Source organism: Pecten maximus, chromosome 11, assembly GCF_902652985.1.
Source record: "Pecten maximus chromosome 11, xPecMax1.1, whole genome shotgun sequence".
Classification (NCBI taxonomy): domain Eukaryota; kingdom Metazoa; phylum Mollusca; class Bivalvia; order Pectinida; family Pectinidae; genus Pecten; species Pecten maximus.
In genome coordinates, this window is record NC_047025.1 from 38,073,089 (window position 1) to 38,186,614 (window position 113,526).

General features: G+C 38.8%; 4 protein-coding genes across 9 annotated transcripts; 1 reads left to right on the forward strand and 3 right to left on the reverse strand.

The window, feature by feature from the left end:
* Positions 1–9,204: 9,204 nt before the first annotated feature.
* Positions 9,205–32,890, reverse strand: LOC117338372. Of its 5 annotated transcripts, none has more exons than XM_033899708.1 (14): positions 32,741–32,890; positions 21,449–21,524; positions 20,046–20,108; positions 19,072–19,285; positions 18,282–18,463; positions 16,692–16,879; positions 16,200–16,365; positions 15,902–15,934; positions 15,506–15,664; positions 14,635–14,832; positions 13,988–14,107; positions 12,504–12,710; positions 12,256–12,350; positions 9,205–12,110 (listed from the first exon to the last, which is right to left on the reverse strand). In XM_033899708.1, exons 2-14 carry the CDS (start codon positions 21,477–21,479, stop codon positions 10,554–10,556), a joined length of 3,213 nt encoding a protein of 1,070 aa, XP_033755599.1. In that variant the 5' UTR covers positions 21,480–21,524; positions 32,741–32,890; the 3' UTR covers positions 9,205–10,553. The 5 variants fall into 5 exon arrangements, with proteins under 5 accessions (XP_033755599.1, XP_033755596.1, XP_033755597.1 ...); XM_033899705.1 differs by having other exon boundaries at positions 9,338–12,110; positions 32,788–32,886; XM_033899706.1 differs by lacking the exon at positions 32,741–32,890 and adding an exon at positions 28,642–29,282 and having other exon boundaries at positions 9,338–12,110.
* Positions 32,891–48,329: 15,439 nt separating this feature from the next.
* On the reverse strand, positions 48,330–64,625 carry LOC117337167 (centromere protein N-like). Of its 2 annotated transcripts, none has more exons than XM_033898014.1 (9): positions 64,357–64,625; positions 64,180–64,225; positions 63,281–63,340; positions 61,759–61,847; positions 61,181–61,369; positions 60,087–60,188; positions 56,632–56,707; positions 53,551–53,678; positions 48,330–48,924 (listed from the first exon to the last, which is right to left on the reverse strand). In XM_033898014.1, exons 1-9 carry the CDS (start codon positions 64,519–64,521, stop codon positions 48,688–48,690), a joined length of 1,092 nt encoding a protein of 363 aa, XP_033753905.1. In that variant the 5' UTR covers positions 64,522–64,625; the 3' UTR covers positions 48,330–48,687. The 2 variants fall into 2 exon arrangements, with proteins under 2 accessions (XP_033753905.1, XP_033753904.1); XM_033898013.1 differs by having other exon boundaries at positions 48,331–48,924; positions 61,759–61,853.
* Positions 64,626–64,870: 245 nt separating this feature from the next.
* LOC117337168 (leishmanolysin-like peptidase) lies at positions 64,871–92,300 on the forward strand. The gene is made up of 17 exons (XM_033898015.1): positions 64,871–66,116; positions 72,245–72,382; positions 72,935–73,014; positions 74,230–74,347; positions 74,677–74,852; positions 75,004–75,109; positions 76,041–76,138; positions 77,031–77,148; positions 80,151–80,258; positions 82,126–82,202; positions 82,933–83,043; positions 83,207–83,339; positions 83,478–83,567; positions 85,081–85,150; positions 85,970–86,100; positions 87,300–87,455; positions 88,778–92,300. Exons 1-17 carry the CDS (start codon positions 65,970–65,972, stop codon positions 88,955–88,957), a joined length of 2,037 nt encoding a protein of 678 aa, XP_033753906.1. The 5' UTR covers positions 64,871–65,969; the 3' UTR covers positions 88,958–92,300.
* Positions 92,301–96,218: 3,918 nt separating this feature from the next.
* Positions 96,219–110,143, reverse strand: LOC117337836 (zinc finger protein 84-like). Its single transcript, XM_033898962.1, has 9 exons — positions 110,072–110,143; positions 109,296–109,443; positions 106,974–109,015; positions 106,193–106,411; positions 105,866–106,017; positions 103,425–103,501; positions 101,959–102,039; positions 101,629–101,726; positions 96,219–98,145 (listed from the first exon to the last, which is right to left on the reverse strand). Exons 3-9 carry the CDS (start codon positions 108,972–108,974, stop codon positions 97,849–97,851), a joined length of 2,925 nt encoding a protein of 974 aa, XP_033754853.1. The 5' UTR covers positions 108,975–109,015; positions 109,296–109,443; positions 110,072–110,143; the 3' UTR covers positions 96,219–97,848.
* Positions 110,144–113,526: the final 3,383 nt, after the last annotated feature.

Here is a 113,526-nt window from a genome sequence, read left to right on the forward strand (position 1 = left end):
TCTGTTCCCCATCCCCCAAGAATGTTTCTGACCAAATTGGGTTCAAATCCATTCATAACTTTATGACTAGTAGCGATTTAAAGGAATTACTTCTATTTCCCCTATTGGGACCCGCCCCTTTGGCTCCTCGGGGGTCAGAGTCACCATTTATGCAAAATCTGTTCCCCTTCACATAAGAATGTTTCTGACCAATTTGGGTTTAAATCCATTCATAACATTATGACTAGTAGCGATTTAAAGGAATTGCCTCAATTTCCCCTATTCGGCCCCGCCCCTCAGGCCCCTTGGGGGTCAGAGTCACCATTTATGCAAAATCTGTTTCCCTTCCCCCAAGAATGTTTCTGACCAAATTGGGTTGAAATCCATTCCTAACTTTATGACTAGTAGCGATTTGAAGGAATTACCTCTATTTCCCCATTAGGCCCCGCCCCTTTGGCCCTTTGGGGGTCAGAGTAACCATTTATGCAAAATCTTTTCCCCTTCCCTGAAGGATGTTTCTGAACAAATTGGGTTCAAATCCATTCATAACTTTATGACAAGTAGCAATTTTAAGGAATTGCCTCAATTTCCCCTATTGGGCCCCGCCCCTCAGGCCCCTTGGGGGTCAGAGTCACCATTTATGCAAAATCTATTCCCCTTTCCCCAAGAATGTTTCTGATTAAATTGGGTTGAAATCCATTCATAACTTTATGACTAGTAGCGATTTGAAGGAATTACCTCTATTTCCCCATTAGGCCCCGCCCCTTTGGCCCCTTGGGGGTCAGAGTAACCATTTATGCAAAATCTGTTCCCCTTCCCCCAAGAATGTTTCTGACCAAATTGGGTTGAAATCCATTCATAACTTTATGACTAGTAGCGATTTGAAGGAATTACCTCTATTTCCCCATTAGGCCCCGCCCCTTTGGCCCCTTGGGGGTCAAAGTAACCATTTATCCAAAATCTGTTCCCCTTCCCTGGAGGATGTTTCTGACTAAATTGGGTTCAAATCCATTCATAACTTTATGACAAGTAGCGATTTTAAGGAATTGCCTCAATTTCCCATATTGGGCCCCCGCCCCTCAGGCCCCTTGGGGGTCAGAGTCACCATTTATGCAAAATCTGTTCCCCATCCCCCAAGAATGTTTCTGACCAAATTGGGTTCAAATCCATTCATAACTTTATGACTAGTAGCGATTTAAAGGAATTACTTCTATTTCCCCTATTGGGACCCGCCCCTTTGGCTCCTCGGGGGTCAGAGTCACCATTTATGCAAAATCTGTTCCCCTTCACATAAGAATGTTTCTGACCAATTTGGGTTTAAATCCATTCATAACATTATGACTAGTAGCGATTTAAAGGAATTGCCTCAATTTCCCCTATTCGGCCCCGCCCCTCAGGCCCCTTGGGGGTCAGAGTCACCATTTATGCAAAATCTGTTTCCCTTCCCCCAAGAATGTTTCTGACCAAATTGGGTTCAAATCCATTCATAACTTTATGACTAGTAGCGATTTAAAGGAATTACTTCTATTTCCCCTATTGGGACCCGCCCCTTTGGCTCCTCGGGGGTCAGAGTCACCATTTATGCAAAATCTGTTCCCCTTCACATAAGAATGTTTCTGACCAATTTGGGTTTAAATCCATTCATAACATTATGACTAGTAGCGATTTAAAGGAATTGCCTCAATTTCCCCCATTCGGCCCCGCCCCTCAGGCCCCTTGGGGGTCAGAGTCACCATTTATGCAAAATCTGTTTCCCTTCCCCCAAGAATGTTTCTGACCAAATTGGGTTGAAATCCATTCATAACTTTATGACTAGTAGCGATTTGAAGGAATTACCTCTATTTCCCCATTAGGCCCCGCCCCTTTGGCCCTTTGGGGGTCAGAGTAACCATTTATGCAAAATCTTTTCCCCTTCCCTGAAGGATGTTTCTGAACAAATTGGGTTCAAATCCATTCATAACTTTATGACAAGTAGCGATTTTAAGGAATTGCCTCAATTTCCCCTATTGGGCCCCGCCCCTCAGGCCCCTTGGGGGTCAGAGTCACCATTTATGCAAAATCTGTTCCCCTTCCCCCAAGAATGTTTCTGATTAAATTGGGTTGAAATCCATTCATAACTTTATGACAAGTAGCGATTTGAAGGAATTACCTCTATTTCCCCATTAGGCCCCGCCCCTTTGGCCCCTTGGGGGTCAAAGTAACCATTTATCCAAAATCTGTTCCCCTTCCCTGGAGGATGTTTCTGACTAAATTGGGTTCAAATCCATTCATAACTTTATGACAAGTAGCGATTTTAAGGAATTGCCTCAATTTCCCATATTGGGCCCCCGCCCCTCAGGCCCCTTGGGGGTCAGAGTCACCATTTATGCAAAATCTGTTCCCCATCCCCCAAGAATGTTTCTGACCAAATTGGGTTCAAATCCATTCATAACTTTATGACTAGTAGCGATTTAAAGGAATTACTTCTATTTCCCCTATTGGGACCCGCCCCTTTGGCTCCTCGGGGGTCAGAGTCACCATTTATGCAAAATCTGTTCCCCTTCACATAAGAATGTTTCTGACCAATTTGGGTTTAAATCCATTCATAACTTTATGACTAGTAGCGATTTAAAGGAATTGCCTCAATTTCCCCTATTCGGCCCCGCCCCTCAGGCCCCTTGGGGGTCAGAGTCACCATTTATGCAAAATCTGTTTCCCTTCCCCCAAGAATGTTTCTGACCAAATTGGGTTGAAATCCATTCATAACTTTATGACTAGTAGCGATTTGAAGGAATTACCTCTATTTCCCCATTAGGCCCCGCCCCTTTGGCCCCCTTGGGGGTCAGAGTAACCATTTATGCAAAATCTTTTCCCCTTCCCTGAAGGATGTTTCTGAACAAATTGGGTTCAAATCCATTCATAACTTTATGACAAGTAGCAATTTTAAGGAATTGCCTCAATTTCCCCTATTGGGCCCCGCCCCTCAGGCCCCTTGGGGGTCAGAGTCACCATTTATGCAAAATCTATTCCCCTTTCCCCAAGAATGTTTCTGATTAAATTGGGTTGAAATCCATTCATAACTTTATGACTAGTAGCGATTTGAAGGAATTACCTCTATTTCCCCATTAGGCCCCGCCCCTTTGGCCCCTTGGGGGTCAGAGTAACCATTTATGCAAAATCTGTTCCCCTTCCCCCAAGAATGTTTCTGACCAAATTGGGTTGAAATCCATTCATAACTTTATGACTAGTAGCGATTTGAAGGAATTACCTCTATTTCCCCATTAGGCCCCGCCCCTTTGGCCCCTTGGGGGTCAAAGTAACCATTTATTTAAAATCTGTTCCCCTTCCCTGGAGGATGTTTCTGACTAAATTGGGTTCAAATCCATTCATAACTTTATGACAAGTAGCGATTTTAAGGAATTGCCTCAATTTCCCATATTGGGCCCCCCCCCTCAGGCCCCTTGGGGGTCAGAGTCACCATTTATGCAAAATCTGTTTCCCTTCCCCCAAGAATGTTTCTGACCAAATTGGGTTGAAATCCATTCATAACTTTATGACTAGTAGTGATTTGAAGGAATTACCTCTATTTCCCCATTAGGCCCCGCCCCGCCCCTTTGGCCCCTTGGGGGTCAGAGTAACCATTTATGCAAAATCTGTTCCCCTTCCCTGAAGGATGTTTCTGACCAAATTGGGTTGAAATCCATTCATAACTTTATGACAAGTAGCGATTTTAAGGAATTGCCTCAATTTCCCCTATTGGGCCCCGCCCCTCAGGCCCCTTGGGGGCAGAGTCACCATTTATGCAAAATCTGTTCCCCTTCCCCAAGAATGTTTCTGATTAAATTGGATTGAAATCCATTCATAACTTTATGACTAGTAGCGATTTGAAGGAATTACCTCTATTTCCCCATTAGGCCCCGCCCCTTTGGCCCCTTGGGGGTCAGAGTCACCATTTATGCAAAATCTGTTCCCCTTCCCCCAAGAATGTTTCTGACCAAATTGGGTTCAAATCCATTCATAACTTTATGACTAGTAGCGATTTAAAGGAATTACTTCTATTTCCCCTATTGGGATCCCGCCCCTTTGGCTCCTCGGGGGTCAGAGTCACCATTTATGCAAAATCTGTTCCCCTTCACATAAGAATGTTTCTGACCAATTTGGGTTTAAATCCATTCATAACATTATGACTAGTAGCGATTTAAAGGAATTGCCTCAATTTCCCCTATTCGGCCCCGCCCCTCAGGCCCCTTGGGGGTCAGAGTCACCATTTATGCAAAATCTGTTTCCCTTCCCCCAAGAATGTTTCTGACCAAATTGGGTTGAAATCCATTCATAACTTTATGACTAGTAGCTGATTTGAAGGAATTACCTCTATTTCCCCATTAGGCCCCGCCCCGCCCCTTTGGCCCCTTGGGGGTCAGAGTAACCATTTATGCAAAATCTGTTCCCCTTCCCTGAAGGATGTTTCTGACCAAATTGGGTTGAAATCCATTCATAACTTTATGACAAGTAGCGATTTTAAGGAATTGCCTCAATTTCCCCTATTGGGCCCCGCCCCTCAGGCCCCTTGGGGGTCAGAGTCACCATTTATGCAAAATCTGTTCCCCTTCCCCCAAGAATGTTTCTGACTAAATTGGATTGAAATCCATTCATAACTTTATGACTAGTAGCGATTTGAAGGAATTACCTCTATTTCCCCATTAGGCCCCGCCCCTTTGGCCCCTTGGGGGTCAGAGTCACCATTTATGCAAAATCTGTTCCCCTTCCCCAAGAATGTTTCTGACCAAATTGGGTTCAAATCCATTCATAACTTTAAGACTAGTAGCGATTTGAAGAAATTACCTCTATTTCCCCATTAGGCCCCGCCCCTTTGGCCCCTTGGGGGTCAGAGTAACCATTTATGCAAAATCTGTTCCCCTTCCCCAAAGGATGTTTCTGACTAAATTGGGTTCAAATCCATTCATAACTTTATGACAAGTAGCGATTTTAAGGAATTGCCTCAATTTCCCATATTGGGCCCCCGCCCCTCAGGCCCCTTGGGGGTCAGAGTCACCATTTATGCAAAATCTGTTCCCCATCCCCCAAGAATGTTTCTGACCAAATTGGGTTCAAATCCATTCATAACTTTATGACTAGTAGCGATTTAAAGGAATTACTTCTATTTCCCCTATTGGGACCCGCCCCTTTGGCTTCTCGGGGGTCAGAGTCACCATTTATGCAAAATCTGTTCCCCTTCACATAAGAATGTTTCTGACCAATTTGGGTTTAAATCCATTCATAACATTATGACTAGTAGAGATTTAAAGGAATTGCCTCAATTTCCCCTATTCGGCCCCGCCCCTCAGGCCCCTTGGGGGTCAGAGTCACCATTTATGCAAAATCTGTTTCCCTTCCCCCAAGAATGTTTCTGACCAAATTGGGTTCAAATCCATTCATAACTTTATGACTAGTAGCGATTTAAAGGAATTACTTCTATTTCCCCTATTGGGACCCGCCCCTTTGGCTCCTCGGGGGTCAGAGTCACCATTTATGCAAAATCTGTTCCCCTTCACATAAGAATGTTTCTGACCAATTTGGGTTTAAATCCATTCATAACATTATGACTAGTAGCGATTTAAAGGAATTGCCTCAATTTCCCCTATTCGGCCCCGCCCCTCAGGCCCCTTGGGGGTCAGAGTCACCATTTATGCAAAATCTGTTTCCCTTCCCCCAAGAATGTTTCTGACCAAATTGGGTTGAAATCCATTCATAACTTTATGACTAGTAGCGATTTGAAGGAATTACCTCTATTTCCCCATTAGGCCCCGCCCCTTTGGCCCTTTGGGGGTCAGAGTAACCATTTATGCAAAATCTTTTCCCCTTCCCTGAAGGATGTTTCTGAACAAATTGGGTTCAAATCCATTCATAACTTTATGACAAGTAGCAATTTTAAGGAATTGCCTCAATTTCCCCTATTGGGCCCCGCCCCTCAGGCCCCTTGGGGGTCAGAGTCACCATTTATGCAAAATCTATTCCCCTTTCCCCAAGAATGTTTCTGATTAAATTGGGTTGAAATCCATTCATAACTTTATGACTAGTAGCGATTTGAAGGAATTACCTCTATTTCCCCATTAGGCCCCGCCCCTTTGGCCCCTTGGGGGTCAGAGTAACCATTTATGCAAAATCTGTTCCCCTTCCCCCAAGAATGTTTCTGACCAAATTGGGTTGAAATCCATTCATAACTTTATGACTAGTAGCGATTTGAAGGAATTACCTCTATTTCCCCATTAGGCCCCGCCCCTTTGGCCCCTTGGGGGTCAAAGTAACCATTTATCCAAAATCTGTTCCCCTTCCCTGGAGGATGTTTCTGACTAAATTGGGTTCAAATCCATTGATAACTTTATGACAAGTAGCGATTTTAAGGAATTGCCTCAATTTCCCCCTATTTGGCCCCGCCCCTCAGGCCCCTTGGGGGTCAGAGTCACCATTTATGCAAAATCTGTTCCCCTTCCCCCAAGAATGTTTCTGACCAAATTGGGTTCAAATCCATTCATAACTTTATGACTAGTAGCGATTTAAAGGAATTACTTCTATTTCCCCTATTGGGACCCGCCCCTTTGGCTCCTCGGGGGTCAGAGTCACCATTTATGCAAAATCTGTTCCCCTTCACATAAGAATGTTTCTGACCAATTTGGGTTTAAATCCATTCATAACATTATGACTAGTAGCGATTTAAAGGAATTGCCTCAATTTCCCCTATTCGGCCCCGCCCCTCAGGCCCCTTGGGGGTCAGAGTCACCATTTATGCAAAATCTGTTTCCCTTCCCCCAAGAATGTTTCTGACCAAATTGGGTTGAAATCCATTCATAACTTTATGACTAGTAGCGATTTGAAGGAATTACCTCTATTTCCCCATTAGGCCCCGCCCCGCCCCTTTGGCCCCTTGGGGGTCAGAGTAACCATTTATGCAAAATCTGTTCCCCTTCCCTGAAGGATGTTTCTGACCAAATTGGGTTGAAATCCATTCATAACTTTATGACAAGTAGCGATTTTAAGGAATTGCCTCAATTTCCCCTATTGGGCCCCGCCCCTCAGGCCCCTTGGGGGTCAGAGTCACCATTTATGCAAAATCTGTTCCCCTTCCCCCAAGAATGTTTCTGATTAAATTGGATTGAAATCCATTCATAACTTTATGACTAGTAGCGATTTGAAGGAATTACCTCTATTTCCCCATTAGGCCCCGCCCCTTTGGCCCCTTGGGGGTCAGAGTCACCATTTATGCAAAATCTGTTCCCCTTCCCCAAGAATGTTTCTGACCAAATTGGGTTCAAATCCATTCATAACTTTAAGACTAGTAGCGATTTGAAGAAATTACCTCTATTTCCCCATTAGGCCCCGCCCCTTTGGCCCCTTGGGGGTCAGAGTAACCATTTATGCAAAATCTGTTCCCCTTCCCCAAAGGATGTTTCTGACCAAATTGGATTAAAATCCATTCATAACTTTATGACTAGTAGCGATTTAAAGGAATTACCTCTATTTCCCCATTAGGCCCCACCCCTTTGGCCCTTTGGGGGTCAGAGTCACCATTTATGCAAAATCTGTTCCCCTTCCCCCAAGAATGTTTCTGACCAAATTGGGTTCAAATCCATTCATAACTTTATGACTAGTAGCGATTTTAAGGAATTGCCTCAATTTCCCCTATTGGGCCCCGCCCCTCAGGCCCCTTGGGGGTCAGAGTCACCATTTATGCAAAATCTGATCCCCTTCTGCCAAGGATGTTTCTGACTAAATTTGGTCAAAATCCAATAAGAACTTTATGACTAGTAGCGATTTGAAGCAAATGTTGACGGACGACGGACGACGGACGACAGACGACAGACGACGGACGACGGACGACGGACGACAGACGACGGACGCCGCGCCATGACATAAGCTCACCGGACCTTCGGTCCAGGTGAGCTAACAAACCACTCTTGTCTGGGAACATGTATCATGTCCATATCCACACACTGCTGCCTTACTACAGAAACACTGCTGTTCCTTACTGTAATGTATTAAGTGACATGTGATATCATGCATAGACAAAAACTCCCCCATTAACAGTTAAGGAAGGGAGAGATGAGGGACAATATGTACAGTACATAAAAATAGTAACAACAATCACATTTATAAAAGGAATGTGGTGTAAAAATCAGAAACTTTTTGTGAACAGAATTAAAACTGATCTGACATAACTATACACATTAATTCAATAATTGTAAAACAAATAGTGTCTCATATAAATTATATGGAACTGAGAAGCAGATTACAAATATCACAATAGACATTTTCCGGCCTTAGATTCCTCCCAAGATGAACACAACAATGATTTTCCTCTAATGTCTCACACAATGTTCAATGCCATGTCAATGTCTGCCGTCATTACATCACATAGACTTCCCCATGTCAATGTCTGCCGTCATTACATCACATAGACTTCCCCATGTCAATGTCTGCCGTCATTACATCACATAGACTTCCCCATGTCAATGTCTGCCGTCATCACATCACATAGACTTCCCCATGGCAATGTCTGCCGTCATTACATCACATAGACTTCCCCATGTCAGTATGCTGGAAGACTTACAGTTTAATGATTCAGAATTTGATGACTTGCATTAACAATAAACTTGATGACTAATGGCACTGAACAACCGACTAGATTATAAACAAAAGGGCAAGGCTTCAGGGTCTATGGTAATCAAGGCTCTACAGTGAAGTCAATAGTTAAGACACTAAAAGTAACATGAACCTGGACATATCACCATCACCAGGTAATACAGACAGTACTATATAACACCATCACCAGGTAATACAGACAGTACTACCTAGTATACTGTGGTGGATTGCCTAACAGTCCACTTCAAAACCTCCGTGACATAACACCATCACCAGGTAATACAGACAGTACTACCTAGTATACTAGGGGCCGCGGTGGCCGAGTGGTTAAGGTGTACCGACACTTTATCACTAGCCCTCCACCTCTGGGTTGCGAGTTCGAAACCTACGTGGGGCAGTTGCCAGGTACTGACCGTAGGCTTTCCTCCACCTCCAAAACCTGGCACGTCCTTAAATGACCCTGGCTGTTAATAGGACGTTAAACAAAAACAAACCAAACAAACCAAAACCTAGTATACTGTGGTGGATTGCCTAACAGTCCACTTAAAAACCTCCGTGACATAACACCATCACCAGGTAATACAGACAGTACTATATAACACCATCACCAGGTAATACAGACAGTACTACCTAGTATACTGTGGTGGATTGCCTAACACTCCACTTTAAAACCTCCGTGACATAACACCATCACCAGGTAATACAGACAGTACTATATAACACCATCACCAGGTAATACAGACAGTACTACCTAGTATACTGTGGTGGATTTCCTAACACTCTATTTGATCAAGTCTGTTCAGTGTTAATTATCTGACTTAGTGTTACTAAGGTTATTTATAACATAGATTTCTTTATTGCCCAATTCCATTTGATATGTTTCATCACATATTACAATATCTACATTTCTTCAGGGAGACTTCTACATATAACTGTGAAAGTAGTGGCAATTATGAGAGTATGACTTCAGCCCCCATGTTTTCCTGATGACGTAACAGTTGTTGATGTTCTCTCGGCCAGGACTATGACTTCCTGATAACACTATTTAGTTAAACTACAACAAAAATTGTCAAATGCAAGAAAAGCAAAAATGTAACTGATAAACTATATACCTGTAGGACATAGCTAACCTTCTGCTACAACTGCCATGTGTGTCATGATATGATGATCACTTGTACCATGGTAAGCTTATATGTGACACACGTGGAAGTTACAACTGTAGGTCTGCACCATATATTATGTAGTTTATTGCTATGTAAGCAAGAAATTGCCCGAGCCTCGTTCAATCTCCATCTCAAATTTTCAGGTCTAACTGGGTTCATTAAAAACATATCTAACTACATGATGAAGTCAAAAAGGAGAAATTTTGAAGATAAATTTTCCTAAATGTGACAAGGGGTATCTTTATAATAGATGTTTGGGCAATATTGGATGCACAGAACAATATATATACCAATAATGCTTAGTCTTCAAAGCACTTTCATTATCTAAGCAATTATGCATTGGAATTTCAACATATAGCACTTTTGATACAATATTTTAAATATAAAATCGTATAGAAAAATTATGCAAATCCACTTTATAGTACAGTGATACCTTAATGTACATACTTTTAGCATTTTTTATACAAGTGCAAAATTTTATGAAATTGGTGACTTACACAAATGTTGGTGCATTAATTTATGTAATGGTACAATGTCATGGGGTACACAGATACATATAGAAGGAGAAAACATCTGATCCTTTCTTTTCTTCCTAAATTCTTCTATTGTCCTTCATGAATAAGATCCAAGATGAATAATTCACAGGACTTTGATACTCTCGGTAGCATGTGAAACTTTCTCTCAGATAAATGGGATTATACAATGCACATTTTCATATCACATCCTTAGCTTCCTCACAGTTTTAAGAAAGAACTGGAATGAAAAGAAGTGATGTTCGGAATAAACACAAAATGATCAGGCATTACACTCATTATCTTCACTGTCCGTCGACTCTGATCGGAGCCTTATACGCGGCTGTTGTCGGACATGTGACCTTGGCCCTGAGCGATCAGAGGAAGTGACATGCATGTCTGTTATAACTCTTGGCAAGTTAGCGTTTCTCTGTCGAGATATTAATACTAGAGGAATTTCTCTTGTAGGTGACTCACAAAACGCAGCATTTACACATCCCGAGGAACCATTCAACTCGTCTGGCCTGACTAGTGTGTTACTGTCCCCACAGAGAGCCTCCCTAGAACCAGGGTTTTCCTCACACATCGGTCTTGTCACTGCTTCCCTGGGAGACCATGACTTCCGACTCTGTCCTGGCCTAACAGGGTCCAGCTCGCCATCAAAGAGGAAGGGGCGTAAGGCCTGGGAGCCAGCTACCTGCGGGATGTTCTCTAGCGACTTTGCATACTGTCTATGCTTGGGCTGGATATTGTCAGACATGCCAATGGACTCCTGGATCACGCCAGCACTGCTGAAGTTGTTGAGTGACTGGAAACCTGGCCTGGAGAGGGATGAAGGATCTGCTATATTGGGCATGCTAGTATGGAGCTGACTGGGCCTACCACAAGACTGCTCACCATCATGTGGACCCTTCGCCTGATTGATTGCATCCTCATGCCGTGTCCTTGTTTGCTTCTGACGGTCAGATATCTTGACTGTGTTACCATCCTTGATCTGGCTTGTTTCTACCTTAGCAGGCGAAAGTCTATGCTTATTACAATCATCACGTGTTGGTTTTGTTTGTGATTTATTATGTGTTTTATGAGTTGAAGATTCTGATGATTTAAATAAATTTCGTCGAACTTCTTCACGTCTATCTATCTGCTTATCCCTTGGCTGGTCTGGAAAATGACGGTCTCCTCGTCTTTCTGCAGACAAGTTATGATGATGTCTGTTTGTTTGTCTGTTACGATGAACTCTATCTGCTGGTCTTTCTGTTGGTGCGGTCTGATATTTGCCGCCTATCCATCGTCTTGTTGATGGGTCTTGCCCATGCTGTCCTGATTGCCTCTCTGTAGGTAGACCCTGTTGACGTGGGTTTATTTCTGTCTGATTGTCCTTGTGACGTCCGTCTGTGTCCTGAGATGCCACTTCTGTGTCAGGTACTAGCAGCTGTCTGATAGGAAGCTCTGTCAGTCCATCCTCTTCCTGTCTGGGAGGAGACCTGCTCCTCCTGTCCATGGACTCAGCATCTGTGACAGCATACCTTGCTTGCCTTGGGATATGTGCATTCTCAAATGAAGACTCGGAACTGTAGGAAGTGCTGTATGAATGAGTGGCCCGTACTCTTGGTACAGGGGAAGCGTCCGAGCTGTCGTCAGTCAGGTGATGGGTACGGGGTCTATCCCACTGTTCTGACTCACTGGAGTCCGATGAGGAGTTGGAGGGACATTCTGCAGACACAGCGTCAACTCGTTCAAAGCAAGGAGGCATGGGAGGTCCAGAAGGAGTAGCCACAGACTCGGAATATGGAGGAGGCTTTGGTAGCATCCAGTGGCCAGGACCAGGCGGGTCTAAACTCTGTAACAAAGAACAATTCAGATGAGTCCTCAAAAGGCTGAATTATAGTATAAATATTAAATATCAGCTATTTCTACCACCCATAACAACTCGAAAACGAAATAGATGTTCAGTGGAGCCTGCTAACTTGGTAAAAGTCACTTACAATGTCTGGGTACATGGGTGGAGATCGTATAGCTTCCTCGTAAGCTGGGGGTAGGTCCTCTCCAACCACACCCCGGTGTCGCCGCCTTCTCCGACCTGTCAAAAAACATATACCACATATAGTGGAAATCGTTTTGCAAGTACATTTAATGATAATATGAGAATTGAAAAACACGAAAAATAGACAGTAACCCATTTGAACCTAAGGTAGAACAGCAGAATGGAAGGGACTCAAGAGCTTGAACTTACGTCCGTGTGGGTGAGACAAATCTTCACTGATGGAGGGCAGACCGTCTGAGGCCCGACGGATCACGTCCCTCTGGGCCCGTCGGTACCGCCTGACCAGCATGAACAGTACAAACAGAATGATGATGAGGAAGACTGAGATGACCACTGGAATGACCACACTGAAGGCCAGGGTCTGCTGGCTGCTCTTCTGCCAAGGGGACCCACTACCTGTAACACAGCAAGGTAATTATATCAACATCACTCTCTAGTTAATATTTATCAAAACTGAGACCAGATTTATTATCAACAGGGGCAATATCAATTTTATCATTCATATTTCCACCTTATCATCTGCTGCATACTTCTAAAAGCTTTAAACATTTGATTTGCAGACTAACATTTATATTTTTACTTTAACAGTTCCCCTATAGTAATCACACCTATAATAACAAGAGGCCCAATAGGCCTGTATCGCTCACCTGGCTCAACAGCAACTTTGAAGTTGATTGAGGTCATTTCTACAGATACTATGCTGATTACCTCTTTATTCAAATATCATAGTAAGCTAGGTTTATTCATATTAATAAATTTTCTAGTCCTTCATTCCAACATTCTATTGGCCTAATATCAGGTCTCTGAGGCTCTTGGCTATTGCAAAATGATTGTTTACAGATTTGAGCCGATTTCACCCCTCTGACCTTGAATGTAGGTCAAGGTCATTTATTTGAACAAAATTGGTAGCCCTTCACCCCAGCATGCTAAAAGCCTAATATCAAGTCCCTGGGCCTCTTGGTTATTAAGGAGAAGTCAATGGAAGATTATAGCCTATTTGAACAATGTGACTTTTAGTGACCTTGAATGAAGGTCATTTATTTGAACAAACTTTGTAGCCCTTTACCCTAGCATGCTACAGACCCAATACCAAGTCCATGGGCCTCCTGGTTATTGAGAAGAAGTCTTTTGAAGATTATAGCCTATTTGACCTATGTGACCATGAATGAAGGTCAAGGTCATTTATTTGAACAAACTTTGGAGCCCTTCATCCAAGCATGCTACAGACCCAATACCAAGTCCCTGGGCCTCTTGGTTTTTGAGAAGAAGTCGTTTGAAGATTATAGCCTATTTGACCCATGTGACCTTGAATGAAGGTCAAGGTCATTTATTTGAACAAACTTTGTAGCCCTTCACCCAAGCATGCTACAGACCCAATACCAAGTCCCTGGGTCTCTTGGTTATTGAGAAGAAGTCGTTTGAAGATTATAGCCTATTTGACATATGTGACCTTGAATGAAGGTCATTTATTTGAACAAACTTTGTAGCCCTTCACCCAGGCATGCTACAGACCCAATATCAAGTCCCTGGGCCTCTTGGTTATTGAGAAGAAGTCGTTTGAATGAAAAAGTTGACGCTGGACGGCCGGACGGACGACGGACACCGCACCACGGCATAAGCTCACTTGCCCTTCGGGCAGGTGAGCTAAAACTATAGAAACATTATACAGTTACCTGAACATCCGTACTGTTCATCCGAGTTATCTCCACAATGGTCAATGCCATCACATTTGTAAGTGGAAGAGATACAGTAACCATTGTTACACCGCCACAGATTATTGGTGCCGCTGCACACTAAAAGTTACAGAAAAGCCATCTTTATTTAAATACTCATCAATTCAAATATCTGATATCAGCATATTCAGATTACTTGTGTCAGTCAACATTAAATGTTTTACAAATTTGAATCCATGAACTATTCTGGAGAATCCTTGTGAATTATTTCGAAATATCGGACGTCCAATATTTCAATAACAACAGTACTTTTGGGCAAAACAATAAATATCCAAACCCTGCAACAGTGACAGAAAGATATGGATATTTAAGGAAGCACAACTATATGTCATGATTATAAAGCCCACCAAGTGCTAAAATTAGGATTAGTTTAAAATCAAAAATAAAATTTTTAAAGATATCAAAAAGTCCTTCAAAAACATCAAATCAGAATGCCATTTAAGAGAGTAAATGACATGTCATGGTAAATAAATTTAAAAAAAATGAGGGATAAAAAGACAAAATCACAACCTTATGATAGTCCCTGTCTAATTGATGGACATATATCAAGTAACCCAAAGGGAATTATTTTCTTCTTTACAACTTACATTGTTCCATGTTGAGAGAAACAAAGGAGAGTTGCACCTTGTCCAGCCGTCCAAACTTTCCAAACAGGTGAATATAGAAACCTTCCGGATGTTTATATTGCCACTTTGTGATTGAATCCCCTCTACGGATACGAGTCAGGAACTTTCCTTTGGAGGACAAACCGCCATAAATCTCCATGTAATCATCAGAATTAAAGTCTGCAAAAAAGGAAGGATAACGGGGAAATGAACTTGTTCAAAGCTTACCAGCAAATTACTCATATTGTTCAGTGGATTCCAAAAAAAATTTAAATGACAGATTTCTTATACATGAACATCTTTATTGACAGTAGAAATTGAAGAAGAGGCAAGTGGCAAGAGCAGAGATAATTCTGATTGGAAGAAGCTTACCACTTAGTGAAATGTTTGAGATTTTTACTACTACAGAACAGTGGGTTTTTTTCACATCACAATACAAAACATATCACAGTACACCATAAGACAATTGCCAACAACATATACAATCTATACATCGCCAAAAACAATTGTAGGACCTGAATGTAAATATCATCTTAGTAAATTTTGAATGAGCAAATAATAATTAAAGCATGTATGTATATTACATTTGTATCCCTGTTAGAATATGAAGTAAATATCTATGTATGACATATATAGCTTTGTTTGTCACCTAGTAGCTCATCCCATCCTCCCCATCTGATTAGAAATTCATAAATCTTCTTCCACGTTATAGTAATAGCAAACTTGAGTTTTAAAACTTCAAAGCAGAAATACATTTTAAAAGGTCTACTACTAAAGAACTGATGATGTTGAGCCAGGCCGTCTATTATAAGACACACTGATGTAGTCTGTTATAAATGTACTAAAGCCTTACTAGAGGAGCCGATGGAGAACTTGATGATGTTGAGCAGGGAATCAGTATATTCCGGTGCAGTACGAACCACCCACACACAGTCGTAGTACTTGTAGTTGATGGTAGAAGATGTATCTAACATTAGCTTTCCTCCACCACTGAAACTATACTCCCCACAATCTGTTAATAAAAAATAATTTTTCATTGACAATCATTCAACAATAAAATTAATAGGAAAGCTTACACATTTGTCAGCATCTGACTTACAACAAAATTAAAACAGGAACACTTTCCTTATTCTAATTTAAATTACATGTATATGTAAAATTAGCTGTACTAAAATTATCTGCAGTTATTAATTTTTTGGTAAAAATTATTGTTTTCCCAGTTGTCTACCTATTCTCCAGTGATACTTACTAGTAGATGGGACAGGTGTATATTCTGTGTTGGCTGAAATAGCAACAAGAAAATATTTTATGTTCTCTATTTTCAAAATAATTCTTTATCTATTTCTACAATAGTCTTTTATAAGTGTACTAGACAAACACGAACCATCTATCTTACCAAAGGTTACTGTTTCAACACTGAATCATTTCGTCACAAAATCAAACCATTTTTTCTTAAAGAAATTCTCAACAAAATATTATTATCAAAGCAATTTCTTATAACATACATTTTTTAATTGTTTATATGGACAACACAAGTAAAGACTTACCATTGATATACCTGTATTTGACTCTGAACCCCATGTTAGACCTGAGCACTCCATGTTGGTACTCATAGCCGGTATCAAACACAATTTTAACCTTATGAGAGCTTGCCATGATTACAGGGCGATCATCAATATATCTGTACAAGGCCTCTGAATTTCCCCACTCAACCTACAGAAGACAGAACTGGTTATGTATTCCATACAAATATATCAGGAAATCATGGCCAGATAACCAGTAGTGCTATAAAGTGCACAGATAGAGTTCTGGCTAAGTATTCAATACAAACATATCACAAAATCACGGCAAATCATTTCATTAATTAATTTCAACTATAAACCTAGGGCAGATAGAATCTGTTACGTATCTATTACGAAAATATTTGTGTATCACAGATTCATGGTCAATCACTGTCATTAATTTATATCAGTGCACACCACAATGGTTAAAACATGACAAAATGAAACAAGAGAGAAAATAATGAAAACTGTACATACAAACACCCCACTGGTAGGAGAGAGGTCCCAGTCTGTAAAGATGAGGTAGACGTAGTCATTCTGATTTGAACTCTCAATGATGTAGGTGTAGGACTCGGAGTTCAACGAGTACAGGTCTGGGAAGAATGGTGAAATAATTTCCCCTGAGGTAGACATGCCACTTGACCCTTTGTAATGTTCCTCCTTGGCTGAGGGAAACAATGTTCAGAGATATAACTCCACAGCAATATTTAGTCAAAAACATAAACAATCTTTTCCCAAATAATCATCTGTCATTAATTTGGACCATTAAGAAAGAGACCATTCAGTATCTTCAACAATTTAACATATTACCTTACAGATCAGACAGAAATATCGAGCTAAAATTCTGTAAATTTTGACAATATTGATATCATTATAAGATACTGATAGAGCATCAGAGAGTATTATCGTCAAGGGTTTGTTAATGTCACTTTTTACCTATCTTTTAATATTTCAATAAATGATGCAGTCAGGTGACTGGTTTATCATCGAACATATATATTGATTTTGGGGGCGTTGCTGACTTATTTTCATTAAGACAAAGTTCCAAACAGATAATATTGATGTTTAAATATTTTGATAACCTTCATGTCATATTTTGCTGGTGTTTTTACATCACCTAATAAGGTAAGTGCATCATCTTTCGCTTTTCAATATCCAAATCTCAAAGCAAACATTTGAAATTTTGTGATATATGTGAAGTTCTGCAGCTTCTGCTAAGTTGACCCGCATTCTATGTACATCCTGCTTCTTCAATGCCGTAAATGGGCCTGAGAGTAACTGTCGCAATTTTGTACAATGGAGGCAGTTATTGTCAGTTTTATATACAGTGCTGTAATCGAAATAAGTAACTATTACAAGACCCAATGTGTTTGTTCTAAATTTAAAATCTAATTCTAAAAGATCAGTATCTAATTAAATGTCTTCCAAGTTTCAGCTGATATTTATAGACACTGTAATTGTATTATCTTTCATAACCTTGATGCTGAATGCAATGTTCACAGTTGTGAAGTGCTTGATGAAAGCTCGGACAGCACGTGCAGAAACCCAAAACATTTCAAACAACGATATTTTCCTGGATGACACTTTTCAAACAGTTTAAATGTTGTTGTTTTTTATGTAAGTTCTTTGATCCTAGATATGATATTTTTATGTTCATTACAAGAAACATTTCAAAACTCATGAAAATATTGACAATGACAATAATTGCCTCAACTTGACGATAACTGCCTCCACCTGACGATAACTGCCTCAACTTGACGATAACTGCCTCCACCTGATGATAACTGCCTCTTTTCGACCAGAAATACAAATAAAGTATGCTCCCTCATATATATGACAAATGCTCAATCTGTCAGACACAGGTAAACACAATACTTACGTACTAAATTTAACCTACAACAGTTATTGTATTTTCTGAACGGTATTCACTGGCAATCATACAATCATCCTTAACCTGACCATAATTCCCTCCATTGCTCTATTGGATGTTTCAGGTAAAATCTGAGGTAGGGAAAACAAAAATTCTGGGAAAAGCAGAGAACGGAATAGATGTGGGAGAGTAAAAACCTTGTAATGTAAAACGAAGCTGTATGCTCCTGTTGAGGAGTAAGTTTCCATGACAGAACCCTATAAACACAACACTCGACTCGGACACGAAGTGTAAGTTCCAGCTGGTAGTGGAGCTGTCCCTGTAGAAAGCCATCGTCTGGTTCTTATAAAACTGGTCAAAAATGTACAGGTATTGACATCTGTAGAGGAAACAATGACATATTAAAATACAGGTATTGTCATCTGTAGAGGACACAATGACATATTAAAATACAGGTATTGTCATCTGTAGAGGACACAATGACATATTAAAATACAGGTATTGACATCTGTAGAGGACACAATGACATATTAAAATACAGGTATTGACATCTGTAGAGGACTCAATTAAAATATCAAACATAATGCTATTCTTCTTGCTTGATTTGCTATAACTGTTTTCAGTACGCAATTATAAAACATCAAATACATGTATATAAAAAAGAGAAAGTTGGAAACAATTCCAAATATATTTTATAGGTCTCTGAATTGTCATGAGGTTTAATTAAGAGCTTTGGGACAAACATAATCTAAAAATAATTAACGAGTTACAGTGATGAATATTCATTATATGTTAACAAAACCATTGGAATATTTCAGTTGTATGAGGTTTGTCAACTTCATTATTCTATCAGTGGAACATTACATGAGGTATGTTAATGCTATTAGGATATGTGCACAGTTCTATAATGATACTGAAACATAGTCTCACAAGATTTACCCAGCTTAGCATTCTTAAAGCAATATATGACTATATACTAGAACGTACCCCACAGGACATGCCTTGCCAGTGATATCATAGTTTCTGTCACAGCCCAGTAGATTGAAGTCTTTACCGTAGGGCTCTACCTCAATCTTGCAGTGTGCACATGTATCCACTCTCATCACACAGGGGTTCTGGGCAGGGATTTTATTTGCTCCAACCTCTAACACAGCGCCTGGCCCCACCTCCTTAATGCTCATGTAGGAATTGCTGCACATATCTGACAAACAAATAAAGTTAAGGCATATTCATTTATAGTGAAAGGTTTCAACACTTATTTCATTATAATGGTGGAAGCTAACCATCCTAATTACAAGGTACCAAATAGAAGAATTCCACGCAAAGCGGATGTGTCACCTGTGCAGCAATTTATGAGTACAGGAATTATTGCACGGAAACAGATTTTCTATTTATAATAACAGTGACCTTGACCTTTGACCAGTGACAAAAAAAATCCCATGCAAACACTAATGCATGAAAGTTGAGTCTGATGGGCCTAAAATAACTTGAGATATCACAAGGAAACAGATTTTCTACTTTTAGTAGCATACTTTCTATTTATATAGTAACAGTGGCTTTTGGACCAGTAAAATACAATCCCATGCAACACTTGTGGAAAGGAACAACATGAAAAATTCAGATTGATGGGCTCAAAGGAACTTGAATAATTACAAGGAAACAAATTTTCTATCTTTAGTAACAATTACCTTGACCTTCGGACCTGAAAAGCAATCCCAAGCAAGCAAGTTTATTAAAGAAGATCTGCCTGAAATTTGAGCATGGAGACCTCTGTGTGGACTCCAACACTGACAAAATGATACCTCTATGTCCCCTGCTTTTTGCAGGTGGCACAATAAAACGAGATGATACTAGCAAATAATTAATTGCATTTTACAATGACAAATTTTCAGCACTCAGGTGTTTGTGATCATTTAAATTTGACCCATGACCTTAATAAAGTGACCTAACATATGACATACCTTTGACTTCCATACTGTCCAGAGTATTGACCATGGCCAGGTGGAGGAGAGTGAAACCAAGTACTGAAAGTAACCACAATATATTTTGATTTGTTTTCTCTCACAAAGAATTTGAAACTAAAAGATTTACATAAACATTTTCTATCTCATTTAGCATTTAAAGGAACTTGTTAAATAAATATTGGAGTATGAAACTGCATATTGATTGTAGATTCTTTAATAACTTCCAAAACCCATTATTGGTCACAATGTCTGGAGTGAATTCTGATACACATGTAGGGTTTGTATGGTGACAATGTCTAGGTGACATCCTATATATACATGTGTAGGGTTTGTATGGTGACAATATCTAGGTGACATCCTATATATACATGTGTAGGGTTTGTATGGTGACAATATCTAGGTGACTTCCTATATATACATGTGTAGGGTTTGTATGGTGACAATATCTAGGTGACATCCTATATATACATGTGTAGGGTTTGTATGGTGACAATATCTAGGTGACATCCTATATATACATGTGTAGGGTTTGTATGGTGACAATATCTAGGTGACATCCTATATATACATGTGTAGGGTTTGTATGGTGACAATATCTAGGTGACATCCTATATATACATGTGTAGGGTTTGTATGGTGACAATATCTAGGTGACATCCTGTATATACATGTGTAGGGTTTGTATGGTGACAATATCTAGGTGACTTCCTATATATACATGTGTAGGGTTTGTATGGTGACAATATCTAGGTGACATCCTATATATACATGTGTAGGGTTTGTATGGTGACAATATCTAGGTGACTTCCTATATATACATGTGTAGGGTTTGTATGGTGACAATATCTAGGTGACATCCTGTATATACATGTGTAGGGTTTGTATGGTGACAATATCTAGGTGACTTCCTATATATACATGTGTAGGGTTTGTATGGTGACAATATCTAGGTGACATCCTATATATACATGTGTAGGGTTTGTATGGTGACAATATCTAGGTGACATCCTATATATACATGTGTAGGGTTTGTATGGTGACAATATCTAGGTGACATCCTATATATACATGTGTAGGGTTTGTATGGTGACAATATCTAGGTGACTTCCTATATATACATGTGTAGGGTTTGTATGGTTACAATATCTAGGTGACATCCTGTATATACATGTGTAGGGTTTGTATGGTGACAATATCTAGGTGACTTCCTATATACATGTGTGAGGTCGGTATGATGACAACAGCTAGAGTAACTTCCTGTACACATGTAAGTGACTTCCTCTACATATGTGTAGGTTCTGTACGGTGACAATAGCCTATGTGCCTGAAGTTTTTTTTATGACAACAGTAACATTGATTAGAGTTACCTCCCCTGACAAAGCCAGAATCGCAATACTTACCTATGGAGGCTACTTGGAGGTGAGGCGCCATGTTATCTGGTTCTTATACAACTGGCCTTTTCTTTTGTGATTATGTCTGCAAATAGATTAAATTTATTAATAAATAAATTTTTTATTCATGTTATAAAATTACTGCCAATTAGAAATAGTTAACAACGTAATTACTATACAAAATGCACAGTCTAGGCGCTGGCTGATAATTAAGATTCAGGTTGAACAAGTATAATTTATTTGTTTCAGCTTTTTGGTATGATAAATACATGTATGTATTATAAGTATAATAAATATATCAGTTTATATATCACCATTCATATTTTATCTCTATATATCTGTACTATCCATATAGTGACCGAAGTAACTGGGTCAGATATTTAGTTGCCTATTCTAAGTTTTGTTCATCCTTCCTGTTACAGACATACCTACAGCCAGTACTGTAATTGATATCCCGATTTCTGGGTCAGGTCATTTATGTTAAGTTGGAGAAAGTTTGTGCTTTGTAGTTACCCGACTACTGACATTACCCAGTTCATATTACCGGTAGGTGTAGATTAATATATATTTTCAAGAATGTTTACAAGAGTACAATCAAAAATACAATAATTAACAAGCTGCTGAGTATTGCTTAAGCAAATTTTTAAGCAAAAGCAATACTTATATCCAGCCCCGTCACCTATTTCACTGTTTGAAGAATCTTGGATTTTCTAAAAATAGTAAGTGACCTTGACCGAACTTGACCTTGAACTAACAGCCCTGAAAGTCAAATTTGTCCCAGATATTATGGTCCTTTGTAATTTTGTGAAGCTTGATCAAAATCCCCCCAGGAATGAAGCTGCTAAAACGCTGACAAAGTCGGTGTACAGGACGGACAGAGAGAAAACCTTATTCTACGGGATGTAACCCGTAATAATGGCAGTACAATACAGTTTAATCTGTCCTATATATAGAACACAACAAAATTGGTTTATCCTTAAAAGTTCTAATATAACTACTTCTGTCTTAATAATATTCTACAAAGTTTTGATGTATCATCATATATGTTTTATCTATTATGTAAAAGTGCATGACTTAAATATGTCAGATATAATCATACTCCGCTTATACCAATATTTATTGTTTTTATCATGTATTGGCTTCCTCAAATGAGAGGTTAACTCAGCCAAACACCTCAGCTAGGATCGAGAGGTTAACTCAGCCAAACACCTCACTAGGATCGAGAGGTTAACTCAGCCAAACACCTCACTAGGATCGAGAGGTTAACTCAGCCAAACACCTCACTAGGATCGAGAGGTTAACTCAGCCAAACACCTCACTAGGATCGAGAGGTTAACTCAGCCAAACACCTCACTAGGATCGAGAGGTTAACTCAGCCAAACACCTCACTAGGATCGAGAGGTTAACTCAGCCAAACACCTCACTAGGATCGAGAGGTTAACTCAGCCAAACACCTCAGCTAGGATCGAGAGGTTAACTCAGCCAAACACCTCACTAGGATCGAGAGGTTAACTCAGCCAAACACCTCACTAGGATCGAGAGGTTAACTCAGCCAAACACCTCACTAGGATCGAGAGGTTAACTCAGCCAAACACCTCACTAGGATCGAGAGGTTAACTCAGCCAAACACCTCACTAGGATCGAGAGGTTAACTCAGCCAAACACCTCACTAGGATCGAGAGGTTAACTCAGCCAAACACCTCACTAGGATCGAGAGGTTAACTCAGCCAAACACCTCACTAGGATCGAGAGGTTAACTCAGCCAAACACCTCACTAGGATCGAGAGGTTAACTCAGCCAAACACCTCACTAGGATCGAGAGGTTAACTCAGCCAAACACCTCACTAGGATCGAGAGGTTAACTCAGCCAAACACCTCACTAGGATCGAGAGGTTAACTCAGCCAAACACCTCACTAGGATCGAGAGGTTAACTCAGCCAAACACCTCACTAGGATCGAGAGGTTAACTCAGCCAAACACCTCACTAGGATCGAGAGGTTAACTCAGCCAAACACCTCACTAGGATCGAGAGGTTAACTCAGCCAAACACCTCACTAGGATCGAGAGGTTAACTCAGCCAAACACCTCACTAGGATCGAGAGGTTAACTCAGCCAAACACCTCACTAGGATCGAGAGGTTAACTCAGCCAAACACCTCACTAGGATCGAGAGGTTAACTCAGCCAAACACCTCACTAGGATCGAGAGGTTAACTCAGCCAAACACCTCACTAGGATCGAGAGGTTAACTCAGCCAAACACCTCACTAGGATCGAGAGGTTAACTCAGCCAAACACCTCACTAGGATCGAGAGGTTAACTCAGCCAAACACCTCACTAGGATCGAGAGGTTAACTCAGCCAAACACCTCACTAGGATCGAGAGGTTAACTCAGCCAAACACCTCACTAGGATCGAGAGGTTAACTCAGCCAAACACCTCACTAGGATCGAGAGGTTAACTCAGCCAAACACCTCACTAGGATCGAGAGGTTAACTCAGCCAAACACCTCACTAGGATCGAGAGGTTAACTCAGCCAAACACCTCACTAGGATCGAGAGGTTAACTCAGCCAAACACCTCACTAGGATCGAGAGGTTAACTCAGCCAAACACCTCACTAGGATCGAGAGGTTAACTCAGCCAAACACCTCACTAGGATCGAGAGGTTAACTCAGCCAAACACCTCACTAGGATCGAGAGGTTAACTCAGCCAAACACCTCACTAGGATCGAGAGGTTAACTCAGCCAAACACCTCACTAGGATCGAGAGGTTAACTCAGCCAAACACCTCACTAGGATCGAGAGGTTAACTCAGCCAAACACCTCACTAGGATCGAGAGGTTAACTCAGCCAAACACCTCACTAGGATCGAGAGGTTAACTCAGCCAAACACCTCACTAGGATCGAGAGGTTAACTCAGCCAAACACCTCACTAGGATCGAGAGGTTAACTCAGCCAAACACCTCACTAGGATCGAGAGGTTAACTCAGCCAAACACCTCACTAGGATCGAGAGGTTAACTCAGCCAAACACCTCACTAGGATCGAGAGGTTAACTCAGCCAAACACCTCACTAGGATCGAGAGGTTAACTCAGCCAAACACCTCACTAGGATCGAGAGGTTAACTCAGCCAAACACCTCACTAGGATCGAGAGGTTAACTCAGCCAAACACCTCACTAGGATCGAGAGGTTAACTCAGCCAAACACCTCACTAGGATCGAGAGGTTAACTCAGCCAAACACCTCACTAGGATCGAGAGGTTAACTCAGCCAAACACCTCACTAGGATCGAGAGGTTAACTCAGCCAAACACCTCACTAGGATCGAGAGGTTAACTCAGCCAAACACCTCACTAGGATCGAGAGGTTAACTCAGCCAAACACCTCACTAGGATCGAGAGGTTAACTCAGCCAAACACCTCACTAGGATCGAGAGGTTAACTCAGCCAAACACCTCACTAGGATCGAGAGGTTAACTCAGCCAAACACCTCACTAGGATCGAGAGGTTAACTCAGCCAAACACCTCACTAGGATCGAGAGGTTAACTCAGCCAAACACCTCACTAGGATCGAGAGGTTAACTCAGCCAAACACCTCACTAGGATCGAGAGGTTAACTCAGCCAAACACCTCACTAGGATCGAGAGGTTAACTCAGCCAAACACCTCACTAGGATCGAGAGGTTAACTCAGCCAAACACCTCACTAGGATCGAGAGGTTAACTCAGCCAAACACCTCACTAGGATCGAGAGGTTAACTCAGCCAAACACCTCACTAGGATCGAGAGGTTAACTCAGCCAAACACCTCACTAGGATCGAGAGGTTAACTCAGCCAAACACCTCACTAGGATCGAGAGGTTAACTCAGCCAAACACCTCACTAGGATCGAGAGGTTAACTCAGCCAAACACCTCACTAGGATCGAGAGGTTAACTCAGCCAAACACCTCACTAGGATCGAGAGGTTAACTCAGCCAAACACCTCACTAGGATCGAGAGGTTAACTCAGCCAAACACCTCACTAGGATCGAGAGGTTAACAACAACTTCAAACAATTAGACTTTCAAAGTTTAGTTTAGGACATCCTGCAAACACTTTTCCTTTGGTGAATGTCAGGATATCGAAACACTTGGTTAGAGCAGCTAAACACCTTTTTAACTGCTGCAATTCTCGGCTGAGAGGTGCTCCATGGCAAAAACTACTACTAGACTACTTAATTGATGTGTGTAGAAAGAGTTCTGTGAAGTTATCTGGAACATTTTGGTGACATACTCCAGAAACACTGAAATAAGTGATTTTGACTATTTGTTTCCATGCATTGCATATGGTTACCATAAAAAAGTTAAACTGAAAACTGCTCCATAGTAAATCACACTGCTAGACCACTTTATTGGTGTGTGTGTGTGTGTGTGTGTGTTGGAAGTTTTCTAAAGTTGTCTTGAAAATTTTAGAGATGTGTGCTCCAGAAAGAACAGATGGACATAAAGTCACAGAGCCAGTTAATGTTAATGCCTGCCAAATATTGGACTACCAGTAACAACAATTCCCAGTCTGTAACCAGTAACAATAATTCCGTCTATAACCGGTAACAATAATTCCTGTCTGTAACCGGTAACAACAATTCCCATGGCTGTAAACCGGTAAAAAAACAATTCCTGTCTGTAACCAGGTAACAATAATTCCCTGTCTAGTAACCGGTAACAATAATTCCCATGTCTGTAACCGTAACAACAATTCCCTGTCTATAACCTGTAACAATAACTTCCCTGTCGTGTACCGGTAACAATTATCCTGTCTGTAACCAGTAACAATAAATGCTCCCTGTTCTGTAACCAGTAACAATAATTCCCTGTCTGTAACCGGTAACAACAATTCCCTGTCTGTAACCAGTAACAATAATTCCCTGTCTATAACCGGTAACAATAATTCCCTGTCTGTAACCGATAACAATAATTCCCTGTCTATAACCTGTAACAATAACTCCCTGTCTGTAACCTGTAACAATAATTCCCTGTCTGTAACCAGTAACAATAACTCCCTGTCTGTAACCAGTAACAATAATTCCCGGTCTGTAACCGGTAACAATAATTCCCTGTCTGTAACCAGTAACAATAATTCCCTGTCTATAACCTGTAACAATAATTCCTTGTCTGTAACCAGTAACAACAATTCCCTGTCTGTCTGTAACCGGTACCAATAATTCCGTCTGTAACCGGTACCAATAATTCCCTGTCTGTAACCGGTAACAATAATTCCCTGTCTGTAACCAGTAACAATAATTCCCTGTCTGTAACCAGTAACAATAATTCCCTGTCTGTAACCATTAACAATAATTCCCTGTCTGTAACCGTTAACAATAATTCCCTGTCTGTAACCAGTAACAATAATTCCCTGTCTGTAATTACCAGTAACAATAATTCCCTGTCTGTAACTGGTAACAACAATTCCCTGTCTGTAACCGGTAACAACACTTCCCTGTCTGTAACCAGAAACAATAATTCCCTGTCTGTAACCGGTAACAACAATTCCCTGTCTGTAACCGGTAACAACAATTCCCTGTCTGTAACCGGTAACAACAATTCCCAGTCTGTAACCGGTAACAACAATTCCCTGTCTGTAACCGGTAACAACAATTCCCTGTCTGTAACCGGTAACAACAATTCCCTGTCTGTAACCGGTAACAACAATTCCCTGTCTGTAACCGGTAACAACACTTCCCTGTCTGTAACCGGTAACAACAATTCCCTGTCTGTAACCGGTAACAACACTTCCCTGTCTGTAACCGGTAACAACACTTCCCTGTCTGTAACCGGTAACAACAATTCCCTGTCTGTAACCGGTAACAACACTTCCCTGTCTGTAACCGGTAACAACACTTCCCTGTCTGTAACCTGTAACAACAATTCCCGGTCTGTAACCGGTAACAATAATTCCCTGTCTATAACCGGTAACAATAATTCCCTGTCTGTAACCGGTAACAATAATTCCCTGTCTGTAACCAGTAACAATAATTCCCTGTCTATAACCAGTAACAATAATTCCCTGTCTGTAACCGGTAACAATAATTCCCTGTCTGTAACCAGTAACAATAATTCCCTGTCTGTAACCGGTAACAATAATTCCCTGTCTGTAACCGGTAACAATAATTCCCTGTCTGTAACCGGTAACAATAATTCCCTGTCTGTAACCGGTAACAATAATTCCCTGTCTGTAACCGGTAACAATAATTCCCTGTCTGTAACCAGTAACAATAATTCCCTGTCTGTAACCGGTAACAATAATTCCCTGTCTGTAACCGGTAACAATAATTCTTTGTCTGTAACCGGTAACAATAATTCCCTGTCTGTAACCAGTAACAATAATTCCCTGACTGTAACCAGTAACAATAATTCCCTGTCTCTGCATCATCATCCATTCAGCACTGAGCAGTAATATTAAGTAACAACAACTGTCTTTGACAAACACATCTAAAATTGTGGCTGAAAGCAAACTTGTTATACATACTTCCTGAATGAGCCCCTTCTTATCAGACATTACCAAATTATACCATGTATAGATATATATGCACTTAGATCTGTCACTGACCTGGCCTTCTCACTCTACAAATTACCTTTACAACATTTACAACCTTTTCCTAACCAACACTATTATGTATTAACATGCTAACTTTAACTTGAGTAACTTTTCATGAATATATACAGGCCTGCCCTTGTCTGGTTTTCATCATACAGATGATATAAATGTATAAAGTCCTTACCTAACTAGGTCTTCCTAAACACTCCTGATCAGCTTACAAATATTGTGTCTCCAAAACTAAATTTAATCTTCTAGTTTGTATTCTAATGTCTCCCCTTACGCGACTGTACATAATCAGAATATCCTGTTACACACAACTGGTGTGTCTGGATTAAGAGAATAAAAATTTGAAAATTTAAATTGGTCCTGACATAATATGTAGTCACCTTATCCTTGTGTACACACACACTGTAATATCCTGGTACGGCCATAAAAGTTAGTGATAGACACTGCACCTTACCAGCTGTTAAACTTATACAACACCAGTCAAAGTGTTTATTCTGTAAGGTACAAACCACAAGAGAGATGTACACACACAATCAACAGGGTATGATTTATGATCAGTGTTGTTCATCGTAACTACCTATACCTGATGACAGAAGTGTTAGATCCCTCCTCATGTATAAAACACACCTGAACACAAAGACATATTGTGAAGGTCAATAATAAGGTGTAATGATGAGAGCTCTGTCCAGCCTCTCATGTCGACCAGGGTACATCCTTGTATGGGGTGTTACCCGCCTGTCACGATCTCTGTACCTGTACACAGAGGTACACAAAACGTGACTCAGGGCTATATTCTCATCTAGCTATAAATACCTGAAAGTAAACACTTGCCGTGACCTGACGTTTCTCTTTCCTCAATACCTCAATACAATGGCTATATGCATATATGACATGGTCTGATCACAAGTGTCCAGTGAGATGGACAGAGCTCTCTAAGTCTCATTATGGTGGATCAAGCGATCTGTGACATGTAATGTTTACAGTGTGTACACCAACACTATATAAGTCTGCTGTTCGGTGTGGTTGATGGCTGTGTTTTGTATATGTATATACATATATACAATTATACAGACACAATTAACAAGTGTCCTATGACTCAGTGGGAGCATTTATGAATCAATATGTGTCCCCTCACTGGTGCCCCTCACTGGTGCCCCTAACAGTATGTAGCAAAGAAGATATTGCAAGTAGCAATGCCTTCAAAAGGTTTTGTTAAACCATACTGTTTATATATCCAGCCATTAAATGCCTAATTTAGCCAATAATGCTTTAATTGAGCCTTTGGGTGTGACCCCCTTTATGTCCCTTTGGTATTCACATTGGATGAACTTGATGGTTTTAAATCATAGTATACGTACCATATCTACAAGTAACCTTTAATGTACTACATGTAAATATCAAGAACAGTTTTCGAATAAGGTTTTGTCATACTGTTATTATAACACTTAAACATCAAAATATAGTCCTCAGAACCGGACCCTAGTTTATATATTAACTTAAATATATATAACAATACAGATGGGACTATTTGTTCCTCATTCAATATTGCTAATTCAGAGCTGATGAACTATCCACAAAGCCTAATATGTGTTATTAGAGGACCAAAACACTTCATTATTTAATACGTAACTTATTCAGTTTTTTACATATAAAGTTATATAACAAGAGGCCCAGGGGCCTTAGCAGTCATCTGAGTCTAAATTAAAACCCTTATATTATTGTAGTATGTATTCTCTGTAGCAAGTATATAGTGGCACTGTAGGCCATGGTGGCCATCTTGGATTTCTGACCGACCCAATAAATAACAACACTTGGTCTGGAACATCTAAGGATAATTTCTGGTAAGTTAGAGCTGAATCCCACCGGTGGAATTTGAGAAGAAGTTTGAAATAGGTGTTGTTCAGGAAAACCATGATTGCGCAATCATGTTACAAAATGGCCGCCATATTGCTGCCATGTCAAAGTTTTTACGAGGCCAAAAAAATAACAACACTATGTTGGCTCGCCTTCCTTGACATCCTCACCTATTTCCAGCTCAATGGCACAAATGGAACTGGAGAAGAAGTTTAAAATGTGTTTTTCAAGATGGCGGATATGGCGGCCATCTTGGATTTCAAACCAATCTAAACAAATAACAACACTTGGTCGGGATCATCTCAGGAACATTTCAGGCAAGTTTCAGCCCAACAGCACTGGTGGAACTTGAGAAGAAGTTTAAAATGTATTTTCAAAATGGCGGCTATGGCGGCCATCTTGGATTTCGGACCGACCCGAAAAATAACAACACTTGGTTGGGATCATCTCAGGATCATTTCTGGCAAGTTTCAGCCCAACAGCACTGGTGGAACTTGAGAAGAAGTTTAAAATGTGTTTTCAAAATGGCCGCTATGGCGGCCATCTTGGATTTCGGACCAACCCGAAAAATAACAACACTTGGTCAGGACCATCTCAGGATCATTTATGGCAAGTTTCAGCTTAATCCCACTAATGGAACTTGAGAAGAAGATTGAAATGTGAAAAGTTTACGGACGGCGCACGGCGGATGACGACGGACGAAGCACGATGGCTATAGGTCATCCTGACCCTTCGGGTCAGGTGACCTAATAAATGCCTTTAGAACCTAAGAAACCTAATAAATGCCTTTAGAACCTAAGACCTCACCCATCAGCCCCTGTGGGTCATACAAGATCCCCAGGGTCATGAAATTCACAATTTTGGTAAAGCACCTTAAGACCCTTCCATCTATAAAGGGTATTTGATTGTACCTTATTTGGGCCTTGAGAAGAATTTGAAAATTTCTGTCTATTCAATTGAGACTTTTGGCTCCGTCCATCAGTCCCTGGCGGTCTTTCAGGGCCAATATATGCATACCATCAAAGTGTCATCCCATACTGATAATTCTAACCAAGTTGGAACTAATGCCAATAGAAATTTAACAAATTATAGTCAAAAATGTGATTTCCCTATAGTATATAATTACTTTTAAAAAGTTAACTCCCTCCCCAGGGTTAAAGCAAGACCCCCCGGTCATGAAATTAACAGTTTTGGTAAGGCACTTTAATTCTAAGACCCTTCTACGTTATGGAAAGTATTTAATTCTACCTTATTTGGGTCTATCTTGAGAAAAGATTTTTGAAATTTCAGTTAATTTGACACCTTTTGGCCCCACCCATCATCCCCATATGGGATGCCAGTGCATCTGGGTCAGTCAGTACAAATATACATGTGCATAACCAGGGCTTTTTTTCACTACTTATGGAATGGGGTCTATGGCTTTGGGATTGGGAAAAACTGTGTGGCAACAGGTTAATTGGGAAAAATGGACAGAATGGTAAAAATAACAAGTAGACACAAATATGGATCTATGCTATATTTATTTGGGACTCTTATAACATTATCTCCCTTTATCAGGCCAGAATTACTAATAAAACGTAGACGGGAAGGCACCATCCGTATTTTTAAAGACATAATTTTTTTATAGATCTTTCGATTGGGAATTTTAACTGGTCGGATTGGGAAAAATATCCAATTTTGCCGTGGGGAATGGGGCTGGCCCCAAAAAAAGACCTGATAACCAATATTTATTGAAATGCTAGTAAACTATCAACTTAACTTTGTTGCAGGCAGCTGGTGCCAAAGATTAACATTTCAGTTACAACTTATAATTACCACACAGAAAAAATATCTTAATCCAGTAATCCTTTTCCATTTACCTGGATTTTTTTCCAAATTGTATAGATCTATAAAATTGCCAAATCAAAACTTTTCCATATTAAACTTCCAACCCTACTGAATGTACATACCCCGTACTACTGATCACTGGTCAACAAATTAATAAAATATAAACATTCACAACAATTTATTTAATCTGAATGTAAACCAATCTATTACACACCACATAAGTAACAGGACAAATCCCCTCACTATTCAACACAGACAAATGCATAAAAGATGGTAAGAATTGTGAAAATAGTGAAAAGTGAATGAATTCTTAGGACAATCAAATATCATTATGAAGTCTAGAGTGAGGATGTAGAACATCTATTGATAGTAACATATATTGACCTAAATTTTGATCCAAGGTGGCCATGGTAGAAACCTGAATTACAAGACATGATGCCTGTGAGTAATTACTGTATATAAAGTGAATTATTAATTTATAAGTCTCAGGATAATCAGATAATTTATGAAGTAAGTATAGAAAAGACCTAGAAAAAAAAGAATTATTTATAGTAACAGTGACCTTAATTCTGTACGAAAAACCTGTTGTAGTAAAGTCATTTTAGACTCCTGGAGGATCAAACTCGTACAATAGATGATGGCTGCGAGTCTATAAGTTACATCTGTTAATTCATTCCAAAACAAGACTTGCTCTACATTGGATTCATCTATATATTTTTGAAGAAATCATGTTCGGTTCCATTGTCTACTGAACAGTACAGATTATGCGCTACCACAAATAACATAGATGGAACACCAAATCCCTCCTCGCAAAGGGAAGGGAAGGGAAGGGAAGGGAGGGGAAGAGGGGGGGGGGGGGGATGAACGACAAACATATCGCCATATCAGACGCCCGACTTTCGAGACACCTGCGTACAATTGTCCGACTTTCGAGACACCTGTACTGTATACATTTTACGGTTGAATACATCCCAGATAAAATCAAGCAATCTGATTTCACATGAACAAGTGGTTGCCAGATTGTTGCATTAGCTAAGTTACTTACTAGTGCCTGTGTGATTTTCATATCAATCCAAGATGATCCGTACTAACCCCAGAGCCAGGTCTCTCAGGTTCATGATAGCCACGCCATTTCGTAATATTCTCTCCAATATATTTTTGTCCCGGTGTGTTCTGTCATTCACGTCAAGGTAAATACAGCAGAACGCATGCGTCACAGGAAACGACCGATCAAGAAAGCGGCTCACAGTATACAGCGCGACCACGCATCCGACTAAAGGCCATCACTAGCCTATGCCTAGGCAGAGACTTGTATATGATATATACGTCTCTGGCCTAGGCCTATATGATTTAGTCCTTTAAATTTCCATAGGCACTTGTATCTGGTTATTAACATCAGAGTTAAAATTATCCCCCATAAGTACTCTGGTGTTAAGTGCCTATGGTCCTTTCCTATAGATTTAATCAGAGACTTGAATGTCAATGGTATATAGGATCTACATTATTTCAGCAAAAACAAATATTTACATTTACACTGCAGCCCCACTATATAACTTTACCAAGCTCACTTGGAAGTTATGAGTCCATAACTTCCAAATCTTTATTATGACGTCATTATTATAGTGACGTCATAATTGTCACGTCGGCGATAACGAAATATGGCTGTTGAAAAGGCTGTTCCGTCTTTGACGATAATAGTTTGTTCATTCATTATCAGAGTAAAATTCCTGGATATATTCTTTCAAATTCGTTGTCAAATGTAAATATAAGCATTGGACAAAGGCAAATTCAACATGACGCGCTAGCGCGCTTCATTAAATTTGCCTTTGTCCAGTTGGCATTCATCAGCCCATAACTTCCAAATGAAAGCAGTTCAATGCTTAAATGAACACCGATATCATCTTTCATAGCTTCTGGTTCCTGGTAAAATATGTCTACAAAAAGATAAATAAATGATCTTTATAGATAAATGTGTAACGTCCGCTCTCCATGAACACGGGACGTGAAAGTTCTTTTTGGGATGGTTGTGGTGTGATAAACGTAATTCAACACTGGATATAAAGTTTACTTATATTTATTAATCCACAGGAAAATCCCGAAGGTACAATACAATCCAATGAAGTTTCATCCATCTTCCACACTATCGCCGGCGCATTCACACTTAACAGTTCACACACATTTAAACAAAACTAAGTCCTCACATCCTAAATATGTACATCCAAACGGCACTAAGTCCGTTTAGACTCAAAGCTGCTGGAGAACTCCTTATGCAAAACGCGCAAGTCTTTTTATATCCCCTAAGGTTTAATTAATATGTATGAATTGACGATGTGGTCAATTGACCAATCATGACCTTTACCCCGAAATATGGGCGTATCTACACCCCATAACGTCATTTCTAATTAAAGCCCTAGGCACTGACCACTAGTACCACGGACCGTGTGCTACCTAATAACGACTGACTTTCCGGTTCTACCGTTTGGTTATATTTTACCTTGATATAGAATGAAGGGTGTAAACCTAAAACGGGTTAATTAACAACTAATCTAAGGGAAGCAACTCGCATAGATTTGGCTATAGCGTACAGCTTTAACTACTCTAGGTAACTTTGAACACATAACATATAAAACTTGTCTATTTCCTAGTTCACTACACAACCCCCTTCTTTCGAAGAGTTTGTGTCCCCACAACCGTCATACAAAGTTAATAGTTTTCCTAACAAATGTAATCTACTTATTTTAACGTGAAAACATGAAACATATATCAAAATCTCATTTTTCGTTTGCATCAACAAAACTTTTCTTACGACATGTACGCGTCTCAACTTCAATGTCAAATATGATGTCCTGACATTCTGCACGTATTTTAAAACGTTTTGGCACTAAAACATTAAACGCACCGATTATTACGTACTTCTTTGCGTAATAAAAATAATGTTTAAAAGCCTAACATCGCTTACGAGCTCCTGGCGGCTATCCGCAAAGTTCAAACAAACATCGTAAAATTAATGTCTACCAAAACTAATAACATACATTTTACTGGTTTACCGTAACGTTTCAAAAATGTACCTACTCTACAAAAACATACAACAACTCGTACTCTTCGTATACGCCTACATCTCTATCACACGTTATACTCCTCATAAAACGTCATCAGACTGTATATAAATTCTCCATTTTACATCGATATCCTACCTATTTGGCTACACGGACACAATCGAATATAATTTTTTAAAGTATATTTCTGATATGAAATAACAAATATATGTATGGTTTAGTTGTAACGTCCAAACCCCCAAGTATACGTATCCACTAATACGATATACTACAATATTGAGATTTATCCAATGACGCCTCGGTTTTTCTTTGATCTTTTGTTGGCGTTATATTGCATACTATGTGATATTTCAAATATCACATATGTGATATCTGAAATATCACATGGCATTTCTGATTGGTCCATGCCTCAGTCTTGAGGCGGGGCCAATTTCAAATGTGGGCGTGGCAAATGAACAAAGACAGGAAAACATTTTAAACAAAATTTAATGAAATACGAGTGCCGTTTAGAAATATTCTTTGTTGTCTTCTTTCTTCACCTTGTATGCATACAGCCGTGCTGCGATGTTCCGTCCTGTCCATATTGAGTTGCTCATCAAAACCTGACGAAACAGAATATAAAACCCTGTTGAGTATATTTTAGGTCTAACAGATCAGTAAAAAAACGCATTCATGATTACATATAAAATTTCAGTCATTTAAAAAAAATGGTTATACAGATTACGCCAAATGTAACCATACATTTTCGTTGCACAAAAATCTTATCATAAGCAAAATAGTGATGAAAATGGTAACAGGACGAGTGGATAAAAATACCGATTAACCGATTCATCGATGTATTTAAACAATTTCATGGACTTTGAAAGATTCGTGACATCGTGAACGTCGAAATTTACGAAAAATATTTCATTTTACAATTTGTTCAAACAATATGATTTTAGACTTACCTGCTTGGTAAAGGGAAGTAGCGCAGGTCCTCTTTCCGGAGCAGTTACCGTTTGTGTAATTTCCCTCGAATCCTGCAGTCTTTCACATGTTTTTCACATTACCGTTCAGTTTATTTACAACAATTGGTTACGTTAATTCCTTGGTATCAAATAATCCAATGTCAGTAGCTACAGTGTCACTATCTTCCAGTTCATACTCATACTTGGTCGGTAAATACATCGACATCAATGATCAGTTCATGATCCGCCATGGTTGACAGTCTCACTAGAAATGAATGGACTAGACTGTGACAGAATGAAACGTGTCAGAAATTGGCGGGAAACATATCACAGTGACAGGTTTTGATCAATTTTATAGCTCCACCCCTAGGCACGTGGGTGACAAAACCTCGGCTGTCATTGGATAAAACAGATACAAAATGGGTACTCGTGACGTATCGCATATATCACACTCGTGCTACGCACTCGTGTGATATATCCGATACATCACTCGTACCCATTATGTATCTATTACAAAATCCACCCATAACCCTTAATTTGAGTTACATATACGATAAAAATCTAACGTTGGAAGCAATACTCACAACTATAATATTAATGAACATGCTATTTGTACATTACCTGTGACACAGTGAAATAAATTCCAAAAATTCACATGTATAAATGTGATCCACGGAAACCATAACTAATAATCACAGTTAGTGTGTTAAGTCACTTTTTGATATCACAAATTAAGTTCTGCTACACTCTCTGCATCACTTGTATTAAATTATAATGTCACCGTAAAGTATCCACGCACGTAATAATCCTGTGGTAATTCTGCATAATTCAGTCCATTTTAAAGTTACAAATCCAAAAGTAACCAATTTCCGTATTTCACTAAATGTTCTAATCCAAGTCGAAAGTTTGAATTAATATCACAGTTCAAACACCAGATCAAAGTATCAACGTTTAAATCCCTTGATAATTTTGCACAGTTCCTATTAAAAAGTTAATAATCCTTTAAAAGTCCTGAACTTTCTCTGGTAAGGATCCAAAATCAGAGTTCAACGAACATCACTTTTTGAATTAGATAAGTTCAGTCAGTGAGTCACTTCACAAAGTTGAAATCTTTACCGATTCAAAACAAAATCCATTCTTCATCCCCCCAGGGGCCTGCGTCCATATAGGGCAATAATTATGTCGATGATAACTATGTAATCCAATCTTCATCCCTATTTGGCATGCGTCCATAAATGGCAATAGTCGATGATCTTCGTAAGTCCTTTGAAGTTTAAAACTGAGGTCTCTAAGTTTCGATGGCTCGCCCAGTTCGCGTTGTCCTGACAACGAGGGGTGTCCACTTCTGGTCAGTCGTTGGACCTGGCGAGTCCAAACGCTTAGGTAAATTATTGGTAGGGGTGGAAGCTCCCGCTGTGCTGGGGTCGGTCGCGCTGTCCCCAGTACGTGTACCTCCGTAAGGCTCAATGCCTGTACTGGCTCTGATCTTCCGGAGTAACGAATTCTAAATAACACATCACTAAGCCGTGCGACTACTGTCCACGGTCCGGTCCAATCACGGGCTAACTTAGCCTTAGTTCCTACTGTTATGTTGGAATCTGCGTACTTTATCTCCAATATCATAAGAATTTTCCTTCACACTTTTGTCAGTGTGTAATTGTTGACGTTTTGCTGATATAGCTACCGTTTTCCGTGCCGTACTGAATGATTGGTAAACTTTGTGAACACGTTTACCGAGTTAATTCGAATTATTACTGAGTTCAAATTGAATATTGTTTCCAGTATATGTCCTTTGAAAAACATTAATTTTCACTTATCTTAATGTAAATCCAGAGTTTACAATTAAATGTGACAAAGTTACTAGCATCCGTGTAAAGAATATAAATTCCACTTTCCAAGCTTGGATATCCGAGTATCGTTGAATACGAACATACACTGAGCATTCCTTAGTCCATAATTTGACCACTTAAACACCTTTTCCTGGCGAGGTCACGCAGACATTTCGCTATTAGTGCGAAACCGAACATGAATTTCCGATAATTTGACGCAATTCCGAGATCTAACGCTCTATAGCTGTAACTCGGTAATATACAAAACTGGAGCAACATCGCTTCAACTGCCGCGATTTTCGAAGGAGTTCCAATGCTATCCTGAGAAACCACCTGCCCTAGGATCTAAACTTCATTGTACAAGAAGTTGCATTATTCGCCTTAAATATCGAGCGATATCAAGGCTACCAACCAGCGGTCAAACTATACCAAAACTGTTTAAAATCCTTCGCGTACACAATTATTGTCCAGATGAAGCACTACGTATATATATAGTATTATATGCACTAGCTTCCACTTAGCGCCTACTCCATCCTGGAACACATGATTGGCACTATTCAAAGTCCAAAATCATCTACATGTACAAATATCATCCTCACTAGCTGAGACGTAACGAACGCGGACTTGGTTCAATCTGACATCGATGAAAAGAGTCAAATTAACAAATACCAGCGAATTAAACCACAGCTCCACTGAATGCGACCAAATATCATCTATACGACCAAATACGTGTAGGATACACATCATCTGCTATGTTAACACATATTCTCCAGGAATTCTTCATTTTCTATACCAAAACCACGAGCTAAAACTTGTCTCTTCAATTCCACATTTTCACAATTTCTGAATAATGCACATTTCTCCATGACATAAGTAGTTTCAAATCGCGTGCGAAACGGTACTAACACAGGGCGTTCTTCTGGTGTTACATTGTATTCGATGATACGCCAAAAGATGTTTCCATCATGGAATTACTCCTGGACCCAGAGTCTCATTTCCAATTAAGTTAACGGCTATTTTGCTATCAACTTCATATCCGCGTTGCTTCGAACATCACGAATTTAGCTTTTACATCTTCCTGTCTGCGACTTTGCGCGGAAAATTTTAAACTTTTCCACTTTCTCCCAATGTCTGTTTTAGCACCACCGTTTGCTTTCCCCGTATGGTCGACCCCATAACCTCACTGTCTTAGGTCCAGAAATTGGCGATACTTGACTTTGGTTATTCCCTGATTTGAGCCTTCCCGAATCTAGGACTGACACACGATACACTGATCAAGTTCCTGCTCATTTTACTACTTATTCTGAGAGTCGTCACAATCTATGAACGATCATAGTTTCCTAAATGGTCAAAAACATGTGTCTAAAATGCTTAATCATTTTATTTAGCAATTCAAAAGTTCTTTGACACCGTCACAGCTGTTATAAGCGTTATTCGACAATATTTCGATGATTTTTAAATGTACTCACGGTTCATTGGATAAAATTTCCTATACATGTCCTGTATATATCCTGTATATAATCCCGGAAAATTGTCGGATTTTAACTTCCAAGTAGCGAAAATAGTCACTTTTAATTTCCTAAATACTTCTCCGTTAGGCACTATTAACGCGAGAAAACACAATGAGTTAACTTCCATAGTAACTCGGAAACCACTAGAAAAATCCTCAGCTTCCCGATGGTAAATATCCTCCGAAACTCCTTGACCTATGTCCTGCATCATATCCCGAGTAAATAGATTTCTCAATATAACTTCAATATAATAGAGAACACAACTGCTAAACACACAGTCAAAACGTTCCATTACTCAACATTTCTTTGTGAAACACACAACTATATGATGTGGGTAGCGGAGATAAATCCACAAGCTCGAGGCAAGCACTTCTAGGGTTAAAATCCATTTCCGAACAAAGTTTCCGAATATATGCCGTTCCTTTGTAAATTAAGAGTAACGGACTTGAAAGACACAGTTTTTGTGCTCTCGATAGCACTACAGGATTTGACGAGTTGTATGAATCCAATCGTACCAAACTCCGTCGAACGAAAGACATCACAGTTTTTCGTAGAATTCAAACATCCACAGTGTTAGTTACAGTTTATCACAACCACATTTTAAAACCATCCCACCGCTGCCACCAATTGTAACGTCCGCTCTCCATGAACACGGGACGTGAAAGTTCTTTTTGGGATGGTTGTGGTGTGTTAAACATAATTCAACACTGGATATAAAGTTTACTTATATTTATTAATCCACAGGAAAATCCCGAAGGTACAATACAATCCAATGAAGTGTCATCCATCTTCCACACTATCGCCGGCGCATTCACACTTAACAGTTCATACACATTTAAACAAAACTAAGTCCTCACATCCTAAATATGTACATCCAAACGGCACTAAGTCCGTTTAGACTCAAAGCTGCTGGAGAACTCCTTATGCAAAACGCGCAAGTCTTTTTATATCCCCTAAGGTTTAATTAATATGTATGAATTGATGATGTGGTCAATTGACCAATCATGACCTTTGCCCCGAAATATGGGCGTATCTACACCCCTTAACGTCATTTCTAATTAAAGCCCTAGGCACTGACCACTAGTCCCACGGACCGTGTGCTACCTAATAACGACTGACTTTCCGGTTCTACCGTTTGGTTATATTTTACCTTGATATAGAATGAAGGGTGTAAACCTAAAACGGGTTAATTAACAACTAATCTAAGGGAAGCAACTCGCATAGATTTGACTGACTATAGCGTACAGCTTTAACTACTCTAGGTAACTTTGAACACATAACTTATAAAACTTTACTTGTCTATTTCCTAGTTCACTACAAATGAAATAAATAATATATAATAGCAAATTCCTGTAGTAGACCATAACTTAAAATATTGTGGTCTAACTAAGTATATACTTACATAATTAGTTACCTCAAATACTTGGGATTATAATATAAGCTCATCAGATGGTTGGCTTTTCAAATCGCCCTGTGTCCTTGGTCCGTCCCTCCGTAAACAATTCTTGTTATCACTATTTCTTAGAAATCTCAAATTTCATATGCAAGTTCCCCTAGGTTCATAGTTATGCATATTGCATTTTGGGACCGATCGAAAAACAACATGGCTGACAGGCGGCCATCTTGGATTTTGATCATTGAAGTTTGTTATCACTATTTCTTAGAAAGTTTCACAGGATCTTTGTAAAATTTCATATGTACGGTTCTTTTGGTCCTTCATTATGCATATTGCGTTTTGGGACTGATAGAAAAACAACATGGCCGACAGGTGGCCGTATTGGATTTTGACAATTGAAGATTGTTATCCCTATTTCTCTGAAAATACAAAAGGGATCTTTTCCTAATTTCATATGTACATTTCTTTTGGTCCTTAATTATGCATATAGCATTTTGGGACCGGTCGGAAAACAACATGGCCCACAGGCGGTCATCTTAGATTTTTATATATAATTGCAGGTGGCTCCTGCTAAATCGTTTTAGATCAAGTTAATTAATGTTTCGAAGGAAGAGTGAAATAAAGGAAAAGAAAAGAAATGATCAGTCTTTCATTTGAATGATATGGATCATTCGATGGTGGGCGCCAAGATCCCTCTGGGATCTCTTTTTCACTATCCCAATAACTTCGAGATGACGACTTTAGGTAACCTGAGAAAAGTCTCAATTGACATACAATATATTCTTATCACCTATTGACCATCCTTGTGCATCATATGTCAATAAACAATTTACACCTTTTAATTCTAAATAACCAAGAGGCCTAGGGTCATGATATTGGGCTAATAGCATGCTGGGATGAAGGGCTTCCAAGTTTGTTCAAATGAATGACCTCAACCTCCTTACTAGGTTACAGTGATCAAAAGTTTTATTATATGTCCTCATCTATAAGTGTATGTCTCACTCTATTAGTGTATGTCTCACTCTATTTGTGTATGTCTCACTCTATTGTTGTATGTCTCACTCTATTTGTGTATGTCTCTATTGTATGTCTCACTCTATTAGTGTATGTCTCACTCTATTAGCGTATGTTTCACTCTATCGTTGTATATCCCACTCTATTAGCGTATGTTTCACTCTATCGTTGTATATCCCACTCTATTAGTGAATGTCTTACTCTCTCATCGTATGTCCAACTCTATTAGTGAATGTCTTACTCTCTCATCGTATGTCTCACTCTATTAGTGCATGTTTCATTCTATTAGTGTATGTTTCACTCTATTGTTGTATGCCTCACTCTATTAGTGCATGTTTCATTCTATTAGTGCATGTTTCATTCTATTATTGTATGTTTCACTCTATTGTTGTATGTCCCACTCTATTGTTGTATGTCCCACTCTATTATTGTATGCCCCACTCTATTATTGTATGTCCCCATCTATTATTGTATGTCACACTCTGTTATTGTATGTTTCACTCTATTATTGTATGTCTCACTCTATTATTGTATGTCTCACTCTATTGTTGTATGTCCCACTCTATTATTGTATGTCCCACTCTATTAGTGCATGTTTCACTCTATTAGTGTGTTTCACTCTGTTGTTGTATGTCCCACTCTATTATTGTATGTCCCCATCTATTATTGTATGTCCAACTCTATTGTTGTATGTCCCACTCTATTATTGTATGTCCCACTCTATTATTGTATGTTTCACTCTATTATTGTATGTCCCACTCTATTTTTGTATGTTTCACTCTATTATTGTATGTCCCACTCTATTTTTGTATGTCTCAATCTATTATTGTATGCCCCACTCTATTATTGTATGTCCCCATCTATTATTGTATGTCACACTCTATTATTGTATGTCCCCATCTATTATTGTATGTCACACTCTGTTATTGTATGTTTCACTCTATTATTGTATGTTTCACTCTATTATTGTATGTCTCACTCTATTATTGTATGTCTCACTCTATTGTTGTATGTCCCACTCTATTATTGTATGCCCCACTCTATTATTGTATGTCCCCATCTATTATTGTATGTTTCACTCTATTGTTGTATGTCCCACTCTATTATTGTATGTTTCACTCTATTATTGTATGTCCCACTCTATTTTTGTATGTCTCAATCTATTATTGTATGTTTCACTCTATTATTGTATGTTTCACTCTATTATTGTATGTCTCACTCTATTATTGTATGTCTCACTCTATTATTGTATGTCTCACTCTATTATTGTATGTCTAACTCTATTATTGTATGTTCCACTCTATTATTGTATGTCCCACTCTATTGTTGTATGTCTCACTCTATTGTTGTATGTCTAACTCTATTATTGTATGTCCCACTCTATTGTTGTATGTCCCACTCTATTATTGTATGTCCCACTCTATTAGTGTATGTTTCACTCTGTTGTTGTATGTCCCACTCTATTATTGTATGTCCCCATCTATTATTGTATGTTCCACTCTATTATTGTATGTCTCACTCTATTGTTGTATGTCTAACTCTATTATTGTATGTCCCACTCTATTGTTGTATGTCCCACTCTATTATTGTATGTCCCACTCTATTGTTGTATGTCCCACTCTATTATTGTATGTCCCACTCTATAAGTGTGTGTTTCACTCTGTTGTTGTATGTCCCACTCTATTATTGTATGTCCCCATCTATTATTGTATGTTTCACTCTATTATTGTATGTCCCACTCTATTATTGTATGTCCCCATCTATTATTGTATGTTTCACTCTATTGTTGTATTTCCCACTCTATTATTGTATGTTTCACTCTATTATTGTATGTCCCACTCTATTAGTGTATGTTTCACTCTATTTTTGTATGTTTCACTCTATAAGTGTATGTTTCACTCTGTTGTTGTATGTCCCACTCTATTATTGTATGTCCCACTCTATTGTTGTATGTCTAACTCTATTATTGTATGTCCCACTCTATTGTTGTATGTCCCACTCTATTAGTGTATGTTTCACTCTATTATTGTATGTCTCACTCTATTGTTGTATGTCCCACTCTATTAGTGTATGTCTCACTCTATTATTGTATGTCCCACTCTATTAGTGTATGTTTCACTCTGTTGTTGTATGTCCCACTCTATTGTTGTATGTCCCACTCTATTAGTGTATGTCTCATTCTATTATTGTATGTCCCACTCTATTAGTGTATGTTTCACTCTGTTGTTGTATGTCCCACTCTATTATTGTATGTCCCCATCTATTATTGTATGTCCCACTCTATTATTGTATGTTTCACTCTATTGTTGTATGTCCCACTCTATTATTGTATGTCCCACTCTATTATTGTATGTCCCACTCTATTAGTGTATGTTTCACTCTGTTGTTGTATGTCCCACTCTATTGTTGTATGTCCCACTCTATTAGTGTATGTCTCATTCTATTATTGTATGTCCCACTCTATTAGTGTATGTTTCACTCTGTTGTTGTATGTCCCACTCTATTATTGTATGTCCCCATCTATTATTGTATGTCCCACTCTATTATTGTATGTTTCACTCTATTGTTGTATGTCCCACTCTATTAGTGTATGTCCCACTCTATTAGTGTATATCTCACTCTGTTGTTGTATGTCCCACTCTATTATTGTATGTCCCACTCTATTAGTGAATGTCTCACTCTATTATTGTATGTCCCACTCTATTAGTGTATGTCCCACTCTATTAGTGTATATCTCACTCTGTTGTTGTATGTCCCACTCTATTATTGTATGTCCCACTCTATTAGTGAATGTCTCACTCTATTATTGTATGTCCCACTCTATTAGTGTATGTCTCACTCTATTGGTGTATGTCCCACTCTATTATTGTATGTCCCACACTATTAGTGAATGTCTCACTCTATTATTGTATGTCCCACTCTATTAGTGTATGTTTCACTCTATTAGTGAATGTCTCACTCTATTGTTGTATGTTTCACTCTATTAGTGAATGTCCCACTCTATTATTGTATGTCCCACTCTATTAGTGTATGTCTCACTCTATTATTGTATGTTTCACTCTATTAGTGAATGTCTCACTCTATTATTGTATGTTTCACTCTATTAGTGTATGTCTCACTCTATTATTGTATGTTTCACTCTATTGTTGTATGTCCCACTCTATTATTGTATGTCTCACTCTATTAGTGTATGTCTCACTCTATTATTGTATGTTTCACTCTATTAGTGTATGTCTCACTCTATTATTGTATGTTTCACTCTATTAGCGTATGTCTCACTATATTGTTGTATGCCTAACTATTATACAATGTCTCCTCTATTATTCTGGAGCTTGCAATAACATATCCAACCTTGATGAACTTGAATTGATATGTTTATATTTCATTTTATCATCTTTGGAAGCTCTTGATCTCTGCTCCCACTTGGTCATATATCATTTGACGTCTTTGACCTTGAATGACATAGACTTTTAGTTAATGGACATCAGATGGAGGAGAAAAACAGATACCTTTTACTCATAAGTAAAGCAATATAACACAAGACAGCAGATTTATTTTGATCACTTGGACATTTTATTTGTTTTCAAATTAAACCAATTTTCATGAACATGTACACAGTGATTAATATCACACATTTAAGACACAGGTTCCATAATAATAAAAGGTTCTGACCAGCTATTTATTTTGGTCATTAAGAAAATCTAGGCTGTTTATGTTTAATCTACCATCAAATTAAAACAACATAAAAGTAGCTAACAATATCACAGGATGCTGATAAAAACTAAGAACCATCATCATATTAAAATTAAAAGATGTGACTTGTGAGTTTGAAGTTTATGTCAAAAGTTAAAAATGTACCAGTAAAATTGGCAAACTTTTGAGTTGTACCAAATTTATCTTAACTGAATTTTCAATGACGAAAATCAAACTATGATTCAGTTTACAGTCCATTAGGACAAATAAGTTCTGCTGCATAATGTAACTGATCTAGAAGAAGATTAATATAATCATTAGATGACCTAGGTCAGGGAATCTTATCCTATATGGTTACCAGTGTGTTCCATCAAACAAGGACAGATTCAGGCCTGGTCCACTGTACACTCACATATTCAGTTCTGGTCCACCACACACTCACAGATTCAGTCCTGGTCCACCATACACTCACAGATTCAGTCATGGTCCACCATACACTGACAGATTCAGTCATGGTCCACCATACACCCACATATTCAGTCATGGTCCACCATACACCCACATATTCAGTCATGGTCCACCATACACTGACAGATTCAGTCATGGTCCACCATACACTGACAGATTCAGTCCTGGTCCACCATACACTCACATATTCAGTCATGGTCCACCGTACACTCACAGATTCAGTCCTGGTCCACCATACACCCACATATTCAGGCCTGGTCCACCATACACCCACATATTCAGTCCTGGTCCACCGTACACTCACAGATTCAGTCCTGGTCCACCATACACCCACATATTCAGTCATGGTCCACCGTATACTCACAGATTCAGTCATGGTCCACCATACACCCACATATTCAGTCATGGTCCACCTTACACTCACAGATTCAGTCCTGGTCCACCATACACCTACATATTCAGTCATGGTCCACCGTATACTCACAGATTCAGTCATGGTCCACCGTACACTGACAGATTCAGTCATGGTCCACCATACACTCACAGATTCAGTCATGGTCCACCGTACACTCACAGATTCAGTCATGGTCCACCATACACTGACAGATTCAGTCATGGTCCACCATACACCCACATATTCAGTCATGGTCCACCATACACTCACAGATTCAGTCATGGTCCACCATACACTCACAGATTCAGTCCTGGTCCACCATACACTCACATATTCAGTCATGGTCCACCGTACACTCACAGATTCAGTCCTGGTCCACCATACACCCACATATTCAGGCCTGGTCCACCATATACACCCACATATTCAGTCCTGGTCCACCGTACACTCACAGATTCAGTCCTGGTCCACCATACACCCACATATTCAGTCATGGTCCACCGTATACTCACAGATTCAGTCATGGTCCACCATACACCCACATATTCAGTCATGGTCCACCTTACACTCACAGATTCAGTCCTGGTCCACCATACACCCACATATTCAGTCATGGTCCACCGTATACTCACAGATTCAGTCATGGTCCACCGTACACTGACATATTCAGTCATGGTCCACCATACACTCACAGATTCAGTCATGGTCCACCATACACCCACATATTCAGTCATGGTCCACCGTATACTCACAGATTCAGTCATGGTCCACCGTACACTGACATATTCAGTCATGGTCCACCATACACTCACAGATTCAGTCATGGTCCACCGTACACTCACAGATTCAGTCCTGGTCCACCGTACACTCACATATTCAGTCCTGGTCCACCATACACTCACAGATTCAGTCCTGGTCCACCATACACCCACATATTCAGTCATGGTCCACCTTACACTCACAGATTCAGTCCTGGTCCACCATACACCCACATATTCAGTCATGGTCCACCGTATACTCACAGATTCAGTCATGGTCCACCGTACACTGACATATTCAGTCATGGTCCACCATCAGGGATCGACACTAACGGTAGACCGGAGGACCGAGGCCCCTAAAAAACAATGTCGGTCTTCTCGATTCTATTTTTTGGAGGACCGACGGTCCTCTTAATCTCAGAACCATTTGTTATCCCGCGGATCACAAAATCCACCAAAAAAACCTGAAATCGTGTGCGAAATGTTCATGCTGAGTTTATTTCTTGACCACGACCGTCGTCGGTAGAACGATGACCTAAACAATCCTGTAGGAAGTATTTCCGGTTGAAGTCAGGTGCGTATTATCATTGCTGATAACTGTTTAAAGTCTGAATCATTTGTACGTTTGTAATAAGGGCCCGTGTAAGTCAGTACGCTTCAAGCGTTTGAATAACAGTCTGTATCATTTGTACGTTTGTAATAAGGGCCCGTGCAAATCAGTACGTTTGGGTAACTATAATATTGTTTTATTTGTTTATTGAAAATATATATGTCAAGAATTCATAGAAATTGTTTTGCCTTCATATCATGTATATTTGCCTTATGAATGACGGTATCATGGTTTAAACAGGAGATATATTATCGATTAATGTTCTTTATTCAGAAATCGGAGACCCCAAGGGAATGTTCAGTTTTTCAGCGGACAGATGGGCATGAGGTCATCCCAGTTTCCCTTGATTTGCATGAGGACCAAGCTGAGCATGAGGGGGAGGAAGAGGTAGATGAGGAAGATCTTCAGGAAGGGGCAACATTCACGCCAGATTCCCAGTCTGATGATGAGGATGAGGATCTCTCCAGGAGAGACCTTCTTGCTCTCCAGCAAAAGTCATACAGACTTTTCATTGAAAACTTAAGAAACTAGTTGAATATGGAATAACAAATACAAAAACTGAAATGAGCATTGTTTTAGTTGGGTTTTTTTTAAATTCTTTTCCTTTCAGCATATTTCCTCAAGCAATGATCAAGTATGATGGACCACCAAACATAATTTACTATGCAAACCATGTTAACTGGAAAAAATATCTTTAAAAATATCTCAAATACAAAAGCTCCAAAATACACCAAAAATGGCCTAGAATGCACCACAGAGCATCTAGAAAAAAAAAATTTTCGGGGGAGCATGCCCCCGGACCCCCCGAGAAACTTACGGCTCGCGCCTTCGGCGCTCGCTGTTCAGGCTCCACAAAATTACATAGGGCCCCTTGAATATTTTTTTTAGGAGCCCTGTGGGCTCCTCTACCATTTCAGTTAGTGTCAAACCCTGACCATACACTCACAGATTCAGTCATGGTCCACCATACACCCACATATTCAGTCATGGTCCACCGTATACTCACAGATTCAGTCATGGTCCACCGTACACTGACATATTCAGTCATGGTCCACCATACACTCACAGATTCAGTCATGGTCCACCGTACACTCACAGATTCAGTCCTGGTCCACCATACACTCACATATTCAGTCCTGGTCCACCATACACTCACAGATTCAGTCCTGGTCCACCATAAACTCACAGATTCAGTCCTGGTCCACCATACACTCACAGATTCAGTCCTGGTCCACCATACACTCACAGATTTAGCCCTAGTCCACCATTAAGTCAAAATAAAATGTAAATCCTTGCTCATTTGGAGCAGCCATTATTTATTTCCTGCGTTTTTTTGGAGTCGTTTCCTGATCCTGTATTACAAAGTGATTTTTGGCGAGGGAGTGAACATTGGCCAGATGTCCAGGGAGAGGGACACTGGCTAGTCCTGTAGCCCCTAAGTTCCTGATCCCTTCTAGTACACTGGAACCTTCAAACTTCACTGTGCACTTAAATGCCTCTTGTCTTCTTGCCATACTAGGCACATAGTCTGTGCCGCGGAATTTTGTCTTCACCTTAAACAACAAAATGTCTTATTAGGATTTTACCAAATCTTCATGTGACCTGAGAAAATGATAGTGCTTATAGATGTAATTTTGCAGAATAAATATATTAAGCCCATGCCTCATGGTTTAAGTCCACACATATCTAAAGCTGTTCATTAGAATGACCAATTGTTCTGAAATATGTCCATACCAGAACCTGAACTCAGAAAATAGCGATAATTGCTGGCTTAATGCAGATTATTTATCACTTATGCAGCACCTTCCTTCTCATCTGCAATGTTATTTCAGCAACTCTTGTGACAGATAACACACTGTATGGAGTAAATGATTCATCATCATACAGCACAAAAGGTCGACAATTCCCGTGTGACTACCACCCTGTCAACTGGACCAATCTCCAGTAAAGTATACTGGGTATAATGCTAAGGTGTAAAATGTATCGGAACAATGTACAAAAATCAATCAAATCCACATGATGATTCCCTACACTTGTTTTTTCCCACCTCAGTGAAAATAATGTTTGAAACAACAATAAATTTTTTGACTTTGTATGAAACAAACATAAAATATAAATGGATTCCTCAGGCTATCCTCAGCCATATAAGAATTTGAAACAAACTTTAACTGTAAAAATCAAAGATGGTTGCCTGGCAGCATTTTGTTCTTTCTGTTGAGAACATGAACAACTTGAAATAGAAGAAAACTCTCTACTCTTCTCTATGTTGTATGGCAAAAAACAAAAACTTTGTCAAAATCCAAGATGGCTGCCTTTCAACCTTTTCATCTTTTTCTGATTGCTGTCAATCTAAAATATGCATTACTAGGGACCATTCAGGACTTACATACAAAATCTGAGAAAGATTCACCCAGTAATATGCAAAAATAAGAATTGTTAAAAAACGGACCTCAAACCATGGACACAGAATATCGAAGAACAGAAAGATTACATCTACTGAAGGTGGAATGTAAAAATGTAAAGCAGTGTTCAAATACTTTCTGCTTTACTAGCTATGATTTTCATAGACTCAATGTAAAAGTTGTTACTGTTTCACACTCACAAATAAATACCCTGTATTCCACTTTCTCCAAACATGATTACTGTTCACTTTCATCAATAAATACCCCCTACCCTGTGTTCCACTTTCTCCAAACATGATTACTGTTCACTTTCATCAATAAATACTCCCTACCCTGTGTTCCACTTCCATCAATAAATACCCCCTACCCTGTATTCCACTTTCTCCAAACATGATTACTGTTCACTTCCATCAATATATACTCCCTACCCTGTATTCCACTTTCCCAAGCATGATTACTGTTCACTTCCATCAATAAATACCCCCTACCCTGTATTCCACTTTCTCCAAACATGATTACTGTTCACGTTCAACAATAAATACCCCCTACCCTGTATTCCACTTCCATCAATAAATACCCCCTACCCTGTATTCCACTTCCATAAATAAATACTCCCTACCCTGTATTCTACTTCCATCAATAAATACTCCCTACCCTGTATTCCACTTCCATCAATATATACTCCCTACCCTGTATTCCACTTTCATCAATAAATACCCCCTACCCTGTATTCCACTTTCTCCAAACATGATTACTGTTACAGTGTTCCAGCTAGGATTTGAAAAGGGCAGGGCGCTGCCTAAAAAAGGGGCATTTTTGTGCGCGACATTTTTTCAGGCCTATCTTTCTTCTACCTTATTATACAGGACAATTCAAGTACATCCATGCATTACATATGACCTGATTCATAGAGACAAATAGAAATCTGTTGATTTTTTTTTATTATTTCGTTTGTGTGTAAAAATATCTTCTTTCTTCTCTTTATTCTTCAAATATTGTTTTAAATTTTGATGGTAAAAGTAATGACCTAGAATAATTCAAAAATAAAATGATATTAGCATTATTTCAATTTAAGGGTGTATTGAGAGAATCCATATACGATAATTACGTCCAATCAAAAAGTTACTATCAGATTACAGTCAACAGAGCGATATTTTCAACCAGAAGTTGGTCTGTCCATATACCTACTAATTAATATAGGTCTCTGGTCTGTCCGTTGTGATTGCAAGACGACTAATTGTAAGTGAAGATATTATGGAGCAAAGGAGAAAATGTGGTCAAGCATATACGAGAAAAAATGATTAAAAGAAATTCCATTATTTAATATCTGAATAAACTTCGTCCAAATAACTACGATGCATCTTGTAAGCGGCGGTAAATTTCTACTTTCACTTTAGACTCTTTAGAAATAACGGTAAACTAAAATCAGGAAATTATAGCAAGTTAACATTTTCTTGAATTAATTATAAGAAATGGTAAACGAATTAGGGCCGGTTATGATTCGCAAGTTTCTGATCAAACATATGTTCCGTTGCTCTCGTAAACAAACGGTCCCCGCGTGTTGTTAGAAATGTAATCACTTGGCTATCACATGACCCGCAGTTAATGCAGAGTCGGCATTTCAGATACGAAAATAACACAATATAAACTAAACTTTTGCAACCATTATTCACATGAGAAGATATTTTCATATGTCCTTTATTTATTTATGAAAAATAAACATTTTGTATAGAAATACGTCAATCCAACAAGGAATTTGCGACATCTGCATTTACAACGAACCATTTCCGGCGTCCCGCCAAACTTCATCAAATAAAATCAACCGAAAGCTAATTTTGATCACTGGAAAATCACTGGAAAGTGATCTCATGATCATTTACCTAAAAGTTGCTAGGTTAAAACCAGAAGGATTTCGTGTTGTCATGTGAAGAAAATTTCAAAGATATATAGATCGATCGCCAATGAACACGTGCTCATGGGATAACTTTACGACAAACGTGTGGCTCTTTTCGGTCTTGTCAAAAGTTGTTTACATAAGTAAATCAACATTTCCATCCATTATCATTACTTTGTCCATCTTCAAAAAGCCGTCGTGATTATGATTTAATTAGATTACCAACTGATCCTATCGTCAGTATCGACTCGTCACGGTTAAATGAATCTATTAAAACACCATCTCGATCCCCAGCTGACCGATCACTGCCTCGGGCAGCGTCCACCAGTACCGTGGATCAGGGTCTAACACAGGTAAGGGGACTAGTGTTACAGGTGGCCAATTAGTGACTGACTGTATATTGCATGGCTTCAGCAAATCGGATCTAGAGTATACGAGGCAAAATGAGCATCAATGACACTTAGAAAAAGGGCAGTACTACAGGAAAAGGGGCGGGGCGCATTTCTAACTTTGAATTAGGGGCAGGGCGCCGCGCCCTGCTAACCCGACCTAGCTGGAACACTGTGTTCACGTTCATCAATAAATACCCCCTACCCTGTATTCCACTTCCATCAATAAATACCCCCTACCCTGTGTTCCACTTTCATCAATAAATACTCCCTACCCTGTATTCCACTTTCTCCAAACATGATTACTGTTCACGTTCATCAATAAATACTCCCTACCCTGTATTCCACTTTCATCAATAAATACCCCCTACCCTGTGTTCCACTTTCATCAATAAATACTCCCTACCCTGTATTCCACTTTCTCCAAACATGATTACTGTTCACGTTCATCAATAAATACTCCCTACCCTGTATTCCACTTTCATCAATATATACCCCCTACCCTGTGTTCCACTTTCATCAATAAATACTCCCTACCCTGTATTCCACTTTCATCAATATATACTCCCTACCCTATGTTCCACTTTCATCAATAAATACCCCTACCCTGTATTCCACTTTCTCCAAACATGATTACTGTTCACGTTCATCAATAAATACCCCCTACCCTGTATTCCACTTCCATCAATAAATACCCCCTACCCTGTGTTCCACTTTCATCAATAAATACTCCCTACCCTGTATTCCACTTTCTCCAAACATGATTACTGTTCACGTTCATCAATAAATACTCCCTACCCTGTATTCCACTTTCATCAATATATACCCCCTACCCTGTGTTCCACTTTCATCAATAAATACTCCCTACCCTGTATTCCACTTTCATCAATATATACTCCCTACCCTATGTTCCACTTTCATCAATAAATACCCCTACCCTGTATTCCACTTTCTCCAAACATGATTACTGTTCACGTTCATCAATAAATACTCCCTACCCTGTATTCCACTTTCATCAATATATACCCCCTACCCTGTGTTCCACTTTCATCAATAAATACTCCCTACCCTGTATTCCACTTTCATCAATATATACTCCCTACCCTATGTTCCACTTTCATCAATAAATACCCCTACCCTGTATTCCACTTTCTCCAAACATGATTACTGTTCACGTTCATCAATAAATACCCCCTACCCTGTATTCCACTTCCATCAATAAATACCCCCTACCCTATGTTCCACTTTCATCAATAAATACCCCTACCCTGTATTCCACTTTCTCCAAACATGATTACTGTTCACGTTCATCAATAAATACCCCCTACCCTGTATTCCACCTTCTCCAGACATGATTACTGTTCACTTCCATCAATAAACACTCCCTACCCTGTATTCCACTTCCATCAATAAACACTCCCTACCCTATATTCCACTTCCATCAATAAACACTCCCTACCCTGTATTCCACTTCCATCAATAAACACTCCCTACCCTATATTCCACCTTCTCCAGACATGGTTGTTCCTCCTGTCCAAAACTCTTCTCCAGGATCTTTGCTCTCTTCTTCATTGTTTCTTCATCTTCACAGAAAATTTTGTCATCTTTTTCAATCTCTATTGCTGCAAAGAAAATAACAATAGAACCTTAAATAAACTTGATAAATGTCTGTTATTCAAAGATGTTCCTGCACAAAAATTAAATCTTTATTGTCATATTAAAGAAGCCAAATTGAGACCAGTGTACATAATTAACAGATATTTACAGTGTATGTTATTAACAGCTATTTACAGTGTATGTTAATAACAGATATTTAAAGTGTATGTTATTAACAGATATTTATGGTGTATGTTATTAACAGATATTTATGGTGTATGTTATGAACAGATATTTATGTTGTTTGTTATTAACAGATATTGACAGTGTATGTTAATAACAGATATTTATGGTGTATGTTATTAACAGATATTTACAGTGTATGTTATTAACAGATATTTATGGTGTATGTTATTAACAGATATTTATGGTGTATGTTATTAACAGATATTTATATTTTATATTTGCTTAGTTTCAGAGAATAAGTTGTTTAAATAAATTTAGCCAAATTGACCCCTTTTGGCCCCACCCCTCAGCCCCCTTTTGGCCCGAGTCAACCCCAACATTTGTACAATTTTGAATCCCCACCCCATAGGGATGCTACCATACAAATGTGAGTAATATCCATTGATCAGTTTCAGAGAAGAAGTTGTTTAAACAAATTGACCAATTTTGGCCCCGCCCCTCAAGCCCCTCTGGGGGGTCAGCCCCACCATTTGTACAATTTTGAATCCCCACCCCATAGGGATGCTACCAGGCAAATATGAGCGATATCCATTGCTTAGTTTCAGAGCAGAAGTTGTTTATTTCAATTCTGCAAAACTGACCCCTTTTGGCCCTGCCCCTAAGCCCCCAGGGGGGTCAGCCCCGTCATTTGTACAATTTCAAATTCCTACCCCAAGGTGATGCTACCAGTAAAATATGAGAGATAGCCATTGCTTGGTTCCAGAGAAGAAGTCAATTATATGAATATAGCCCAATTGACCACATTTGGCCCCGCCCCTCAGGCCCCTGGGGGGTCAGCACCATCATTTGTACATTTTTGAATCCCCACCCCATAATGATGCTACCAGGCAAATATGAGCGACAGCCATTGCTTGGTTTCAGAGAAGAAGTCAATTATATGAAGATAGCCCAATTGACCACATTTGGCCCCGCCCCTGGGGGTTCAGCCCCATCATTTGTACAATTTTGAATCCCCACCCCATAGTGATGCTATCAGGCAAATATGAGCGACAGCCATTGCTCCGTTTCAGAGAAGAAGTCGTTTATATCAATATAGCCGGATTGACCACATTCGGCCCCGCCCCTCAGGCCCCTGGGGGGTCAGCACCATCATTTGTACATTTTTGAATCCCCACCCCATAATGATGCTACCAGGCAAATATGAGCGACAGCCATTGCTTGGTTTCAGAGAAGAAGTCAATTATATGAATATAGCCCAATTGACCACATTTGGCCCCGCCCCTCAGGCCCCTGGGGGGTCAGCACCATCATTTGTACATTTTTGAATCCCCACCCCATAATGATGCTACCAGGCAAATATGAGCGACAGCCATTGCTTGGTTTCAGAGAAGAAGTCAATTATATGAAGATAGCCCAATTGACCACATTTGGCCCCGCCCCTCAGGCCCCTGGGGGTTCAGCCCCATCATTTGTACAATTTTGAATCCCCACCCCATAGTGATGCTATCAGGCAAATATGAGCGACAGCCATTGCTCCGTTTCAGAGAAGATGTCGTTTATATCAATATAGCCGGATTGACCACATTCGGCCCCGCTCCTCAGGCCCCTGGGGGTTCAGCCCCATCATTTATACAATTTTGAATCCCCACCCCATAATGATGCTACCAGGCAAATATGAGCGACAGCCATTGCTTGGTTTCAGAGAAGAAGTTGTTTATCATATCAATATAGCCCAATTGACCACATTTGGCCCTGCCCCTCAGGCCCCTGGGGGGTCAGCCCCATCATTTGTACAATTTTGAATCCCCACCCCATAGTGATGCTACCAGGCAAATATAAGTGACAGCCATTGCTTGGTTTCAGAGAAGAAGTCGTTTATATCAATAGCGCCAAATTGACCCGTTTTGGCCCCGCCCCTCAGGCCCCTGGGGGGTCAGCCCCATCATTTATACAATTTTGAATCCCCACCCCATAATGATGCTACCAGGCAAATATGAGTGACAGCCATTGCTTGGTTTCAGAGAAGAAGTTGTTTATATCAATATAGCCCAATTGACCACATTTGGCCCCGCCCCTCAGGCCCCTGGGGGGTCAGCCCCATCATTTGTACAATTTTGAATCCCCACCCCATAGTGATGCTACCAGGCAAATATGAGCGATAGCCATTGCTTGGTTTCAGAGAAGAAGTCGTTTATATCAATAGCGCCAAATTGACCCGTTTTGGCCCCGCCCCAGAGGCCCCAGGGAGTCAGCCCCAACATTTGTACAATTTTGAGTCCCCTACCCATAGGGATGCTTCTGACCAAATTTGTTTAAATTCCGATCAGCGGTTATGAAGAAGAAGTCAAATAAGTCAATTGTTGACGGACGGACGACAGACGGACGGACGACGGATGCCACGGTATGGCATAAGCTCACCTTGGTCCTTCGGACCAGGTGAGCTACAAATGTGTATTTACACAAATATCTATGGAAACCTTTCTTCAATGAAGTTTAACAGTTAAACATGCAAATGAGGCCATGCAAAAAGTGTGTTCTTATGTAAATAATACAACCAAACAAACACATGTTTGAAAGAAAACATCAAAATATTCAGTAGAAAAGGTATGAGTTCAATGAGTGGATATCAAATATAGCATGTAGTTATTTTTAGGCAAGTATATCGAGCTGGATACTAGACTTTACGATAAACTTCCAGAAAGGGGTATGAGCATCTGGAGGCCAAGCTATTTTATGCATGGATAGTTTTCTGATATATCATTACATGGTGATACAATCACCTTTAGATATCACCTTTTCTTTTCTTGGGCTCAAATCCAGCAAATGGTTGTCGCTGATCTTGTTTAGAGTTAAACTTGCTGAAAGATCCCTGAAATTTAAAATTTGATTTTATGGTTATAGCAATAGGGAGTCATGCTTTCTTAAACACTACATGGAAAATTACTCAAATATAAATTACTCTGCTTCTTTGATTAAAGGGATACATGCATTCCAAACTATTCTGTACCTTTTAAAATCATTTTTAATAACTTTTCTATTTTTCAAAGTATTATCAGCATCAAAATATCTTTCCTTTGGTCATTGGTCAGTTTGAACAGGAGAAATTGGTGGAATCAACTCCTGACCTGTTAGACTAACTAAATATAGCACACTTTTCACTTCATGGTTACAAAATGGACACTCGATGCATGCAGCTTTGACATGGAAGTAAATTAGTAGGAGACATTTTCTCCATTAGTTTATCCAGAAAAACAAATATTATACATATACAATGTATAGTATGCATGTGCATGAAAAATTGCTTGTAGCTATATATGTAATAAGACCAGCCCTTGATACGAGGGCTGATTGATATGTTGTGAGCCTCATATAGAAGGATTTGAATTTTGCTGGACATATTGTATTATTTTTCAACATAATCCCCTCCAGTATCTATACACTTTTGCCAGTGGTGTTTAAGGGTCTCAATGCCACTTTTATAGAACTCCTTTTCTTGACTGTTCAGAAAGTCATCCACTGCATGTATGACGTCATCATCGGACTGAAAGTGGGTGCCTGAAATATTTGTTTTCAGTTTTGGAAATAGATGAAAGTCTGATAGAGCGAGATCAGGTGAATATGGGGGATGCTCAATCAATTTAAAGCCACAATCGTGAATGGCAGCCATGGTAATGACAGACCATTGTCCTGATGGAATAACACACCTTTAGTGTGCTTTCTGCAGCACTTAAGTTTAATATTTTCCTGTAACTGCCTCAGAAGTGAAGCATAGTATGTGCCATTGATTGTCCCTTCTGGAGATAATCTAGCAGCAGAATACCATCTGCATCCCAGAAAACCGAGGCCATAACCTTTCCAGCTGATGGAACAGTCTTTGTCTTCTTTGGCGGGGAGAGTCAGGGTGCTTCCATTGTTTCGATTGTTGTTTGGCCTCTGGGGTAAAATGATGAACCTTGGTTCATCAATAGTGACAAATCTCTGAAGAAACTTGGCAGGATCTTCCTCAAAAAGGTTAAGATAAGCATGCGATAATGTGCGCCTGGTGTGCTTCTGATCCACTGTCAGAAGTCTTGGTACCCATTGGGTCGAAAGTTTTCTCATTGCAAATTCCTTGGTCAGAATGGAATGTACTTTTTCCTGTTAAATGCCAACTCTACTGGCTATAAAATATTCTGTGACTATTCTGTCAGTTATAACAATATCTTGAACTTTATTGACCATTTCTGGGGTTGCAACATTGACAGGCCTTCCAGGATGGAGGTCATCCTCAAAGCTCTGTCGGCGGAGCTTAAATTCCCCCACCCACCTTTTCACTGGAGCATAAAAAGGGGCATCTTTCCGTAGTGTTACTACCACATCATTATGGATATCCTTAGGTGTTAAACCTTTTTCATGCAAATATTGGATCACTGCTCTTTCACCGATTTTGACCATTTTGCAAAAGATGCTTGTCTTGTTTACTTTAGAGTGCTATCCCGTCGATATAAACTACAGTCCTAAGGTACACGGCCCTATATGCATATGTAGTCAGGGAATAGCAGGACTTAACAAGGGCCCGTTGGAGGGCCACAACATAGGCCCGCCGCAATATTTGACACTTGGAAGGGGGTAGTTTCACAGGTTGTAATGCTTTAAAATGAAGTATCATTGTTGGAAAGTTGGAAGGAGATATTGATACACATAATGGTGTGTAGTCGAAACCGAAGGGTAACTTTAAATGATGAGATGTATATATGTTGCAAATATGGGAAACCTTGGTTTAGACACAACAACACAAAAATTAATTCACATGTTTATATACAGAATATATACATTAAAAGAACCTCTTTGCAAAGAATCAGCCTCCTAATACCATTATTAAGTGAATGGTGAGCAATTACAAAATCATCAAAGGGGATTTATTCTGCAAATACGGGGGTAAGGGGCATGTTTTTGGTATGGGACACTCCGGCTCATCAAGATGTATATTTGTGTCAAGTATGGAGAGCCTGGGTCGAGTAGTATTGGAGTTATGGTCCGGACAAGTAAAATCATCAAAGGGGAATAACTCCACAAATACAGTGGTAAGGGGCATGATTTAGGTATGCAACACTCCGGCTTATCAATATGTATATTTGTGTCAAGTGTGTCAAGTATGGAGAGCCTGGGTTGAGTAGTACTGGAGTTATGGTCCGGACAAGTAAAATCATCAAAGGGGAATAACTCTGCAAATACGGGGGTAAGGGGCATGATTTTGGTATGCGACACTCCGGCTCATTAAGATGTATATTTGTGTCAAGTATGGAGAGCCTGGGTTGAGTAGCACAGGAGATATGGTCCGGACACCATATGTGCCATAAGTAAAATCATCAAAGGGGAATAACTCCACAAATAAGGGGGTATGGGGCATGAATTTGATATGCGACACTCCGGCTCATCAATATGTATATTTGTGTCAAGTACGGAGAGCCTGGGTCGAGTAGTATTGGAGTTATGGTCCGGACACCATATGTGCGTGCGTGCGTGCGTGCCCGCCCGCTTGCCAACATGATAACATAATACGTCCCGTCTTTCGTCGGGCGTATAAAAAGAACATCCTTGAGTAACTCCTTCAATACGAGGCTCACAACAAATCAATCATCCCTCGTACTGCTATACTACAGTTAGGGAGTTGCCATATTTGTTTGCAATGTATTGTGCAGGAACAAACTTGTTGTGATATAAACTCATCCAAAATGTCCCTTTAATAAGATATCACCAATTACCTTGGTAATTAATTATCATCAATCATTGCTAATAAGCTTTCATCAATGATAAATGATAAGCTATCATCAACGATAAATGATAAGCTATCATCCATGATTGTTAATTAGTTATCATAAATGATTTATAATTAGCTATCATTGATAACCTTGTTATTTAGCTATCATCAATGACAGATAATAAGCTTTCATATATTACCTTTGTAATTAGCTTTCATCATTTATAAGTAATTAGCTATCATAAATAACCTTGGTAATTAGCTATCATCAATGATTAAAGGTGAAAAATAATCATTTGTGTTTTTTTCCAAAGTTGTTTAATTCCTAAACACATACAAAGTTGTTAAATTCCTAAACACATACAAAGTTGTTTGATTCCTAAACACATACAAAGTTGTTTGATTCCTAATAACACATACAAAGTTGTTTGATTCCTAAACACATACAAAGTATCTTCATCATTTTGTGGGATTCTGAATACACCTTATAACGTATAACAATAATCACCTGACACTTCCTGTTCATGGCCAGGTGTATTAGGGAGTAAAGGTCATGGCCGCACAGCTGCATGTTCGTCATTTCAGTCGCCCCTAGGGTTGTCAATATAGCCTAAAATAAAACAGTCCTTCTAAAGTATCATACTAAGTTAATGTTTAACTGATGCAAATTAGTTGAATTGATATCATCTCACTGTAAAGCCAAACATTTAATAAATTACAACATTTAAATGTGAAATCTGACCTTACCTGATGTAACCTTACAATGACTATAGAGCACATGGTACACCTGAACTCTGACCTTACCTGGTGTAGTCTAACACTGGCTAAACCTGAACTCTGACCTTACCTGGTGTAGTCTAATGACTAAACCTGAACTCTGACCTTACCTGGTGTAGTCTAACACTGGCTAAACCTGAACTCTGACCTTACCTGGTGTAGTCTAATGACTAAACCTGAACTCTGACCTTACCTGGTGTAGTCTAACACTGACTAAACCTGAACTCTGACCTTACCTGGTGTAGTCTAACACTGGCTAAACCTGAACTCTGACCTTACCTGGTGTAGACTAACACTGACTAAACCTGAACTCTGACCTTACCTGGTGTAGACTAACACTGACTAAACCTGAACTCTGACCTAACCTGGTGTAGTCTAACACTGGCTAAACAGGAACTCTGACCTTACCTGGTGTAGTCTAATGACTAAACCTGAACTCTGACCTTACCTGATGTAGTCTAACACTGGCTAAACCTGAACTCTGACCTTACCTGGTGTAGTCTAACACTGGCTAAACCTGAACTCTGACCTTACCTGGTGTAGTCTAACACTGACTAAACCTGAACTCTGACCTTACCTGGTGTAGTCTAACACTGGACTAAACCTGAACTCTGACCTCACCTGGTGTAGTCTAATGACTAAACCTGAACTCTGACCCTACCTGGTGTAGTCTAACACTGGCTAAACCTGAACTATGTCCTTACCTGGTGTAGTCTAATGACTAAACCTGAACTCTGACCTTACCTGGTGTAGTCTAACACTGACTAAACCTGAACTCTGAGTAAATGTGAACTCTGACCTTATTGACTATGGCTGTGGACTTACCTGATGTAGGTACTCCTCTGTTGATAACTTGTACCGACTCATAATGACATACTCCGTCTTTGGGAAGTAAACAATGTAAACAGTGTTGCTGGGGAGATAACTCTGGTCCTGCTGCCTGTTAACTGTGTTGGTGGCATAGAGTCTAGTCCACAAAGCTCCTTGATGGACCCCCACACATACAGATGTTACCTACAAAATGATATATCATTATCCTTGATATTCAGTCATACACTAATTAGATGGCACATACATAGTAACAGATCTTCAACTGAAATGGTTGAAATTAAGTACAGAGATATTTCATAAAAACTAAACCCTTGGAAGAGCATGGACGCAAGGTAAGTTAACACTGATTTATAACACATGACATGTTCCGTCCTCCTTTAATAGAAATGGAGCTAAAGTCAAAATTGAGCCATAACATCAATCAATTGAGAATCTATTTCCAAACCCTCATCATGACATCCATGAAACATTGTATAACTTCTTATAAACCTAAAGAAATCTATTTCTTAATATCAAAAACAAAAATTAATTCCAATCTTTTTACAATTGAAATAAAGTGAACAAAAACTTACATTGTCAAAGTATAATTCTGACTGGCTTTTAAACTTCTTCTTAAATTTCTGAGGATTGCAAAGATCCAACCATTTATTTGTTGTGTTATCTAGATCTGTAAGACAGGAAATTGTCACATAGTACATTCACTACATCTTCCTCAGGAAAAACAGATTTTGATTGATTGTCTGACGGGGACTTAAAGTCCCTGTTCCGGTTATAATTATATAACCAAGCCTAGGACACAGGAAAAAGAGATGAAAATCATTGATGGTTTTAAAATGCCTACAGAAATCAACAGATCATTCAGGATCTTGGTGCCCAGCATTGAATTATCTTTATTTGTTCTATGTATCTTTTCTCTACTGATCTGATAACAAGGAGAACATACATATGAAATATAACAATGAGGACATACATATGAAATATAACAATGAGGAACATACATATGAAATATAACAATGAGAACATACATATGAAATATAACAATGAGAACATACATATGAAATATAACAATGAGAACATACATATGCTATACATAGCTAAACTGTCAGCCATTTTTTTCTGGATCAGACTCAAAATCCAATAGACACAGCAAGGGACCAAGGGAAAACTTCATATGAAATTTGAGACAAGAGGAACCTTAATATGAAATCAAGTGAATAAATATCTCAGAAGAATTTCATTGGAATCAGAAATCATGACAATAAACTTCAGCCGTCAGCCATTGTGTTTTCTGTATCAGACTCTAATTCGAACTAGAACACAGATAGATCAACAAAGACCCATCCTGACTCAAGGGAGCAAATTTTTAAAGGTAAGATAGCAGGAAAACTTAATTTACAACATATGTCAAAACAAGATTAATTCTGTCTTTGGGAAAGAGGTATTTGATTTCAAATAGGTTTCAGAAAAAAAATTGTGTAGAGAATTGTGTCATTTTGGGTCAAATATCATAATATTTTGCAATTTTTGAGCAATTTTTAATCTGTTACCATGGTATTCACAACTCTAAAAATCACAGAAAAAATAAGTTTACTTATCCTTCAGAGCTGTATTAAAACTGCAAATGTTGTAAAGATTACAAATATATATACTTTATAAGAGGTAATATGTAGGGTTAACTGGCAATGTTCACATATCTAAAACAATATGTGCCATATTTTTCAGAATTGGGCATTTTTACTGTACACTGCTAACTAAATATGAAATGCCACAGTTAAACCTCTCAGCATTTGATAAACAAAGCTATGTTTTTTTCTGATTTTCATCCTGGAAATGTAGCTCGGTGAATGCAGGATTGGTTCACATTCTATTTTGAGATGTTCATTACATAATTCACTTTATAAATTGTTGTCATAACTGAGCAGATTTGACAGAAATTAAATTGAAGATATATCCAAAGGGGGTTATGAAATTTAGCTTCAATAAATTCTATAATCAAAAACAAATAGAGAGGTTTAAATAATAAGCAGTAAGTATTATGACCAACTAATTTTTAGATTTACAAAATAATGAAGCTAGTTATAAAAGGTTATATACCTGACTTATCTTTAAGGTGGAAAACTTTCCATAGTCGCTTCTTTGGATACATCTGTGTACCTGAAAATTCATAGTAAGTAATTATATGTACAGTCATTTCTGAAACGCATAATTCTGTTTAAAATTTGATAATATTACCTGTGACACACATAGATCAAAATACTGTTAAAAAATGTCCCATTATGCTACTGTTTCAAAAGCAATATAATTGGAGTATAATTTATCCAGTTATACATATAATATGTACAGATGTTAGATAGTACAACATGCACACTTACTTTCTTGAGCACAAAGTAAAACCTCACGATATAATACTAATAAATTAAATCTCATACAACCACAACATCTTACTACATTCTAGTCATTGTATACTTTACACTTATAGCATATGAGACAGGAGGAATATGTAACAACCAGACCGGGACTTAAACCCAGGACCTCTCCAGACAGATGCTATAACCATTCGAGGTATATATCTGGCCACTGGCCAGAAACATACTTAGGGCCTAGTTTCATCCACTAGTCCAGTTGTGCCACACTCCTACCTCCTTCCACAAAGTCCTCAACCCTGAAGACACACATGAGACCTTATACCACCTCTGTGGGTTACTCCTATAACATAAGAGGCCACTGGTCAGCTCTTTTTCTATCGGATATTATTTTGTCGACGGCGCCTGTCAAAAGTATCTCGCCGTGTAAAACCTCTAACATTGTTGGAGTACTATGTGGGTATCAGTATTTAGTTGGGAACCAATGTAACAGGAGGGAAAATGTGACGACCTGACCGAGACTTGAACCTGGAACCTCCGAACTCTAGATGCCCTTACAATTTGAGCTACCAGATGGTAACCAGCATTTATCTCAGCCCAGTTCCACAACGAGTGTATCGTTATACTTACACTTAAGATCCAATTCATCAACTTCAGTTTTGAAATGTTTTCTTGACTGGAAATTAAATAAGCACTATTTGGTTAATGAATCAAACAAATATGAATATAAACCTGTAGCGTTATTACGTATTAAACACTAAATTACCGATATGAGTTAATCGTAACATTATCAATTCATTTCAATACCTGACATATTGATGATAGAGCTTGGGCAATGGACTTTTTTGAATCCGAATAGTTAACCGATACGACATTCTGACATTGAATCTGACGCCCCCATTGGGTTAGCAGCGGCTTGATGTCGTTGCTTTTGCAGCTACAAATAATTGATCTTAGTCGTCTAGCGTCCATTGCACCAGTTGACTGATTTTCTATAGAATCAGATAGATCAGTCACCGTACAATATTCGTGTTTCGTCCATTTCAGAAATCAAATCTGGCGGTATTCTTTGCAGGAAGTTTAGCAACGATTACTAAAAAAATAACCATATAAATATTCCGGATTTAATTGAATAAATAATTAAATTAAACAAAATATTTATTGACATCTTCAGAAAAAGTCACATTAATTACAAAAAAAAACATGTTATTAGTTATCTTTTTTAATCATAAATAAAGTTTTTATACTGTAATTCTGTTTATTATGATTTTGCAAGAGAACCGATTATCCCCCATTGTAAGAAACTCTTCTGTCACGAATGGTACGAATGTTAAAATGAGGTCCAATGGAGGGTTCTGAAAGAGAGAAGAGGCAAGAAGATGAGAGATGAGGATCTTTGATAAAGAATATCCCACTGTGCTGAAATGAACAATGTCTGCTCCGTGTATCGAAATTAGATATGAGCAAATTGCATAAACAAGGCTCCAGTTCCTCGAGATCGATCTTATGACTGATTTATCTGTCACTGTGACATCCTCGAGCTCCCTACGTAAAAATAGCAATTTTGATTATGTAATTTTACCACATAATCAGTCCCGGGTCAGATTTGGTACAGATAGAAACTATGGAATTTATTTTGATGTCAAAGCAAAGGACAGAAAATATGATATAAAATCCCATTAATTTCATTTGAGTTGGCTAAATATAAATATACAACAGTAGGGCTCGTGTTTACTTTTATTTATTTATTATTTTTAATTGTCCCAGAACATCCATTTGTGCTGTAGTGTTCTTGGCAATATATCAACATGAATTCACTTGGCCTACATGTATAGGTACATTTTAAGAGGTGTAAGATGTAGTTATTAATGGATATTGTACCAGTCTGTGCTATATCAATGAGGCCGTGGCTTGTATACTAGCTAGGTCTATATATATACAGTGTGTATTTATGTTCATTGAGATGACCAAACATTGCTACAGTGTACATATGGCCACTGGTTCAGCAACTGAAGGGTGATTCATCTACTGTGAGTTATCACCAGACATCTAAAACAACTTGGATATTGACATGATTATGACAGAAGCTTAATAAGGAAGCAGCATTGATGTTATAAAATTATTGGCAACACAAAAAACCAAGTACCTATGTAATTAGGTTACATGTAACAGCTTAATGCATGCTTATAAAGGGAATACTGTATGTACTAGACATGTACTGCAGCATTAGTCTGGTGAAATATACTATGCCTGTAGGTGGTTGTTTACATTGTTAAGATGTGAACTGGCCTGGTTTATTACACTCATGCATAGTGTGATAAGTAAATAGTTGATAGACTGCTTCATGTGAACATGAATGGATCATCATACAAGAAGACTTATTCTGTGATGTTGAACATGATAACACCAGTGTTTCCAATATGACAACAGGATCTACCAATCGAAAAGGCATGCTGAAATTTTATTTAGTTATAGCCTTAGTGGTACACTTATCACTTGAAGAACTTGTCCCAGATATTCCACTATCAGGATTTAATTGTGATCATCAGCCAGCATCTCGGGATGAGGTATGTAAAATTATTATAGCTATTTATAATTCCAATCCATTAGAAATTGAGGGAGAAATGTATTTGAATTTTGATTCTACCATAAATGAGATATGCAGATGACTGCATATTGTATATAAGTTTGTTGATTCATATATATATATAGCTATATGTAGTTGTAATCTTCAGTATTTTGAAGTCTTAATGACATGATTTGAAATTTTGTTTAAGTGCAAGTAACACTATTTCAGAAGAATTTGTTTGTGTTAAAAATGTTGTCCAGGCTGTCCTATTGTACACATGTATTTATTTACTCAATGTTAAAATTTATATACATAAATGTATATTATGTACAGTATTTTAATGGATAGCAATATTATTATCTCCTTCAAACTACCAAATTGATGAAACCACCATTACAGTTCAGAAACTTTGCACAAGTGCCTGACACACAGTACTAGTCCGTACAAGGTAATACGTGATATATGTACATTGCTACTACATGGACTATACCATGGGTTTGTAATTTGTACCAAGTCCCTGTGGTTTGGCCTGATCGTGAGGCCATCTTATTCAATATAGCTAATCAATTTCAGTTGTCTTTCTGGAATTGAATTTCAGTGATATGATGCATGTAATAAGCGAGGATTATTGTTAACAGAAACAGAGAATCACATATATGTTGTTATATTCTATCAGTGCTTTACCTCAGCTACTTATTGTAGAATGCGTATGATTTTTATTCAGATATTAATTCTCAGTAAGTTTTCATCAATAACCCCGGTACAAGTTCCATTTTATTGCTGAAAGGACTTTGTCTCATGAAGTATATATTGTTCACATAGACATAAAAAAAATACCAGTAACGTAAACTGCTGCACACTGTAGGTGGGTTCTCGACTTATAGAATTTAGATAAGTCAATTGTTATTGATTTTCTTTTCCAAATAGAATTTGGAGCAGAGTTTGATTGTACATTTGGGGGTTGGGGTAGAAAGCTGATAGTAGATCAACATCATGAGCAATACTAAACATTTTATGTAAAACGTTCTAGGAGGGGAGTATCAAAATGTAACACCATATATATATATATATACTAATCCTACATATAATGGTGATATAACGTAGGAAAACCAGATAGCTATCATTGATATTATTAATGTAACATTTAGTGATAGTGACTTCATCATATTACCATTTTATGTGTCTTGTCAAATATTTCTGATTAAGATCTGACTAATGTATATATCTTTATTAGCTGAACATATGCATGTTGTTTCTGAAACTAATTAACCAATAAGTATCAATATGAATAAAAAATATTAAAATAAACATGTACAATATATGAATTTGAATTGCAAAACAAATCAGAAATGAATAGACTAGTCTTAGTTTCAACTTTAATAAATTACAGATATATTTAGCTAGAACATTGTATTTAATACATATTATGTTATAATTATTCATATTCAAATGTTTGGTCAAGAACAAATTTAAAGTGTTCAAAATTTAACCAAGTATAGTACTGCTATATCACACTGGTGTTAGACTATATAGCTAATTGTACATACATGTGAAGTGTATAAGAACTATAACAAATTCTTCATCTATATGCATGACCATGTACATATAGTCACTTTAAATTTATCATTCTGTAAGTTAAGTTGAATAATCTAATCTGAAAGAGTACAAGTATTTTTATTTTCTTATCTTACATTATCTAACACATTAATGCTTTGTTTCATAAATTTTACATAGTGTATGTTTTACAGTATCTTTTGTTGCCTTAAAGTTAGATAAAACAAAAAATGTATAGTGCATCAATTAAAATGATGTATATATCAGTCATTTTTTGAAGGTACAATAATACATGTGTACAAATTGTATAAACTTAAAACACTAAGATCCGGTATCAAATCAGAAATGAGTGTATATATATATATATAGCTTAGGCTGATCTCAGAATAACTATGATTTAATGTATATATATGACTACTTTAAATGTCAATTAGAACTGGAGAGGATGAAAAGTGGCACAGTACAATACTAAGAGGAGAACATGCTAGGTCGCTTGTGTTAATGTGATCACTACAAACAGACTTTGTGACCTAGGCCTACTTCTAGTGTTCTCACATACTCTTTTACTTGTGACCTTTGCCTACTTCCAGTGTCCTGATCATGATGACCAACCCTTTTACTTTGTGACGTAGGCTTACTCCCAGTGTCCTGATGACAGACCCTTTTACTTTAATTTGTGACCTAGGCCTACTCCCAGTGTCCTTATGACAGACCCTTTTACTTTGTGACGTAGGCTTACTCCCATTGTCCTGATGACAGACCCTTTGACTTTGTGACCTAGGCCTACTCCCAGTGTCCTGATGACAGACCCTTTGACTTTGTGACCTAGGCCTACTCCCAATTTCCTTACAGACTCGAGTTCTTTGACTTTGTGACCTAGGCCTACTCCCAGTGTCCTGATGACCGACCCTTTGACTTTGTGACCTAGCTAGGCCTACTCCCAGTGTCCTGATGACAGCAGACCCTTTTACTTTGTGACCTAGACCTACTTCCAGTGACCTGATCATGATGACAGACCCTTTGACTTTGTGACCTAGGCCTACTCCCAGTGACCTGATGACAGACCCTTTTACTTTGTGACCTAGCTAGACCTACTCCCAGTGTCCTTATGACAGACCCTTTTACTTTGTGACCTAGGCCTACTCCCAGTGTCCTTATGACAGACCCTTTTACTTTGTGACCTAGGCCTACTCCCAGTGTCCTTATGACAGACCCTTTGACTTTGTGACCTAGGCCTACTCCCAGTGTCCTTATGACAGACCCTTTGACTTTGTGACCTAGGCCTACTCCCAGTGACCTGATGACAGACCCTTTTACTTTGTGACCTAGGCCTACTTCCAGTGACCTGATGACAGAACCTTTTACTTTGTGACCTAGGCCTACTCCCAGTGTCCTGATGACAGCAGACCCTTTGACTTTGTGACCTAGGCCTTCTCCCAGTGACCTGATGACAGACTCTTTGACTTTGTGACCTAGGCCTACTCCCAGTGTCCTGATGACAGACCCTTTGACTTTGTGACCTAGCTAGGCCTACTCCCAGTGTCCTGATGACAGACCCCTTTACTTTGTGACCTAGGCCTACTCCCAGTGTCCTGATGACCGACCCTTTGACTTTGTGACCTAGCTAGGCCTACTCCCAGTGACCTGATGACAGACCCTTTGACTTTGTGACCTAGGCCTACTCCCAGTGTCCTGATGACAGACCCTTTTACTTTGTGACCTAGGCCTACTCCCAGTGACCTGATGACAGACCCTTTGACTTTGTGACCTAGGCCTACTCCCAGTGTCCTGATGACAGACCCTTTGACTTTGTGACCTAGACTTACTTCCAGCATCCTTATATTACAGACCCTTTGCCAAATCAGACTTCCATTCAAGCAATCAGCAGTTGTACTAATTAAGCCTTGTAAGAACGAAGTTTGAGTACTGGTGTCTTTTTTTATGTCATTATAACAGGTGGTATCAAACAGTGTTGGAATGAGTAAAAAGGGAAAGTGACATAAATTGAATGTAATTTAGCAATATAAGATGGGTGAAACTTTCTCCAACTCAGAAAGGGAAAAACCCACTGGGATTGGGGAGAATATGGGGTGGAAAGGTCTGGCAGAGAAGTTCTCCCAAAATGAAACAAACAAAGATACTACGGACTGGAGATATGGATGCTAAAAAAGCTGTGAAACACTTTGGGAGAAGTAGGAGTGAATAGACATATATAAAGAAAGAAAAGATGAAACACAGGAGGTCTTAGCTCGTAAACAGTAATAAAATTGAATGTTTTTAATATTGGGAAGAGGATGTTAAAGAGGTTAAAGGACGATTGAAAGTTGTAAGTGGTGTTAGTGGGTGGACACAGAGAAAGATTGTAGTAAAGTGCCACAGGGATAGAAAAGGATGAAACGGCAACACCTCAAAGGCACAAAAAAGAACACACGGTCTGATATGTAATTACAAAGACTGAAAGAGTCAAATGTCCTTAGGGAGAAAATGAAACTAGAGCTATACTGATAAGAGGATAGAAAGAAACACCTGTAGTTTATATAAGGTGTACACCATACATACCTGTAGTTTATATAAGGTGTACACCATACATACCTGTAGTTTATATAAGGTGTACACCATACATACCTGTAGTTTATATAAGGTGTACACCGTACATACCTGTAGTTTATATAAGGTGTACACCGTACATACCTGTAGTTTATATAAGGTGTACACCATACATACCTGTAGTTTATATAAGGTGTACACCATACATACCTGTAGTTTATATAAGGTGTACACCATACATACCTGTAGTTTATATAAGGTGTACACAATACATACCTGTAGTTTATATAAGTTGTACACCATACATACCTGTAGTTTATATAAGGTGTACACCATACGTACCTGTAGTTTATATAAGGTGTACAACATACATACCTGTAGTTTATATAAGGTGTACAGCGTACATACCTGTAGTTTATATAAGGTGTACACCATACATACCTGTAGTTTATATAAGGTGTACACCATACATACCTGTAGTTTATATAAGGTGTACAGCGTACATACCTGTAGTTTATATAAGGTGTACAGCGTACATACCTGTAGTTTATATAAGGTGTACACCATACATACCTGTAGTTTATATAAGGTGTACACCATACATACCTGTAGTTTATATAAGGTGTACACCATACATACCTGTAGTTTATATAAGGTGTGCACCATACATACCTGTAGTTTATATAAGGTGTGCACCATATATACCTGTAGTTTATATAGGTGTACACCATACATACCTGTAGTTTATATAAGGTGTACACCATACATACCTGTAGTTTGTATAAGGTGTACACCATACATACCTGTAGTTTATATAAGGTGTACACCATACGTACCTGTAGTTTATATAAGGTGTACACCATATATACCTGTAGTTTATATAAGGTGTACACCATACATACCTGTAGTTTATATAAGGTTTACACCATACATACCTGTAGTTTATATAGGTGTGCACCATGCATACCTGTAGTTTATATAAGGTGTACACCATACATACCTGTATTTTATATAAGGTGTACATGTACACCATACATACCTGTAGTTTATATAATGTGTGCACCATACATACCTGTAGTTTATATAAGGTGTACACCATACATACCTGTAGTTTATATAAGGTGTACATGTACACCATACATACCTGTAGTTTATATAATGTGTGCACCATACATACCTGTAGTTTATATAAGGTGTACACCATACATACCTGTAGTTTATATAAGGTGTGCACCATACGTACCTGTAGTTTATATAAGGTGTACACCATACATACCTGTAGTTTATATAAGGTGTACACCATACATACCTGTAGTTTATATAAGGTGTACATGTACACCATACATACCTGTAGTTTATATAATGTGTACACCATACATACCTGTAGTTTATATAATGTGTACACCATACATACCTGTAGTTTATATAAGGTGTACACCATACATACCTGTAAAGGATATAAGGTGTACACCATACATACCTGTAGTTTATATAGGTGTACACCATACATACCTGTAGTTTATATAAGGTGTACACCGTACATACCTGTAGTTTATATAAGGTGTACACCATACATACCTGTAGTTTATATAAGGTGTACACCATACATACATACCTGTATGATATTTACTGATGCCAGTAAATGTTCCTTGTGTGTGTAACAGCTGTAAGTTAGTTTACATGATGTTAGGAATGAAGATATCCGATTCCAGAACTCGCATGTCTCCTACGGGACTAGCCCATGTTTGAGAACTTACTAGGCACTTTATTTTGAAATGTTTTAGTTATGATTTCCATTAATATTTTATAAGTGGTGTTCAGGACATACTGTGATATTAACAGACACTTGTAAATGTTTTAGTAATGGTTTCCATCAATATTTTATATGAGATGTTCAGGACATACTGTGATATTAACATCAGACACTTGTAAATGTTTTAGTAATGTTTCCATCAATATTTTGTATCAGATGATCAGGACATACTGTGATATTAACAGACACTTGTAAATGTTTCACATATATAGGTTGTCCTGGATGTAAACCTGGATTCAGAGCCACACCACATTGTTCGCAAGCGGAGTCCTGACCAGCCTCTGAGGATCCACCTCCACTATGACAACAGTATCAGCTTCTTACCAGCCTCCCATCGCTCCCTCATTGAGGTGAGGTCATGATCATGATTGCTATAATTACTTATGGTTTGCCCACCATCTGGTGGTGGTGGGCTATAGCTATTCAAATTGCCTTTGTGTCAGTTGTCTATAGTCGGCCGTCTGTCATCCATTTTTTTGAGAATTGAACTTGAAGTTTATTATCGCTATTTCGTGAAAAGTTCTGCAGGGATATTCCTCAAACTTTATGTGTATGTTTCCGTTGGTCTTAAGCTGTGCCAATTCAATTTTGATTTTTATTAGAAAAACAAAATGGCCAACAGGCAGCCATCTTGAATTAGGGAATTAAAGTTTAAAATCTCTATTCCTTGAAAAGTACTGCAGGGATATTCCTCAAACTTAATGTGTAGATTCCCCTTGGTCCCTTTTTGTGCCATTTTAATTTTTGATTATGTTAATGACTAAAGTCTTACCGCGGTAATTATAAAACATGTATTACAAATAATAATTGATGTTCCAGGACACAGACTTATTGATGTGGTTTATACAGGGAATACATTTATGCTTCATGCTTTATACTTTATGCTTTATGCTTTACTTCAGACCTTGGTAAGAGAAGCAGTTGATTACTGGGAGCGAACTTTGTCTGTACGACGTACCATTGGCTCCATCAGACTCAACAGGTAGTTATATAGAACTTGTCTGTACAACGTACCATTAGCTCTGTCAGACTCAACAGGTAGCTATATAGAACTTGTCTGTACAACACACCATTAGCTCCATCAGACTCAACAGGTAGTTATATAGAACTTGTCTGTACAACACACCATTAGCTCCATCAGACTCAACAGGTAGTTATATAGAACTTGTCTGTACAACACACCATTAGCTCCATCAGACTCAACAGGTAGTTATTTTTATATAGAGCTTGTCTGTACGACACACCATTGGCTCCAGACTCAACAGGTAGTTATATAGAACTTGTCTGTACGACACACCATTGGCTCCAGACTCAACAGGTAGTTATATAGAACTTGTTTGTACGACCTACTATTGACTCTATCAGACTCAACAGGTAGTTATATAGAACTTGTCTGTACGACACACCATTGGCTCCAGACTCAACAGGTAGTTATATAGAACTTGTCTGTACGACACACCATTGGCTCCATCAGACTCAACACGTAGTTATATATAGTTTTAAATGTCAATTAAGGGAAAGAAAATTCCTAGTTTGAAGAAAATGCCTAAATTGATTGGAAAAACTAGTTTTCATGACAAATTCTGAATGTAAACATTAATATTGACATATAACACATGTAGGCAGACACAACTAGGAGTTATGTCCCTTTAATATGTGTACAGCACAGTTTTAAATTCCTACCAAAACCTACCAGACATATACATCTTTGTACTCACTGATAATTGCTACTGATAGTTGAATTGAGCAAAACACTGATTAACAAATAATCACTATAGGACTAAAGACATCCGTATCTTAATATATAGATAAATGAAACTCGCCAAAATCAGTTGTTATGCAGTATATCTGATTTCATATGTATGTATTTACCTACCTTCACTGTATGTTAGGTGATCAATATATCATCATTAGGCATCGTTAAACTAAAGCTATATGGAGAAAATTTAAATACCTCCTTGATTCCTGATAGTACAGGTATTATTTAGAATGTTACTCCTAGTATTTTGGTATATGTTGAGTTAGATATTATTCAGAATGTTACTCCTAGTATTTTGGTATATGTTGAGTTAGATAGGTTTGATATATGTTGAGTTTTAGGAGGTAGGTTAATGTTTGATCCTTCATTGTTGAATATGTTGAGTAGATAGGTTTGATTAATTTATATTAATTTATGTTACCTTTATATAATTAACAGGCAGTGTCAGTCCGACGAGGTGAGATACAGAGACATAGACAAAGGGCGTTACTGTGTGGATGGATGTGCTGCCCTTACCAAGTGTGGTGATATCTTTATACCCTTGGAGCACCTTGAGGTGAGCGTTACCATAATTTAATTTAGTGATATATCATATTAAATAATATATTCATCATAATAGGGTTGGTACAGGGCATGAGGAGTCATTGTTGGTGGGAGCCGCCAGGAGAAGTTAATCTTCTCCAGATCTCATTATGGGAATTTCAGTAAATTATGGGTAAATATTTACAAATTTTGCTTGATAGTTATCCCTGCAGTAAATCATATAACATGGTTTCATGTTTCATTAAGATGCTGAAGTTATGTGAATAAAGAAGTATACTAGACTCCATGATTAGACATCTACTAGGTCGAGAGATGTGAGTCATCTACTGTTGTTATTTACAGAGGTGTTACCTGTGGGACAGCAGGTTTAACATCTGGAGGAGCACATCTGATGCAGGTCCGGGTGTCAACAACACCGACTTCATCCTCTATGTCGCTGCACTCTCCACACCACGATGTCGCAAGGCACGAACCATCGCCTACGCGGCACACTGCCAACAGGAGGCTGCTCTGGATCGGTAATTGTGATTTTTTTTATTAAATTGCGACTATTCATTTATGGATTATTGTATGAATTAATCTTAACTTCTCTATATGTCGAAGGATTTCAGATCTTCTGTCCAGTAATTTGCTATTTCATTATTTACAGAGAATATTTTATAATTTCAGACCAGTAGCTGGCTACTTCAGTATATGTCCAGAATCCATTTCCATTGAAAAACAAGACCATCTTCAACTTCTGTCAACACTTAAACATGAAATTCTCCATGCATTGGTGAGCTATAAAATATTTACTCTACTTTGTGATAATGATATATTATAGAATATACTTTATAATGAACAGCAAATTTAAAGTGTTGAAGGGTGTCACTGTATCCTCTGATTGGCTGAGACACATTTATTACTTGGTACTTCTGTACTTAGTTGTTACCAAGGAGATTAACCTGGCACTACTTGGCTAACTTTACATAATAATATTCAGGAAAAGCTGCATTGGCCTTCAATTTGATGCATTTAAACCCATAATCCATTTGAAAAGATTTGCTGTTTTGTGAGAATTATTTCAGCTCGTGTACATAGGTGTGATCTGGTGTGATCTGTTGTGATTTCAGGGTTTTACGGCTGGCCTGTATGTCTTTGTATGATCTGTTGTGATTTCAGGGTTTTACGGCTGGCCTGTACGTCTTTGTTTGATCCGGTGTGATTTCAGGGTTTTACGGCTGGCCTGTATGTCTTTGTATGATCTGTTGTGATTTCAGGGTTTTACGGCTGGCCTGTATGTCTTTGTATTATCTGGTGTTATTTCAGGGTATTACGGCTGGCCTGTATGTCTTTGTTTGATCCGGTGTGATTTCAGGGTATTACAGCTGGCCTGTATGTCTTTGTATGATCTGGTGTGATTTCAGGGTTACGGCTGGCCTGTACGTCTTTGTATGATCTGGTGTGATTTCAGGGTTTTACGGCTGGCCTGTATGTCTTTGTATGATCTGTTGTGATTTCAGGGTTTTACGGCTGGCCTGTATGTCTTTGTATGATCTGATGTGATTTCAGGGTTTTACGGCTGGCCTGTATGTCTTTGTATGATCTGGTGTGATTTCAGGGTATTAAGGCTGGCCTGTATGTCTTTGTATGATCTGATGTTATTTCAGGGTTTTACGGCTGGCCTGTATGTCTTTGTATGATCGATCAAGCTGTTGTGATTTCAGGGTTTTACGGCTGGCCTGTATGCCTTTTACTACGACAGAAATGGTAATCCACTGACTACTCGAAACTCTATATCAGGCAAACCATGGTACAACCCACAGTAAGTTTACGCTATATCAACATAGAATTTAAAAAAACTGTTTTACTATTATATGTTACTTGAATATACATGTATATAGGATATTGTGATTTGTGACTTATTGTGTGAGCGTCAGTTGAGATTTACCATTTAGATAGCCATCTGTGACTCACTCCCAGTTGAGATTTACCATTTAGATAGCCATCTGTGACTCACTCCCAGTTGAGATTTACCATTTAGATAGCCATCTATGACTCACTCCCAGTTGAGATTTACCATTTAGATAGCCATCTGTGACTCACTCCCAGTTGAGATTTACCATTTAGATAGCCATCTGTGACTCACTCCCAGTTGAGATTTACCATTTAGATAGCCATCTGTGACTCACTCCCAGTTGAGATTTACCATTTAGATAGCCATCTATGACTCACTCCCAGTTGAGATTTACCATTTAGATAGCCATCTGTGACTCACTCCCAGTTGAGATTTACCATTTAGATAGCCATCTGTGACTCACTTCCAGTTGAGATTTACCATTTAGATAGCCATCAATGACTCGCTCCCAATATCTGAGTATTGGTACATCTGAATCACTTGAATTTACTGTTAGTATTAAGTGTACCTAGTTTTCCGTACATACTGTATCTTAAAGCAGATTGAAGCAGATAACCAAGTTTTACTATATGTTAGAAACATCTTTGTCAGTTAACACTCTAACTCACTGGATGAATAGTAATCAAGGAGATCATAGTCAAGTTACTGTAAGGGAAGAAAATACCAGTGTCATCAAGTAAGTAGGTTGGTTAACGGAGAACTAAGTAGGTAGTTAGACTAAATACTATTTCCCTGACAATGATATAATTAGACTTGAGTGTCAGGACGGCAGAATTAGAGATTTATTTCAATATTTCAGACTGAGTCTGTACCAGTGGAGTGACAAAGTGGTGAAGACATTTAAACGGCAGAATTGGAAAAATCGCAGTGGTTACACGTCAAAGTCCGTCAACATGATAATCACTCCGCGTGTGGTGGTATGTAACACGATAATGACTCATTTATACAACATGATAATCACTCCGCGTGTGGTGGTATGTAACACGATAATGACTCATTTATACAACATGGTAGTCACTCCGCGTGTGGTGGTATGTAGACACAATAATGACTCATTTATACAACATGGTAGTCACTCCACGTGTGGTGGTATGTAACACGATAATGACTCATTTATACAACATGGTAGTCACTCCGCGTGTGGTGGTATGTAGACACAATAATGACTCATTTATACAACATGGTAGTCACTCCGTGTGTGATGGTATGTAGACACAATAATGACTCATTTATACAACATGGTAGTCACTCCGTGTGTGTTGGTATGTAGACACGATAATGACTCATTTATACAACATGGTAGTCACTCCGTGTGTGATGGTATGTAGACACAATAATGACTCATTTATACGATATGGTAGTCACTCCGCGTGTGGTGGTATGTAGACACAATAATGACTCATTTATACGATATGGTAGTCACTCCGCGTGTGGTGGTATGTAGACACGATAATGACTCATTTATACAACATGGTAGTCACTCCGTGTGTGATGGTATGTAGACACAATAATGACTCATTTATACAACATGGTAGTCACTCCGCGTGTGGTGGTATGTAGACACAATAATGACTCATTTATACAACATGGTAGTCACTCCGCGTGTGGTGGTATGTAGACACAATAATGACTCATTTATACAATATGGTAGTCATTTCCGCGTGTGGTGGTATGTAGACACGATAATGACTCATTTATACAACATGGTAGTCACTCCGCGTGTGGTGGTATGTAGACACAATAATGACTCATTTATGCAATATGGTAGGTCACTCCGCGTGTGGTGGTATGTAGACACTGATAATGACTCATTTATACAATATGGTGGTCACTCCGCGTGTGGTGGTATGTAACATGATAATGACTCATTTATACAACATGGTAGTCACTCCGTGTGTGATGGTATGTAGACACGATAATGACTCATTTATACAACATGGTAGTCACTCCGCGTGTGTTGGTATGTAGACACGATAATGACTTATTTATACAACATGGTAGTCACTCCGCGTGTGGTGGTATGTACACGATAATGACTCATTTATACAACATGGTAGTCACTCCGCGTGTGGTGGTATGTAACACGATAATGACTCATATATACAATATGGTAGTCACTCCGCGTGTGGTGGTATGTAGACACGATAATGACTCATTTATACAACATGGTAGTCACTCCGTGTGTGATGGTATGTAGACACAATAATGACTCATTTATACAACATGGTAGTCACTCCGTGTGTGTTGGTATGTAGACACGATAATGACTCATTTATACAACATGGTAGTCACTCCGTGTGTGATGGTATGTAGACACAATAATGACTCATTTATACGATATGGTAGTCACTCCGCGTGTGGTGGTATGTAGACACGATAATGACTCATTTATACAACATGGTAGTCACTCCGTGTGTGATGGTATGTAGACACGATAATGACTCATTTATACAACATGGTAGTCACTCCACGTGTGGTGGTATGTAGACACAATAATGACTCATTTATACAACATGGTAGTCACTCCGCGTGTGGTGGTATGTAGACACAATAATGACTCATTTATGCAACATGGTAGTCATTCCGCGTGTGGTGGTATGTAACACGATAATGACTCATTTATACAACATGGTAGTCACTCCGCGTGTGGTGGTATGTAGACACAATAATGACTCATTTATACAACATGGTAGTCACTCCGCGTGTGGTGGTATGTAGACACGATAATGACTCATTTATACAATATGGTGGTCACTCCGCGTGTGGTGGTATGTAACATGATAATGACTCATTTATACAACATGGTAGTCACTCCGTGTGTGATGGTATGTAGACACGATAATGACTCATTTATACAACATGGTAGTCACTCCGCGTGTGTTGGTATGTAGACACGATAATGACTCATTTATACAACATGGTAGTCACTCCGCGTGTGGTGGTATGTACACGATAATGACTCATTTATACAACATGGTAGTCACTCCGCGTGTGGTGGTATGTAACACGATAATGACTCATATATACAATATGGTAGTCACTCCGCGTGTGGTGGTATGTAGACACGATAATGACTCATTTATACAACATGGTAGTCACTCCGTGTGTGATGGTATGTAGACACAATAATGACTCATTTATACAACATGGTAGTCACTCCGTGTGTGTTGGTATGTAGACACGATAATGACTCATTTATACAACATGGTAGTCACTCCGTGTGTGATGGTATGTAGACACAATAATGACTCATTTATACGATATGGTAGTCACTCCGCGTGTGGTGGTATGTAGACACGATAATGACTCATTTATACAACATGGTAGTCACTCCGTGTGTGATGGTATGTAGACACGATAATGACTCATTTATACAACATGGTAGTCACTCCACGTGTGGTGGTATGTAGACACAATAATGACTCATTTATACAACATGGTAGTCACTCCGCGTGTGGTGGTATGTAGACACAATAATGACTCATTTATGCAATATGGTAGTCATTCCGCGTGTGGTGGTATGTAACACGATAATGACTCATTTATACAACATGGTAGTCACTCCGCGTGTGGTGGTATGTAGACACAATAATGACTCATTTATACAACATGGTAGTCACTCCGCGTGTGGTGGTATGTAGACACGATAATGACTCATTTATACAATATGGTGGTCACTCCGCGTGTGGTGGTATGTAACATGATAATGACTCATTTATACAACATGGTAGTCACTCCGTGTGTGATGGTATGTAGACACGATAATGACTCATTTATACAACATGGTAGTCACTCCGCGTGTGTTGGTAATAACCCCGTTATGTGTCTAATATTTGTGTACTGTCTATATATTTCTTATATTTGTGTACTGTCTATATATACGTGTCTAATATTTGTCCATGATTGATGTTGTCCTTAGGAGGAGGTACGTCGTCACTTTAATTGTTCCACCTTAGAAGGAGCCGAGTTGGAGGACCAAGGAATTGTGGGTACAGCTCTCACTCATTGGGAAAAGAGAATCTTTGAGGTCAGTATAAAGTGTTTGATCAAGGGTATTATGATCATATATTTGGCCTGTAAACCACAAAAATAAATACAATGCATGTACTTGAAATATCAAACTGCTGTTTGTTTATTAGGTCATCTGATCGAAGGGTAGCCATCTTGCTTTGTCCATTGTTGTCTGCCGTGTGCTGTCCATAAACTTTTCATATTTCAAACTTTTATAAAGTTCCGCCAGTGAGATTCAGTTCAAACTTACCTGAGATAATCCTGAGATGGTCCTGACTAAGTGTTCTTGTTTGGATTAGCCTGAAATCCAAGATGGCCGCGACTGGTGTCATTGAGCTGAAAATTGGTAGGGATAAGGAAGGGGAGCCAACAAAGTGTTACTTCTTAGCCTCATAAAAACTTTAACATGGCAGCCATTTTATAACATGATTGTGCAATCATGGTTTTCCTGAACAACACCTATTTTAAACTTCTTTTCAAGTTTCACCAGTGGGATTCAGTTCAAAATCCTGAGGAGGTCCTGACCAAGTATTGTTATTTTTTCGGATTGGTCCACAATCAAAGATCGCTGCCATTTTGAAAAACACATCTCCAGTTCCACTGGTGTCAATGAAAATGGTAGGGATGTTAGAAAAAGGGAGCCAACAAAGTGTTGTTATTTTTTGGCTTTATGAAAACTTTGACATGGCAGTCATTTTATAACATGATTGCGCAATCATAGTTTTCCTGAACAACACCCATTTTAAACTTCATTAGATAATTCTGGGAAAGTCCTTACCTAAATGTTCTTAATTTTTGGGTTGGTCAGAAGTCCAAGATGACCACTTTGGCCAATAGTGCAGTGGATTCCACTAATATCCTACATATCCATGTACCTTATTTCCTCTATATATAAATTAAGGGAAAATATCCTGTTTATTATATGGGCCAGCATGAATCCCGGTTATTTTAATTTTTTTTTCTGTAATTAATTATTTTTGTAAGCTGTAATCACAGGTAAGTAGTCGTATTTGACACCTGGACAAGTAATTAGCATCTCTAATTATCGCTAGAGGCCTCAAGACCAGGACCCCAGCCTGACATTTGTACACCTGTCCAACAGAAAACAATAGAGGTCAAGCCACCTTACCTGTGCTGGTCATGGCTCGGGTCGTAGCTAGTAAAGACGTATAAGTCCAGTTAGAATATGGACTCAGTTTAACTCAGACGATGTTAAAACTAGAATCTGATGTTAGATCTTGGCTTTTTGCAGCTACATTAAAGGCCGAATATTTTGTGAATGTTTTGATCAGAAATTTGACAGATCATGAGAGTTCAACTGAATGTTACATTACAATAGATCTCTGTCTCCAGTTTAATATAATTTCTGATTGAGATTGAAAGTGATAGTAGAAATATGTCGATGAATTAATACAAATAGTATTGACATGTATATATCAAATAATAATCAATGAATTCAATATTTTTTAGTTGTTACATAATTTTTGTATAATGTTATTTCAGTATTTTTATCTCTTTTCACACTTAGTGGTAAGTCTTGCAATTATTAAGAACCACAATTTCTTGTTCAAGGGGCATATATTGCTTGCTTGGTTATTGTAATATCCTGGTTATAATGATATTTTTCTCTGGAAAGTAGAATATTATAATAAGCGTGTTCCACTGTACCACTGTAGTTGCTGCAGTCCTTTTAGTGGCAGATGTCTTAGTCATAGTTCTATACACATAGACTGTACAATATTGTTAAAACACATCATAGACTGTACAATATTGTTAAAACACATCATAGACTGTACAATATTGTTAAAACACATCATAGACTGTACAATATTGTTAAAACACATTCATGTTCTTTCATACACTTGGTAATTGTTTGATTTCAGAATGAGGCTATGACGGGAACATACACACAGAACCCGGTGATTTCCCGTGTGACCTTGGCTTTGATGGAGGACACTGGGTATTTATACAAACTACCATATTAATCACATCATAGTTTTATCAAAACACTGTTTCTGGTCAATAAGTTTTTAGGTCACTTGAAACGAAGTCTCAAGTGACCTATTCTAATCGCCTTTTGTCCGTCGTCTATCCGTAAACAATTTACATTTTCATCTTTTCCAAAACCGCCAAACCAAATTCAATGAAATTTGGCAGGAAGCTTCCGCGGCCAAAGGTCAACCAAAATTGTGAATTATACGGTAATTCCTCACCACCCCTTATCTGAAAATACTTGTCATAGATGGAAGGGGTCTTAAGGTGCTTTATTAAAATTGTGAATTTCATGACCCTCAAGTCACACATTTGCCCCTGGGGAGGGGGTAGACTTCACTATAGTTTATATATGGAAATCACATTTTTGCCCATCATTTGTTTGATTTCTATTGGAAATCATTCCAACTTTGTTAACATTATCAGCATTGGATGACAGCTTGATGGTATGCACATGTTGGCACTGACTAGCCCCCAGGGGCTTATGGGCGGGGCTAAAGAAAGTGTTTCATTAACCTGGAGATCTCGCAGTGCTTGATAGTGTTAAACCAATAATATGTAGATTGGCAATGGTTTATATCTTATGGTAAAATTATAGGGTTACTTGAGCAAGATATAGTTTAAATAATCCTTAGAGATAACTTCTAGAGTGTTCTAATTACATAGTTGTGTGTATCATGTTTATTATTGGTTTACAGATGGTACAGTGTGGATTACAGCAGTGCAGAGGAGTTGGAATGGGGCAAAAATCTTGGCTGTGACTTTGTCAAGAGGAGTTGTCTGGATTGGATCGTCCTCAACAGAGCCAAGTGTGTAGTTGTTGTTACAGTCATGTAGAAGTGTACACTGAATACAGGGATAACATAAGGGAATATGTCTTGTTAAAGTTCACTATATAAGGTATATACAACAGTATGTTCCATAGATGTTGATGTATACTATATGAATTTACTCAGATTTTGTGTTTTGTAGACGCGGCGACATTCACCCGTTCTGTGATGAGGTGCGGCGAGGGGTACTGAAGACTGACTGTACCAGGAACAGAGACTCAGTGGCATTCTGTAACCTGGTGGAGTACAACAGCAGTTTACCACAACAATACCAGGTACTGTCCATATTTATTATTCCAACATAACATTCTGACAATCCTTTATCCAGATTAAGGTAATGATAACGACAACTGTGATCAACAGATATCTTACATAAGAAATTTCTGTCTGATAGAAATCCATTTGTTTTGTAGTACTTCAACACCCTTGAAGGTATACCGGCCTACGCAGTGGGGAATTATGGAGGTTCTGTATCATTGGCTGACTATTGTCCATACCTACAGGTAATACACTGTCAAGTTCAAGTTCTTAATTACTTTGAGCGAATTAGCTAATCGGTTTAGAGTTCAGACATATAATGATTATACATAATTCACAAAATCATATAAACATATATATAGGTTCAGTTGGGAACTACTGTCCATACCTACAGGTAATACACTGTCAGACTATTGTCCTCACCTACAGGTTATACACTGTCAGGCTATTGTCCTCACCTACAGGTAATACACTGTCAGACTATTGTCCTCACCTACAGGTAATACACTGTCAGACTATTGTCCTCACCTACAGGTAATACACTGTCAGACTACTGTCCTCACCTACAGGTAATACACTGTCAGACTATTGTCCTCACCTACAGGTAATACACTGTCAGACTATTGTCCTCACCTACAGGTAATACACTGTCAGACTATTGTCCTCACCTACAGGTAATACACTGTCAGGCTATTGTCCTCACCTACAGGTAATACCCTGTCAGACTACTGTCCATACCTACAGGTAATACACTATCAGACTATTGTCCTCACCTACAGGTAGTACACTGTCAGACTACTGTCCTCACCTACAGGTAGTACACTGTCAGACTACTGTCCTCACCTACAGGTAATACCCTGTCAGACTACTGTCCTCACCTACAGGTTATACACTGTCAGACTATTGTCCTCACCTACAGGTAGTACACTGTCAGACTACTGTCCATACCTACAGGTAATACACTATCAGACTACTGTCCATACCTACAGGTTATACACTGTCAGACTACTGTCCTCACCTACAGGTAATACACTGTCAGACTATTGTCCTCATCTACAGGTAATACACTGTCAGACTATCGTCCTCACCTATAGGTAATACACTGTCAGACTATCGTCCTCACCTACAGGTAATACACTGTCAGACTATTGTCCTCACCTACAGGTAATACACTGTCAGACTATTGTCCTCACCTACAGGTAATACACTGTCAGACTATTGTCCTCACCTACAGGTTATACACTGTCAGACTATTGTCCTCACCTACAGGTAAGAATTAAGGATATAGATTTGGTACCTTGATATCTTAATACACTTAGGCATATACATTTATACTATGTCATCAGAAATGTTATTATAAGTTTATGAATTTAGAGTTGATTTCACTGTTTCTTATCAGATATATGACATTGTGTTTTATTGTCAACAAAAAAATCATTTTTGATGAATGTAGAGTTCATTTAGTTCAGGGTCTTGGTATATTCTGTAATTAATTGTTTTTTCAGGAGTTTGTCTGGTGTAGTGGTGAGGTAACATGTAATTAATTGTTTTTTCAGGAGTTTGCCTGGTGTAGTGGTGAGGTAACATGTAATTAATTGTTTTTTCAGGAGTTTGCCTGGTGTAGTTATGAGTTAACATGTAATTAATTGTTTTTCAGGAGTTTGCCTGGTGTAGTGGTGAGATAACATGTACTTCATTGTTTTTTCAGGAGTTTGCCTGGTGTAGTGGTGAGGTAACATGTACTTCATTGTTTTTCAGGAGTTTGCCTGGCGAAGTGGTGAGGTAACAGTGAGAGACTCCAGGTGTTCTTTGGTAGAAAACAATCCAGGTAATTGATATCTGCAGGCAATGTCCACTGTTACTGTTATTTCCTGTGAAGTACTGGAAATATTTTTCTCTAACTTCATATGTAGGTCCACTCAGTCACAAATTGGCTTCTTATTAAGAAAACAAAATGGACACCAGTTTGCAATTTTGAATTTTGACAGTTAAAATTTGTTATTTCAATTTTTTTAGAAAGATATTTCTCTAACTTCACATGTAGGTTCTCCTTAGTGCCTTGTTGTGCCCATTAGATTTTGAACCTGATCGGAAATACAAAATGGCCAACCGGTAGCCATCTTGTATTTAGGCAGATGAAGTTTGTTGTTATTTCTTGTGAAGTACTGGAAGGATATTTTTCAAACTTTACATGTAGGTTCCTCTTGGTCCTTAGTTATGCCCATTCAATTTTGCTTATTATCAAAAGTTTAAAAGGGAAAAGAGAAAAGACCAGTCTTACATTGAACTAATAAAGATAATTCAGTGGTGGGCACCTCTGGGATATCTCTAGTATATCTTACATACATGTCCCTCTGTATAAGTCTCCAACTGGTATTAACAGACAATCATGCCTCACTGATATGCTATAACACTACACTGTTTCCTGGTATGTCTCAGTGTGGTGGCGAGTAATATCATTAAAAACAAAAATTCTCTGTGAATTGGCTTTCATGTTATAATTGTAGTGTACAGTAATTTTCATTCTTGAGTGGTGAATTAGAATTTCTCATTGTTCATATAATCCCCCCTTGTTATCATGATATAGAATTTTTGTTTGATATGTGTGATGCCTCAGTTAAACCCTTTCAATATTTGATCTACTCAGACCCAACCATCAGCTTCTTTGGGGAGACGTACGGCTATGATAGCAAGTGTTTCAACCATGATCGACTGTGGAAACTCCAACAGTGTTCCAGTCTACTGAGTCTTCCACACTGGGGGAGTGGCTGTTACCAGGTGAGGAGGCATAATGTAATAGATAGGAGGCTGTATTAGAGAGGCTGTAGATCTAAAAACACCTGTGTGATATGTCAGATGTATTGGAGAGGCTGTAGATCTAAAAACACCTGTGTGATATGTCAGATGTATTAGAGAGGCTGTAGATCTAAAAACACCTGTGTGATATGTCAAATGTATTGGAGAGGCTGTAGATCTAAAAACACCTGTGTGATATGTCAGATGTATTGGAGAGGCTGTAGATCTAAAAACACCTGTGTGATATGTCAGATGTATTGGAGAGGCTGTAGATCTAAAAACACCTGTGTGATATGTCAGATGTATTGGAAAGGCTGTAGATCTAAAAACACCTGTGTGATATGTCAGATGTATTGGAGAGGCTGTAGATCTAAAAACACCTGTGTGATATGTCAGATGTATCGGAGAGGCTGTAGATCTAAAAACACCTGTGTGATATGTCAGATGTATTGGAGAGGCTGTAGATCTAAAAACACCTGTGTGATATGTCAGATGTATTGGAGAGGCTGTAGATCTAAAAACACCTGTGTGATATGTCAGATGTCAAATACAAAGATACTGACCTCAGAGTAAACTTTAAGAGTGTTCTTTTCCAAGATCATCACAATAATTAAATAAGCTTGATGATTTATTATCAGCTAGATATTAAAACTTACTGTGGAAGCCAAGTGGCCTGTTTGGACTGTACCTCTAGGTTATACAGGTATACTGACTCCTGTTAACCAGCCTGGAAGGTTTTACAGCTGATTAGAACTGAAACCCCTGTCACACTAGAGCAGCGCCATGCGAGCTCCGTAGCAATGCCTTGGTTGCTGTAAGGAGGCATTGACAGGCCCTTTTTCAAGAAAAATATCAGGGTTTTCTTGTGATGTCACAGCACTCCGGAAAAAATAAAACAACTCCAGACCAACGCAGTGGAAACGCGGCTTGGTGTGACAGGGGCTTGCAGACTGGAAGAGAGACTAAAGTGTTATTTTGTATAAATCAACTGAAAGGACCAAACCACTACAGCATGTCATCAAATATAAGCTACGGTGTAACTAAATAAACTAAATGTGTAAAGGGCAATTTTAAATAAATACACCTGTAGCGGTACAGATAATTTGTGTGATTGTTGTACAGCAGTATATCTGTTGTTAGATTACTACATCAATATATCCTGTGTAACATGCCTGTTGTAGTATCACTGCAGTAGACAAACTGGACTAGTACTGAACATTGGTGGTCAGTCTCACCGCTGTGTCAAGGAAGGTCAGAGGGTATCGGTCACCTACACGTCAAACCATTACCTACACTCAGGGTCAGTCATCTGTCCCTCCTGTACAGAAATGTGTCGGGTAAGTTTGGAGTTGTCTCCCTTCCTTATAGCGTGGTCAGTCATCTGTCCCTCCTGTACAGAAATGTGTCGGGTAAGTTTGAGTTGTCTCCCTTACTAATAGCGAGGTCAGTCATATGTCCCTCCTGTACAGAAATGTGTCGGGTAAGTTTGGAGTTGTCTCCCTTCCTTATAGCGAGGTCAGTCATCTGTCCCTCCTGTACAGAAATGTGTCGGGTAAGTTTGGAGTTGTCTCCCTTCCTTATAGCGAGGTCAGTCATCTGTCCCTCCTGTACAGAAATGTGTCGGGTAAGTTTGAGTTGTCTCCCTTACTTATAGCGAGGTCAGTCATCTGTCCCTCCTGTACAGAAATGTGTCGGACTGTCGGGTAAGTTTGGAGTTGTCTCCCTTCCTTATAGCGAGGTCAGTCATATGTCCCTCCTGTACAGAAATGTGTCGGGTAAGTTTGTATTTGTCTTTTTTCCTTATAGAGAGGTCTGTCATATGTCTTTTGTGTACAGAAATGTGTCAGGAAAGTTCAGAGTTTTCTCCCTTCCCTCCCTTCCCTCCCTTCTCTCCCTTCCCTCCCTTCTCTCCCTTCTCTCCCTTCCCTCCCTTCCCTTCCTTCCTCCCTTCTCTCCCTTCCCTCCCTTCCCTCCCTTCCCTCCCTTCTCTCCCTTCCCTCCCTTCCCTCCTTCCCTTCCTTCCCTTCCCTCCTTCCCTCCCTTCCCTTCCCTCCCTTCCTTCCCTCCCTTCCCTCCCTTCCCTCCCTTCCTCCTTCCCTCCCTTCTCTCCCTTCCCTCCCTTCCCTCCCTTCCCTCCCTTCTCTCCCTTCCCTCCCTTCCCTCCCTTCCCTCCCTCCCCTCCCTTCCTCCCTCCCTCCTTCCCTTCCTCCCTTCTCTCCCTTCCCTCCCTTCCCTCCCTTCCCTCCCTTCCCTCCCTTCCCTCCCTTCCCTCCCTTCCCTCCCTTCCCTCCTCTCCCTTTTCTCCCTTCCCTCCCTTCCCTCCCTTCTCTCCCTTCCCTCCCTTCCCTCCCTTCTCTCCCTTCCCTCCCTTCTCTCCCTTCCCTCCCTTCCCTCCCTTCTCTCCCTTCTCTCCCTTCCCTCCCTTCTCTCCCTTCCCTCCCTTCCCTATAGTTGTACCAGAGGTTTTTATTGCCTTGATAATAAACTTCAATAATTATGGTTTGATCTTTCAAGTTTTGAATTTATTGCAAAAAATTATTTTTCTACCATCTACTGATCAATTAACACTGCTACTCACTTAACTGAACACTAATTGACTGTATCAGAAATGATTTTTGGAATGAAAACTGATGTAAGTTAAATGTTTCCTGTTTTGTAGAAGTCTGGTATTACATGTCCACCAGAGGAGCAGCCGTACAATGTGATCCGCTCCAACAGTCAGCTGGCTGTCCCCTGCAGTGCCAAGGCACCATTCCACAGTCCATCCTCCGAGATCGCCGCCATGTCGATCATCTCCAATATCCTCTGTTTTATCCTCAACAGCCTCTATCGGAGATAACAAAAATTTACCACTAGGCATTTATCAAATTTTCATACATTTCTATACAACTTTTTCGATCGTATTACCATGTATAACACCCACAATATTTTATAATGATTTTTTTGGAACATTTGATGTACTTTTTCATACAAATCCCAACAGTTGAGGTAGGTGTATATGAGCAGGAGTATTTCAGTCACCAGTAAATCTTGTTAGTTCAATAAGTGTTTCATCAGATCAGATACCTTTGCTTTTATCTCTGAAAAAGGTACATTATGTTTTAAAATATTCTCTTGTAAAATTATGATTTTGTGCAACAATATATATTTACTGATGTTTTTGATGGAAACAATTTTCTATTGTTTAATGATTTCAGTTGACCATGATGATGAAAAGAAAAGAGAAAGAATTACATGGTTCATGCTAGATATGAGTTAGTTAAAATGGTATGACTAGATTTTATCACTAGATAAAATGGTATGACTAGATTTTATCACTAGTTAAAATGGTATGACTGGATTTTAAAGTGATATCCATAAAGCGAGTGATATACATATATAAGTTTGGCTAAGGGCAATTGTGCAAGATTGGTTTCTGTGGTTTTCTAAGTATGCTTTTTGTTTTTAATTATGTGGTTGTATGTTTTATATTTTTTAATTGTTTAGGATTTGATCATTATTGAGAAGCACAACAAGAATTTGGTGTATCAAAAGTATACCTGGTTTATAAAGGATGATATATAAGTAATGTATTAATGTACTAATTTTTTAGTGCTATTTTATATTTGCAAATCTGCCATTAGTAGAATTCGGTACAGATTGTACACAATATTTGAAAGTCAAGTCTTCATTAAAAAAATTAAAACTGTTCATCATGTGCATTTTTTTTATGTCATATATATATATATGTTAGAAATTTGTTAACTTCTACAAAAGGGCTTTTCAATACACAATATTTTTTAACATTGAATTTATACTGTGCATTACACTAAGGTGTTATTATTTTATACCAGTTTACATACTAGTAACGTGAGGAAATCGAGTTACATACATGTAGATGTGTTTTACTTTTGTCAGCCAAGTATTATATTGTTAAAAGTTTTCAAAGGTGTGCAAAACATAAGTGAAAGAATATTAAGATGATTTTTATAAACTACAAGGTATTTACCAGAAGAAATTTATGAACAGAAAAAAACTGGAGTACAGTAATATGAGATGTTACAATGTGCTGGAACAACATTTCCCCGTATTGTTGTTTTTGGTGCTGATTTGCTTTTAATATGTATTAATATAATTAAATGTCAACCGTTTTTATTGCAATGCAGAAGAAAAATTATGCAGTAAATTTCATGTGAAAACTGTATATACCCTGTTAAGATTTTTTCATAAGTCCAGTCCCACACAGGACATAACTTAAATGTAACTTTGATGACATACTCGACATGCTAACACTTACAGATCCCAAATGTATATATTTCATTAATGATTTATACAAATTAGGGGGTATACATGTAACATAAACTCCAATGTATATCCCCGATACAATCCCAAATGTATATATTTCATTAATGATATATACAAATTAGAGGGTATACATGTAACATAACCTCCAATGTGTATTCCCGATACAAAGTCTACCCAGAATTAAACTATGAAATAGGCCTCAAGATACTATAGGGATTTCATCAAGATGTAAAAAGTATAAGCAAATCATCATAAACATTTTTCATTCAGTAGAGAGCTAATGTTACAATGCATTTATATGTTCCAGTATATTACGCCGTGTTAAACTGCATTTAGATACCTCCAGGCTTTGTTTATCATTCCGCTTTGTTTCACATTTAGTTTTTCAAACTTTTATATTTTCCTTGTTTTATATTCCATTATGTTTGCAACATTGATAGAGACATTACCTATTTTTACTACAGCTACACAATTTTCATATTTGTATGCCTGTTACTTGTTTGAAAGAGAATTGTGTCATATGGAAGTCGTTGTTGGTTTGAGTGAATATTTGATTTGAATCCTGTTTTGTTTAAATATCTTGAATCAATTTGTTTTTAAATTATGACCATGGTGGCAATTACGGTACAGGGATATATCAACACTGTAAACATACAGATGTTGATGCCACTGTAAACATACAGATGTTGATGCCACTGTCAACATACAGATGTTGATGCCACTGTTAACATACAGATGTTGATGCCACTGTAAACATACAGATGTTGATGCCACTGTTAACATACAAATGTTGATGTCATTGAAACACAGAAGCAGCAATTTAAATACTGTATGTAACTAATCTGTCACTTCAGTTAACATGTATAACAAACTATTTGGTTACATATACTGACTCTGGGAATTTCCCTTGAGCTCAATATACCACAAAACTAGAGGGAATTTCCCTTGACCTCAATATACCACAAAACTAGAGGGAATTTCTCTTGACTTCAATATACCATTCAACCCAAGGGAATTTCCTTTGAGCTTATACCACAACTAGAGATCTGAAGAATGAATAGAAAGCTTGTTTGAATATGTTATTTAAAATGTTTTACTGGGATATGTTATCTAACGAATGAGGTTTTTTTTAGGAATTTTATTTCAAAATATCATAGTTGGAAAGTTGGGAATCTAAGTACTGTATCTGTTGATTATTTTGCACACTTGATTGAACAGTTGAACATCATAATTTTACAGTAAATATACTGTAATGTTGATCTGACTTTAACACATTTCATGCTTAGAATAGTTTACTAAATTAGAATTGTCTAAAACTATTGACATACATTCATTCACTTAAAATTTGAGTGTGCCAAATAAATTTGTAAAAGTATGGAAAAGAGCATCATTAAAGTGAAACAGTATATTTTAAAACTCACCATACTTGACCTTAAATCTGAAGAGTGTACATACATGTACAATATGAAAATCATGCAATCTTATTTCCACGAAAATGAGTGATACTGCATAGTGGTTAGCACTTACAGAAGTCCGTGGTGGTATACTTTTAGAATCTCAATATTTGATGCGACCTTTATGATGAAATGACTTGTCTATATCCACTCATGGTCTATGCATTTCGTAAGTGTTATAATTGAATACTTTATAATTCAATCTTAATTTACCGGTAAGAATAATCTTTTTCGAATTGTTTCGGAAAATAAAATGTTGCATGAAGATGAAGACCTTGTAACACACATAAAACATTCTAATGAAATATTCACTATCTGTTGATGTTAAAGATAATGTTAGTGGTCTTTGAAGACTACTGGTTATATTTGATACTTTGTTTGTTGTGCGTCTCTGTTTTGTATGAATGTCTGTTTACAGCATTAAAATATTATGAAGAATTAAAACATTATTTATGTTGTTAATGTTTCAGAAATGTAGCTTAACACACTACTTAACCAACAAATGTAAAATGTGTTTGTGAACATCACTGAATAATATGTAAACAATCTAGGCCTATTGGGCCTCTTGTTCCTATTTCACAAGCATTTTAGACATATTTTTATGGATTGGATTATCCTCCCTTGTCGCACTAGGTATTGTTTCCATGATCAACAGATTTCAGAGATTGTAACAATAATGATTACTCGTTATAGTATGTACTTTGTTACAGTATTATTAGTCGCTGTCCTCCCACACTTGTACACACTTGTACACACTTGTCACAAGCCACAACAACCCAATGGTCACTGCATATATTCATCTTAAAGGTGTTTTTATCAAGTGTATTCTAGGATAAATGCTTCCTTACTGTGACTTAAGGATGTATGCTACCACACTGCAACAAAGAGACTTAAGAATGTATGCCACCACACTGTCACAAGAAGACTTAAGGATGTATGCTACCACACTGTGACATGGAGACTTAAGGATGTATGCTACCACACTGTGACAAGGAGACTTAAGGATGTATGCTACCACACTGTCACAAGGAGACTAAGAATGTATGCCACCACACTGCAACAAGGAGACTTAAGGGTGTATGCTACCACAGTCACAAGGAGACTTAAGAATGTATGCCACCACACTGTCACAAGGAGATTTAAGGATGTATGCCACCACACTGTGACAAGGAAACTAAGAATGTATGCCACCACACTGTCACAAGGAGATTTAAGGATGTATGCCACCACACTGTCACAAGGAGACTTAAGGATGTATGCTACCACAATATCGTAAGGAAATATAAGGATGTATGCTTCCAGACTGTCACAAGGAGACTTAAGAATGTATGCTACCACACTGTCACAAGGAGAATTAAGAATGTATGCCACCACACTGTCACAAGGAGACTTAAGGATGTATGCTACCACACTGTCACAAGGAGACTTAAGAATGTATGCCACCACACTGTGACAAGGAGACTTAAGAATGTATGCCACCACACTGTCACAAGGAGACTTAAGAATGTATGCTACCACACTGTCACAAGGAGACTTAAGGATGTATGCTACCACACTGTGACAAGGAGACTTAAGGATGTATACCACCACACTGTCACAAGGGAGACTTACGGATGTATGCCACCACACTGTGACAAGGAGACTTAAGGATGTATGCCACCACACTGTGACAAGGAGACTTAAGGATGTATACCACCACACTGTCACAAGGAGACTTAAGGATGTATGCCACCACACTGTCACAAGGAGACTTAAGGATGTATGCCACCACACTGTCACAAGGAGACTTAAGGATGTATGCCACCACACTGTCACAAGGAGACTTAAGGATGTATGCTACCACACTGTCACAAGGAGACTTAAGGATGTATGCTACCACACTGTGACAAGGAGACTTAAGGATGTATGCTACCACACTGTGACAAGGAGACTTAAGGATGTATGCTACCACACTGTCACAAGGAGAATTAAGAATGTATGCCACCACACTGTCACAAGGAGACTTAAGGATGTATGCTACCACACTGTCACAAGGAGACTTAAGAATGTATGCCACCACACTGTGACAAGGAGACTTAAGAATGTATGCCACCACACTGTCACAAGGAGACTTAAGAATGTATGCTACCACACTGTCACAAGGAGACTTAAGGATGTATGCTACCACACTGTGACAAGGAGACTTAAGGATGTATACCACCACACTGTCACAAGGGAGACTTACGGATGTATGCCACCACACTGTGACAAGGAGACTTAAGGATGTATGCTACCACACTGTGACAAGGAGACTTAAGGATGTATACCACCACACTGTCACAAGGAGACTTAAGGATGTATGCCACCACACTGTCACAAGGAGACTTAAGGATGTATGCCACCACACTGTCACAAGGAGACTTAAGGATGTATGCCACCACACTGTCACAAGGAGACTTAAGGATGTATGCTACCACACTGTCACAAGGAGACTTAAGGATGTATGCTACCACACTGTCACAAGGAGACTTAAGGATGTATGCTACCACACTGTGACAAGGGAGACTTAAGGATGTATGCTACCACACTGTCACAAGGAGACTTAAGGATGTATGCCACCACACTGTGACAAGGAGACTTAAGGAATGTATGCCACCACACTGTGACAAGGAGACTTAAGGATGTATACCACCACACTGTCACAAGGGAGACTTAAGGATGTATGCTACCACACTGTCACAAGGAGACTTAAGGATGTATGCTACCACACTGTGACAAGCAGACTTAAGGATGTATGCTACCACACTGTGACAAGGAGACTTAAGGATGTATGCTACCACACTGTGACAAGGAGACTTAAGGATGTATGCTACCACACTGTGACAAGGAGACTTAAGGATGTATGCTACCACACTGTGACAAGGAGACTTAAGGATGTATGCTACCACACTGCAACAAGGAGACTTAAGGATGTATGCCACCACACTGCAACAAGGAGACTTAAGAATGTATGCTACCACACTGTCACAAGGAGACTTAAGAATGTATGCCACCACACTGTCACAAGGAGACTTAAGGATGTATGCTACCACACTGTGACAAGGGAGACTTAAGGATGTATGCTACCACACTGTCACAAGGAGACTTAAGGATGTATGCTACCACACTGTCACAAGGAGACTTAAGGATGTATGCTACCACACTGTCACAAGGAGACTTAAGAATGTATGCCACCACACTGTCACAAGGAGACTTAAGGATGTATGCCACCACACTGTCACAAGGAGACTTAAGGGTGTATGCTACCACATTGTCACAAGGAGACTTAAGGATGTATGCTACCACAATGTCACAAGGAGACTGGTATTAGAAACCAGAACACAATTCTGCAGTTTTCTCATAACTATTACTATGTCACAGACCACACCACTTGTGGTACTAAACTGTATTTAATGAGAACATTATCACACCACTTGTGGTATTCATTTGATTACAAAATGCACTTGCTAAAATTTGTAATCTTTGAAATGAATATCATATCCACCCAACACTCATTGGTGTTACCTCTATTAGACACATCATACAATTGTGTATAAGGCTTCAAATGCAATAATATTGATAGTTTATACTTTTTATTTATCACCAGATGGTGGGCTATTCAAATCACCCTGCATCTGTGGTCTGTTGTCCGTCAGAAAACAATTCTTGATATCACTATTTCTGGAAAAGTAGTGAAGGAATATTTCCCAAACTTCACACATAGGTTCTCCTTGGTCCCTAATTGTGCCTATTCAGTTTTGAGTCTGATCCAGAAAACAAAATGGCTGACAGGAGTCATGTATTTGGAGAGTTAAAATTTGTTATATGGTGATCAGGAGTCATCATGTATTTGGAGAGTTAAAATTTGTTATATGGTCATCAGGAGTCATCATGTACTTGGAGAGTTAAAATTTGTTATATGGTCATCAGGAGTCATCATGTATTTGGAGAGTTAAAATTTGTTATATGGTCATCAGGAGTCATCATGTATTTGGAGAGTTAAAATTTGTTATATGGTCATCAGGAGTCATCATGTACTTGGAGAGTTAAAATTTGTTATATGGTCATCAGGAGTCATCATGTATTTTGAGTTGAAATTTGCTATTGCTATTTTTGAGAAAGATCCTTATTGAGTTTTCTCAGATTTCTGATATAAATACCCCCAGTTTCCAAATGATTAAGAAAAGAAGGGAAAATATGGTAAATTCCCCCAGTTTCCAAATGATTAAGAAAGGAAGAGAAAATATGGGAAAGTAGAGAACAGATGAGTTGTACATGGATCCAATGAAGAAGGTATCCAGAAGGATCTCTTGTTCAGACAACAAAGACAATTATACACATGTATTTATAGTTTACACCTTTTATTCAAAGTATCTGTAACAAAGGCAAAGTTTGGCATATATATGTATGACAAGTCGTCTCTCCTGTTACAATGTTATGGTTAAACATCCTAGTACATTTGTATATCAAAACATCCTAATACATTTGTATATCAAAACATACTAGTACATTTGTATATCAAAACATACTAGTACATTTGTATATCAAAACATACTAGTACATTTGTATATCAAAACATAGTCTAGTACATTTGTATATCAAAACATACTAGTACATTTGTATATCAAAACATACTAGTACATTTGTATATCAAAACATACTAGTACATTTGTATATCAAAACATACTAGTACATTTGCATATCAAAACATAGTAGTACATTTGTATATCAAAATATACTAGTACATTTGTATATCAAAATATACTAGTACATTTGTATATCAAAACATACTAGTACATTTGTATATCAAAACATAGTAGTACATTTGTATATCAGGTAAAGTCATCAACTAAATATAAAGCACATAAATTTGTGAAGATAAATGACTTCTAAAATAGCTCAGAAAAAAAAAATTCATAACTGTCAGAAAAAATTATTCAAAATAATTTCAAAACAAACAAAATTAATGTGAATCGCATACAAATACAATAGCCATTTAATGTATCCTTTTACACACTGCATAGAGTTTTACAAACACAACAATTACTATCCAAAATTATCAAGCTGTAAAAAGGCTTTGTAATTCAAGTGCTCATGATTTATTACTCCATGAAACAAAATGTTATTTTGTGTAATTCTGTAAGAACTGTGTGTAAAAGCAATAAACAGAAATAAATGCACATCATGACATGTAATCTGTTTACATATAACTAACAGTTCAAATAACAATAAGCTGTATAGCACCAAAATAAAATATCAACTCCTTACAAGGTCTGATACCCCAGGTAACTTCACAGTGGTCGGTTATATAAGGCTTTGACACAAGGAATCTGACTAGACATGCACACATACTATTCCTGAGATAAACATCGCGAGTAAAACCTTGTCATATTGTCACCATTTGTTTAGAGTCATGGTACTAAATACACAGTATGTGGATATATCGCAGGAGGCATATAAATGACAGGCTCCGAGATATATGACAGATGCATCATAGGCCCCATAGGACCTCATAACAACAACATACATTGTTTATTATAATTTGACAGTTGGATTTGGAGTTAAAGAAACTCAAGATTGTAGAGGACATGTGCTTGTATAAACTTGAATTAACACAAAATTTAAATGTTCTACAATAACACAAGTCACATTAGAGATAAAGTTACATTTATTGAACAACCCAACTTTCATATATCAACACTCTTTGGCATTCTTAGGGGCTACTTTGTAGGATTATTCCTTAAGTTACATTGGGAATTAACTTGGTAATTTCCAATCCATAGTGATACCCGAAGCCCCTGGGGAATCCCCATAGGTGCAGGGTTGTACAAGTTGGAATATAAATCTGAATTGGGGGTAAAATTCAAATATGTTGAACTACAAGGCCAAATTGAATTGAAATAGACTAATGTCGATTTTCAAGACAGCCCCCAAGACAAATTAGTTACTGAAGACTAGACTTGTCACCTCTGTGTTACACGGAACCATTATAGACCTGCATACCATAGTCCATTTGGTACTGATGACAGGAAGACGACACATTCGGCCCAAGGTTCACTGGGGTTGCCACATTTTCCTCGTCCGAGTAGGCTGAAGCAGTGTTAGACATTGTGACAAAGTTAGGGTAGCCTGTGCCTGTTTTGATGGCATTTTTCCTGAGTTTGGCCACTGTGACCACCTCCATCTTGTGTTTACCTGTGATGTGTTTGTTAAGATTACCCTTCTCCTTACATCTGTAGTCACAATACGGACAAAGGAATGGTTTCAGATCCTGTGGATGAAAGAAAGTTTAAATCTACGTCCCGAATAAGTTAAGTACGTCAACAAGAGGCCAATAGGCCTTAATAGTCACCTGAGTTAGGAAATAATTCACTTAACTTGACCCTTTTTGACCCCCGGCTCATCAGCGCCCATTAGCCCAGGAGTTCAGTCGGGCCATCATTTGCATACAATCAAACTGCCTTCCAAAACTGCTAATTCTAACAAATCAATTTCAAAAGAAATCCAACAAATGATAGTCAAATATGTGATTTCCCTATATAAACTATAATAAAGTTTACCTCCTCCCTAGGGACAAACATGAGACTCCAGGTTCATGAAATTCACAATTTTGGCAAAACACTTTAAGATCCTTCCATCTATGAAGAGTATTTGATTATACCATATTTGGGTTTGGAGAAGAAGATTTTTGAAATTTCAGTTAATCTGACCCTTTTTGACTCCACCCATCAGCCCCTGGGGGTCAGTCAGGGCCAACATGTGTATACCAACAAATTGTCATCCTGTTCTGATAATTTTGACCAAGTTATAATGAATTCCAATAGAAATCAAACAAATGATAATCAAAAATGTGGTTTCAATATATAGCCAAGTTAACCACCTCCCAGGGCAAACGTGAGACCCAGGGTCTTTGTCTCAGGTGACCTAATAAAATTTAAATTAAATATTAATCTGAACAAGGGCCCAATGGGCCCTGAATCGCTCGCCTGCAATGCAGTGATCTGTTCATATATGGATCCTGCAGTTATTTGAAAGCATGCTAAGTACATATAATGTTTTCTACATGAAATTGACTATTCAGAGTGATTTGAAAGACAAGAACCTAGAGAAGGAAAGCTTGACATGAGAATGTTCATCATTGTGTTTACACGAACAACGATAATAGTGACATGTTTTGATGTGTGACTGCTAGATTGGCCAGTATGATTATTTGACTATAGTTACTCTCGCGTAACTTATATTTGTGTACATTATACAGACCAGAACGGATTTGGATTTAGTAAAGACAACGAGGTATTTGGATGAGATTACAGACCTACCAGGATTGATGAGTGCCTAATACTGGTATTTGTCCTGTGAACAACCTATCAATTGCGTCTCTTTCTATTAACAAGTTGGTAAAGATTTTAGCCTTTCAGCCCCTTTGCTTGAATAGAATGTGCAAGGGCTTCAATGTCTGTACCATTCAACCCCTTGCTGCCCGATCAACCCTGTTTTTATAGAATAAAATATTTTAAAATCAAAAATGACGTGACCTTGAATGAAGGTCAAGGTCATTCATTTGAACAAACTTGGGAGCCCTTCACCCCAGCATGCTACAGACCAATATCAACTCCCTGGGTATTTTGGTTATTTAGAAGAAGTCGTTTAAATTTTGTTTAGCATATTTGACCCCAGTGACCTTGAATGAAGGTCAAGGTCATTCGTTTGAACAAACTTGGTAGCCCTTGCCCCAGCATGCTACAGCCCTAATATCAACTCCCTGGAACTCTTGGTTATTGAGAAGAAGTTGTTTAAAGATTTTAGCCTTTTTGACCCCTGTGACCTTGAATGAAGCTCAACTTTATTAATTTGAACAAACTTGGTAGCCCTTCACCCAAGCATGCTACAGGCCCAATATTAGGTCTCTGGGCCTTTTGGTTATTGAGAAGAAGTTGCTTGAATGGAAAAGTTGACGCCGGACAGACGGCCGGACGGACGGACAACGGACGGCACGCCACGGCATAAGCTCACTTGCCCTTCGGGCAGGTGAGCTAATAAAAACATATAAGTAAAAAACAAATTTTATTTGAATGCAAAATCTCAAAATTATTCAGTCAGCCAGGGCTGTGTCTCCTGTTACATGTTTGTGACCAATAAAATGTCACCTTCAATTAACAGTATATCTAATCCCCTGTCCTATCATTAGGGGACCTTGACCCTATGAACTTATTTTAACAACTACATATTATAGTTCTGTATATCTATGTAAAATGTTCTGTATTCTGAAGTCGTCTCCAGAAACCAAAGTGACAAACAAAAAATGGCTGAGAGATACACAATGATCAGTCCTGATTGACTATACTTTCTGGGTGTGTATACATACCTTCTGGGTGTGTATACGTACCTTCTGGGTGTGTATACGTACCTTCTGGGTGTGTATACGTACCTTCTGGGTGTGTATACGTACCTTCTGGGTGTGGTATACGTACCTTCTGAGTGTGTATACGTACCTTCTGAGTGTGTATACGTACCTTCTGGGTGTGTATATGTACCTTCTGGGGGTGTGTACGTACCTTCTGGGTGTGTATATGTACCTTCTGGGTGTGTATACGTACCTTCTGAGTGTGTATACGTACCTTCTGAGTGTGTATACGTACCTTCTGGGTGTGTATATGTACCTTCTGGGTGTGTATACGTACCTTCTGGGTGTGTATATGTACCTTCTGGGTGTGTATACGTACCTTCTGGGTGTGTATACGTACCTTCTGGGTGTGTATACGTACCTTCTGGGTGTGTATATGTACCTTCTGAGTGTGTATACGTACCTTCTGAGTGTGTATACGTACCTTCTGGGTGTGTATACCTACCTTCTGAGTGTGTATACCTACCTTCTGGGTGTGTATATGTACCTTCTGGGTGTGTATATGTACCTTCTGGGTGTGAATATGTACCTTCTGGGTGTGTATATGTACCTTCTGGGTGTGTATATGTACCTTCTGAGTGTGTATACGTACCTTCTGGGTGTGTATATGTACCTTCTGGGTGTGAATACGTACCTTCTGGGTGTGTATATGTACCTTCTGGGTGTGTATATGTACCTTCTGGGTGTGAATACGTACCTTCTGGGTGTGTATATGTACCTTCTGGGTGTGTATATGTACCTTCTGAGTGTGTATACGTACCTTCTGGGTGTGTATATGTACCTTCTGGGTGTGAATACGTACCTTCTGGGTGTGTGTACGTACCTTCTGGGTGTGTATACGTACCTTCTGGGTGTGTATACGTACCTTCTGGGTGTGGTATACGTACCTTCTGGGTGTGTATACGTACCTTCTGGGTGTGTATACGTACCTTCTGGGTGTGTATACGTACCTTCTGGGTGTGTGTACGTACCTTCTTGGTGTGTGTACGTACCTTCTGGGTGTGTATACCTACCTTCTGGGTGTGTATACGTACCTTCTGGGTGTGTATACCTACCTTCTGGGTGTGTATACCTACCTTCTGGGTGTGTATACCTACCTTCTGGGTGTGTATACGTACCTTCTGGGTGTGTGTACGTACCTTCTTGGTGTGTGTACGTACCTTCTTGGTGTGGTATACGTACCTTCTGGGTGTGTATACGTACCTTCTGGGTGTGTATACGTACCTTTCGGGTGTGTATACGTACCTTCTGGGTGTGTATACGTACCTTCTGGGTGTGTATACGTACCTTCTGGGTGTGTATACGTACCTTCTGGGTGTGTATACGTACCTTCTGGATGTGAATACGTACCTTCTGTGTGTGTATACGGGCTATGTGGTTCTTCAGATTACTTTTGTACTTGGTGGAATAGCCACATCCTGGTATAGGACAGAACTCATCCTTCATTTCTGAAAAAATAATTTACAAAGTTGATGTAATAGAATTTTAGCTCATCTGGTTGATAGGGTAGAGGAATGGAGCCCAGCAGGGACAACAGAGGAAAATAAATTAAAGTTTTCTCAGTATATGAATAATGGATTATCACACTTTGTATAACACCTAACTGGGTCATCTTTCACCTTACTATCAGAGTATTTAACTCCCAAAACTTTATGCAGGTAATGCCATTTATACACATACGATGTCTTTGTATATGTCGTCCTAGACAATCTTCTGTGAGAAACTTCTTTCCACAAGAGTTACACTCATATTCTTTAGCTCCTACAAGAAAATTAAATATTGTAAATGTATAATATGCAAGACATTAATTTGAACAAGAGGCCTATGGGCCTTAACAGTCATCTGACTCTAAAGACCCTTGTACTATTGCAGTAAACATACTCAGAAGCAAGTAAAGTGGCACTGTTGGACCATGGCGGCCATCATGGATTTTGGACCAACCAGAAAAACAACAACACTTGGTCAGGACCATCTCAGGATCATTGTAGCTACGAAGTTTGAGATGAATGCCACTGGTGGAACATGAGAAGAAGTTGAAATAAGTGTTGTTAAGAAAACCATGAATGCACAATTGTGTTACAAAATGGCTGTCGTGGCTGCCTTGTCAAAGTATTTGCGAGGGTGAAAAATAACAACACTTTATTGGCTCCCATTCCTTAACATCCTCACTAATTTCCAGCTGAATGGCACCAGTGAAACTGGAGAAGAAGTTTAAGATGTATTTTTCAAGATGGCCACGTCATTGTGGATTTTGGACTGACATTACAACTCTATCTTCAATGTTCCATTTCAGTGTTCTATTTCAGTGTTCCATTTCAGTGTTCCATTTCAGTGTTCTATTTCAATGTTCCATTTCAGTGTTCCATTTCAATGTTCCATTTCAGTGTTCTATTTCAATGTTCTATTTCAGTGTTCCATTTCAGTGTTCTATTTCAATGTTCCATTTCAGTGTTCCATTTCAATGTTCCATTTCAGTGTTCCATTTCAGTGTTCTATTTCAATGTTCCATTTCAGTGTTCCATTTCAATGTTCCATTTCAGTGTTCAATTTCAATGTTCCATTTCAGTGTTCCATTTCAGTGTTCTATTTCAGTGTTCCATTTCAGTGTTCTATTTCACCATTCCATGTCTGTCCCACAACTCTCATTCCCTAATGTCTATGATATAATGCTGGTAATTGGTTATGACTCTCATTTATTGGTACAAAGGTACACATATGTACATCATTACACTGATACCTGTAATACATCTAGGTACAAAGGTATACATATGTACATCATTACACTGATACCTGTAATACATCTAGGTACAAAGGTACACATATGTACATCACTACACTGATACCTGTATTACATCTAGGTACAAAGGTACACATATGTACATCACTACACTGATATCTGTAATACATCTAGGTACAAAGGTACACATATGTACATCTAGGTACAAAGGTACACATATGTACATCACTACACTGATACCTGTATTACATCTAGGTACAAAGGTACACATATGTACATCACTACACTGATACCTGTATTACATCTAGGTACAAAGGTACACATATGTACATCACTACACTGATATCTGTAATACATCTAGGTACAAAGGTACACATATGTACATCTAGGTACAAAGGTACATCTTTACCTGTAGAATGGTGCCTCATATGTTTCCTCAAATGTGACTTCTGAACTGTGAAAAAATCACAGTGTGTACATCTGTGTCTGAAATCACAAAAGGTAACACTGATAAATATGTGTACAAAAATAACACGGTACACACAGTAACACGGTACACACAGTAACACCGTACAGTGACACCGTACACACAGTGACACCGTACACACAGTGACACCGTACAAACAGTAACACCGTACACACAGTAACACCGTACACACAGTGACACCGTACACACAGTAACACCGTACACACAGTAACACCGTACACACAGTGACACCGTACACACAGTGACACCGTACAAACAGTGACACCGTACACACAGTAACACCGTACACACAGTGACACCGTACACACAGTAACACCGTATACACAGTGACACCGTACACACAGTAACACCGTACACACAGTAACACCGTACACACAGTGACACTGTACACACAGTGACACCATACACATAGTGACACCGTACACACAGTGACACCGTACACACAGTGACACCGTAAACACAGTGACACCGTACAAACAGTAACACCGTACACACAGTAACACCGTACACACAGTAACACCGTACACACAGTAACACCGTACACATAGTAACACCTTACACACAGTAACACCGTACACACAGTGACACCATACACACTGACTAGATATAGACCAGTACTGGATATTTGGACTGTAGATACGGACCAGTACTGGGTATTTGGACTGTAGATACAGACCAGTACTGGGTATTTAGACTGTAGATACAGACCAGTACTGGGTATTTGGACTGTAGATACAGACCAGTACTGGGTATTTGGACTGTAGATACAGACCAGTACTGGGTATTTAGACTGTAGATACAGACCAGTACTGGGTATTTGGACTGTAGATACAGACCAGTACCAGGTATTTGGACTGTAGATATATACAGACCAGTTCTGGGTATTTGGACTGTAGATACAGACCAGTACTGAGTATTTGGACTGTAGATACAGACCAGTACTGGGTATTTGGACTGTAGATACAGACCAGTACTGGGTATTTGGACTGTAGATACAGACCAGTACTGGGTATTTGGACTGTAGATACAGACCAGTACTGGGTATTTGGACTGTAGATACAGACCAGTACTGGGTATTTGGACTGTAGATACAGACCAGTACTGGGTATTTGGACTGTAGATACAGACCAGTACTGGGTATTTGGACTGTATATACATACCAGTACTGGGTATTTGGACTGTAGATACAGACCAGTACTGGGTATTTGGACTGTAGATACAGACCAGTACTGGGTATTTGGACTGTAGATACAGACCAGTACCGGGTATTTGGACTGTAGATACAGACCAGTACTGGGTATTTGGACTGTAGATACAGACCAGTACTGAGTATTTGGACTGTAGATATAGACCAGTACTGGGTATTTGGACTGTAGATATAGACCAGTACTGGGTATTTGGACTGTAGATACAGACCAGTACTGGGTATTTGGACTGTAGATATAGACCAGTACTGGTTATTTGGACTGTAGATACAGACCAGTACTGGGTATTTGGACTGTAGATACAGACCAGTACTGGGTATTTGGACTGTAGATACAGACCAGTACTGGGTATTTGGACTGTAGATATAGACCAGTACTGGGTATTTGGACTGTAGATATAGACCAGTACTGGGTATTTGGACTGTAGATACAGACCAGTACTGGGTATTTGGACTGTAGATACAGACCAGTACTGGGTATTTGGACTGTAGATACAGACCAGTACTGAGTATTTGGACTGTAGATAGACCAGTACTGGGTATTTGGACTGTAGATACAGACCAGTACTGAGTATTTGGACTGTAGATAGACCAGTACTGGGTATTTGGACTGTAGATATAGACCAGTACTGGGTATTTGGACTGTAGATATAGACCAGTACTGGGTATTTGGACTGTAGATATAGACCAGTACTGGGTATTTTGGACTGTAGATACAGACCAGTACCAGGTATTTGTACTGTAGATACAGACCAGTACTGGGTATTTGGACTGTAGATACAGACCAGTACTGGGTATTTGGACTGTAGATTCAGACCAGTACTGGGTATTTGGACTGTAGATACAGACCAGTACTGGGTATTTGGACTGTAGATACAGACCAGTACTGGGTATTTGGACTGTAGATACAGACCAGTACTGGGTATTTGGACTGTAGATACAGACCAGTGCCCGGTATTTGGACTGTAGATACAGACCAGTACCAGGGTTTTTGATACACAGTGACCAGTATAGAGTAACTGGTACATCAGATGGTTTAAGAAGACTTTATTTAGTGTTACATATTGATTAAGTACCTTCATACAGGTATAGTCTAATTAATGACTAACTTCATATCTAGACCATTAATTGGTTCAGAATAACTTAATCAGTTACATACAGTTTGAGGTCAGCAGGGGGCGCCACCTCGTGTGCTCGCAGCATGTGACTGTGGAAGAAGTGTTTGTCCCTGAAGCTGTTAGGACACAGGTGACAGAGGTACTGCTTCTTTATCGGTTTCTTCTCTGTACTATGCATGGTGTCAATGTGAGTCTGTAAGTATAACATTGATCTATTACACAGTATGAATACTCAAATGTCTTAATGATTTTTAGAAATTTAGAAATGTTATTTAATAACTTCATTAATGTAATTGATGTATTCTATAATTAAATGTTTTTGATTTTTTCATTATAATTTATAGAGATAGGTCATCTCCAGAACTTACCTTGAGGTAGGCAACAGAGAGAAACTTCTTGCCACATTGGTCACACTGAGAGCCATTCCTCTGATCACGGTCCAGGTGTACCTCCTGGTGAGACTTCAGGGCACGCTGGCTCTTAAAAGTCGAGTTACATATATGGCAAGTATGGGTACGATCACCACAATGGACGTCACGCTTGTGGCACAGAAACCGGTATTTGTCCACTGTCTGGTAGTCACAGTTCTGTAATAAAGATATCAGCAAAGTAATGGAGGATATCATGTAGTCTATACTGTGTTTAACTTCAAAGTTACTAAATATTGATGTAACTGTATTTACAGGATTATCAAACTGGCTATATGGAAGTTTACTAGTATTACTGTACTCGTAACAAGACAGAATATTTGACTTTGAGCTTCGACATATCATCAGTAACAACTACAGTTAAACAGAAAGTGGCATTAGACAGGTGACCTTGAAGTAGAGGTTCATATACAATGAATTGTGTCATATCAGGACTCTCAACATGTGACCTTTATATACAGGTGTTTGTACAGGTAAAATTTAGGGCAGGGTCTCCTGTCTAAGTAAAATGACAGAGAGGTGATGTGTAGAACTGACAATACTGGCAATAACTAAAAAATATAATGAAACCTACACCTGATAAAATATACAATACTGGCAATAAATAATGTTCAAATGAAACCCACACCTAAACAAAACTGACCTCAATATCATGGACCATTTCATACTTATTGGCCTCAAATGATAACCTACACCTGATAAAATATCATATAAAACTCACCTCTATCTCACAGGGAAATATTTCATACTTATTGGCTTCAAATGGGACATTATGTTTGTGGTTACGGTGATCCACTAGATGCTTCCAGTTATCAAACTTTGTATTACACTCAGGACAGTTCTTCCCAGATGGATGGACAGTTTTAACATGGTCATTTTTAGCTTCTCTTGTTTCAAATATTTCCCTGCATATTCTACATCTAATGGTCTGATCTTTGACATGTTGGTTCCTACGATGATTCTCCAGCTCACTGACAGTAGAGAAAGTTGGGCGATCCTCACACTTAAAACATCTGATCCTCTCGGGGTGGTCTTGCTCTTTGTGAGCCTTGAGTTGAGACGGTGAGGAGAAGACTGCTTTACAGACAGCACATTTATAACTGTCAGGTTTGTGGATCTGATGCCTGTGTTTGGCACGTTCCCACTTTGAATTAAACACTAACTTACAAAAGGCACATGTCCACCTTTTCTGATCCTGCTCCCTGGGGGTCTTGCTGCCCCTCTTCATCTTAGCTCTAGTTGCTACTTGTGCAGTGTTATACAATTTTAAATGTTTTGTTTTGTGTTTGCTAGGGTCACATTTATCTTGGTTCTTTTTATCCACAGAGAATTCTTCTTTACGTATTCTTATATATTTGCTGTTTTTTGAAATTTCCACTACAGATTTAGTTCTTGAATTAGAGCGAAGTGAACATGAGCGCTTTGTTTCACTTTCAGCTATCTTTTGCACTTTTATTTTGTTGATATTTTTTCTAGAATTAGAACAAAGGTTCCCCTTTTTGTCTTCTTTAACTTCTAGAGAACTTCTTTGCTCTTCATTTGTATAAGCTGAGGTGCCAAGCATTGATGACTTTGAATGGGTGAAACAGTTTTTATTTTGAACTGCATCATTGCAATCTTCAGAGCGGTGGTGTGACGTAAGGTGATCTGAATTAAATTTACAGTCAGACTTTGCTACTTCACAACTTAAACCTGGCGGTAATACATCAATATTGTGTGATGATTGAGAACTTCCTGTTGTATCTGTTGTATCTTTCTCTGTCACTTCTTCATTTACAACAGAATTGACAGACCCGTGAGTATATATAGAGGACGAATTTGACAAATTGTCAATATCACTGGTTAACGGACAGCTGGGAGACAATTGTTTAGCATCCTCAACATGATCATCTGGAATTTTCATTGATCCTGGACCACTAAGAGATGCACCATGTTTTGACCTCTGAACTTCTCCAAGAACTGTTAACTCTGGGGGAGAAACAGCAGCAACTGAACTTTGACCTTTATGAAAAGAACTGTCATTTATAGCTGAAGTATGATTTTCCTGGGTTACACATTTTTGACCATCATGTACATCCTTCATATTCATTGTCTCCCCTTGATTTCCTTCAAGATGTAAGAGGTGTTGTTCTGGGTGTATGTTAAGTTGATCTTGACTGAAGTTTTCTCTAACAGAGCCATTATCTTGACATTCATTAGGAAGTTGGGGGTAGCCTGGAATACCAATACCTACTGGAATAGTTCCCATCAATGATCCATCTCTTACACTAAGTTCATCCTCTTGTGAAAATAAACTTTTCTGTAGATTTGTAACAGTTTGTTCTTTGTGAGAATGCCATCCATTGAAGAATCTCTGACATACTTCCACTGCCTCGCCAACTTGTAGAAACATACAGAGCTGCATGATGTTCTCAACATTTTCTGGTGAAACAGCAAACTTTCCTGTGTAAAACAATCTGAGTATGACAGTAACATCCTCCAGACAGCCTACTGGTAGGTGATAGTGTGACACTCTATACTGCTGTCTGTCACTCATCTCTATATTGTGTATGTATGGACTTGCAGCACATAACACTGCTCTATGAGCCTCTATACTGCCATTGCCTGTATGTATTACAGCATCACACAGCTGACCTTGTCGCCACAGTTCATACAGTGTCCTCATCAACCCACATTGGAACCCTGACACCTCTATCTCCAGAGGACAGACTCGCTCCTCCATAATGTGCAACCGATTTATACTTTTATTTCATGTAGATTTTCCTGTAATATAATATGTGACATGAAACATTACATCAGTCAATTAAACTAAAACATTTCCCATAGCTATATAGTCAGATCATTATATGCCTCTGGCTTATATTTTTGAATTTCAATGATTTGACAATTTATATATATACACGCACTCCTTCAATAAGTAATGTTGATTAACTGACATAACCTTTATGTAGCTTTTGAAAAGTGATAGTTAAAGTAAATACTATAGTCTAATCGTGACTCACCGAGTCACTCAGTATCAGTATCTATAGAAAGATGCTCTAACCATTTGAACAAACTGGCCACCAGTGTTCACCCCAGTCTAGTTCCGTTACATTCCTTCCTGTTTCAGTAAAGTTTTCACCCCAAAAGACAACCACAGTAAGCCCTCTATCTCTTGCAGCTTTCACTTAGAGTGGGAAGTGGTACCAAATCTGTAATAGAATATATTACGATGATGATAATATTATATGATGTCCTAACGCAAGACAGAATACATAACGTCATGATTTGGCATAAATTTGTGAGCCGTTGACAGGGGACCACAATGAATTCTTTGAGAAATTGAGTTGCCTCAGTATATTTCGTTAAGGAATATAATAAACAGAATATCTAACAGTATCTTCATTAATGCCAAATATATTTCATGGGTGTGGCTGATATTTTGATATTTTTCACTCGTGCTACGCATTCGTGAAAAATATCAAAATATTTATAATTAGCCACACATTTGTTTGGTATTACTGAATACACTGTTATATATATGCAATATATTCCATGAACAACTCTCCTCGTACAGGACCTACTGGGAGGGGATAACAATAGAAATTCCAGGGTCATAATCATGATACGAGATGATGTATGAACAATAGAACTCAGTCTGGTGAACTGTCACCTAATTTATTAATAAGTGGGCCGATCTAAGTCAGCAGCAACAACCACTGAACCAGTGCAAACGTTTGTGACGCTGCCAAATTTGCTGTATGTGATAGATGATTTATTGAAGCATGCTTGAAAGCGTCTATCTGCCCGTCAGTTAGGCAAATATAAACACCAGGATACCTGTCAATAGTTTGATCCATGAAGTTTTCATCTGGACTCAAGATTCAGAGAACAGCAGCACAAAATCTCCAGCCAAATCATAATCTTTAAAATGTTTTCATTAGAAGACAAAAAAAGTGAAGCATCGATAAAACCATGACTGTAAAGGGGTTAGCCTAATTTCCGGAGCAATAATTCCGGAAGATGATGGTTTTGTGTGCAATATGTCTGAAATAACTGACGAACCGCGCGGTTTTCCGCATAAATGAAAAAAAACCTGGTAGTTTACAGATAAAAAGAAAAAACAGTAACGACGACGACGATCATGATGAAATAAATGATTTTAGACATAATTAATGTCTATTTCGCAAGGTTGATACCTATCAGTTGATCAAAATCTAGCCAAGAAGCTGCAGGCCCTTTTATAGACAGCATGTTCTTGTTGACAAGACGAGCCTTTGTCCCACTTGTAAACAAACACCACACAACAATAAGTCCGAATGTGTACTAACGAAGGAATGTGATTGATGTATCAGAGATTACTATACACGTGTATTGATACCACACCGGGGAATGTAGCCGAGTCCATGTGTTAATTGACATTTTGTCACATTATTACGGAACTATTAGTATCTTGATATATCAAGCTTACCACGACATGAAATCATGTACGCAACTATTATGTAAAACATCCTCAATGCATCCGCTTACCACACTCTGGGACGATCGCGAGGCGTAGAATCCTCTATACAACACAAACTTTATGACACAGGTCCGGTTTTTATCATATCATGATACGATTTAAACCGATGTTAAGATTAAACAGGGCCTGATGTATACAGAAGTACGGTATATACAGGGTCTGGTTGATACAGAAGTACGGTATATACAGTGCCTGGTTGATACAGAAGTACATATGTACGGTGTATACAGAGCCCGGTTTATACAGAAGTACGGTATATACAGGGCCTGGTGTATACTGAACTACGGTGTATACAGGGTCTGGTGTATACAGAAGTACGGTATATACGGGGCCTGGTTTATACAGAAGTACGGTGTATACAGGGCCTGGTGTATACAAAAGTACGGTGTATACAGGGCCTGGTTGATACAGAAGTACGGTGTATACAGGGTCTGGTGTATACAGAAGTACGGTGTATACAGGGTCTGGTGTATACAGAAGTACGGTATATACAGGGTCTGGTAGATACAGAAGTACGGTGTATACAGGGTCTGGTGTATACAGAAGTACGATGTATACAGGGTCTAGTGTATACAGAAGTACAGTGTATACAGGGTCTGGTTTATTCAGAAGTACGGTATATACAGGGTCTGGTTTATACAGAAGTACGGTGTATACAGGGCCTGGTTGATACAGAAGTACGGTGTATACAGGGCCTGGTTGATACAGAAGTACAGTGTATACAGGGTCTGGTTTATTCAGAAGTACGGTATATACAGGGTCTGGTTTATACAGAAGTACGGTGTATACAGGGCCTGGTGTATACAGAAGTACGGTGTATACAGGGCCTGGTGTATACAGAAGTACGGTGTATACAGGGCCTGGTGTATACAGAAGTACGGTGTATACAGGGCCTGGTTGATACAAAAGTACGGTGTATACAGGGCCTGGTGTATACAGAAGTACGGTGTATACAGGGCCTGGTGTATACAGAAGTACGGTGTATACAGGGCCTGGTGTATACAGAAGTACGGTGTATACAGGGCCTGGTTGATACAGAAGTACGGTGTATACAGGGCCTGGTGTATACTGAACTACGGTGTATACACGGTCTGGTAGATACAGAAGTACGGTGTATACAGGGCCTGGTGTATACAGAAGTACGATGTATACAGGGCCTGGTGTATACAGAAGTACGGTGTATACAGGGCCTGGTTGATACAGAAGTACGGTATATACAGGGTCTGGTGTATACAGAAGTACGGTGTATACAGGGTCTGGTGTATACAGAAGTACGGTGTATACAGGGTCTGGTGTATACAGAAGTACGGTGTATACAGGGCCTGGTGTATACAGAAGTACGGTGTATACAGGGCCTGGTTGATACAGAAGTACGGTGTATACAGGGCCTGGTGTATATAGAAGAACGGTGTATACAGGGTCTGGTGTATACAGAAGTACAGTGTATACAGGGCCTGGTTTATACATAAGTACGGTGTATACAGGGTCTGGTGTATACGGGGTCTGGTAGATACAGAAGTACGGTGTATACAGGGTCTGGTGTATACAGAAGTACGGTGTATACAGGGCCTGGTTTATACATAAGTACGTTGTATACAGGGCCTGTTTTATACAGAAGTACGTTGTATACAGGGCCTGGTTTATACAGAAGTACGGTATATACAGGGTCTGGTTATACAGATGTACGGTGTATACAGGGCCTGGTGTATACATAAGTACGGTGTATACAGGGCCTGGTGTATACAGAAGTACGGTGTATACAGGGCCTGGTGTATACAGAAGTACGGTGTATACAGGGCCTGGTGTATACAGAAGTACGGTGTATACAGGACCTGGTTGATACAAAAGTACGGTGTATACAGGGCATGGTGTATACAGAAGTACGGTGTATACAGGGCCTGGTGTATACAGAAGTACGGTGTATACAGGGCCTGGTGTATACAGAAGTACGGTGTATACAGGGCCTGGTGTATATAGAAGTACGGTGTATACAGGGCCTGGTTGATACAGAAGTACGGTGTATACAGGGTCTGGGTTATACAGAAGTACGGTGTATACAGGGTCTGGTGTATACATAAGTACGGTGTATACAGGGTCTGGTGTATACAGAAGTACGGTGTATACAGGGCCTGGTGTATATAGAAGTACGGTGTATACAGGGCCTGGTGTATACAGAAGTACGGTGTATACAGGGCCTGGTGTATACAGAAGTACGGTGTATACAGGGCCTGGTTGATACAGAAGTACGGTGTATACAGGGCCTGGTGTATACAGAAGTACGGTGTATACAGGGCCTGGTGTATACAGAAGTACGGTGTATACAGGGCCTGGTGTATACAGAAGTACGGTGTATACAGGGCCTGGTTGATACAGAAGTACGGTGTATACAGGGCCTGGTGTATACTGAACTACGGTGTATACACGGTCTGGTAGATACAGAAGTACGGTGTATACAGGGCCTGGTGTATACAGAAGTACGATGTATACAGGGCCTGGTGTATATAGAAGTACGGTGTATACAGGGCCTGGTTGATACAGAAGTACGGTATATACAGGGTCTGGGTTATACAGAAGTACGGTGTATACAGGGTCTGGTGTATACATAAGTACGGTGTATACAGGGTCTGGTGTATACAGAAGTACGGTGTATACAGGGCCTGGTGTATACAGAAGTACGGTGTATACAGGGCCTGGTTGATACAAAAGTACGGTGTATACAGGGCCTGGTGTATATAGAAGAACGGTGTATACAGGGTCTGGTGTATACAGAAGT

Excerpts from the sequence above, each read along its gene's own strand:
- LOC117338372 (XM_033899708.1), bottom strand. The coding sequence starts at position 21,479 with ATGGCGCCTCACCTCCAAGTAGCCTCCATAG. Across the intron at positions 18,464-19,071 it reads GGCAAGGCATGTCCTGTGGG|ATGTCAATACCTGTACATTT; the intron begins GTACGTTCTAGT and ends TTTCCTCTACAG. Across the intron at positions 12,351-12,503 it reads TTTGTCTCACCCACACGGAC|GTCGGAGAAGGCGGCGACAC; the intron begins GTAAGTTCAAGC and ends GTTTTTTGACAG.
- LOC117337167 (XM_033898013.1), bottom strand. The coding sequence starts at position 64,521 with ATGGACGCTAGACGACTAAGATCAATTATTTGTAGCTGCAAAAGCAAC. Across the intron at positions 63,341-64,179 it reads TGATGAATTGGATCTTAAGT|GTACACAGATGTATCCAAAG; the intron begins GTAAGTATAACG and ends ATGAATTTTCAG. Across the intron at positions 48,925-53,550 it reads TGGAGAAGGTGGAATATAGG|GTGAAGACAAAATTCCGCGG; the intron begins GTAGGGAGTGTT and ends TTGTTGTTTAAG.
- LOC117337168 (XM_033898015.1), top strand. The coding sequence starts at position 65,970 with ATGACAACAGGATCTACCAATCGAAAAGGCATGCTGAAATTTTATTTA. Across the intron at positions 74,853-75,003 it reads CAGGAGGCTGCTCTGGATCG|ACCAGTAGCTGGCTACTTCA; the intron begins GTAATTGTGATT and ends TTATAATTTCAG. Across the intron at positions 76,139-77,030 it reads AAACCATGGTACAACCCACA|ACTGAGTCTGTACCAGTGGA; the intron begins GTAAGTTTACGC and ends TCAATATTTCAG.
- LOC117337836 (XM_033898962.1), bottom strand. The coding sequence starts at position 108,974 with ATGGAGGAGCGAGTCTGTCCTCTGGAGATAGAGGTGTCAGGGTTCCAA. Across the intron at positions 106,412-106,973 it reads TATTTCCCTGTGAGATAGAG|AACTGTGACTACCAGACAGT; the intron begins GTGAGTTTTATA and ends TCTTTATTACAG. Across the intron at positions 106,018-106,192 it reads TCTCTGTTGCCTACCTCAAG|ACTCACATTGACACCATGCA; the intron begins GTAAGTTCTGGA and ends TTATACTTACAG.